Raw genomic sequence first — 144,179 nt, 5'->3', positions numbered from 1 at the left:
GGGGACTTCTAAAACAATATTTGGAACATTTTAAATGCCATGATAGGTGCTCTTTAATGAAGTGGTCAAAATCATGTCTGACCACACTCCATGTCTCCAGCGCATCTTATGATGTAGCATATCTTACTCATGCTGCTCACTTTTCATAATCAACATATGAAATTTAATAAAATAATATTATAGGCTAATATTTAAACATAGTCTAACTATGAAACTAAATAGGCTATGGTTTCTTTAACCCATTGCCGACGAAGGTCTCGGCGCATTCTGATGGATTTCTTTCCTTTATGACATCGGACAATACTCCGTCATTTTTAGCCATACAGAAGTGCAAGACATCATTATAAACTATAAACCGTCTACTTTTATTTGTGTACACTCACAATAACAACAAAGGCCGTGGATTATTTTGCATGCACTCCAAAAGCTGTCTTCATTTCAAAAAACGTATTTTGTTTATTAAACGCAAATAATTCAGTTCATATTTCCATCAATTTGCAGGGCAATCTGAATCTGTTGCTTTAAAATCTAATGTGAATACAGATTACAAAGTGTTCTGTATTGATTTACCATCTAACGAAGTTATCATAGTTGGTTAAATGAAGTCTAAATCTATTGGCTTTAATGTCAATTCTCACTATACAGTATTATATGTGTTTGATATCGTTTGAAATGCAACTCGTCCCCACAGAAGTATACAAGAAGGTAATAAGAGTTTTTAGAGCTTAGACATATTTTGCATATTATGATGCGTGTGGCTTTTGGAGCCATTTGGTCTCTTCTTTCAATCCAGGCAAATGGGAGATCGATTCAATTTAAATTCCCTTTGTTATCATGTTTCCATTTGAAAGAGGTTTCTGTCTTGGTCTGAGCAATATAAGGAAGTGTGACAAAAGGTTCAACGCAGTTCTGTAACGAGGTTGGCCCGTAACGCGGAGCGTCTTGAATAAGGTATCAATATCTTATTTTTTGCTATAAAGTATTTGATATTATGTGTGATTTATCTTTGAATTGATTATGTAATTGGCATTATACAACCCCAAATCAGAAAAAGTTGGGACAGTATGGAAAACGCAAATAAAAAAAAAGAAGTGATTTCTAAATTTACTTTGACTTGTATTTCATTGCAGACAATACGAACACAAAATATTTCATGTTTTGTCTGGTCAACTTCATGTCCTTTGTAAATATGCAACCTTTCCTGTCATTCAGACCTGCAGCAAAAAGTTGGGACAGTAAAGCATTTACCATTTTGTAATGTTGCCATTCCTTTTCACAACACTTAAAAGACGTTTAGGGACTGAAGACACCAAGTGATGAAGTGTTTCAGGTGTAATTTTGTCCCATTCTTCCTGCAAACAAGTCTTAAGGTGGGCAACAGTACGGGGTCTTCGTTGTCGCATTTTGCGCTTCAAAATGCGCCACACATTCTCTATTGGAGACAGGTCGGGACTGCAGGCAGGCCAGTCAAGTACCCGTACCCTCTTCCTCCGCAGCCAGGACTTTGTAATGTGTGCAGAATGTGGTTTTGCATTGTCTTGTTGAAATATGCATGGACGTCCCTGGAAAAGATGTCTTCTTGAAGGCAGCATATTATGCTCCAAAATCTCTATGTACTTTTCAGCATTAATGGTGCCTTCACAGAAGTGCAAGTTACCTTTGCCAAGGGCACTGACACAACCCCATACCATGACAGACCCTGGCTTTTGGACTTGTTGCTGGTAACAGTCTGGATGATCCTTTTCTTCTTTGGTCCGGAGCACACGGCGTCACTTCCTCCCAAAAAATAGCTCAAATACTGCTTCATCTGACCACAGTACACGTTTCCACTGTGTGATGGTCCATCCCAGATGCCTCCGAGCCCAGAGAAGTCGACGGCGCTTCTGGACACTGTTAACATTGGGCTTCCTTTTGGCACAGTACAGTTTTAACTGGCATTTGTGGATGTAACTACGTATTGTGGTACTTGACAAAGGTTTGCCAAAGTAGTCCTGAGCCCATGTGGTGATATCGCTTAAAGATGAATGACGATTCTTGATGCAGTGCCGCCTGAGGGATCGGAGATCACGGTTGTTCAGCTTAGGCTTGCGCCCTTGTCCTTTACGCACTGAAATTCCTCCAGATTCCTTGAATCTTTTAATTATGTTATGCACTGTTGAATGTGAAATATCCAAATCTCTTTCTTTGAGAAACATTGTTTTTAAACATTTCAATAATTTTCTCACGTATTTGTTGGTAAACTGGCGATCCTCGGCCCATCTTTGCTCCTAAAGGATTAGACCTTTCTTGGATGCTGCTTTTGTACCAAATAATAATTACAATCACCTGTTGGCATCACCTGTTTCAAATCACATCATTATTTAACCATTTTACCTCATTACTAGCCCTAAATTGCTCCTGTCCCAACTTTTTTTGAAATGTGTTGCGGGTCTGAATGACAGGAAAGGATGCATATTTACAAATGACATGAAGTTGACCAGACAAAACATGAAATATTTTGTGTTCATATTGTCTGCAATGAAATACAAGTCAAAGTAAATTTAGAAATCACTTCTTTTGTATTTATTTGCGTTTTCCATACTGTCCCAACTTTTTCTGATTTGGGGTTGTACATTTACCTGACTGATAATAAATTGTTACATTTTTCCGTATCTCTAATACGGAACGGTATAATTACAACAAAAGGTTAAAACAGAATGATTAAATGTGTGACTAACTATTAAATATAAATGACCAAACAACCAATTGGCATTCTATCCTAAATTCGAGATTATGATAAAATGGAGTCAGATTAAAGATAAATTAGAATTAAATCCATTCTGCCCATCTGAAACGTGCAGAAACCTTCAACCGCAGATCGTTAGCCTCCATTGGAACGATTTTAGCGGGTCTTACAATAGAATCATCGTGATTATAATTGAGCAAAATCATCGTGATTATCAGTTTATCCATTATCGTGCAGCCCTAAAAGTAATGTTACAATGCATTGGTTGCTTTTACCATGACATTTCATTTTATCACTGTATTCACTATCATCACTGATCTCACCTGGTGACAGGCGTCTAAAATACCAAAACGGGCGACTGATTTTCTTCACGAGTGCCTTCATCACTGTGTACAAGTTCACCGCCTCTCGTAGTTTAGTACTCTCTCTTAACACCTCCTCTAGTTTTGCTTCGTTTATCCCTGCAAGCAATACATTTCCAGTGTTTAGTAAAACATCATTAATCATCATAAAGTTATAAAGTGACCGGTGTTCAAAAAGCCAACTCACTCTTCATCATGAACTGGGCACGACTGAAGTCCATGATTTTTATCTGGAGGGTGTTGGGGTTGATCAAGATTCCCTCCAGTTTGATCGGGAAATAAACAGCCCGATCCCAGCAGTAATTGAGAGCGGTCATGAGTTGTAACATTATCTTTTTAACGTCTTTTTCTTCCACGTGTTTGCCTTTGAGCTTGAGAAACTCTTCCAGTGTCATGTAGGGGGGTAGCTGCTCCATGACTACAACTTCCCTCCCGCCCATTATAAAGCAGTCCTGCAATCGAATGATCTGCTCGCAGGTTGGCTGCATTTGCAGTCTCAACAGTGCTGACACCTCATCACTAGATGGTTTGGTAAACTAAAGAGAAGAGATTGACAAAAGGTTAGCTCATTTCAAATCTCCCAACAAAAGAGAGACGAAAGCAATTCACAACTGAGGCTTCTCTGTCTAGTTCAGTCACATCTCAAACTGAATTCTTAATAGAGAGTTTCATGAAAATAAAGTCAACTTACCGATGTCAACGTTTCTCCACGCTGGCGCCGCTCAATAAATCTGATGAACACCTAAAAAATAAAGCACATTTTTGCAAACGTGAGTAAACTGAGGTCTTGACATCTTGTAAACTCTGATGTTTATGGCAGGACTCAAAGGTCACAGAAGGAAACCAGAGGAAGAGCGTTTGGTCATGGAGAAAGAGCAACATACTTTTTGGCCGGTCATCTTTATTCTTCCTTCATGCGCTCCAGGGAAATACTCCAGTTCTTCTCCCACTTCAAAATTACGCTCAAAGTATTCATCTGTTATATTCAAGTCATCCTCAGAGCTGGAGCCGTCTGAAACACACACACACACACAGCAACAACATGTGAATACACAGACTAAACACACCAGATCAGGTGAGGCCAGTATAACACCAGACACAACAGATTGAAATGGCCATCCAGTGGCGTCGTCTTCGTGATCATTCTCAGCGCAGGTTTGAAATCAAATAATGTGAGTCACTAGGACGTGTTTCCGTAAGCGTCTAAAGCTTGAAGATGACACGAACTAGGGATTGCTCCATACCACAATTTTGGCTTCAACAATCTAATACCGAAGTACCGATTTTAAATCCACCCCATACGTATTGTGCATAATTTTACTCACTCTCGCAAGTTTGGGGTTTGTGAAGCGGGAAATTACCGCAATAGTTTATTATTAAATTAATCAGAGATTATCACATCAAATCAAGCATTTGTGAACTTTCTTGTGGGAAGTAATTTCAGCAATACTGCACGTCTCCCTTCTCTAGTTCTCACAGTCTAGGCTACCTATTAGGGCAGTGCGATATCGAAGAAAAATGCGATATCCTTGTTAAATAATGCGATATTCGATATGCGATACGATATTGCTTTAAGTGTGTAAAATCTATTTCTTTCCCCAACTGATATCTTTTATATAGATAACTGACAGCCATTTTGACACAACTGTGTGTGTATTTGACAGTTCGAGTGTGCAATAAGACACAAAAAAATGAACTGTTTGTGCGCACGTTTCGGTGTGTGTGTGTCAGACAGCGCGAGACTGCAAGTTGTTTTTCGCAAGTTATAGCATTTAATAACTCTTTTTAACGTCAAGCAAGTCACATGAGTAACAGTCATGTGCTCAGTCTATTCTCTGCTATATGCGTCGACCTAAAACGTACACTTTTCACAATGTTGAAATAGCCTATTAAAATCATTCAGATATTGCATGCCCTTGCGATATGCATATTGCGATATGTACATTTGCGATATTTCAATAATTTCGATATATTGCGCAGCCCTACTACCTATTAAATGTGTCACTTCTGGAGAGCTGACGGAAGCATCTTTTTAAACCTCGCCAATTTGAACATGCAAGCGATTTTAGAGAATTTCGTAATACATGGTATGGGAGCTCTTTAAGAGAGAGTTTTCTTTGTGCTGATACCAACAACACACACACACAAGCCTAAAGAGCTCGCACATTACAAATTAAGTGCTTTCCCTTAGTCAAACACACATACAATTATGTAAAAAATCTTTAGTGAGTAGTCACAGGCCATGTCCACACTAATATATTGTCGTTTGAAAACATATATTTTTCTCTGCGTTTTGGCACTCCGTCCACACTGACGTCTTAAGTCAACAAAAACGTAGCTTTCGAAAGCGGATCAATTTGAAACCATCGTAGTGTAGTATACTGTGAAGACGGTCATGTTTATGAGCTTTTATGATGTTTAACGCATGCACCGTGCGGTGAATTTAGCGTTTTGTCCAGACGTTTATGTGGACTAGAAAATTTTGGAAATCACTTGATAACGCCAGTGTGGACGGAGAGTGTTTTAAAATGAAGTGCACACTGTGCGATTTATAATAGTCCTTATATTTATATATTGTTTTATATATGACGCAAACGCACCCCGGTTCGGATCCAAATAATATAATATGAACACAGTCCAGCGGGGGCAGGGGGAGGGGGGAGCAATCGAACTCGGGTTCGGTCCAGGCAGTCGAACCAAGTGTGAAAGCACCCTTATCTGGATCCGATCCGGGGTGCGTTTGCGTCATCAAAGCAGCAGCTGTTTACCCGGTTGCTTATGCTGCCTTCACGTGCTATCGGAATTATCGTAAATACGAGTTTCCTAGGTAAAAATTGCACATGAACGCCCTCTGATGTCGTGTTTACCACTGGGAAGGTCGGAAATAATTTTGATACCCCAATTCCCGACATGGGCGTGTCATAAGCTTTAAACATGGTGGCGGAGAGAACTAGACTGCTGTGGCAGGTGTGGTTTTATAGTTTTTTTTCCCCAAAACAGCTATGTCGTCTTGTCTTGAAATTAATGTAGTACATATTTACATGTAAGAGTTATCATATGAAGCGTATTGTATGTTTGGTACACAGCGAAAATAGCCTGCATTTGACTGAAATTACAGAATCAGCAGAAAGCAGACTACCTGGAATGTTTATATGGTTGTCGGTGCATGGGGGACTATAATGTTGGTTCTTAATAAGATTTTCCCAATACATAGGCAAGAATAACCTGGTGTCAACTGTCCACCATGATTCCTGTTCACTCCTACAACAAAGCACTTGGATGCAACAAGCTCGTAATCACGACTTCTAAAGTGGGAATTAGGAAATTTCCGATAGCACGTGAAGGCAGCATTAGTAACGACAGCGAGCGTGAAGGCGGCGAAATGCATAGTGTTGCTCACCTCACTTTTATATTTTAGTGTTTTGGTTTTGTTTCTAATGGCACTTGCGTCTATATGCCGCAAATGTACTGCAAATGCTCTAAAAAACGCTGAAGACGAGCAGAAATGAGGTTTACAGCTCTCTGCTTGCAGTATGTCAGTCATGCTCGTCAGGAAAATGAGTGAAACACACACAAACACACATTTTTTATCAAATCATCCGTCATTAATAGCGGTTCACTTCCGCGATTTAGTACGATTGCGTTCACATCAGCAGCGAACCGTACCGGAGTTCACATGAACCGTACCCCAGACCACCCTTTTAAAGCGGACTCTGGTACGGACCGCGTTCACATCATCCAAACGTACCGAACTCTGACATCAATCGAGCCCGGGTGCGCACCAAAATTGCTAGTGTGAAAGCACCCTAAGTTTCGCGCTTCAGAATTTACAGCGCTTAAAATGGCCGACTCTCTGATCGGACGTAACGAATTAGTAACGAGGACCGCGCTCTCACTCACGCGCTGATGAGTGGCCGATCTGTGAATGGAGCGCGAGCTGTGAGAGTTTATTCAGCGTTAATATCATCGTTACCTGTTGGGTTTTGCGCGTCCGCGGGGCTGTTGCCGTCCACCTCCGCGGGGCTGCACGCACGGGAGTCGCTGCTCTCCTCCGGTAAACTCTCCATCGCGTCCACGAACACTTCACCGCTGCTGTTCTCCATCTCCACGGGACTCTCCATCGTTATAATGATAGGCTGCATCTGTAAATGTAATGTTGCTGTGTGTGTGTAAAATGCGCGAGTAAGACTTTCCGTGAGTGAGTAAAGAACAACTGATAATAACCGGAGAACAGAACTCCACTGTTAGAATCCCTGTCCGACTGTGACGTCACGATTAGAACGTCTCATGTGCTTGGCGAACAATAACAAACGTAGTTAAATATAATGAGTTTATTGCAGGTAAAACATTTCCCCAAATGAATATATAACATTGTATGAAAATACCAAATGAAAAGGTAACGCAGGAAGGACATAAGAGCACAAATTTAGTAGATAATAGGGCTGGGTATTCAATTCGATTCACAAGCTTTTGATTCGATCCGATTTTCGATTCAACTCAATATGGATTATTTTGGATATGTATCAGGTATAATACATGGAACATTTTCTAAGGAAAACTAATGTCGTAAACTATAGGAGTCAGTTGATACTACTAATATTGAAGGTAAAAATTAACTGATTTGTATACAAAGACTTAAATGACACTAAATTATGTTTTTTTTTAAAAATATAATAATAAAGTTATAATATTAACTTTACAATTACATAATCATAATTCTACTCCAATTAGTTTTTTTTTTTTAAATAAAAACATTTAAAGGGTGCCACTTGCCAGATTTATTAAATATTGAAGAACATTGACGATGAATATCCTATGTAATGTGGTGCATATAATTACCAAATTTTTAGGTACATTTTTCTAGCTGACTGACGACTTTATGGACACTGGATATGGTTTTTCTGAGGTAAATGTGACGTTACATGACATTGTTTACAAGCCGTTTTACTGACGTCTTTCTGCGGTTGAAACACTGATTGAGCGATTCTATGTGACATGATACGGATTTCGGTAAGTTGTCCTGTATCTTTTAACACACTTTCAGAAGCTCATTCGTGTTTATTTCGCGCTGTTACTGGTATTAATGCGGAAGAGAAGATCGGTTCATGTTTGCTCCGGTTATCTTGAGCTGAGCGGCAGAGCGATCTCACGCCACAGCGCCTAAACGGTATTTATGTTTTTGAATTTCGTAAAAAAAATAGACTAATCGATTCTTGGGATTTAAGAATCGATATTGTTTTGTAAAAGTGAGAATCGATTAAAATCGAGAAATCGATATTTTTTTACCTAGCCCTAGTAGATAAAGTGGCCGTTTCGTTGGCTGCTTGTAAAAAGTATATATATATATATATATATATATATATATATATATATATATATATATATATATATATATATATATATATATATATATATACACAAATTTATATACTTTTTAAACGCTCTGTAAAAAAAAAAAAATCCTAATTTTATGGAAAATGGATTTTTGCTCTCAAAAATTACAAACTAACAATATCTGTTTATTAACGGTATTATGACATTGGCATTCACATTTTTATACAGTATTTATTCTGTTTTCTTTAATTACATACAAATGTAAAATTACAATATTGATCTGTAATTAAACAGTAATACAACTGTTTTTCTTTTCAATAAATTGTAAAGCAACGTATTGTATTCATGGTTTTACTGTAAATGGAAGTGCATGATGGGAAATGTATGGACAGTCCTGTAATATTATTGTCACACACTGTAGAAGCTCTATTACAGTTACTCACCGTATATAGTACGGAAACTTTCTGTTAAGCAGTTTTTAACCGTAGCATTTGTACAGTCTTTAACCGTTAAATCACGATCATATGCATTTCATTACTTACAGCAGTTTGAAATGATACTTAATGTTTGAGATTAATTAACGGCATGTCCTATGATGTCACACGCTTACCATTTAATATTTTAAAAATACTTCACATATTTATTTATATTGACATAAAAATGTTAATTCTGTTCTATAAATTATGATTTTTATCAATTGGCTGAAATAAGAAACTCAATCCTGTCGAAGAAACTTTAAATTATTAAATTCTGGCCTGGAAATATACATAATTCATAACATTCAATTTAAAAATCACTAATATTCCCAGTTTAAAATTTTACGAATGTTATGAATTATTATGAATTGTTTCCAAGCCTGTTACAAGATATACAGAAAACAATATTTACAATATATTTGTGACTTTTTTTCAGTTTTGTCTTTATTTATTATAGTATTTAAAAAAAAAAACGACATTCTTTACATTTTGTAACATTCCTGGAAACAATTCATAACATTCAATTTGAAAATCATTATCATTCCCAGTTTTACATTTTACAAATATTTATTGTATATGAAAGAAATACAGATATCATTGTTTTATAGAAATTAAGGATGTAAATAAGGATACAATTCTGTAACCTGAATGATTAAATCCTATATTTGAATAAATACATAACTTAAATTGAAATAAAACAAAAATAAAAAACTAATTAAATTCTTTAAATGTTGTAATAGGCCCAGAAACAATTCATAATAATTCATAACATTCAATTTAAAAATCTTTGATATTCATGCAGAGCAAATTAAATATTTAAAGGAAGATCCAAACTGGAAAATATTCATTGTATATGAATGATCAATATAGAAAATATCACTGTATTATAGTAATTTCCATTACTAGTATTATAATATTATGCAACTTAAATTATTTATTTATTAATAAGTTAAGTTTCAGAATTGTATACAATCTTAAAAGACATGAAAATTGCTATAATATAATAATATTTTCTATATTTATCATTAGTACACAATATTTTAAGTGCAAACCTGGGAATATCAGTGCTTTTTAAATTGAATGTTGTGAATTATTGGAAACGTTTCAAGGCCTGTTACAAAATTTACAGCATAAATTTTTACAACATATTTTTTATTTTTTTCAGTTGTCTTTATTTATTATAGTATTTAAAAAAAACAATATTGGGGGTAAAAGTCAAATCACGTGGAACTCGTTTAAGCAAATGTGTGTGTTTTGAAGCGGTGTGTGTGTTCAGCTCTCTGGTGTGAGGTTCTGCAGGGTGAATTTCAGGCGGTCTCGTGCGCTGCTGCAAACCTCCAGCGATTTATTCTGCCTGCACATGGAAGAATAATCAAACACATAAAGAGAAGATTCAGTCATCACATATTAAAGGATTAGTTCACTTTTAAATAAACTTTTGCTGATAATTTCCTCACCCCCATGTCATCCAAGATGTCCATGTCTTTCTTTCTGCAGTCGAAAAGAAATGAAGGTTTTGGATGAAAACATTCCAGGATTGTTCTTCATATAATGGACTTCAATGGGCTCCAAACGGGTCAGGGTCTAAATGACAGTTTCAGTGCAGCTTCAAAGGTCTTTAAACGATACCAGATGATGAATAAGGGTCTGATCTAGCCAAACCATCAGTTTCTGAGAGAAACCCAGCAGTATTTATGCTATTATTTTACCTCTTATCAGACGAACGTGATCATCTCTGAGCTCCGCCATAACTTCCGGAGAGGGAGGTCAAATTAGATCGTGGTCATAGATGTATACGTAGATGCCTCATTAGCGCCTGCACGGATCAGTAGAATGAGGCATCTACGATCTATATATCTATGAACACAAACGAATTTGACCTCACTCTCCGGAAGTTATGGCGGAGCTCAGAGATGATCACGTTCGTCTGATAAGAGGAAAAATAATAGCATAAATACTGCTGGGTTTCTCTCAGAAACTGATGGTTTGGCTAGATAAGACCCTTATTCATCATCGATGAGCGATACGGGCTGCCGATTTTCTTGAGCCGATACTGCTTTTGCTCCCTCAATTTACATCATAAAAATGACACAATGATCAGGATGATAACAATTTAACATTTACAATTTAAAAAAGGAACATTTATTGAACTAAAAAAAAACAATATTTAACAAATAGTAAAAACAGGCGAGGTAGAACAAGAAAAAAAAAAGAGTTCAGTGGTGAAAATAAATTCTGAAAATAAATATTTAAGCATAAATAAAATAATTACTATTCTATTGCACACAGTATTTCACATAATAAAGTGCACACTGACTGTACTATACTTCATTTAAAACTATTTACAACCTACACTCTAAAAAAAAAGGCTCGTAATCATAGGGGAACCTTTTTTAGTGCTATATAGCACCAATTTTGGTGCTTCAGTGGTTCTTCAGCGGTTCTTCAGAGGTGCTATATAGCACCTTAGTCAAAGAACCAGTGAAGAACCTCTGAAAAACCGCTGTAGAACCTCTGAAGAACCACTGAAGAACCACTGAAGCACCAAAATTGGTGCTATATAGCACTAAAAAAGGTTCCCCTATGATTACGAGCCAAGAACCATTTTTGGTGCAATATAGAACCTTTTTTTTTTAGAGTGTAGTCATTTAATGTTTACTCTCTAAAAAATGCTGGGTTAAAAATAACCCAAGTTGGGTTGAATATGGACTAACCCAGCAATTGGGTTGCTTTGACCCAGCGGTTAGGTTAAATGTTTGCTTAAAACAACCCAATCGCTGGGTTAAAACAACCCAATTGACCTATCGGTAAGCCCCTCCCATCGAACGCCTCAGATGATTTGTTTGAGTGAAAAACTATGTAATAAACTTCATAAACCATCAGTAAAGTTTGGCCATCATTCGGACGGGATATACGCCACATTCTGTGTCCAAAAACATCTTGGGATAAGGTTTTCACACTGACAGCTGTGCATTGTAAGATATAGAAACTCTGTTTGTTTGTCCGAGTTAGCAACAGTAGCTAAGGGGGGTGGGGCTTACCGATTACTTAGGCCAATTGCTGGGTTAGTCCATTTTCAACCAAACTTGGGTTATTTTTAACCCAGCATTTTTTAGAGTGTAGGTGCACTTAACTTAATCTCTTGTAGAGCAACACCAGCGGTAATTCAGGAAAAAATCTCCCAATGCTCCACGTGAAACTTCAGTCTTTCCACCTTTTACCATCGTCAATTCTCAATAGATTTTGATTAATATGCGCGAGGGAGGGAGAGCAAGACAGTTTGAAGACGGTGAGAGCTGCCCTGTGGACGCCTGTCTGTAAATAATGCAGGGGAAAAAATATCGGCGAACGCAGCATCCTTATATCGGCCGATGCACGTAAAAATTGCAAATATCGGCCCGATATATCGGCCGGCCGATGCACGTAAAAATTGCAAATATCGGCCGGCCAATGCACATAAAAATTGCATATATCGGCCGACCGATGCACATAAAAATTGCAAATATCGGCCCGATATATCGGCCGGCCGATGCACGTAAAAATTGCATATATCGGCTGGCCGATGCACATAAAAATTGCAAATATCGGCCGGCCGATGCACATAAAAATTGCAAATATCGGCCCGATATATCGGCCGGCCGATGCACGTAAAAATTGCTTATATCGGCCGGCCGATGCACATAAAAATTGCAAATATCGGCCGGCCGATGCACATAAAAATTGCAAATATCGGCCCGATATATCGGCCGGCCGATGCACGTAAAAATTGCATATATCGGCCGGCCGATGCACGTAAAAATTGCAAATATCGGCCCGATATATCGGTCGGCCGATACACGTAAAAATTGCAAATATCGGCCGGCCGATGCACATAAAAATTGCAAATATCGGCCCGATATATCGGCCGGCCGATGCACGTAAAAATTGCATATATCGGCCGGCCGATGCACGTAAAAATTGCAAATATCGGCCCGATATATCGGTCGGCCGATACACGTAAAAATTGCAAATATCGGCCGGCCGATGCACGTAAAAATTGAGTTTGCAATGGGATCATCATATTTGAGAGTCCTTGGTGTTAAAAAGAGAACATGGTTCGGTACAATTGTAAAAGCCCAAACTAGTATAGAAATGCACAAATCGACAAAGCCGACATACAGTAAAATGGTGACAATTTCCAAGAGAAAGGCTATTCATCAAGAAAAAACGATACATGTGTGCGCAAACTAGCTCAGTTTCAGCTTCCAGTCTCAATGCGCTGAATGATTTTACCTTCAGCAGTCCAAGCATCACCAGTAACGACGAGACAAAACTCAAACCCTGGAAAGACGGAGTGAAGAAGGCTTTACTCAGCACCGCATCTGAAACACACAGACACACGAGAATCAGTTTAATCGTCACTCTCAGATCCAGATGTGACGGATGTGCACGTCATCTCACCGATACTCTCCAGCACGGCTGATTTCACCTCAGCGTCGTCTTCCTTATACACGGAGGAGATTTTCAGAAACGCTTCTGCGGTCTTACTCACGTCCAACACGTCCACCTGCGAAACACACGCAAACGCTCAGCACGAGGCCTGAGGTGCCAGATCTGTAGCGTGTTCAGTGTAATGTGTGACCTGCTGCTGGATGAGGGAGCTTCTCCTTTCTCCGAGTCGCAGCAGTTTATCTGGAGACGGAAAACTCAGGAAAGACGAGACGTCTGGAGTACGAGGTGCTGAAGGCGGCGTTGAGAACTACACAAACACCCACAGACACACGGTTATTTCTCTTCTTGTGCTTTCGTCATGTTTACGTTGAATTCTACAGCTTTTAGCAAACCTGATTTAATTCACTCTTTTCTTCCTCTCCTTCTCCCTCCTCCTCCTCCTCTTCTTCTTCTTCCTCCTCCACGTCTTCATCGTCCTCATCCTCAGGTTCTCCCTCGTCATCACTGCGTGTGTGCAAGTGGGGTGGAAGAAAGAAATTACGAAGAGACTTTACACAGGGTTCCCACTCTTTTTCAGCAACCATTTTCCAGTACTTTTCCAGGACATTTTCAATTTTACTACGGCGGGAATAAAAGACAAGGATCATGCCAAATATTGCTTTCTAAGTCTTATCTTTTTTTATTTGCGTTTTCCATACTGTCCCAACTTTTTCTGATTTGGGGTTGTACATATATATTATACATTTTTTGATTTTTCTTCTAAAGCACAGTGTACCTCTGCCATAGCGATCGCTCCTCTCTTGGTGAAGGTGTTGTCGTTGAGGTTGAGCACTCGCAGCTGTGGGTTGTGCTGCATAGCTGTGGCTAAAGCCGTGACTCCTGGGTAATTGATGCCATTCTGGGGCATGTGCACTTCCTCCAGACTGCCAATCAACTGAGAAGATAAAGCATTCGCCAATGAGCCAATCAGATGAGGGAAACCGAACAACATTCGCAATGGACCAAACAACATCGGCTGGCTTACAGGTAGATTTTAAAATAAACGGAAATCAAGAAAATGGTTAATATTGTAGTTGAGGTTTAGTTCTTGTGTCATTCAGCACCTGAAAGGCCTGCGCCAGTGCCGTGGCTCCATCGTTCTCCAGTCTGTTCCGGCCGGCGATGAACACCTTCAGCTGTAAGGGGACGCCGATCGCACTCGACTCCCTATGACACGCCGTCAGAGCCGCCGCCAGGATCTACAGAAGACAGTCACACCACATCACCATTTGTGCATTTGGCAGACGCTTTTATCCAAAGCGACTTACATTGCATTCAAGGTACACATCTTACATTTTGTCAATTCTTGCGTTCCCTGGGAATCGAGCCCATGACCTTGGCGTTGCTAGCGCCATGCTCTACTGTTTGAGCTACAGGAAAGCTAACACCACATCACCATTGGCATAAAGATTGACAATATAACAGAGCGCTACAGTTCAGTTCACATGTTTTTTTTTTTTAGCATTTTCCGATTTATTTGGTTGTATTTCCTTATGTTAAAATGACTATTTAAAAAATTTGTACCATCGATTAACAACCTCATAGCTCACAGTACGTCTGTCTTAAAGGGGTGGTAAACCACGATTTCACTATTCTAACTTTAGCTTGCGTGTAATGTTGCTGCTTGAGCGTAAACAACATCTGCAAAGTTACAACGTTCAAAGTTTAAAGCAAAGGGAGATATTTGCTTTTAAAGAAATCAATTTCTAAGGACTACAGCAATAGGCCAGTAGGCGACTACAGACTTTCCTCCAAGGTTGCTGACATCACCAGCCCCAATATTTACATAAACCCCTCCTCCGAGAATATTAAATAAGGGGGGCGAGGCCATTTTGTATCGCTGTGGGGAAGAGTTGTTGTGGTATAGTTAGTAGGCTGGAGTGGTGTTGCCGCGATGCCGAGGAAACGCTGTTATTTTCATCCGGATTGCAGGTCTGGGGTACTTGCTTTGTTCAGCCTTCCTAGGGACGGGGGTGCGTTGCAGAGCATTTAACATACAGCATGCTATATGCACGTGTGTATGAGACAGAGGGGAACAGGTCGCATTTGCAGCAGATATATGCTGCCCATCATAAATCAAAGCACAAGACAGACAGACGGGTCAGAGGAGAAGACTGGAAAATGTGACATAATGGACAATATTCCATTATAATACAATATGGACAATATAATACACTGCCAGTGTGAATGAACAACGGCTCCCGCTGCACATTTCACGTAGGAAAGCTTCCACAGTCTTCGCGAGTTCAATGCAGGATTCGCACAACGGCTTGTCCTGAAAGCTGGATTTAAAAACAGAAGCTGTTTACGGGCCACAACCTGTAAGTGTGATTTATTTTTCGTCGATGTGTTTTCCTGTAATAGTTCGTATTGTTAATTGTACGTTGTAGCAAGGAAGTTAACAGATGACAACGCTGTTCTGCAAACCAGTCTGTTAAATGCTCATTCATACTTAACGTTATCCGACGAACACCTAACAAACACTAACGTTTAAATCTCAACAGCGAACTTGGCATTAGTGTAAATGATTCTTTGATTAGAGCTTTTATGTATTGTTTATCTACAGGCATGCTAAACATGGTTCTGTGTGTGATTTGGCTACTAGTAAAGCCAATGTTTAGTGTTCGTTTTGGGTTAATAGTTCTTGCGACAGTTATTTGGCTATAATCGTTCTAAAAATACAAAAGTAACAGTGCCATTCAGGAGCGATCACTGTAGATCCGCAGTCTTTACTCTTGAGGACTGAACAGGTTCTGCTCGATCATCTTCACTAAAATGGTCTGGGTCTGATTCGGGCTCAGATTGGTATGGTTTTATTGACGCCATTGTTTCTAATACTCACCAAAGCACAGCCTCCAGGTAAAGGTAAGGGGCGTGACGTTTTCCGACAAACGTGCACTAGGCGGTTAGCGAATCACAACACACTGGGCCAGCTAACCAATCTGAGCCCATTGCGTATTTTTGAGGGACTGGCTTCATACAACCCGGAAAGCATCAGACCGTTTTACAAGGAGGGACAGAGCAGTGTAGAACAAAGGTCAAATATATAAAAAATAATGCAATTTTTTAAAAACGAAGCATGAACACATGTTACAGTGCACCCCACAAACACAATCAAGCCTTCAAAAGAATGTGTTTTACCACCCCTTTAAACAGTTTAAGTTATCGTTAAAAATCAATTCCCCAGACAGCAACATAAAGTCAGCCCAGATCTGGGGGCGTATTACAGAAACTTTCTATCTTAGGTCTTAACTTAAGATATGATTAAGTTAATTTAGGATTTTTCAAAATTTCGTAAAACAGAAGCAAATCTTAACTTGATTTAGGATTCTTATCCTATTTTACAAAATCTCATCTTATCTGTAGTTCTTAAATCTTAACTCGTTCCATAGAGTTCGGTAATCAACTGTCAGGTCTGTTACCAAGCAACCAACAACGCGCAAACTGCTTCTGAGGTAAACCTAAAATCAAAATGGCGTGCTTTTAATTCCAGTGCAGCAGAAATTGAAACTCCGTTGAAAAGTTAAAGCCTGTTTTATAAATCGCCTTTTGCAAAAAAGAAAAGTAGGTGTTAGTCACTTGAAGAATGAACTGGCATAAAGTTGGTTTGACGTTATTAGACGTTCGATATGCACAAATTTAAGGATCGTCTCTAAAGTTACATCCGACATTGTTATACACATTTCTTACGTCAATAGCATTTGAAGGGGACGACTTCCAGTATCAAAACCAACTGTAAAGTGTTCATCTAGGTGTTTGATGCACACATTTTACATATTCCGTTCAAATCCTATTGAAGTTAGAAATGTGTAGGTATACCAATGTCGAATGTAACTTTAGAGTCGGTCCTTAAATTTGCGAATATCAAACCTCCAGCGTCAAACCAACATTATGCCAGTGAAGAACGACCGGTAATGCTCCGTGACGGCTCGTTGGTAATGTTGGTCGCAATTCGTCAACTAACTGATAAAACCTTTGTGGTGGGAGTCTGTGATTATTTACAAGCATTTTATCATCAAATTACAGCACATCCTCAGGGTCCTCCAAAAATCTCTCCACAATCAAACATCGCTGCTCTTCATCTTATATAATCAATAAATGTAACGCTCTCTGGAAAAAGGCTTTTGTACTGTGATTTTTACCGTTGGATTTCAAAAAGTTTTGAAGTTAGGACACCAGTGGGGTTGTCCTAAAGTTAAGACAGCTTTTAGGATTTTTTGTCGAGTTAGGATGCTTCTGTAATACCCGTTTCCTATCCATAGTTAAGATACGATTAAGCACTTAAGAAATGTCATTCTGTAATAGCCTTTGTCTAAATGCAGTCCTAACTGAAATTGCCATGGTTACCAAACAGATAAGATTAGGATAAGGATTCTAAAGTTAAGAGGTTTCTGTAATACACCCCCTGGCCCACATCTGGTACGTGTGGAATCCAACATCTCCCAGATGTGGGCCGAATCTGAGTCCCCTATGGAGAAAATTAATGGAGTTTTTCTTTCAGGAACCCAGCTGTTGTGTTTCATGACATCATCGTAAACCAGTCCTTCCAGAAAAATGCGGCTTTTTTTTGTGATTGTTGCGGGCAAAAATCCTTGATTATGCGGCACGTTTTCTTAAAAAATGCGATGAAAAATGCGGGATATTTATGCAATTTTATGCGATAAAATTGCGGGAACTTGCAAAAACTGCGGTTTGATGAGAAAGAGAAAAAAAGCACTACATCACAGAAAGTGCTGGAATATTTAAGTTCTCATCTTGTTTTATTGAAGACCTTAATAATGGCTCAAATTTACAAAACATTTAGTCAATCAAGTTCTGTAGCTTTACAAAAGGAATATGCTACAACTTCTGAAAAAATTAATAAATAACTTCCTGTTTTACAGATGTCGCTATACAAAACAGACATTTGAGTGCTTTCAATGCACAAAGTGCAATCTCTTAAAGGGTTAGTTCACCTAAAAATGAAAATTCTGTCATTAATGACTTCCCTTTATGTTGTTGGACACAAATTAAGATATTTTAGTTGAATTCCGATGGCTCAGAAAGGCCTCCATTGGCACAATGTACACTCTCAAGACCCATAAAAGGTAGCCTACTAAAGACGTCGTTACAAAGTCCATCTCATTACAGTGGTTCTACAATAACTTTATGAAGCGACGATAATAGTTATTGTGTGCAAAAAAAACTAAATAACGACTTATATAGTGATGACTGATTTCAAAACACAGCATCATGATGCTATGAATCATCGAGTCGATTCATGATTCGGATCGCGTGTCAAACTGCTGAAATACGTGACTTTGGCGATCCAACCCTCTGAATCGACTCATTGATTCATAACGCTTCAAACCGCTGAATCAACTCATTGATTCATAACGCTTCAAACCGCTGAATCGACTCATTGATTCATAACGCTTCAAAGCTGTGTTTTGAAATCAGTCAGCACACAGGGAAACTGCTTTGCTCTTTTGCTGTTATTTTTGTTGGCCAATGGGAGTTTGTGCTTCATCATGGTTTCACCGGTATCTATGGTTTCTCCACGGGGTTTGAAGCTTTTCGATGACGTTCGCGTCGGGTAATCACGTCACTTCAAAACGTTCCCATGGCAATAGGCGGAAATGGCGGCTCTTGTGTGAAGTAAACGAACATTTTTCAACTTTCTGCTAATATATATGACTTTTTTTGCAACGTAAATGCGGGGATTATGAAATCATGATAGCCCCGCATATTTTGCACGCGGAAATAGGCAATTTATGCGGCGAAAGTGCGGCGTATTTGAAAAAATGCGGCCCCCGCATGAATATGCGGACTTTGGCTGATTATGCGTTAAATCACGCGATCGCATAATCGCGTTTTTCTGGAGGGACTGGTAAACCCCGCCCACCTTTCCTCCTCCGATGCCCATCCCACAATTGTTCAGGCGCAGTTCCTGCAGCGAGTGGCAGGCGGCGCTCTTGAGCAGCTTCTCGATGCCTTTCACACCATCGGGTCCAAAGGCGTTATCGCTTAGATCCAGAACCTTAAGGCGAGCTCCAGCCGTGATTAACGCATCGTCCAGAGAAACCTGGAGAAACACAGCTTAGTCGTTAAACGCTGTGTTCTAGACACGACCAGTGTTGGGAGTAACGCAATATTGTAAGGCCAGGGTTCTTGCAGGTTTCAGAAAGTCAAATTTAAGACCTTTTTAAGACATTTTAAGACCATAAAGATTGAAATTTAAGACCTATACGACGCATTACCAAAATTATTTAAATCAAAGAAATAATAAAAAAAGCAATGACATTAGTAACCCTCCACAGCCAACAACGTGCCAAATGCCCAAAACCTTAGGCCCAAAATGAAAATAGGCTAAAACAAACTTGCCCTCAAATAGAATAGATTACAAAACAGCATATTAATAGCCTAATAGAGATTGAACAGGGGATGCACTAGGGAGATAGGATAAACTAGGGATGCACGATTTGGGGAAGATATCTAATTGCGATTATTCTGGTTAAAATGCAATTATTTTTTTTATTTTAATTTTTGTTACAAATTAAAAGTGTATGCATATAACATTTTATATATTAATGTTTATATATTAACGAGACTAATAATAATGATTATATTCAATAAATACAAATATTTAACAAAATTAAAAATATTACTATTAAAATAATATTTTAATTATTAAAAAAATAAAAATAGAGTATTTAAGAATAAATATAACAATATAATAATAATGCTAATAAAATAACATTTATATTTTACAGAAAACTTATTTTACAAAAAAAAACCTGCTGGGTTACCTGTTAATATGCAGACAGCCTACGACTAAAAATCATTAGAAAGGTCTAAAGATTTATTGTAAAAAATAAAATAAAAAAATAAAGAAATTCTGTGCTTTTTATCTGTGATATAAATTTCTTAAAGTCTATGTATTTAATATGAAATATGAGCCTCTTATGCATCCACTGTGGGGGAAAAACTGTACATTGGAGAAAAACATATGGGTTGTCATATACATTTATTTAGAGAGAAGTATTATTTTTCATATTTGTTACCCAAACTTTCATTCATACTGAAGCCAGAGGGCGCCCACGAGCAGAAACTCCACATTTCCCTCAGAGAAGTAATCCTTAGCCCTAATGTGAAGCTAGCGATGTAGGATAAACTGAAGATAGAAACGCTTTGACTGATGAAACGAAGACAATAAATACGACTGCATCAAGCTATGGTGTATTTGAGTTCTTCAAGCCTTCACTATTGTCATAATAATAAGGTATGCAGTGCTGATTGAGTGCAGACTTTATCACTGTTTAGAATAATATAAAACAATGCATGTCTGCCTCATTCTGTCCAGAAAAATACAACGTTATTAAATGTAGAAGTATTTTGCGGGCAGGTAATTGCATTTATCACGGGATTTGTAGTTTTATCACCGAGTACGTGTACCAACACCCCCAGAAAGAACTACAACACACCGAACGAACGCTCTGAGGGCGGCGCAGCAAAGACTCTAGAGCTCCGCTTTGAGCTCCGCTTTCGCGATTCGATACTTTTTTGCTACAGTGTAACGTTAATAACTTTCTGCAGCCAGCATTTCTGAAAATGAACGAGGAGAACACTTTTTTTAAGACCTAACTAAGTTAAATTTAAGACCTCGGGTGAAAATCTGTCCGTTTTTAAGACGTTTTAAGGCCTTAAATTTAAAAAATTTAATTTTAGACATTTTAAGACTTTTTAAGACCCCGCGGGAACCCTGTGCAGAAGCTGCACCGATCCGTCTGTCAATCTCCCGTTCCATCCTTCCCTCACTCGTGAACAAGACCCCAAGATACCTGAACTCCTCCACTTGAGGCAGGAACTTTCCACCCACCTGAAGCGGGCAATCTACCCTTTTCCGACTGAGAACCATGGCCTCGGACTTGGAGGTGCTGATTCCCATCCCAGCCGCTTCACACTCGGCTGCAAACAGTCCCAGTGCACGCTGAAGGTCCTGGCTAAGCAGGGGGCCGCCGACCCCATACTCCCAGAGCACCCTCCACAGGATGCCACGGGGAACACAGTCGAATGCCTTCTCCAAATCCACAAAACACATGTAGACTGGTTGGGCAAACTCCCATGAACCCCCCAGCACCCTGGAAAGGGTATAGAGCTGGTCCAGTGTTCCACGACCGGGACGAAAACCACACTGTTCCTCCTGAATCCGAGGTTCCACTATCGGCCGAATTCTCCTCTCCAGTACCCTGGCATAGACTTTCCCGGGGAGGCTGAGAAGTGTGATCCCCCTATAGTTGGAACACACTCTCCGGTCCCCCTTCTTGAAAAGAGGGACCACCACCCTGGTCTGCCAGTCCAGAGGTACTGTCCCCGACCGCCATGCGATGTTGCAGAGGCGTGTCAGCCAAGACAGCCCCACAACATCCAGAGACTTGAGATACTCAGGGCGGATCTCATCCACCCCCGGTGCCTTGCCACCCAGGAGCTTTTTAACCACCTCGATGACTTCAGCCCGGGTGATGGACGAGTCCACCTCTGAGTCCCCAGCCACTGCTTCCTCAACGGAAGACATGTCGGTGGGATTGAGGAGATCCTCGAAGTATTCCTTCCACCGCCCGACGATATCCCCAGTTGAGGTCAACAGGTGCCCGTCTCCACTGTAAACAGTGTTGGTAGGGCACTGCTTCCCCCTCCTGAGGCGCCGGACGGTTTGCCAGAATCTCTTCGAGGCCGACCGATAGTCTTTCTCCATGGCCTCACCAAACTCCTCCCAGGCCCGATTTTTTTGCCCCCACGACTACCCGGGCTGCAGTCCGCTTGGCCTGCCGGTACCGGTCAGCTGCCTCCGGAGTCCCACAAGCCATCCAGGCCCGATAGGACTCCTTCTTCAGCTTGACGGCATCCCTTACTTCCGGTGTCCACCACCGGGTTCGGGGATTGCCGCCTCGACAGGCACCGGAGACCTTACGGCCACAGCTCTGAGCGGCCGCAGCAACAATGAAGGTGGAGAACATGGTCCACTCGGACTCAATATCTCCAGACTCCCTCGGGATCTGGTCGAAGCTCCGCCGGAGTTGGGAGTTGAAGATCTCTCTGACAGGGGGCTCGGCCAAACGTTCCCAACAGACCCTCACAATACGTTTGGGTCTGCCGGGTCTGTCCAGCTTCCTCCCCCGCCATCGGATCCAACTCACCACCAGGTGGTGATCAGTTGACAGCTCCGCCCCTCTCTTCACCCGAGTGTCCAAGACATATGGCCGAAGGTCTGATGACACGACCACAAAGTCGATCATCGACCTCCGGCCTAGGGTGTCCTGGTGCCACGTACACTGATGGACACCCTTATGCTTGAACATGGTGTTCGTTATGGACAAACCATGGCTAGCACAGAAATCCAATAACAGAACACCGCTCGGGTTCAGATCAGGGGGGCCGTTCCTCCCAATCACGCCCCTCCAGGTGTCACTGTCACTGCCCACGTGGGCGTTGAAGTCCCCCAGTAGAACGACTGCGTCTCCAGTCGGAGCACTTTCCAGCACCCCTCCCAGAGACTCCAAGAGGGCCGGGTACTCCGCACTGCCATTTGGGCCGTAGGCACACACGACAGTGAGAGACCTATCCCCGACTCGAAAGCGCAGGGAAGCAACCCTCTCGTTCACCGGGGTGAACTCCAACACATGGAGGCTGAGCTGGGGGGCTATAAGCAAACCCACTCCAGCCCTCCGCCTCTCACCATGGGCAACTCCAGAGTGTTAGAGAGTCCAGCCTCTCTCAAGAAGTGTGGTTCCAGAGCCCAAGCTGTGCGTGGAGGTGAGCCCGACTATCTCGAGTCGGTACCTCTCGACCTCCCACACAAGCTCAGGGTCCTTCCCCGCCAACGAGGTGACATTCCACGTCCCTAAAGCCAGATGCCGTGTCCAGAGATCAGGGCGTCGGGGGCCCAATGGTGACATTGTCCCGACCCCTGACTTAGAGGTACAAAAATTTACCCTTAAGGGTCCCAACCCCAGTGACGGCCACTTGAACCTTAAAAGGTACAATTTTGTACCCCTTTTTTTGTTTGTTTTTTGAGTGTGCTCTCTATACGCACAGCTTCTGCGCTGCCTCCACACTGCTTCCGCATGTGGTGTGATACCGATCAGCTAAACTTCATTGCGGTCAAATCAGCATGATCAAAACTATTTTTCCTTCAAATAAGAAGACAAGAGAGTGAACAACTCACATCAAGAAAGGAATTTTATTTCACTATTTAAGATAGTATTGTTGGAGGTGATGGTCATCTGAAGTCCTCCAGGTGTATCATCTGAAGTCCTCCAGGTGATGGTCATCTCTTCACAGGTGATGGTCGTCTGCAGTCTTTATGAAGTCTTCATGGAGGCTGAATCCAGACAGGAGCTGACGGACTCTCTAGTTACCTCGGGATGGGCGTCCCAACATAAAACAGAAATGGAAAAAAATTAGCGTACCTGCTGTTCAAAGCATTAAACAAAGACAATCATCGAAAAGTAAAAGTAAGAAAGAAAGAATTTTGACCGATTAATACTATCAGTTAAACGGTTTTTGCTGCATGGTTAAAGAAAAAATATGCTGTATTAACTCACACCTGCAAACACACGTGTCTACACAGACGCATTTCGCAAAATGAAGCAATGGAAAAAAAGTAGTTTTTAAAGTTTTTCCTACTCCTTGGGACCATTTCAACTTGCAAAATATGCTACGCGGTTTTCAAATACAGCATTAGTACAAGCTCTAGACTGGTGGAAAGCAAATGAAAGGCGCTTCCCGAGGGGTTATCTCTGTATTCCCGGGGCATCAGTGCCTTCTGAAGCCTTCTTCAAGGCTTTTCATAGTATGGTTTTGGTGAAGTTTACTAAAGTATACTAAATACTAAAATAAGGCATGTTCTTCTTGTCGCTGTTTCCTGATGGTTTATAGAACAATTACTCCGAGTCGCCCCAAACAGACTGTGGAGCCAGACGAAAGTATAAACAAGGCTTGAGAGGATGTTAAAAAAATAATTGAGGTCGGCCTGCTATTTTTATTTGACGAAAAAAAACCTATTCCGGTTCTTCAAAGCTTCAAACGGATTCAGTGTGCTTTCTTTTGTCATCTTAATTCGTTAATTATTTAAGTGAAAAATATTTAGTGTAGGGCCTATTTATTTTTTTCTTTTATTTATATATTATTCGGTTTTTCTCTGTTGTCAGAAACGCTGACGTGTACATGTGATAATGTGTGAATCCAGGTTCTGTTCTGTGTGCTGCTGTTTGCACGGTAAAATAAACCCGTGAAAATAACCGGGTCTTTTTAACGGGTCACAGACACTCGTCATTTGTATATTTATTTAATGCCAATTCAATATTATAATCTTATCAGTTAACGGTTAATAATCGGATAATGACCGGCGGTTGCCGAAATGAACATCCCTCGCACTGATATAACTGGAGTACAAGGTTATGAGATAGTGACCATATTTTGATGAAAACCAGGATACTCAGCTGAGATACTCGAAGTTTACTCAAAGATGCCTTATTCATTTCAATACATTTAAAGTATGCCCCCTCTGAATGGATAGAAAATTGTTATATTAGGGCCAGGACAGGAGGTTTGGTCAGCCTATTATGAGAAGCATCATGTGAATGCTTGGCTAAAGAGATGTGTCAAAGATTGCTACAAAGCTCAACCTGTGACTTCAAAGAGCGAGGCCTTGATGTAAATGAGACCTGCCTTACCCTTACAGCCTGAACGGATGCACTCACTACCAGGACCAGTATTTTATCAGCAAAGCAAAATCAAATTAGTCGTCACCCGTCTACATGATAGAACTGGTGTTCTATGATCACACTTTCTCTAGCGGCTGCGTTTGGACTCGCTGTACCTCGTTTATTGAGGACGCAGGACAAACACCTAGTAATGCATTACAGCGATCCAGCCTAGAGGTCATGAACATGCAACACGGTTTTTGAAAGACAAGTTTCTGTCTAATATATCAGTGTGAAAGCGCTTCAGTCTTTTCAACCACACAGTGGTTTGGGTATAAACACTGATGTGTGTGTTAGCAATCAAAAGAGTTCACATCAAATAAAGATTGTATCAATCACATCGTTACACCAGTACGTGGCGACATGTACTATAAAAAATGAATCATTCATTCAAGAGATTCCTTTAAAAACACTGATTCGTAATGAGAGTTAGTTAATTAAGTTAAACTTAAGCATTTTGAACCATTTCAGAACCTACTAATAATATATTATTGAGTACTGCATGTTGACATATAACCTGTTACTAGAGTATTCTTCATTCTGAACGATTTAGTTCATGTTCTCTTTACTTCAAATAAAAATAAATGATTGTGCGTAAAGTAAAAATAAAATAAAAATACATGGATGATAAATATTTATTTAAAATGGCCGGATGGCAGTGTTTTATGTTCTTTTCCTCTCCCCCCTCTCACGGTCTCTGTTGCTCCTCATGCTTCCGTCTCCTGTTCTCTCTCCTCGTCTGTCCTAACCCCCGAGCGCTGCTGACGTCGTGACTGGGGGTGTAGAGCACAATCCCGTGAGTAACTCCTGTCCAGCGAGGAGGTGGGGGTGCTGTGGGAATTCCCCATTACACCGCTCACCCCCCACCCCCTAACGCCACATATACCGAGGAGAACCGACTACCAACCCCAAACCCGCCCCCAGGAACACGAATTATACAGCGACGGAAACCCTCCCAACCACCCCCACCCCCAACTTATACAGAGGAGAACCTCCTATCAACCCCAGCCGCCCCAAACCCAACACGAATTATACAGCGACGGAACCCCCCCAACCCCAAACCCGCCCCCAGGAACACAACGTATACAGCGACGGACCCCCCCCAACCCCAAACCCGCCCCCAGGAACACAACGTATACAGCGACGGACCCCCCCCCCCCCCCCCCCCCCCCCCCCCGCGCGAACGTGACTAACTCCGACAACACCCGTCGCCCCCCCCGACAGTAACACGACGTATACAGCGACGGACCCCCCCCCAAACGAACGTGACTAACTCCGACAACACCCCCAACCCCGTCGCAGGTCAGGGGTACTCCCGAGACTGCACCCTACACCCCCAGTCACGGCATCTGCAGCACCTGTGGGTCAGAACAGACCAGGTGAGAGAAAGGAGACGGAAGCATGAGGAGCGACAGAGAAGAGAGAGGGAAGAGAGGAGAAGAAAAGAGAGGCACTGCCATCCGGTCCCCGTTGGCGCTTTTACAATGGTGTCCTTATAAAGACATGTAAAGCGCTATTTGTGGCTTGGCTTGGGTAACTTTGCTCCTCCATCTATGTTGGCTGAAACATGAAAAGCTGTCTTGCACATCTTGATGCTCAATCCTCACCGTGTAACTTTAAGCTGTGGATGGCGTTGGGATCGTGCCATCGGCTCGGCTGCAGGGGTGGACCGTTGGTGAGAGCTGGTGATCCTACAGCCACTGATGGAGCAGCCGCCCAACAGGGGAACATCTCCTTTTCTTTCTTTTACTTCTTTCTTACTCTTTTCTCTGACTTCTAAACCAAGGGTCATCGTTAATGCTCTCCAAGCTATCAAGCAGCCACATCCCTCGATCTGTACTCAGCCGCTCAAGAAGACTAAGGCATTCTGTGAAAGTTATCAGAAGAGAGTGGATTAGACATGTTTGTCCTCACCTGAGATCTGTAGATCATGTAAGTTTATTAGGGCTGCACGACTAATCGTATTATAATCGCGAAATCTGCTTCTCTCGATTGATTACAAATAATTGTCACGGTATTGGCCCGCTCGTTATTTATCCTTAAAACATGTTTTTTCTTTGGGATTTGCGTTATCTTGCATTGGTAACGAGCCTCCACAAGCAGTCATGCGAAGAGCTTAAATCCCCCAAATAGAGCTTCTCCCTTAAAAGGATATTCTTTCTTCCCGGTGTTTTACTTAATCTGTGCAGTCTGGCAACTGTGTGCACGCGCTCCCTCTAAATGCAGAAGAAGTGCTGATGATCTGAAAACAAACGTGCCAAATTCTGCTTCAATAGCCGCGTTTCCATTACCCTTCAAATTGCGCAAATTGAAATACGCCCGATGGAAACGCGTCAATTTCGCAAAAACGTTTTTTACACTCGCATAAGGTGGTTTTTCTTACTCAAAGACCGCGGAAACAGACCAGTTACGCACGTCAATCCATTCCAGGCGACCTTGGTTTGCTTCTTATTTATTAAATACACAGGCAATTAGTTGATGAAACATTGATCAAAATTAAAATAGAATTTATACAAAACGAAATTCACTTTAAAGAAAGACTTTCTAGAAAACAAAACTTAATGAAGTGGTCAAAATCATGTCTGACCACACTCCATGTCTCCAGCGCATCTTATGATGTAGCATATCTTACTCATGCTGCTCACTTTTCATAATCAACATATGATAATATTATAGGCTAATATTTAAACATAGCCTAACTATGAAACTAAATAGGCTATGGTTTCTTTAACCCATTGCCGACGAAGGTCTCGGCGCATTCTGATGGATTTCTTTCCTTTATGACATCGGACAATACTCCGTCATTTTTAGCCATACAGAAGTGCAAGATTTATTTGTGTACACTCACAATAACAACAAAGGCCGTGGATTATTTTGCATGCACTCCAAACGCTGTCTTCATTTCAAAAAAATGTTTTTGTTTATTAAACGCAAAGAATTCAGTTCATATTTCCAACAATTTGCAGGGCAATCTGAATCTGTGGTTGGTCTCATTTGTTGCTTTAAAAATCTAATGTGAATACAGATTACAAAGTGTTCTGTATTGATTTACCATCTAACGAAGCTATCATAGTTGGTTAAATGAAGTCGGTGTGCCACCTACAGGCCTTTTGGGTGAAGTGTAGGTTGGTAAAGAACATGCAAAATGGCCATAACTACATCACCCTTTTTGAAAGAATCATCGTGATTATCAGTTTATCCATTATCGTGCAGCCCTAAAGGTAATGTTACAATGCATTGGTTGCTGTTTTTATGACATGAACATTTCATTTCATTACTGCATTCAATAACAATAATGATAATGATCTCACCTTTTGACAGGTGATCCTTTATCCCAAAATGGTTCCACACGAGTGCCGACATCACTGAGTACAAGGTCACTGCGCGTTGCATTTTAGCATCCTCGCTTAACAACTCCTCTAAACTTGCTTCAGCTCTACCTGCAAGCAATACATTTCCAGTGTTGAGTAAAACATTGGTTTTTATAACTTTATAACTTTTTTATGATGATTAATGGTGTTCAAAAAGCCAACTCACTCTTCACGATGAGCTTTGCACGACTGAAGTTCATGATTTTCAGCTGGATGGTGTTGGGGTTGATCAATATATCCTCCACATTGATCGGGAAATAAACAGCCCGATCCCAGCAGTACTTGAGAGCGGTCATGAGTTGCAACATTATCTTTCTAATGTTTTTTTCAGTCTTGTGGTTGCCGTCCATGCTGATGAACTCCCCCAATGTTAAGCAGGGGTGTAGATGCTCCATAACTAAAACATCATTCTCGCCCACCGTAAAGGAGCTGTGCAATCGAATGATCTGCTCGCAGGTTAGCTGCCTTTGTAGTGCAAACACTGCTGCCACCTCATCACTAGATGGTTTGGTAAACTTAACATTTGCGTGACCCTAAAGAGAAAAGATGAACAAAAGGTTAGCTCATTTCAAATCTCCCAATGAAAGAGTGAGGGAAATTAAAGATGAAAGCAATTCACAACATCTCAAGCTAAATTTAACAAACCAATTCTTAATAGAGAATTTCATGAAGAATAAAGTCAACTTACCGATGTCAACGTTTCTCCACGCTGGCTCCGGTCAATACATCTGATGGTCACCTAAAAAATAAAGCACATTTTTGCAAACGTGAGTAAACTGAGGTCTTGACATCTTGTAAACTCTGATGTTTATGGCAGGACTCAAAGGTCACAGAAGGAAACCAGAGGAAGAGCGTTTGGTCATGGAGAAAGAGCAACATACTTTTTGGCCGGTCATCTTTATTCTTCCTTCATGCGCTCCAGGGAAATACGCCAGTTCTTCTCCCACTTCATAAACAAGCTCAAAGTCTTCCAAGCTCATACGAAAGTCATCCCCAGTGATGGAGCCGTCTGAAACACACACACACAGCAACAACATGTGAATACACAGACTAAACACACCTGATCAGGTGAGGCCAGTATAACACCAGACACAACAGATTGAAATGGCCATCCAGTGGATGTGTCGATACTGTGTGCTTTTATTGTTAGCTTGACAAAGAAAGAAAGAAGACTTTGTCCAAAATTATATGTATTTTTAAAAATATGACCAAAGAACATAGAAGTGTCCATAGTCTAGGAATCACCTGTAAATAGTGCAATAGTGTTAGTGCAGATATTATGTGATATAAACGTCACTGGTTGAACGCTGGAGATTTCGTTATATTTAAACGAGACGATCTTACGCATGTGCGTTTATCAGTGCTAAAAGAAAAGAAAAGTCTAAATGAAATGGTTTGATTGACACCTGTCGATCTCTTAAAGGGGTGGTAAAACGCATTCTTTTGAAGGCTTGATTGTGTAATGTGTGTTCATGCTTAGTTTTTAAAAAATTGCATTATTTTTTATATATTTGACCTTTATTCTACACTGCTCTGTCCCTCCTTGTAAAAACGGTCTGATGGTTTCCGGGTTGTATGAAGCCAGTCCCTCAAAAATACGCAATGGGCTCAGATTGGTTAGCTGGCCCAGTGTGTTGTGATTCGCTAAACGCCTAGTGCACGTTTGTCGGAAATAGGGATGGGCATTCGATTCAATTTTCTTAGTCGATCGTCGGGAGATTTAACGATCGACTATCGATTAATCATTAACATTTTTATAATAAAATTAATTATTTAACTTTTATAATTCAAAAATGCAATGAATACAAAATACAGCGTGTTTTTCTTCGATGAGACCTTTATTACAAGATCAACTTGTGGCAGACAGTTCAGTTAGGCAAACCCAACATCTATGCGCGTCGGCGTTCTTAAACAGAGACCTAAACAGATATTTGTTCAAAAATAATAATAGCCTAATAAAAAAGTAATAATAAACAGTAAACTCTCTACTTTTATTTGTGTACACTCACAATAACGGCAAAGGCCTCTGCTCGTTGTGAATCACAGCTCCGAGTCCGTGCTAACGAAAATTGATGCTAGGTTGAGACTGGATGCTCCTCCCCAAACGGACAAGGCGTTTATACTCGACGCGCTCGCCGTTGTGCTTTTTCTTTGAAACGACAGAGGGCGACTCGGAGTAATTGTTTTATAAACCATCAGGAAACAGCGTCAAGAAGAAGTGGGCTAATATACACAGGTGATGATATTTATTTTAGTACACTTCACCAAAAACCTCACTACAAAAGAATCATGTAAAACAGATCAAAATAAACCTTGATATTACTTGTGACATGAGAACAAAATATATGCACACATAACTAAATTAATGATCTCATAAATATTTCCTAATGTTTCCTAGTGTGTGTGTGTGTGTGTGTGTGTACAGTAGCAAAAAGAATACAGTGGTAATAACTGGAGACTTACGGACTGTCGAATACTCACTCTTTAGGCAGGGACTGCTAGGCAAACTCATCAAAGGTTGATAGCTCACTGGCTCGAATGGCTTCGGTAACACTTTAGATGCGAAGGTTCGGAAGCCACGTCTTATAGCCTTCCAAACACCGCCATTCCTCCGCCTGTCTCTTTCTGCAAGCAAAAGAACATTGGTTAGAAACATTAGCACAGAAGGCACGATATATCGGTATAAGGTGTCGCGACTGTGTGGAGTGTGTGCAGAGCTCGGCTTCCACTGCTCACCAGTGTTCATTTCGTTGAGGAATAATGTCATCATTTTCGTCAACAACCGTTTTTCACTGACGAAAACGAGACGATAACTAAATAAAAACTAGTGTTGGATGACTAAAACTATGACAAAACAATTTAGGAGACTAAAACTAAATGGCATTTTAGTCAAAAGACTACGACTAAAACTAAATCAAAATTTGCTGTCAAAATTAACACTGGTGCTTACGCTCACTAGACAACGGAAACAGTCAAATTCATCAGCAGAAGCCAGCTTCAAGAGGAGTTTGTAGGCCGCACTCCCTCTAACAGTCTCCCCGCCTCCGTCTAACGTACATACAATTTTCTGAACAGTTATACGGTTTTCAAGGTCTAGACACGTCATTACTGCCATGTGGAATGATTCTGATTCGTTCTAACAACATGCAATGTAAGCAACTTTCAAATTCAAAAACAGTCAATTTTATTACTTTTGCATCACAAAAAACAAGTGAGCGCTGCGTTTCTAATACAGCATCTATGGGAAAAATGAACATCTTTCTCTCTTTTCACGGCTGTTATCAATCTCACGCTCTCTTTTCCCTCTTATGAAAGTTGTGAAATCACTATTGCGGCGTTTTTGAGCAAATGGGGACACACAAAAATATATTTAATGTAGGCTAAACGTACCTATTCAGCTCACCAAAATCTACATTGAGACATTTTAGTGCACAGAGTACAAGAATTTATGTTAAAATAAAAGATTAATCTCTCACACAATGATATTTAATGTTATTTTAAATGACAACAGCATTTAGATTAAGATTTACATCATTAAATGCAAAAAGTCTGGCTGATCTTAACAGGGACATTAAGCTCACATCATGTTTTTTTGGGAAAAAATCTTTTTAAAGAATAATTTTATAAAGATTAACTTGAAGAGACAACCATGAGTTAATATTTAAAGTCTGTTTATGAAGTATTTATATGGACGTTTAATGTGGATGAGCTGAGCTTTATTAGAGCCTTTTTTCCATTAATACATATTATTAAATTTAAAAGGACAATTTTGCTAAATAAATATTATAGGACACGTATTAAGTTCATACATATTTTAATATGACCAGCTATTATTGAAAATATCTATGAAATTATGCGTTTCTTTATGAAATTGTGATTTTCATAGTAGTGTCACCGCACAATAAAAAATTACAGCAGAACATCAATAAACTGTACATTAATATTATAATGGGGTTAAAAGTACACGCCAGTAATGCCTGTGAAGTGATATATTAGTGACATTATACAGATAGAAAGCTAGAATCAGCGCCATGTTGCTAAAACTATCTTTTGGATCGAACTGTTCGTTAATTATTTCCCACATCCAAGCTCCGGGTTATAATATACAAAAGTCTAAACATCAATCTCTTAATTTTGCAGTAAGAAGTGATACTTATCCAACAAATAAAGGCTTTAACATCGAACAAAATGCACTTTTAAGGGGCTCCTCTTCTGGTGAAAGTTTTCTGACAGCTTACAAAATGGCCGCCGGACAGAATGAACACATGAATACCCATATCTCAGTGTGAACACATGAATATCTCAGTGTCTGATGGTCGGATTAGTTTGAAATTACAGTAGGTGTACAGTAACAAACACATCAATTGGTTAAGACATCAAGTAGGATGATAAATATGCTTTTCTTCTTATAATCTGAGCTCAAAGATAGTAGTGTGCTTAATGGGTACTTGAGCTTAATAGGAAACTGTTACAGTTACTCATAAAACACAACCCAGCCTCTTTTTGTTTAAATTTAAAACAAGCTCATGTTTAACCTCCACAGAGACATCAGAGTCAGCGGCAGACGGCAGAAGGACTGGACGAGGAAAGGCTGCCCTCGCCGGCGTTAACGAGCGCGGAGCGCCGCTGGGTCTCACAACTCCGAAAACGCCCGATAAAATATTCAAATAGGCGCTCTCTTTATAAACAAACCACGGATTTGAGCTTTACACAAGTACATAATCGCATGAAAAAGTCTTCAAACTAATGCCATCAGTACCTGGTGGGTTCTGCGCGTCCGCTGGGCTCGGCGCAACAACGCTCGGCCACGGTTGATCGCGGTCCGTCTCCATCGCGTCCACTAACACTACACCGCTGCTGTTCTCCATCTCTCTGTCGTTATAATGATAGGCTGTGTTTGAAAACTGAATGTTGCTGAGAGTGTGTGAAATGCGCGAGTAACACTTTTTCCGTGAGTGAGTGAGTAAAGAACAACTGATAATAACCGGAGAACAGAACTCGACTGTTATAATCCCTGTCCGACTGTGACGTCACGATTAGAACGTCGCCTGTGGCTTCGCGAACAATAACAAACGTATTTAAAGAGAAACAAGTTTAAGTCTTCATTCTCTTTTTTTCTCCTTTTCATTCTCTGCTGTTAAAAACAAACCTGAATTGGAGTAGGAAAATCAATTGTATAATTAGATTTATAAGTGCAAATGCAAAACCTGCCTTAATATGTGCAGTGTTTTTATATTTAAGTGTTGATTATTATAACTAAACAAATAAATAGCAACTTAATTTAATGCTTTTGGGCTCTGCACGATCCCAGACGAGGAATTGGGTCTTATCTAGACAAACCATCGGTCATTAAATAAAAATCCTAATTTATATACTATTTAAATGCACTAATTTTATGGAAAATAATGGATTTTTGTCCTCAAAACTAAAATTACAAGCATTATCTGTATATTAACAGATGTTGTTATTTTAAGTATAATGATTTTTAATTATTATGATAATTTTTATGCAGTATTTATTCTGTTTTCTTTAATTACATACACATTTATGTAAAATTACAACATTGATATGTAATTAAAACGTAACAAAACAGTTAAGGATAAGATAAAATAAGGCGGAAGTCCAATAACAGTATTTAAAGTAATTCCAGGATGTTTGCTATCATTATTTATAAAATGTGATTAAAACCCTTTTAAAACAAAAGAAACAGAAATTAATGTATTCTTATATTATGAGACATATTATGGAAACTAAATTCGATTCAATTAAAACTAAATATAAATAAAACAAATAAAACTAAATGGTTTATTAAGATTTAGAGAGCTTTTTTTTTTTTTGCTGAGGGACACAAAATGGCACGTTTTCGTATAATTAAATGCTTTGGATCACAGAATTAAGTCGGTTTAAAGATACTTGCCAGATTATTGCTACAGGAAAGTTTTAGGGGAAAAGTTATACAATTTTACAATTATTATGAAAAAAGCACAAAAATAAAATTTAATCATGTCCATGATTTTTTTTTTTTTTTAAATATGTTCACACAGTAAGTTTTATAACATTTGAATGAATGCTTATAATGAATTATAGCCTTATTTATACTTATTTATTACCATTCTATACATAAAGACTCATTAAGACATATACTGCATCATATTATACTGCGTTATAGCTCCATTTATATTATTTTTATAATTACTTTTAAGTCATGCATTTGCTTTTTCAATGCGCATGCTCGTAAATCATTATACACTGATTTATAAATGAACAGAGACGCTTGTTTGCTGTATCTCTGTCTTTAATGGCTAATGTTTGCATTAGAGGGCATGTCATTTTGACATTGTAAAAAACAATCCTCGTAAAATTTACGGTAAAAAAAGCTGTGGTTGCCAGAACTTTACCGTAAAAAATACGGTAGCGACAATTTATGTTTAAATATATATAATTCATTGTAAATTAAATATTTTAAACACTAATACAAAAAGGAAAATAAATAAATAATGCAGTGACTTGGGTAGGCTATGTTGGGCCCTGAAAGACATCTGTAGAAGCTCTTATTGAGAATTAACAGAGGTTTAGATGCTGAGGTTTTATTGAAAATATTTGGTCACCATTATGGACATCAGTATTTCTTTAGTTGGGCAGTTTGACTCTTCGCTTTTTATGCGAGTTTGTGTGTTTTGTTACAGTGTTAACAAAACACATAATCTGTTCAAATCAAAAGAAGCCATAAACAAAAATTTACGTGACGAAAAATTTTTGACTAACCTCATCACTGACTAAAAATATTAATAAGTAATATTCACCAACAATACTTTCTTGCCACAGATCAGACATTCTGAATTCTGATTTTGAAATACATTCTAGGGGGATTTTTTTTTTTTCGACGCACACAGATATCAAGAATCCGCATATGAATCTCAACAATGGTGACATACTTAATGCTGCAATGCATGCTGGGAGCCATGAGTTTTATACTGAAGGGTCAAGGGTCAAGCCAAACATCACTTGTCTCTTCATCAGACACATATCCTTCAAGAATGATTTTATGTTCAATATTAAAATAAGAATGAATGATAATCAAGTTATAACAGTGTCCTACATTTGATAAATCAGTTCTCTATATTCAAGGAGTGATTTTGAATGTTGTAGTGTTTTAGTTGCTCTGTGCTTTTGAATCCAGCTCTGATGTCTGTGTCAAGATGTGCTGACAGGCAAATGTCCTTGGTGTTTGAAGTGAGAAGAGCTCAGCATGTGTTAACTGTATGTCCTCCTAAAGCGACCCCCGGGGTCATCTATGTTACAGCTATGTGACTCTTTTGGGGACTCAAAATGTAACAGAAATGTACCTCTCTGATATACTTTTCTTTCTTTATAGAATAGAATAAAGTCACTTCTGTACTAAATGTAGTATCAGCATGTTTTGCAGATTCAGCTTTGTTGATAGTTAGTTAAGATGTCCCGACCTTGATGGAAACTGGTATTCTCTGGAGTATTGTGTGTGTGCGTTGTATGATTTGTGCAGAATCCAGTATTGGAGATGGTCCTTTCGGCAGACGATTCTAGACTTGGAGGCGTCTTTTCTATGACCTCCGAGGTCACTGGGGACTAATCTGGGACTGGGCGACATCAAGTCTACGCATTTTTAGTGATATATGCTCCTATCTGTCTACGTGTGGAAAGTTGCTTACATTGCATGTTGTTAGAACGAATCAGAATCATTCCACATGGCAGTAATGACGTGTCTAGACCTTGAAAACCGTATAACTGTTCAGAAAATTGTATGTACGTTAGACGGAGGCGGGGAGACTGTTAGAGGGAGTGCGGCCTACAAACTCCTCTTGAAGCTGGCTTCTGCTGATGAAACTGCAAACTATTCTTCAGTAAATTTTCTTTAATTAATCTGACTCCTGACTCCTGGTCTTCATTTCTCACTACTGGTCCTGGGTCCTAAGCTGTTACCCCAACAATACTGTGGCGGCTTAGTAGGGTTGGAGCTAAACTCTGCAAGACAACAACTTGCCTACCCCTGACTTAGAGGTACAACATTGTACCCTTAAGGGTCCCACCTCAGTGATGGCCACTTGTACCTTAAAAGGTACAATTTTGTACTTTTTTTTTTTTTTTTTGAGTGTGCTCTCTCTACACACAGCTTCTGCGCTGCCTCCACACTGCTCCCGCATGTGGTGTGAAACCGATCAGCTAAACTTCATTGCGGTCAAATCAGCATGATCAAAACTCCCGCAATCGTAGTTTTCCTTCAAATAAGAAGACAAGAGAGTGAACAACTCACATCAAGAAAGGAATTTTATTTCACTATTTAAGATAGTATTGTTGGAGTCGTCTCTTGACAGGTGATGGTCATCTGAAGTCCTCCAGGTGTATGGTCATCTCTGACAGGTGATGGTCATCTGAAGTCCTCCAGGTGTATGGTCATCTCTTACAGGTGATGGTCATCTGAAGTCCTCCAGGTGTATGGTCATCTCTTACAGGTGATGGTCATCTGCAGTCTTTATGAAGTCTTCATGGAGGCTGAATCCAGACAGGAGCTGACGGACTCTCTCGTACCCTCGTGATGGGCGTCCCAACATAAAACAGAAAAGGGAAATAATTAGCGTAGCTGCTGTTCAAAGCATTAAACAAAGTCGACACCTGCAAACACACGTGTCTACACAGACGCATTGCGCAAAATGAAGCAATGGAAAAAAAGTCGTTTTTAAAGTTTTTCCGACTCCGTGGGACCATTTCAACTTGCAAAATATGCTACGCGGTTTTCAAATACAGCATTAGTACAAGCTCTAGACTGGTGGAAAGCAAATGAAAGGCGCTTCCCGAGGGGTTATCTCTGTATTCCCGGGGCATCAGTGCCTTCTGAAGCCTTGTTTAAGGCTTTTCATAGTGTGGTTTTGGTGAAGTTTACTAAAGTATACTAAATACTAAAGTAACGCATGTTCTTCTCTGAATGGATAGAAAATAGTTATATTAGGGCCAGGACAGCACGTTTGGTCACCCTATTAGTGTTAATTTCGTCAGACGAAAAGAGACTAAATATGTTCGTTAACAACCTTTTTTCCCATGACGAAGACGAGACGATGACGAGACTGCACCAATGTCCAAAAACACTGACTAAGACTAAATTAACATGCATTATTGTTGACGAAAAAGGACGAGACTAAAATATTTTGCATAAAATAAAAACTAAGATAAAATCTCTCTTCATTTTCGTCTACAATCGTCTCTACTTTTTCATCATGAGATGAATATTCAGCTGTTCAAAATATTCCGAAAGACTTCCCGCTGTTGCTCGAGTAGCCTACAGGTCTCTCTCAAACTCCTCCTGTCATCTCGCGGCGGCGCGCGTGGTCACGTGGTTCCCGGAGCGCTCAACACTTCTAGCGCTGTGTCAGTGTATGTGAATGGCTTAAGCCGCGTAAGTTACACAACAGCTTCACTATACAGGTGTTTGCAGCAATTTTTGGTAAACCGTACAGCATAGTGTGCGTCAGCCACATTTACAGTATCATTTTATTAGGGAGAGTGGTAGAGATGCAACATTGTTAACATTAATATTAATGTTTTTCTTGTATTTAACCCTCAGGTATTCCTTACTAATTAAGTCACACTTATACTCATTGGTGGTCAAATGTGACCATACACCTTAACTATTTTAAAAATAAATAGCCAATATTTTAATTCAATAATATTTATTGAATATTTTGAGGAGATCTTTTGGTACTAAATACTATTTGTGCAATACTTATGGTCCATTAATGACCACTTAAAATATTTTTCTTCTAATATTTTTATTATTTATATTACAATTAGTGTGTTAATTAAGGTTAAAATAGAGAATTCCACTGCAAAGAGGTAAATTAGAGCCATTTTGTGGCTGGAAAAATAAAAAAATTCACTTGTAATGCCATTCCCCACTGGTGTCTGTATGGCTCTTTAATAATACACATGTAGTCTAGTTGCTCAAAAAAGTATTGCAGATCATAACTGCTTACTTATTTGTGAAATTTTGAAATGTTAATAATAGTGAATAGTAAAGAATGCAAGCAAATATAATATAACCCCAAAAAAGTGTAAAAAAACGTATTGTTCCTTATATGTACAGTAGGCTATATACATATGAATTCATACTGAATCAAGATCGAAATCAATATTTGTGCCCATCGTCTCATAAGCTAATGCTGATTTTAGGCATCTATGCTGTAAATTAACCAGTTAGCTATGGTGTTGTTGCACATTATGCAGGTTATATATATTTTATGTAACTTATTTTGCCACAAAATATATTGAGTTGTCTTTTGACTAAAACTAGACTAAAATGACAAGACTTTTAGTCGACTAAAACTTGACTAACAAAAAAAGATATGTGAATGACTAAATATGACTAAAACTAACAAGGACATTTGGCACAAGACTAAGACTAAATTAAAAATAGGTGACAAAATTAACACTACACCCTATTATGAGATGCATCATGTGAATGCTTGGCTAAAGAGATGCGTCAAAGATTGCTACAAAGCTCAACCTGTGACTTCAAAGAGCGAGGCCTTGATGTAAATGAGACCTGCCTTACCCTTACAGCCTGAACGGATGCACTCACTACCAGGACCAGTATTTTATCAGCAAAGCAAAATCAAGTTAGTCGTCACCCGTCTACATGAAAGAACTGGTGTTCTATGATCATACTTTCTCTAGCGGCTGCGTTTGGACTCGCTGTACCTCGTTTATTGAGGACGCAGGACAAACACCTAGTAATGCATTACAGCGATCCAGCCTAGAGGTCATGAACATGCAACACGGTTTTTGAAAGACAAGTTGCTGTCTAATATATCAGTGTGAAAGCGCTTCAGTCTTTTCAACCACACAGAGGTTTGGATATAAACACTGATGTGTGTGTTAGCAATCAAAAGAGTTCACATCAAATAAAGCAGTAGGTGGCGACACGTGACTATAAAAAATGAATCATTCATTCAAGAGATTCGTTCAAAAACACTGATTCGTAATGAGAGTTAGTTAAGTTAAACTTCAACATTTTGAACCATTTCAGAACCAGTGATGCCAGTAACGCGTTACTCTAATCTGACTACTTTTTTCCAGTAATGAGTAATCTAACGCGTTACTATTTCCAAACCAGTAATCAGATTAAAGTAACTTATCCAAGTCACTGTGAGTTACTATTTTTGTCATTTTCCTTAGTAAAAATATATATTTTTGCTTTCTTGTTTAGTCTCAGCAGGGGTTTTCCTGCATAGAGAATTACGAGGCGGCCGCTCCGTCAAATATTCGTGCCGCCTCCGTCTGTCGGCAAGTTTCTGCGGTTTCTGAAAGATGTTGTGCTCGCTAACCGGGTGACAACACAAGGACTATGAATTAGCATCACACACACAATAACCGGAATTTAAAACTGTGAAGAAACAAATAATCAGTGAACTTTTGGACCGATATAGGCTACATAGTAGACTAGGATTTGTGGGCTCAACGCTCATCTTCTCTTTATGCCGTGAACTTTTCAATGTGCACTCGCACTGTTGCTTTAAGCGCATTATTCTGCACCCGCATAAGCGCTTTGTTGCCGCTCTGTTTTGAAGCGTTTCATATATTTTCAGTTTTGTGCACTTAAAGATTACTAAAAAATATATTGTTCTCACGTGTTGTCCCTTTACAGAGCTGCACATTACGTTTACAATAAACTATAAATCTTGTAATTTTATATTATTTGTGTAGGCCCATATAATTATTTACATTCATATATAAATATAAATTAAAAATTAAATATAATTTTTTTTTCATAAATGTATTTAATAAGAACACAAAGTAATTTGTACCTTTTCATTAACATGTTTAGATTTGATAAAATTAGTCAAAAGATTTTTTTTTGGAGATACAATTTCAGGAGATACATTGTTGACGTTACTGTTAAAAATGCACTTCCAATAAAGTGTTGGCAAAAACGGTTGTCATTTTTATGTTGAGGCTGCAGAGGTGTTGTCGGCAACTGATGAATGTAACTAATAAAGTAACTTGTAATCTAACTTAGTTACTTTTAAAATCAAGTAATCTGTAAAGTAACTTAGTTACTTTTAAAATCAGGTAATCTGTAAAGTAACTAAGTTACTTTTTCAAAGTAACTGTGGCAACACTGTTCAGAACCTACTAATAATATATTATTGAGTACTGCATGTTGACATATAACCTGTTACTAGAGTATTCTTCATTCTGAACGATTTAGTTCATGTTCTCTTTACTTCAAATAAAAATAAATGATTGTGAATCAGTTTTTCTGTTTGAGTAAAATAAAAATAAATAAAATAAAAAATACATGGATGATAAATATTTTATTTAAAATGGCCGGATGGCAGTGTTTTATGTTCTTTTCCTCTCCCCCCTCTCACGGTCTCTGTTGCTCCTCATGCTTCCGTCTCCTGTTCTCTCTCCTCGTCTGTCCTAACCCCCGAGCGCTGCTGACGTCGTGACTGGGGGTGTAGAGCACAATCCCGTGAGTAACTCCTGTCCAGCGAGGAGGTGGGGGTGCTGTGGGAGTTCCCCATTACACCGCTCACCCCCCCACCCCCTAACGCCACATATACCGATGAGAACCGCCTACCAACCCCAAACCCGCCCCCAGGAACACGAATTATACAGCGACGGAAACCCCCCCAACCCCAAACCTGCCCCCAGGAACACGAATTATACAGCGACAGAACCCTCCAACCCCAAACCCGCCCCCAGGAACACGAATTATACAGCGACGGAAACCCTCCAACCCCAAACCCGCCCCCAGGAACACGAATTATACAGCGACGGAACCCCTCCAACCCCAAACCCGCCCCCAGGAACACGAATTATACAGCGACGGAAACCCTCCAACCCCAAACCCGCCCCCAGGAACACGAATTATACAGCGACGGAAACCCTCCAAACCCAAACCCGCCCCCAGGAACACGAATTATACAGCGACGGAACCCCTCCAACCCCAAACCCGCCCCCAGGAACACGAATTATACAGCGACAGAAACCCCTCCAAACCCAAACCCGCCCCCAGGAACACGAATTATACAGCGACGGAAACCCTCCAACCCCAAACCCGCCCCCAGGAACACGAATTATACAGCGACGGAACCCCTCCAAACCCAAACCCGCCCCCAGGAACACGAATTATACAGCGACGGAACCCCTCCAACCCCAAACCCGCCCCCAGGAACACGAATTATACAGCGACGGAACCCCTCCAACCCCAAACCCGCCCCCAGGAACACGAATTATACAGCGACGGAACCCCTCCCAACCCCAAACCTGCCCCCAGGAACACGAATTATACAGCGACGAAACCCCTCCAACCCCAAACCCGCCCCCAGGAACACGAATTATACAGCGACGGAAACCCCCCCAACCCCAAACCTGCCCCCAGGAACACGAATTATACAGCGACGGAAACCCTCCAACCCCAAACCCGCCCCCAGGAACACGAATTATACAGCGACGGAAACCCTCACAACCCCAAACCCGCCCCCAGGAACACGAATTATACAGCGACAGAAACCCTCACAACCACCCCCACCCCCCAACTTAAACAGAGGAGAACCTCCTATCAACCCTCCTGCCCCCCCACTCCCACAGTAACACGACGTATACAGCGACGGACCCCCCCCCCCCAAACCACCACCCCCCCGGCATGAACGTGACTAACTCCGACAACACCCATCGCCCCCGACAGTAACAGGACGGATACAGCGACGGACCCCCCCAAACGAACGTGACTAACTCCGACAACACCCCCAACCCCGTCGCAGGTCAGGGGTACTCCCGAGACTGCACCCTACACCCCCAGTCACGGCATCTGCAGCACCTGTGGGTCAGAACAGACCAGGTGAGAGAAAGGAGACGGAAGCATGAGGAGCGACAGAGAAGAGAGAGGGAAGAGAGGAGAAGAAAAGAGAGGCACTGCCATCCGGTCCCCGTTGGCGCTTTTACAATGGTGTCCTTATAAAGACATGTAAAGTGCTATTTGTGGCTTGGCTTGGGTAACTTTGCTCCTCCATCTACGTTGGCTGAAACATGAAAAGCTGTCTTGCACATCTTGATGCTCAATCCTCACCGTGTAACTTTAAGCTGTGGATGGCGTTGGGATCGTGCCATCGGCTCGGCTGCAGGGGTGGACCGTTGGTGAGAGCTGGTGATCCTACAGCCACTGATGGAGCAGCCGCCCAACAGGGGAACATCTCCTTTTCTTTCTTTTACTTCTTTCTTACTCTTTTTTCTGACTTCTAAACCAAGGGTCAGCATAAATGCGGTCCAAGATTTTAAGCAGCCGACTCCCTCGTTTTATTCTGAGCCGCTCAAGAAGACTAACGCATTCTGTGAAAGTTATCAGAAGAGAGTGGATTAGACATGTTTGTCCTCACCTGAGATCTGTAGATCATGTAAGGTTATTAGGGCTGCACGACTAATCGTATTATAATCGCGAAATCTGCTTCTCTCGATTGATTACAAATAATTGTCACGATATTGGCCCGCTCGTTATTTATCCTCAAAACATGTTTTTTCTTTGGGATTTGCGTTATCTTGCATTGGTAACGAGCCTCCACAAGCAGTCATGCGAAGAGCTTAAATCCCCCAAATAGAGCTTCTCCCTTAAAAGGATATACTGGTACGGTGACACACTGCTGCCAGGGCCTACATGTTATTTTCCACTCAAGTATGTCATAATAACGAGATGTTATGTCTTTTGACAACATCTTTTCTCGTAATAAACAAGATCTTACGTCTTTAAAGACATACATTTTCTCCTAATAAGGACAGTGGCGTAACTTTAACCTAGTAATGACAGACCCCGGTGCAGCCACAAATATCATAACTATCTACAGGCCTCCTTTAATTAAGACATATATTCAAGAAATGTATTAAAAACAGAAAGACGCTAGTTTCAGCCTTACTCAAAGACGGAAAACAGACCAGTTACGCACGTCAATCCATTCCAGGCGACCTTGGTTTGCTTCTTATTTATTAAATACACAGGCAATTAGTTGATGAAACATTGATCAAAATTAAAATAGAATTTATACAAAACGAAATTCACTTTAAAGAAAGACTTTCTAGAAAACAAAACTTAATGAAGTGGTCAAAATCATGTCTGACCACACTCCATGTCTCCAGCGCATCTTATGATGTAGCATATCTTACTCATGCTGCTCACTTTTCATAATCAACATTATGAAATTTAATAAAATAATATTATAGGCTAATATTTAAACATAGTCTAACTATGAAACTAAATAGGCTATGGTTTCTTTAACCCATTGCCGACGAAGGTCTCGGCGCATTCTGATGGATTTCTTTCCTTTATGACATCGGACAATACTCCGTCATTTTTAGCCATACAGAAGTGCAAGACAGCATTATAAACTATAAACCGTCTACTTTTATTTGTGTACACTCACAATAACAACAAAGGCCGTGGATTATTTTGCATGCACTCCAAAAGCTGTCTTCATTTCAAAAAACTTATTTTGTTTATTAAACGCAAAGAATTCAGTTCATATTTCCATCAATTTGCAGGGCAATCTGAATCTGTTGCTTTAAAATCTAATGTGAATACAGATTACAAAGTGTTCTGTATTGATTTACCATCTAACGAAGTTATCATAGTTGGTTAAATGAAGTCTAAATCTATTGGCTTTAATGTCAATTCTCACTATACAGTATTATATGTGTTTGATATCGTTTGAAATGCAACTCGTCCCCACAGAAGTATACAAGAAGGTAATAAGAGTTTTTAGAGCTTAGACATATTTTGCATATTATGATGCGTGTGGCTTTTGGAGCCATTTGGTCTCTTCTTTCAATCCAGGCAAATGGGAGATCGATTCAATTTAAATTCCCTTTGTTATCATGTTTCCATTTGAAAGAGGTTTCTGTCTTGGTCTGAGCAATATAAGGAAGTGTGACAAAAGGTTCGACGCAGTTCTGTAACGAGGTTGGCCCGTAACGCGGAGCGTCTTGAATAAGGTATCAATATCTTATTTTTTGCTATAAAGTATTTGATATTATGTGTGATTTATCTTTGAATTGATTATGTAATTGGCATTATACAACCCCAAATCAGAAAAAGTTGGGACAGTATGGAAAACGCAAATAAAAAAAAAGAAGTGATTTCTAAATTTACTTTGACTTGTATTTCATTGCAGACAATACGAACACAAAATATTTCATGTTTTGTCTGGTCAACTTCATGTCCTTTGTAAATATGCATCCTTTCCTGTCATTCAGACCTGCAGCAAAAAGTTGGGACAGTAAAGCATTTACCATTTTGTAATGTTGCCATTCCTTTTCACAAGACTTAAAAGACGTTTAGGGACTGAAGACACCAAGTGATGAAGTGTTTCAGTTGTAATTTTGTCCCATTCTTCCTGCAAACAAGTCTTAAGGTGGGCAACAGTACGGGGTCTTTGTTGTCGCATTTTGCGCTTCAAAATGCGCCACACATTCTCTATTGGAGACAGGTCGGGACTGCAGGCAGGCCAGTCAAGTACCCGCACCCTCTTCCTCCGCAGCCAGGACTTTGTAATGTGTGCAGAATGTGGTTTTGCATTGTCTTGTTGAAATATGCATGGACGTCCCTGGAAAAGATGTCTTCTTGAAGGCAGCATATTATGCTCCAAAATCTCTATGTACTTTTCAGCATTAATGGTGCCTTCACAGAAGTGCAAGTTACCTTTGCCAAGGGCACTGACACAACCCCATACCATGACAGAGCCTGGCTTTTGGACTTGTTACTGGTAACAGTCTGGATGATCCTTTTCTTCTTTGGTCCGGAGCACACGGCGTCACTTCCTCCCAAAACATAGCTCAAATACTGATTCATCTGACCACAGTACACGTTTCCACTGTGTGATGGTCCATCCCAGATGCCTCCGAGCCCAGAGAAGTCGACGGTGCTTCTGGACACTGTTAACATTGGGCTTCCTTTTGGCACAGTACAGTTTTAACTGGCATTTGTGGATGTAACTACGTATTGTGGTACTTGACAAAGGTTTGCCAAAGTAGTCCTGAGCCCATGTGGTGATATCGCTTATAGATGAATGACGATTCTTGATGCAGTGCCGCCTGAGGGATCGGAGATCACGGTTGTTCAGCTTAGGCTTGCGCCCTTGTCCTTTACGCACTGAAATTCCTCCAGATTCCTTGAATCTTTTAATTATGTTATGCACTGTTGAATGTGAAATATCCAAATCTCTTTCTTTGAGAAACATTGTTTTTAAACATTTCAATAATTTTCTCACGTATTTGTTGGTAAACTGGCGATCCTCGGCCCATCTTTGCTTCTAAAGGATTAGACCTTTCTTGGATGCTGCTTTTGTACCAAATCATAATTACAATCACCTGTTGGCATCACCCGTTTCAAATCACATCATTATTTAACCATTTTACCTCATTACTAGCCCTAAATTGCTCCTGTCCCAACCTTTTTTGAAATGTGTTGCAGGTCTGAATGACAGGAAAGGATGCATATTTACAAATGACATGAAGTTGACCAGACAAAACATGAAATATTTTGTGTTCATATTGTCTGCAATGAAATACAAGTCAAAGTAAATTTAGAAATCACTTCTTTTGTATTTATTTGCGTTTTCCATACTGTCCCAACTTTTTCTGATTTGGGGTTGTACATTTACCTGACTGATAATAAATTGTTACATTTTTCCGTATCTCTAATATGGAACGGTATAATTACAACAAAAGGTTAAAACAGAATGATTAAATGTGTGACTAACTATTAAATATAAATGACCAAACAACCAATTGGCATTCTATCCTAAATTCGAGATTATGATAAAATGGAGTCAGATTAAAGATAAATTAGAATTAAATCCATTCTGCCCATCTGAAACGTGCAGAAACCTTCAACCGCAGATCGTTAGCCTCCATTGGAACGATTTTAGCGGGTCTTACAATAGAATCATCGTGATTATAATTGAGCAAAATCATCGTGATTATCAGTTTATCCATTATCGTGCAGCCCTAAAAGTAATGTTACAATGCATTGGTTGCTTTTACCATGACATTTCATTTTATCACTGTATTCACTATCATCACTGATCTCACCTGGTGACAGGCGTCTAAAATACCAAAACGGGCGACTGATTTTCTTCACGAGTGCCTTCATCACTGTGTACAAGTTCACCGCCTCTCGTAGTTTAGTACTCTCTCTTAACACCTCCTCTAGTTTTGCTTCGTTTGTCCCTGCAAGCAATACATTTCCAGTGTTTAGTAAAACATCATTAATCATCATAAAGTTATAAAGTGACCGGTGTTCAAAAAGCCAACTCACTCTTCATCATGAACTGGGCACGACTGAAGTCCATGATTTTTATCTGGAGGGTGTTGGGGTTGATCAAGATTCCCTCCAGTTTGATCGGGAAATAAACAGCCCGATCCCAGCAGTAATTGAGAGCGGTCATGAGTTGCAACATTATCTTTTTAACGTCTTTTTCTTCCACGTGTTTGCCTTTGAGCTTGAGAAACTCTTCCAGTGTCATGTAGGGGGGTAGCTGCTCCATGACTACAACTTCCCTCCCGCCCATTATAAAGCAGTCCTGCAATCGAATGATCTGCTCGCAGGTTGGCTGCATTTGCAGTCTCAACAGTGCTGACACCTCATCACTAGATGGTTTGGTAAACTAAAGAGAAGAGATTGACAAAAGGTTAGCTCATTTCAAATCTCCCAACAAAAGAGAGACGAAAGCAATTCACAACTGAGGCTTCTCTGTCTAGTTCAGTCACATCTCAAACTGAATTCTTAATAGAGAGTTTCATGAAAATAAAGTCAACTTACCGATGTCAACGTTTCTCCACGCTGGCGCCGCTCAATAAATCTGATGAACACCTAAAAAATAAAGCACATTTTTGCAAACGTGAGTAAACTGAGGTCTTGACATCTTGTAAACTCTGATGTTTATGGCAGGACTCAAAGGTCACAGAAGGAAACCAGAGGAAGAGCGTTTGGTCATGGAGAAAGAGCAACATACTTTTTGGCCGGTCATCTTTATTCTTCCTTCATGCGCTCCAGGGAAATACGCCAGTTCTTCTCCCACTTCAAAATTACGCTCAAAGTATTCATCTGTTATATTCAAGTAATCCTCAGAGCTGGAGCCGTCTGAAACACACACACACAGCAACAACATGTGAATACACAGACTAAACACACCAGATCAGGTGAGGCCAGTATAACACCAGACACAACAGATTGAAATGGCCATCCAGTGGCGTCGTCTTCGTGATCATTCTCAGCGCAGGTTTGAAATCAAATAATGTGAGTCACTAGGACGTGTTTCCGTAAGCGTCTAAAGCTTGAAGATGACACGAACTAGGGATTGCTCCATACCACAATTTTGGCTTCAACAATCTAATACCGAAGTACCGTTATTAAATCCACCCCATACGTATTGTGCATAATTTTACTCACTCTCGCAAGTTTGGGGTTTGTGAAGCGGGAAATTACCGCAATAGTTTATTATTAAATTAATCAGAGATTATCACATCAAATCAAGCATTTGTGAACTTTCTTGTGGGAAGTAATTTCAGCAATACTGCACGTCTCCCTTCTCTAGTTCTCACAGTCTAGGCTACCTATTAGGGCAGTGCGATATCGAAGAAAAATGCGATATCCTTGTTAAATAATGCGATATTCGATATGCGATACGATATTGCTTTAAGTGTGTAAAATCTATTTCTTTCCCCAACTGATATCTTTTATATAGATAACTGACAGCCATTTTGACACAACTGTGTGTGTATTTGACAGTTCGAGTGTGCAATAAGACACAAAAAAATGAACGGTTTGTGCGCACGTTTCGGTGTGTGTGTGTCAGACAGCGCGAGACTGCAAGTTGTTTTTCGCAAGTTATAGCATTTAATAACTCTTTTTAACGTCAAGCAAGTCACATGAGTAACAGTCATGTGCTCAGTCTATTCTCTGCTATATGCGTCGACCTAAAACGTACACTTTTCACAATGTTGAAATAGCCTAATAAAATCATTCAGATATTGCATGCCCTTGCGATATGCATATTGCGATATGTACATTTGCGATATTTCAATAATTTCGATATATTGCGCAGCCCTACTACCTATTAAATGTGTCACTTCTGGAGAGCTGACGGAAGCATCTTTTTAAACCTCGCCAATTTGAACATGCAAGCGATTTTAGAGAATTTCGTAATACATGGTATGGGAGCTCTTTAAGAGAGAGTTTTCTTTGTGCTGATACCAACAACACACACACACAAGCCTAAAGAGCTCGCACATTACAAATTAAGTGCTTTCCCTTAGTCAAACACACATACAATTATGTAAAAAATCTTTAGTGAGTAGTCACAGGCCATGTCCACACTAATATATTGTCGTTTGAAAACATATATTTTTCTCTGCGTTTTGGCACTCCGTCCACACTGACGTCTTAAGTCAACAAAAACGTAGCTTTCGAAAGCGGATCAATTTGAAACCATCGTAGTGTAGTATACTGTGAAGACGGTCATGTTTATGAGCTTTTATGATGTTTAACGCATGCACCGTGCGGTGAATTTAGCGTTTTGTCCAGACGTTTATGTGGACTAGAAAATTTTGGAAATCACTTGATAACGCCAGTGTGGACGGAGAGTGTTTTAAAATGAAGTGCACACTGTGCGATTTATAATAGTCCTTATATTTATATATTGTTTTATATATGACGCAAACGCACCCCGGTTCGGATCCAAATAATATAATATGAACACAGTCCAGCGGGGGCAGGGGGAGGGGGGAGCAATCGAACTCGGGTTCGGTCCAGGCAGTCGAACCAAGTGTGAAAGCACCCTTATCTGGATCCGATCCGGGGTGCGTTTGCGTCATCAAAGCAGCAGCTGTTTACCCGGTTGCTTATGCTGCCTTCACGTGCTATCGGAATTATCGTAAATACGAGTTTCCTAGGTAAAAATTGCACATGAACGCCCTCTGATGTCGTGTTTACCACTGGGAAGGTCGGAAATAATTTTGATACCCCAATTCCCGACATGGGCGTGTCATAAGCTTTAAACATGGTGGCGGAGAGAACTAGACTGCTGTGGCAGGTGTGGTTTTATAGTTTTTTTTCCCCAAAACAGCTATGTCGTCTTGTCTTGAAATTAATGTAGTACATATTTACATGTAAGAGTTATCATATGAAGCGTATTGTATGTTTGGTACACAGCGAAAATAGCCTGCATTTGACTGAAATTACAGAATCAGCAGAAAGCAGACTACCTGGAATGTTTATATGGTTGTCGGTGCATGGGGGACTATAATGTTGGTTCTTAATAAGATTTTCCCAATACATAGGCAAGAATAACCTGGTGTCAACTGTCCACCATGATTCCTGTTCACTCCTACAACAAAGCACTTGGATGCAACAAGCTCGTAATCACGACTTCTAAAGTGGGAATTAGGAAATTTCCGATAGCACGTGAAGGCAGCATTAGTAACGACAGCGAGCGTGAAGGCGGCGAAATGCATAGTGTTGCTCACCTCACTTTTATATTTTAGTGTTTTAACTGTTGGTTTTGTTTCTAATGGCACTTGCGTCTATATGCCGCAAATGTACTGCAAATGCTCTAAAAAACGCTGAAGACGAGCAGAAATGAGGTTTACAGCTCTCTGCTTGCAGTATGTCAGTCATGCTCGTCAGGAAAATGAGTGAAACACACACAAACACACATTTTTTATCAAATCATCCGTCATTAATAGCGGTTCACTTCCGCGATTTAGTACGATTGCGTTCACATCAGCAGCGAACCGTACCGGAGTTCACATGAACCGTACCCCAGACCACCCTTTTAAAGCGGACTCTGGTACGGACCGCGTTCACATCATCCAAACGTACCGAACTCTGACATCAATCGAACCCGGGTGCGCACCAAAATTGCTAGTGTGAAAGCACCCTAAGTTTCGCGCTTCAGAATTTACAGCGCTTAAAATGGCCGACTCTCTGATCGGACGTAACGAATTAGTAACGAGGACCGCGCTCTCACTCACGCGCTGATGAGTGGCCGATCTGTGAATGGAGCGCGAGCTGTGAGAGTTTATTCAGCGTTAATATCATCGTTACCTGTTGGGTTTTGCGCGTCCGCGGGGCTGTTGCCGTCCACCTCCGCGGGGCTGTTGCCGTCCGCCTCCGCTGGGCTGTTGCGGTCCGCCTCCGCGGGGCTGCACGCACGGGAGTCGCTGCTCTCCTCCGGTAAACTCTCCATCGCGTCCACGAACACTTCACCGCTGATGTTCTCCATCTCCACGGGACTCTCCATCGTTATAATGATAGGCTGCATCTGTAAATGTAATGTTGCTGTGTGTGTGTAAAATGCGCGAGTAAGACTTTCCGTGAGTGAGTAAAGAACAACTGATAATAACCGGAGAACAGAACTCCACTGTTAGAATCCCTGTCCGACTGTGACGTCACGATTAGAACGTCTCATGTGCTTGGCGAACAATAACAAACGTATTTAAATATAATGAGTTTATTGCAGGTAAAACATTTCCCCAAATGAATATATAACATTGTATGAAAATACCAAATGAAAAGGTAACGCAGGAAGGACATAAGAGCACAAATTTAGTAGATAATAGGGCTGGGTATTCAATTCGATTCACAAGCTTTTGATTCGATCCGATTTTCGATTCAACTCAATATGGATTATTTTGGATATGTATCAGGTATAATACATGGAACATTTTCTAAGGAAAACTAATGTCGTAAACTATAGGAGTCAGTTGATACTACTAATATTGAAGGTAAAAATTAACTGATTTGTATACAAAGACTTAAATGACACTAAATTATGTTTTTTTTTAAAAATATAATAATAAAGTTATAATATTAACTTTACAATTACATAATCATAATTCTACTCCAATTAGTTTTTTTTTTTTAAATAAAAACATTTAAAGGGTGCCACTTGCCAGATTTATTAAATATTGAAGAACATTGACGATGAATATCCTATGTAATGTGGTGCATATAATTACCAAATTTTTAGGTACATTTTTCTAGCTGACTGACGACTTTATGGACACTGGATATGGTTTTTCTGAGGTAAATGTGACGTTACATGACATTGTTTACAAGCCGTTTTACTGACGTCTTTCTGCGGTTGAAACACTGATTGAGCGATTCTATGTGACATGATACGGATTTCGGTAAGTTGTCCTGTATCTTTTAACACACTTTCAGAAGCTCATTCGTGTTTATTTCGCGCTGTTACTGGTATTAATGCGGAAGAGAAGATCGGTTCATGTTTGCTCCGGTTATCTTGAGCTGAGCGGCAGAGCGATCTCACGCCACAGCGCCTAAACGGTATTTATGTTTTTGAATTTCGTACAAAAAATAGACTAATCGATTCTTGGGATTTAAGAATCAATATTGTTTTGTAAAAGTGAGAATCGATTAAAATCGAGAAATCGATATTTTTTTACCCAGCCCTAGTAGATAAAGTGGCCGTTTCGTTGGCTGCTTGTAAAAAGTATATATATATATATATATATATATATACACAAATTTATATACTTTTTAAACGCTCTGTAAAAAAAAAAAAATTCCTAATTTTATGGAAAATAGATTTTTGCTCTCAAAAATTACAAACTAACAATATCTGTTTATTAACGGTATTATGACATTGGCATTCACATTTTTATACAGTATTTATTCTGTTTTCTTTAATTACATACAAATGTAAAATTACAATATTGATCTGTAATTAAACAGTAATACAACTGTTTTTCTTTTCAATAAATTGTAAAGCAACGTATTGTATTCATGGTTTTACTGTAAATGGAAGTGCATGATGGGAAATGTATGGACAGTCCTGTAATATTATTGTCACACACTGTAGAAGCTCTATTACAGTTACTCACCGTATATAGTACGGAAACTTTCTGTTAAGCAGTTTTTAACCGTAGCATTTGTACAGTCTTTAACCGTTAAATCACGATCATATGCATTTCATTACTTACAGCAGTTTGAAATGATACTTAATGTTTGAGATTAATTAACGGCATGTCCTATGATGTCACACGCTTACCATTTAATATTTTAAAAATACTTCACATATTTATTTATATTGACATAAAAATGTTAATTCTGTTCTATAAATTATGATTTTTATCAATTGGCTGAAATAAGAAACTCAATCCTGTCGAAGAAACTTTAAATTATTAAATTCTGGCCTGGAAATATACATAATTCATAACATTCAATTTAAAAATCACTAATATTCCCAGTTTAAAATTTTACGAATGTTATGAATTATTATGAATTGTTTCCAAGCCTGTTACAAGATATACAGAAAACAATATTTACAATATATTTGTGACTTTTTTTCAGTTTTGTCTTTATTTATTATAGTATTTAAAAAAAAAAACGACATTCTTTACATTTTGTAACATTCCTGGAAACAATTCATAACATTCAATTTGAAAATCATTATCATTCCCAGTTTTACATTTTACAAATATTTATTGTATATGAAAGAAATACAGATATCATTGTTTTATAGAAATTAAGGATGTAAATAAGGATACAATTCTGTAACCTGAATGATTAAATCCTATATTTGAATAAATACATAACTTAAATTGAAATAAAACAAAAATAAAAAACTAATTAAATTCTTTAAATGTTGTAATAGGCCCAGAAACAATTCATAATAATTCATAACATTCAATTTAAAAATCTTTGATATTCATGCAGAGCAAATTAAATATTTAAAGGAAGATCCAAACTGGAAAATATTCATTGTATATGAATGATCAATATAGAAAATATCACTGTATTATAGTAATTTCCATTACTAGTATTATAATATTATGCAACTTAAATTATTTATTTATTAATAAGTTAAGTTTCAGAATTGTATACAATCTTAAAAGACATGAAAATTGCTATAATATAATAATATTTTCTATATTTATCATTAGTACACAATATTTTAAGTGCAAACCTGGGAATATCAGTGCTTTTTAAATTGAATGTTGTGAATTATTGGAAACGTTTCAAGGCCTGTTACAAAATTTACAGCATAAATTTTTACAACATATTTTTTATTTTTTTCAGTTGTCTTTATTTATTATAGTATTTAAAAAAAACAATATTGGGGGTAAAAGTCAAATCACGTGGAACTCGTTTAAGCAAATGTGTGTGTTTTGAAGCGGTGTGTGTGTTCAGCTCTCTGGTGTGAGGTTCTGCAGGGTGAATTTCAGGCGGTCTCGTGCGCTGCTGCAAACCTCCAGCGATTTATTCTGCCTGCACATGGAAGAATAATCAAACACATAAAGAGAAGATTCAGTCATCACATATTAAAGGATTAGTTCACTTTTAAATAAACTTTTGCTGATAATTTCCTCACCCCCATGTCATCCAAGATGTCCATGTCTTTCTTTCTGCAGTCGAAAAGAAATGAAGGTTTTGGATGAAAACATTCCAGGATTGTTCTTCATATAATGGACTTCAATGGGCTCCAAACGGGTCAGGGTCTAAATGACAGTTTCAGTGCAGCTTCAAAGGTCTTTAAACGATACCAGATGATGAATAAGGGTCTGATCTAGCCAAACCATCAGTTTCTGAGAGAAACCAGCAGTATTTATGCTATTATTTTACCTCTTATCAGACGAACGTGATCATCTCTGAGCTCCGCCATAACTTCCGGAGAGGGAGGTCAAATTAGATCGTGGTCATAGATGTATACGTAGATGCCTCATTAGCGCCTGCACGGATCAGTAGAATGAGGCATCTACGATCTAAATATCTATGACCACAAACGAATTTGACCTCACTCTCCGGAAGTTATGGCGGAGCTCAGAGATGATCACATTCGTCTGATAAGAGGTAAAATAATAGCATAAATACTGCTGGGTTTCTCTCAGAAACTGATGGTTTGTCTAGATAAGACCCTTATTCTTCATCTGGTATCGTTTAAAGACCTTTGAAGCTGCACTGAAACTGTCATTTAGACCTTGATCCGTTTGGAGCCCATTGAAGTCCATTATATGGAGGAAACCCCTGGACTGTTTTCATCCAAAACCTTCATTTCTTTTCGACTGCAGAAAGAAAGACATGGACATCTTGGATGACATGGGGGTGAGTAAATTATCAGCAAAAGTTTATTTAAAAGTGAACTAATCCTTTAAGAATAAACACATGCATAAACATTTGATTGTGGAGTTACCTGGCCATGAAAGCATTGAGGACAGTGATGTTTTCCCGGGGGAAATAACTCTGTTTTATGGCATGTTCCAAACACTGTAGGTGACCTGGGACCACCTTCACCGGCTTTAGCTTGTCCTCGCTCTACAGAGAAAGAGAGAGAATAATTTCTAATAGGACAGGGGTTTGCAATCTGGGGTCTACATGAACATTTAGAGGTTTATATTAGGGATCGACCGATATGGATTTTTTTAGTGCCGCTGCCGATACTGATTTTTTTTCATCAGCCTTAGCCGATGAGCGATACGGGCTGCCGATTTTCTTGAGCCGATACTGCTTTTGCTCCCTCAATTTACATCATAAAAATGACACAATGATCAGGATGATAACAATTTAACATTTACAATTTAAAAAAGGAACATTTATTGAACTAAAAAAAAACAATATTTAACAAATAGTAAAAACAGGCGAGGTAGAACAAGAAAAAAAAAGAGTTCAGTGGTGAAAATAAATTCTGAAAATAAATATTTAAGCATAAATAAAATAATTACTCTATTGCACACAGTATTTAACATAATAAAGTGCACACTGACTGTACTATACTTCATTTAAAACTATTTACAACCTAGTCATTTAATGTTTACTCTCTAAAAAATGCTGGGTTAAAAATAACCCAAGTTGGGTTGAATATGGACTAACCCAGCAATTGGGTTGTTTTGACCCAGCGGTTAGGTTAAATGTTTGCTTAAAACAACCCAATCGCTGGGTTAAAACAACCCAATTGACCTATCGGTAAGCCCCTCCCATCGAACGCCTCAGATGATTTGTTTGAGTGAAAAACTATGTAATAAACTTCATAAACCATCAGTAAAGTTTGGCCATCATTCGGACGGGATATACGCCACATTCTGTGTCCAAAAACATCTTGGGATAAGGTTTTCACACTGACAGCTGTGCATTGTAAGATATAGAAACTCTGTTTGTTTGTCCGAGTTAGCAACAGTAGCTAAGGGGGGTGGGGCTTACCGATTACTTAGGCCAATTGCTGGGTTAGTCCATTTTCAACCAAACTTGGGTTATTTTTAACCCAGCATTTTTTAGAGTGTAGGTGCACTTAACTTAATCTCTTGTAGAGCAACACCAGCGGTAATTCAGGAAAAAATCTCCCAATGCTCCACGTGAAACTTCAGTCTTTCCACCTTTTACCATCGTGTCAATTCTCAATAGATTTTGATTAATATGCGCGAGGGAGGGAGAGCAAGACAGTTTGAAGACGGTGAGAGCTGCCCTGTGGACGCCTGTCTGTAAATAATGCAGGGGAAAAAATATCGGCGAACGCAGCATCCTTATATCGGCCGATGCACGTAAAAATTGCAAATATCGGCCCGATTTATCGGCCGGCCGATGCACGTAAAAATTGCTTATATCGGCCGGCCGATGCACGTAAAAATTGCAAATATCGGCCCGATATATCGGTCGGCCGATACACGTAAAAATTGCAAATATCGGCCGGCCGATGCACGTAAAAATTGAGTTTGCAATGGGATCATCATATTTGAGAGTCCTTGGTGTTAAAAAGAGAACATGGTTCGGTACAATTGTAAAAGCCCAAACTAGTATAGAAATGCACAAATCGACAAAGCCGACATACAGTAAAATGGTGACAATTTCCAAGAGAAAGGCTATTCATCAAGAAAAAACGATACATTGTGTGTGCAAACTAGCTCAGTTTCAGCTTCCAGTCTCAATGCGCTGAATGATTTTACCTTCAGCAGTCCAAGCATCACCAGTAACGACGAGACAAAACTCAAACCCTGGAAAGACGGAGTGAAGAAGGCTTTACTCAGCACCGCATCTGAAACACACAGACACACGAGAATCAGTTTAATCGTCACTCTCAGATCCAGATGTGACGGATGTGCACGTCATCTCACCGATACTCTCCAGCACGGCTGATTTCACCTCAGCGTCGTCTTCCTTATACACGGAGGAGATTTTCAGAAACGCTTCTGCGGTCTTACTCACGTCCAACACGTCCACCTGCGAAACACACGCAAACGCTCAGCACGAGGCCTGAGGTGCCAGATCTGTAGCGTGTTCAGTGTAATGTGTGACCTGCTGCTGGATGAGGGAGCTTCTCCTTTCTCCGAGTCGCAGCAGTTTATCTGGAGACGGAAAACTCAGGAAAGACGAGACGTCTGGAGTACGAGGTGCTGAAGGCGGCGTTGAGAACTACACAAACACCCACAGACACACGGTTATTTCTCTTCTCGTGCTTTCGTCATGTTTACGTTGAATTCTACAGCTTTTAGCAAACCTGATTTAATTCACTCTTTTCTTCCTCTCCTTCTCCCTCCTCCTCCTCCTCCTCTTCTTCTTCTTCCTCCTCCACGTCTTCATCGTCCTCATCCTCAGGTTCTCCCTCGTCATCACTGCGTGTGTGCAAGTGGGGTGGAAGAAAGAAATTACGAAGAGACTTTACACAGGGTTCCCACTCTTTTTCAGCAACCATTTTCCAGTACTTTTCCAGGACATTTTCAATTTTACTACGGCGGGAATAAAAGACAAGGATCATGCCAAATATTGCTTTCTAAGTCTTATCTTTTTTTATTTGCGTTTTCCATACTGTCCCAACTTTTTCTGATTTGGGGTTGTACATATATATTATACATTTTTTGATTTTTCTTCTAAAGCACAGTGTACCTCTGCCATAGCGATCGCTCCTCTCTTGGTGAAGGTGTTGTCGTTGAGGTTGAGCACTCGCAGCTGTGGGTTGTGCTGCATAGCTGTGGCTAAAGCCGTGACTCCTGGGTAATTGATGCCATTCTGGGGCATGTGCACTTCCTCCAGACTGCCAATCAACTAAGAAGATAAAGCATTCGCCAATGAGCCAATCAGATGAGGGAAACCGAATAACGTTCGCAATGGACCAAACAACATCGGCTGGCTTACAGGTAGATTTTAAAATAAACGGAAATCAAGAAAATGGTTAATATTGTAGTTGAGGTTTAGTTCTTGTGTCATTCAGCACCTGAAAGGCCTGCGCCAGTGCCGTGGCTCCATCGTTCTCCAGTCTGTTCCGGCCGGCGATGAACACCTTCAGCTGTAAGGGGACGCCGATCGCACTCGACTCCCTATGACACGCCGTCAGAGCCGCCGCCAGGATCTACAGAAGACAGTCACACCACATCACCATTTGTGCATTTGGCAGACGCTTTTATCCAAAGCGACTTACATTGCATTCAAGGTACACATCTTACATTTTGTCAATTCTTGCGTTCCCTGGGAATCGAACCCATGACCTTGGCGTTGCTAGCGCCATGCTCTACTGTTTGAGCTACAGGAAAGCTAACACCACATCACCATTGGCATAAAGATTGACAATATAACAGAGCGCTACAGTTCAGTTCACATGTTTTTTTTTTTTAGCATTTTCCGATTTATTTGGTTGTATTTCCTTATGTTAAAATGACTATTTAAAAAATGTGTACCATCGATTAACAACCTCATAGCTCACAGTACGTCTGTCTTAAAGGGGTGGTAAACCACGATTTCACTATTCTAACTTTAGCTTGCGTGTAATGTTGCTGCTTGAGCGTAAACAACATCTGCAAAGTTACAACGTTCAAAGTTTAAAGCAAAGGGAGATATTTGCTTTTAAAGAAATCAATTTCTAAGGACTACAGCAAATGGCCAGTAGGCGACTACAGACTTTCCTCCAGGGTTGCTGACATCACCAGCCCCAATATTTACATAAACCCCTCCTCCGAGAATATTAAATAAGGGGGGCGAGGCCATTTTGTATTGCTGTGGGGAAGAGTTGTTGTGGTATAGTTAGTAGGCTGGAGTGGTGTTGCTGCAATGCCGACGAAACGCTGTTATTTTCATCCGGATTGCAGGTCTGGGGTACTTGCTTTGTTCAGCCTTCCTAGGGACGGGGGTGCGTTGCAGAGCGTTTAACATACAGCATGCTATATGCACGTGTGTATGAGACAGAGGGGAACAGGTCGCATTTGCAGCAGATATATGCTGCCCATCATAAATCAAAGCACAAGACAGACAGACAGACGGGTCAGAGGAGAAGACTGGAAAATGTGACATAATGGACAATATTCCATTATAATACAATATGGACAATATAATACACTGCCAGTGTGAATGAACAACGGCTCCCGCTGCACATTTCACGTAGGAAAGCTTCCACAGTCTTCGCGAGTTCAATGAAGGATTCGCACAACGGCTTGTCCTGAAAGATGGATTTAAAAACAGAAGCTGTTTACGGGCCACAACCTGTAAGTATGATTTATTTTTCGTCGATGTGTTTTCCTGTAATAGTTTGTATTGTTAATTGTAGGTTGTAGCAAGGAAGTTAACAGATGACAACGCTGTTCTGCAAACCAGTCTGTTAAATGCTCATTCATACTTAACGTTATCCGACGAACACCTAACAAACACTAACGTTAAAATCTCAACAGCGAACTTGGCATTAGTGTAAATGATTCTTTGATTAGAGCTTTTATGTATTGTTTATCTACAGGCATGCTAAGCATGGTTCTGTGTGTGATTTGGCTACTAGTAAAGCCAATGTTTAGTGTTCGTTTTGGGTTAATAGTTCTTGCGACAGATATTTGGCTATAATCGTTCTAAAAATACAAAAGTAACAGTGCCATTCAGTAGCGATCACTATAGATCCGCAGTCTTTACTCTTGAGGACTGAACAGGTTCTGCTCGATCATCTTCACTAAAATGGTCTGGGTCTGATTCGGGCTCAGATTGGTATGGTTTTATTGACGCCATTGTTTCTAATACTCACCAAAGCACAGCCTCCAGGTAAAGGTAAGGGGCGTGGCGTTTCCGACAAACGTGCACTAGGCGGTTAGCGAATCACAACACACTGGGCCAGCTAACCAATCTGAGCCCACTGCGTATTTTTGAGGGACTGGCTTCATAGAACCCGGAAAGCATCAGACCGTTTTACAAGGAGGGACAGAGCAGTGTAGAACAAAGGTCAAATATATAAAAAATAATGCAATTTTTTAAAAACGAAGCATGAACACATGTTACAGTGCACCCCACAAACACAATCAAGCCTTCAAAAGAATGTGTTTTACCACCCCTTTAAACAGTTTAAGTTATCGTTAAAAATCAATTCCCCAGACAGCAACATAAAGTCAGCCCAGATCTGGGGGCGTATTACAGAAACTTTCTATCTTAGGTCTTAACTTAAGATATGATTAAGTTAATTTAGGATTTTTCACAATTTCGTATAACAGAAGCAAATCTTAACTTGATTTAGGATTCTTATCCTATTTTACAAAATCTCATCTTATCTGTAGTTCTTAAATCTTAACTCGTTCCATAGAGTTCGGTAATCAACTGTCAGGTCTGTTACCAAGCAACCAACAACGCGCAAACTGCTTCTGAGGTAAACCTAAAATCAAAATGGCGTGCTTTTAATTCCAGTGCAGCAGAAATTGAAACTCCGTTGAAAAGTTAAAGCCTGTTTTATAAATCGCCTTTTGCAAAAAAGAAAAGTAGGTGTTAGTCACTTGAAGAATGAACTGGCATAAAGTTGGTTTGACGTTATTAGACGTTCGATATGCACAAATTTAAGGACCGTCTCTAAAGTTACATCCGACATTGTTATACACATTTCTAACTTCAATAGCATTTGAAGGGGACGACTTCCAGTATCAAAACCAACTGTAAAGTGTTCATCTAGGTGTTTGATGCACACATTTTACATATTCCGTTCAAATCCTATTGAAGTTAGAAATGTGTAGGTATACCAATGTCGAATGTAACTTTAGAGTCGGTCCTTAAATTTGCGAATATCAAACCTCCAGCGTCAAACCAACATTATGCCAGTGAAGAACGACCGGTAATGCTCCGTGACGGCTCGTTGGTAATGTTGGTCGCAATTCGTCAACTAACTGATAAAACCTTTGTGGTGGGAGTCTGTGATTATTTACAAGCATTTTATCATCAAATTACAGCACATCCTCCATTACCAAAATTATTTAAATCAAAGAAATAATAAAAAAAGCAATGACATTAGTAACCCTCCACAGCCAACAACGTGCCAAATGCCCAAAACCTTAGGCCCAAAATGAAAATAGGCTAAAACAAACTTGCCCTCAAATAGAATAGATTACAAAACAGCATATTAATAGCCTAATAGAGATTGAACAGGGGATGCACTAGGGAGATAGGATAAACTAGGGATGCACGATTTGGGGAAGATATCTAATTGCGATTATTCTGGTTAAAATGCAATTATTTTTTTTATTTTAATTTTTGTTACAAATTAAAAGTGTATGCATATAACATTTTATATATTAATGTTTATATATTAACGAGACTAATAATAATGATTATATTCAATAAATACAAATATTTAACAAAATTAGAAATATTACTATTACAATAACATTTTAATTATTAAAAAATTTAAAATAGAGTATTTAAGAATAAATATAACAATATAATAATAATGCTAATAAAATAACATTTATATTTTACAGAAAACTTATTTTACAAAAAAAACCTGCTGGGTTACCTGTTAATATGCAGACAGCCTATGACTAAAAATCATTAGAAAGGTCTAAAGATTTATTGTAAAAAATAAAATAAAAAAATAAAGAAATTCTGTGCTTTTTATCTGTGATATAAATTTCTTAAAGTCTATGTATTTAATATGAAATATGAGCCTCTTATGCATCCACTGTGGGGGAAAAACTGTACATTGGAGAAAAACATATGGGTTGTCATATACATTTATTTAGAGAGAAGTATTATTTTTCATATTTGTTACCCAAACTTTCATTCATACTGGAAGCCAGAGGGCGCCCACGAGCAGAAACTCCACATTTCCCTCAGAGAAGTAATCCTTAGCCCTAATGTGAAGCTAGCGATGTAGGATAAACTGAAGATAGAAACGCTTTGACTGATGAAACGAAGACAATAAATACGACTGCATCAAGCTATGGTGTATTTGAGTTCTTCAAGCCTTCACTATTGTCATAATAATAAGGTATGCAGTGCTGATTGAGTGCAGACTTTATCACTGTTTAGAATAATATAAAACAATGCATGTCTGCCTCATTCTGTCCAGAAAAATACAACGTTATTAAATGTAGAAGTATTTTGCGGGCAGGTAATTGCATTTATCACGGGATTTGTAGTTTTATCACCGAGTACGTGTACCAACACCCCCAGAAAGAACTACAACACACCGAACGAACGCTCTGAGGGCGGCGCAGCAAAGACTCTAGAGCTCCGCTTTCGCGATTCGATACTTTTTTGCTACAGTGTAACGTTAATAACTTTCTGCAGCCAGCATTTCTGAAAATGAACGAGGAGAACACTTTTTTTAAGACCTAACTAAATTAAATTTAAGACCTCGGGTGAAAATCTGTCCGTTTTTAAGACGTTTTAAGGCCTTAAATTTAAAAAATTAAATTTTAGACATTTTAAGACTTTTTAAGACCCCGCGGGAACCCTGTGCAGAAGCTGCACCGATCAGTCTGTCAATCTCCCGTTCCATCCTTCCCTCACTCGTGAACAAGACCCCAAGATACCTGAACTCCTCCACTTGAGGCAGGAACTTTCCACCCACCTGAAGCGGGCAATCTACCCTTTTCCGAATGAGAACCATGGCCTCGGACTTGGAGGTGCTGATTCCCATCCCAGCCGCTTCACACTCGGCTGCAAACAGTCCCAGTGCACGCTGAAGGTCCTGGCTCGAGGAGGCCAACACGACAACGAAATCGCGCGGTCCCCAAACCGGACACTCTCCGGCCCTTGGCTGCGCCTAGAAATTCTGTCCATAAAAATTATGAACAGAACCGGTGACAAAGGGCAGCCCTGCCGGAGTCCAACATGCACCGGGAACAGGTCTGACTTACTGCCGGCAATGCGGACCAAACTCCTGCTCTGGTCGTACAGGGACCGAACAGCCCTAAGCAGGGGGCCGCCGACCCCATACTCCCAGAGCACCCTCCACAGGATGCCACGGGGAACACAGTCGAATGCCTTCTCCAAATCCACAAAACACATGTGGACTGGTTGGGCAAACTCCCATGAACCCCCCAGCACCCTGGAAAGGGTATAGAGCTGGTCCAGTGTTCCACGACCGGGACGAAAACCACACTGTTCCTCCTGAATCCGAGGTTCCACTATCGGCCGAATTCTCCTCTCCAGTACCCTGGCATAGACTTTCCCGGGGAGGCTGAGAAGTGTGATCCCCCTATAGTTGGAACACACTCTCCGGTCCCCCTTCTTGAAAAGAGGGACCACCACCCCGGTCTGCCAGTCCAGAGGTACTGTCCCCGACCGCCATGTGATGTTGCAGAGGCGTGTCAGCCAAGACAGCCCCACAACATCCAGAGACTTGAGATACTCTGGGCGGATCTCATCCACCCCCGGTGCCTTGCCACCCAGGAGCTTTTTAACCACCTCGATGACTTCAGCCCGGGTGATGGACGAGTCCACCTCTGAGTCCCCAGCCACTGCTTCCTCAACGGAAGACATGTCGGTGGGATTGAGGAGATCCTCGAGGTATTCCTTCCACCGCCCGACGATATCCCCAGTTGAGGTCAACAGGTGCCCGTCTCCACTGTAAACAGTGTTGGTAGGGCACTGCTTCCCCCTCCTGAGGCGCCGGACGGTTTGCCAGAATCTCTTCGAGGCCGACCGATAGTCTTTCTCCATGGCCTCACCAAACTCCTCCCAGGCCCGATTTTTTTGCCCCCACGACTACCCGGGCTGCAGTCCGCTTGGCCTGCCGGTACCGGTCAGCTGCCTCCGGAGTCCCACAAGCCATCCAGGCCCGATAGGACTCCTTCTTCAGCTTGACGGCATCCCTTACTTCCGGTGTCCACCACCGGGTTCGGGGATTGCCGCCTCGACAGGCACCGGAAACCTTACGGCCACAGCTCTGAGCGGCCGCAGCGACAATGAAGGTGGAGAACATGGTCCACTCGGACTCAATATCTCCAGACTCCCTCGGGATCTGGTCGAAGCTCCGCCGGAGTTGGGAGTTGAAGATCTCTCTGACAGGGGGCTCGGCCAAACGTTCCCAACAGACCCTCACAATACGTTTGGGTCTGCCGGGTCTGTCCAGCTTCCTCCCCCGCCATCGGATCCAACTCACCACCAGGTGGTGATCAGTTGACAGCTCCGCCCCTCTCTTCACCCGAGTGTCCAAGACATATGGCCGAAGGTCTGATGACACGACCACAAAGTCGATCATCGACCTCCGGCCTAGGGTGTCCTGGTGCCACGTACACTGATGGACACCCTTATGCTTGAACATGGTGTTCGTTATGGACAAACCATGGCTAGCACAGAAATCCAATAACAGAACACCGCTCGGGTTCAGATCAGGGGGGCCGTTCCTCCCAATCACGCCCCTCCAGGTGTCACTGTCACTGCCCACGTGGGCGTTGAAGTCCCCCAGTAGAACAACAGAGTCTCCAGTCGGAGCACTTTCCAGCACCCCTCCCAGAGACTCCAAGAGGGCCGGGTACTCCGCACTGCCATTTGGGCCGTAGGCACACACAACCGTGAGAGACCTATCCCCGACTCGAAAGCGCAGGGAAGCGACCCTCTCGTTCACCGGGGTGAACTCCAACACATGGCGGCTAAGCTGGGGGGAGCAAACCCACTCCAGCCCTCCGCCTCTCACCATGGGCAACTCCAGAGTGTTAGAGAGTCCAGCCTCTCTCAAGAAGTGTGGTTCCAGAGCCCAAGCTGTGCGTGGAGGTGAGCCCGACTATCTCTAGTCGGTACCTCTCGACCTCCCACACAAGCTCAGGCTCCTTCCCCGCCAACGAGGTGACATTCCACGTCCCTAAAGCCAGATGCCGTGTCCAGAGATCAGGGCGTCGGGGGCCCAATGGTGACATTGTCCCGACCCCTGACTTAGAGGTACACAAATTTACCCTTAAGGGTCCCACCCCAGTGACGGCCACTTGAACCTTAAAAGGTACAATTTTGTACCCCTTTTTTGTTTGTTTTTTGAGTGTGCTCTCTATACGCACAGCTTCTGCGCTGCCTCCACACTGCTTCCGCATGTGGTGTGATACCGATCAGCTAAACTTCATTGCGGTCAAATCAGCATGATCAAAACTATTTTTCCTTCAAATAAGAAGACAAGAGAGTGAACAACTCACATCAAGAAAGGAATTTTATTTCACTATTTAAGATAGTATTGTTGGAGGTGATGGTCATCTGAAGTCCTACAGGTGTATGGTCATCTCTTCACAGGTGATGGTCATCTTCAGTCTTTATGAAGTCTTCATGGAGGCTGAATCCAGACAGGAGCTGACGGACTCTCTAGTTACCTCGGGATGGGCGTCCCAACAAAAAACAGAAATGGAAAATAATTAGCGTAGCTGCTGTTCAAAGCATTAAACAAAGACAATCATCGAAAAGTAAAAGTAAGAAAGAAAGAATTTGGACCGATTAATACTATCAGTTAAACGGTTTAAAAGTTTTTTTTTTTTGCTGCATGGTTAAAGAAAAAATATGCTGTATTAACTCACACCTGCAAACACACGTGTCTACACAGACGCATTTCGCAAAATGAAGCAATGGAAAAAAAGTAGTTTTTAAAGTTTTTCCGACTCCTTGGGACCATTTCAACTTGCAAAATATGCTACGCGGTTTTCAAATACAGCATTAGTACAAGCTCTAGACTGGTGGAAAGCAAATGAAAGGCGCTTCCCGAGGGGTTATCTCTGTATTCCCGGGGCATCAGTGCCTTCTGAAGCCTTGTTTAAGGCTTTTCATAGTGTGGTTTTGGTGAAGTTTACTAAAGTATACTAAATACTAAAGTAACGCATGTTCTTCTCGTCGCTGTTTCCTGATGGTTTATAGAACAATTACTCCCGAGTCGCCCCAAACGGACTGTGGAGCCAGACGAAAGTATAAACAAGGCTTGAGAGGATGTTAAAAAAATAAATGAGGTCGGCCTGCTATTTTTATTTGACGAAAAAAAACTATTCCGGTTCTTCAAAGCTTTAAACGGATTCAGTGTGCTTTCTTTTGTCATCTTAATTTGTTAATTATTTAAGTGAAAAATATTTAGTGTAGGGCCTATTTATTTTCTTCTTTTATTTATATATTATTCTGTTTTTCTCTGTTGTCAGAAATGCTGCAGGTACGCGTGTACATGTGATAATGTGTGAATCCAGGTTCTGTTCTGTGTGCTGCTGTTTGCACGGTAAAATAAACCCGTGAAAATAAACGGGTCTTTTTAACGGGTCACAGACACTCGTCATTTGTATATTTATTTAATGCCAATTCAATATTATAATCTTATCAGTTAATGGTTAATAATTGGATAATGACCGGCGGTTGCCGAAATGATATAACTGGAGTACAAGGTTATGAGATAGTGACCATATTTTGATTAGTGAAAACCAGGACACTCAGCCCGGCAATGAGATACTCGAAGTTTACTCAAAGATGCCTTATTCATTTCAATACATTTAAAGTATGCCCCCTCTGAATGGATAGAAAATTGTTATATTAGGGCCAGGACAGGACGTTTGGTCACCCTATTATGAGATGCATCATGTGAATGCTTGGCTAAAGAGATGCGTCAAAGATTGCTACAAAGCTCAACCTGTGACTTCAAAGAGCGAGGCCTTGATGTAAATGAGACCTGCCTTACCCTTACAGCCTGAACGGATGCACTCACTACCAGGACCAGTATTTTATCAGCAAAGCAAAATCAAGTTAGTCGTCACCCGTCTACATGATAGAACTGGTGTTCTATGATCATACTTTCTCTAGCGGCTGCGCTTGAACTCGCTGTACCTCGTTTATTGAGGACGCAGGACAAACACCTAGTAATGCATTACAGCGATCCAGCCTAGAGGTCATGAACATGCAACACGGTTTTTGAAAGACAAGGTGCTGTCTAATATATCAGTGTGAAAGCGCTTCAGTCTTTTCAACCACACAGTGGTTTGGGTATAAACACTGATGTGTGTGTTAGCAATCAAAAGAGTTCACATCAAATAAAGATTGTTTCAATCACATCGTTACACCAGTAGGTGGCGACATGTACTATAAAAAATGAATCATTCATTCAAGAGATTCCTTTAAAAACACTGATTCGTAATGAGAGTTAGTTAATTAAGTTAAACTTAAGCATTTTGAACCATTTCAGAACCTACTAATAATATATTATTGAGTACTGCATGTCGACATATAACCTGTTACTAGAGTATTCTTCATTCTGAACGATTTAGTTCATGTTCTCTTTCCTTCAAATAAAAATAAATGATTGTGCGTAAAATAAAAATAAAAATACATGGATGATAAATATTTATTTAAAATGGCCGGATGGCAGTGTTTTATGTTCTTTTCCTCTCCCCCCTCTCACGGTCTCTGTTGCTCCTCATGCTTCCGTCTCCTGTTCTCTCTCCTCGTCTGTCCTAACCCCCGAGCGCTGCTGACGTCGTGACTGGGGGTGTAGAGCACAATCCCGTGAGTAACTCCTGTCCAGCGAGGAGGTGGGGGTGCTGTGGGAGTTCCCCATTACACCGCTCACCCCCCTACCCCCTAACGCCACATATACCGAGGAGAACCGACTACCAACCCCAAACCCGCCCCCAGGAACACGAATTATACAGCGACGGAAACCCCCCCAACCCCAAACCCGCCCCCAGGAACACGAATTATACAGCGACGGAAACCCCCCCAACCCCAAACCCGCCCCCAGGAACACGAATTATACAGCGACCGAACCCCCCCAACCCCAAACCCGCCCCCAGGAACACAAATTATACAGCGACGGAAACCCCTCCAACCCCAAACCCGCCCCCAGGAACACGAATTATACAGCGACGGAAACCCCCCCAACCCCAAACCCGCCCCCAGGAACACGAATTATACAGCGACGGAAACCCCCCCAACCCCAAACCCGCCCCCAGGAACACGAATTATACAGCGACGGAACCCTCCAACCCCAAACCTGCCCCCAGGAACACGAATTATACAGCGACGGAACCCTCCAACCCCAAACCCGCCCCCAGGAACACGAATTATACAGCGACGGAACCCTCCCAACCCCCCCACACATAAACAGAGGAGAACCTCCTATCAACCCCAGCCGCCCCCGTACCGACTAACTCCGACAACACCCGTCGCCCCCCCCCGACAGTAACACGACGTATACAGCGACGGACCCCCCCAAACCCCCCCCAAACGAACGTGACTAACTCTGACAACCCCCCCAACCCCGTCGCAGGTCAGGGGTACTCCCGAGACTGCACCCTACACCCCCAGTCACGGCATCTGCAGCACCTGTGGGTCAGAACAGACCAGGTGAGAGAAAGGAGACGGAAGCATGAGGAGCGACAGAGAAGAGAGAGGGAAGAGAGGAGAAGAAAAGAGAGGCACTGCCATCCGGTCCCCGTTGGCGCTTTTATAATGGTGTCCTTATAAAGACATGTAAAGCGCTATTTGTGGCTTGGCTTGGGTAACTTTGCTCCTCCATCTATGTTGGCTGAAACATGAAAAGCTGTCTTGCACATCTTGATGCTCAATCCTCACCGTGTAACTTTAAGCTGTGGATGGCGTTGGGATCGTGCCATCGGCTCGGCTGCAGGGGTGGACCGTTGGTGAGAGCTGGTGATCCTACAGCCACTGATGGAGCAGCCGCCCAACAGGGGAACATCTCCTTTTCTTTCTTTTACTTCTTTCTTACTCTTTTTTCTGACTTCTAAACCAAGGGTCATCGTTAATGCTCTCCAAGATATCAAGCGGCCACATCCCTCGATCTGTTCTCAGCCGCTCAAGAAGACTAAGGCATTCTGTGAAAGTTATCAGAAGAGAGTGGATTAGACATGTTTGTCCTCACCTGAGATCTGTAGATCATGTAAGTTTATTAGGGCTGCACGACTAATCGTATTATAATCGCGAAATCTGCTTCTCTCGATTGATTACAAATAATTGTCACGGTATTGGCCCGCTCGTTATTTATCCTTAAAACATGTTTTTTCTTTGGGATTTGCGTTATCTTGCATTGGTAACGAGCCTCCACAAGCAGTCATGCGAAGAGCTTAAATCCCCCAAATAGAGCTTCTCCCTTAAAAGGATATTCTTTCTTCCCGGTGTTTTACTTTATCAGTCTGGCAACTGTGTGCACGCGCTCCCTCTAAATGCAGAAGAAGTGCTGATGATCTGAAAACAAACGTGCCAAATTCTGCTTCAATAGCCGCGTTTCCATTACCCTTCAAATTGCGCAAATTGAAATACGCCCGATGGAAACGCGTCAATTTCGCAAAAACGTTGTTTACGCTCGCATAAGGTGGTTTTTCAGGCAATTCGAAAAAGGACATTTTTGCAAAACTGCAATGGAAACAATTTTGTCGCATTTACAGGTCACCTGGTACGGTGACACACTGATGCCAGGGCCTACATATTATTTTCCACTCAAGTATGTCGTAATAACGAGATGTTATGTCTTTTGACAACATCTTTTCTCGTAATAAACGAGAAATACATACAATTTCTCCTAATAAGGACAGTGGCGTAACTTTAACCTAGTAATGACAGACCCCGGTGCAGCCACAAATATCATAACTATCTACAGGCCTCCTGTAATTAAGACATACATTTCTTGAATATATTAAAAACAGAAAGACACTATAGTTTCAGTCTTACTCAAAGACCGCGGAAACAGACCAGTTACGCACTTCAAACCATTCCAGGCGACCTTGGTTTGCTTCTTATTTATTAAATACACAGGCAATTAGTTGATGAAACATTGATCAAAATTAAAATAGAATTTATACAAAACAAAATTCACTTTAAAGAAAGACTTTCTAGAAAACAAAACTTAATGAAGTGGTCAAAATCATGTCTGACCGCACTCCATGTCTCCAGCGCATCTTATGATGTAGCATATCTTACTCATGCTGCTCACTTTTCATCATCAACATATGATAATATTATAGGCTAATATTTAAACATAGCCTAACTATGAAACTAAATAGGCTATGGTTTCTTTAACCCATTGCCGACGAAGGTCTCGGCGCATTCTGATGGATTTCTTTCCTTTATGACATCGGACAATACTCCGTCATTTTTAGCCATACAGAAGTGCAAGATTTATTTGTGTACACTCACAATAACAACAAAGGCCGTGGATTATTTTGCATGCACTCCAAACGCTGTCTTCATTTAAAAAAAATGTTTTTGTTTATTAAACGCAAAGAATTCAGTTCATATTTCCAACAATTTGCAGGGCAATCTGAATCTGTGGTTGGTCTCATTTGTTGCTTTAAAAATCTAATGTGAATACAGATTACAAAGTGTTCTGTATTGATTTACCATCTAACGAAGTTATCATAGTTGGTTAAATGAAGTCGGTGTGCCACCTACAGGCCTTTTGGGTGAAGTGTAGGTTGGTAAAGAACATGCAAAATGGCCATAACTACATCACCCTTTTTGATAGAATCATCGTGATTATCAGTTTATCCATTATCGTGCAGCCCTAAAGGTAATGTTACAATGCATTGGTTGCTGTTTTTATGACATGAACATTTCATTTCATTACTGCATTCAATAACAATAATGATAATGATCTCACCTTTTGACAGGTGATCCTTTATCCCAAAATGGTTCCACACGAGTGCCGACATCACTGAGTACAAGGTCACTGCGCGTTGCATTTTAGCATCCTCGCTTAACAACTCCTCTAAACTTGCTTCAGCTCTACCTGCAAGCAATACATTTCCAGTGTTGAGTAAAACATTGGTTTTTATAACTTTATAACTTTTTTATGATGATTAATGGTGTTCAAAAAGCCAACTCACTCTTCACGATGAGCTGTGCACGACTGAAGTTCATGATTTTCAGCTGGATGGTGTTGGGGTTGATCAATATATCCTCCACATTGATCGGGAAATAAACAGCCCGATCCCAGCAGTACTTGAGAGCGGTCATGAGTTGCAACATTATCTTTCTAATGTTTTTTTCAGTCTTGTGGTTGCCGTCCATGCTGATGAACTCCCCCAATGTTAAGCAGGGGTGTAGATGCTCCATAACTAACATGTCATTCTCGCCCACCGTAAAGGAGCTGTGCAATCGAATGATCTGCTCGCAGGTTAGCTGCCTTTGTAGTGCCAACACTGCTGCCACCTCATCACTAGATGGTTTGGTAAACTTAACATTTGCGTGACCCTAAAGAGAAAAGATGAACAAAAGGTTAGCTCATTTCAAATCTCCCAATGAAAGAGTGAGGGAAATTAAAGATGAAAGCAATTCACAACATCTCAAGCTAAATTTAACAAACCAATTCTTAATAGAGAATTTCATGAAGAATAAAGTCAACTTACCGATGTCAACGTTTCTCCTCGCTGGCGCCGGTCAATACATCTGATGGTCACCTAAAAAATAAAGCACATTTTTGCAAACGTGAGTAAACTAAGGTCTTGACATCTTGTAAACTCTGATGTTTATGGCAGGACTCAAAGGTCACAGAAGGAAACCAGAGGAAGAGCGTTTGGTCATGGAGAAAGAGCAACATACTTTTTGGCCGGTCATCTTTATTCTTCCTTCATGCGCTCCAGGGAAATACGCCAGTTCTTCTCCCACTTCATAAACAAGCTCAAAGTCTTCCAAGCTCATACGAAAGTCATCCCCAGTGATGGAGCCGTCTGAAACACACACACACAGCAACAACATGTGAATACACAGACTAAACACACCTGATCAGGTGAGGCCAGTATAACACCAGACACAACAGATTGAAATGGCCATCCAGTGGATGTGTCGATACTGTGTGCTTTTATTGTTAGCTTGACAAAGAAAGAAAGAAGACTTTGTCCAAAATTATATGTATTTTTAAAAATATGACCAAAGAACATAGAAGTGTCCATAGTCTAGGAATCACCTGTAAATAGTGCAATAGTGTTAGTGCAGATATTATGTGATATAAACGTCACTGGTTGAACGCTGGAGATTTCGTTATATTTAAACGAGACGATCTTACGCATGTGCGTTTATCAGTGCTAAAAGAAAATAAAAGTCTAAATGAAATGGTTTGATTGACACCTGTCGATCTCTTAAAGGGGTGGTAAAACGCATTCTTTTGAAGGCTTGATTGTGTAACGTGTGTTCATGCTTAGTTTTTAAAAAATTGCATTATTTTTTATATATTTTACCTTTATTCTACACTGCTCTGTCCCTCCTTGTAAAAACGGTCTGAGGGTTTCCGGGTTGTATGAAGCCAGTCCCTCAAAAATACGCAATGGGCTCAGATTGGTTAGCTGGCCCAGTGTGTTGTGATTCGCTAACCGCCTAGTGCACGTTTGTCGGAAATAGGGATGGGCATTCGATTCAATTTTCTTAGTCGATCGTCGGGAGATTTAACGATCGACTATCGATTAATCATTAACATTTTTATAATAAAATTAATTATTTAACTTTTATAATTCAAAAATGCAATGAATACAAAATACAGCGTGTTTTTCTTCGATGAGACCTTTATTACAAGATCAACCTGTGGCAGACAGTTCAGTTAGGCAAACCCAACATCTATGCGCGTCGGCGTTCTTACACAGAGACCTAAACAGAGATTTGTTCAAAAATAATAATAGCCTAATAAAAAAGTAATAATAAACAGTAAACTCTCTACTTTTATTTGTGTACACTCACAATAACGGCAAAGGCCGTGGATTCTGGGAACGGATTATTTTGCAATCCATTCCAAACGCCGTCTTCATTTAAAAAATATATTTTGTTGATTAAACGCAAAGTTTTTCATTTCAAAAGCATTTCTAAATTCAGTTTATATTTCCAACAAACGAAATTCCAAGCCAAAATAACGAAGTGGTAAAGAAAACCTTTGAGTTATCACCATGAAGATTCAAACTTTTCGCTTGTCTCTGTATGTGGCAGCAATGCGTCAAAGTGGATCATTCTTTACAGATGATGGTATGTTTGGACAGAAGACGAGACAGAGTTCTTTATTAAACTCATAAAAAACAATAGAATATAAAATGCCACAATTTATCATAACATCATATGTGCCAAGTATAAGGTGCCTTCCTTGCCATCAATGCTTGGATAACACACACGTCTGTTTTCATTAAAAATAATGGCGCGCGGTGGCTGAGATATACATAAACCTAACAACATACGTAGCATAATTTTTGGAATGACTTATCACGAGAAGAAAAATATTGTTTTAGTCGCATAACATCAGTTAATGGAAACGCCGTCATTTCGCAATATTTTTTTTTATCGACCTTTGGAAAATATCGCAAAAGTTTTGGGCAAATCTGTAATGGAAACGCGGCGAATGATGTAGCCGGCATGTTATGGTGATGTAGCTCTCAGCTGTTAAAGCGCTCCAGCAGTCTGTAGTTAGAGCAACTCTCTCAGCTTTGCTCAATTCTTTTAACAGCTGCTGCTTTCGCTCTTCGTAGTGAGTTTCTACCAGTCTGGTGATGGTACGTCGTGATGGAATTTGATATGCTGGTTCCAATGAATGTATCAGTTCTCGAAAACCATTGCCCTCAACAATACTTAAGGGTAAATCAACTAAATCAACTAAATTAACGATCTCTTAAATATTTCCTAATTTCACCAAACCTTTTCATTTAGTTTCGTGATGATTTTTTTATTTAACATGGATTGTTATTTAAAAGGGCTTATTTCTGGTTTTGTAGACTCGTTTTGTAAATATAAGCAATACGACCACCCACTCCGCGATGACGTAATTTTTGCTGCGCGCACCCTCGCGCTCTTGCGGACGCGTCGAGTATAAACAAGGCTTTAAGTGGTACATCATTTGAGTTGTGGCCGTGTTGTACTTATACACAACATCGCAATGTTTGCAGTGAACCTCACCACACAGTTAAATTAATTTAAATGCTTCAAGACTCACACTACGCAACGCAATCTGCATTAGATAAATTTTTTTTTAAAAAGCATTTGATTAATCGATAACAAATTAACGTGATCAACGAAATTCTTAACGATCAATTATCGATCGTCGATTAATCACGCCCATCTCCTTTCGGAAACGCCACGCCCCTTCCCTTTACCTGGAGGCTGTGCTTTGGTCAGTATTAGAAACAATGGCATCAATAAAACCACACCAATATGAGCCCGAATCAGACCCAGGACATTTTAATGAAGATGATCGAGCAGAACCTGTTCAGTCCTCAAGAGTAAAGACTGCGGATCTACAGTGATCGCTACTGAATGGCACTTTTGTATTTTTAGAACGATTATAGCCAAATATCTGTCGCAAGAACTATTAACCCAAAACGAACACTAAACATTGGCTTTACTAGTAGCCAAATCACACACAGAACCATGTTTAGCATGCCCGTAGATAAACAATACATAAAAGCTCTAATCAAAGAATCATTTACACTAATGCCAAGTTCGCTGTTGAGATTTAAAAAAAAGTTTGTAACGTTAGGTGTTCGTCGGATAACGTTAAGTATGAATGAGCATTTAACAAACTGGTCTGCAGAACAGCGTTGTCATCTGTTTACTTCCTTGCTACAACGTACAATTAACAATACGAACTATTACAGGAAAACACATCGACGAAAAATGAATCAGACTTACAGGTTGTGGCCCGTAAACAGCTTCTGTTTTTAAATCCATCTTTCAGGACAAGCCGTTGTGCGAATCCTGCATTGAACTCGCGAAGATTGTGGAAGCTTTCCTCCGTGAAATGTGCAGCACAGAGAGCGATATTTGGGTAATAATTATGAGGGGCCGAGTTAAAAATAAATGTTAACCATTGATCCCTAACTCCCAGAACAAAATGGACCTGCAATCCGGATGAAAATAACAGCGTTTCGTCGGCATTGCGGCAACAACACTCCAGCCTACTAACTATACCACAACAACTCTTCCCCACAGCGATACAAAATGGCCTCGCCCCCCTTATTTAATATTCTCGGAGGAGGGGTTTATGTAAATATTGGGGCTGGTGATGTCAGAGACCCTGGAGGAAAGTCTGTAGTCGCCTACCGGCCGTTTGCTGTAGTCCTTAGAAACTGATCAACTTTGAACGTTGTAACTTTGCAGATGTTGTTTACGCTCAAACAGCAACACTAGCTAAAGTTATAAAAGTGAAATCGTGTTTTAACACACCCCTTTAATGTCTTGCACACGTCAGGATGGGCGAGTGACCAATGCTTGGCAAGGTCTGATGATTCTTCCGCCGTTTTATAAGCAAAGTAACGCCAAAAGTCACGTCCACTCCTCTCTTTATTGATTAGTTTTGGGTGTGTTGAGTGAGATTCAACTGCTGTATTCATTTTTGTTGCCGGTTTCGTGTCAGTTTGTGTAGCGGTGAACTTCTGAACAGCAGCATATCCCGAGCAAAACCATGATATCGCACCGTTTGAGATAAAATATACACCGGTATTTTCCCAGTACCGGTACACCGCGCATCCCTAATACGAACGTACCGAATACATGAGCGATTGTAGCGTTACCTATGAAGTAAAAGTAGCACATGTTGTTATCATTAACGTCACAGCAGGGGGTTGTTGGTATATTGAATCGTCTGACGAACTAGCTAACGTTAGTGCGGTGGATGCAGGATAACGTGTGTGTGTGTGTGTGTACAGTAGCAAACAGAATACAGTGGTAATAACTGGAGACTTACGGACTGTCGAATACTCACTCTTTAGGCAGGGACTGCTAGGCAAACTCATCAAAGGTTGATAGCTCACTGGCTCGAATGGCTTCGGTAACACTTTAGATGCGAAGGTTCGGAAGCCACGTCTTATAGCCTTCCAAACACCGCCATTCCTCCGCCTGTCTCTTTCTGCAAGCAAAAGAACATTGGTTAGAAACATTAGCACAGAAGGCACGATATATCGGTATAAGGTGTCGCGACTGTGTGGAGTGTGTGCAGAGCTCGGCTTCCACTGCTCACCAGTGTTCATTTCGTTGAGGAATAATGTCATCATTTTCGTCATCATTTTCGTCAACAACCTTTTTTCACTGACGAAAACGAGACGATAACTAAATAAAAACTAGTGTTGGATGACTAAAACTATGACGAAAACAATTTAGGAGACTGAAATATGACAAACTAAATGGCATTTTAGTCAAAAGACTACGACTAAAACTAAATCAAAATTTGCTGTCAAAATTAACACTGACAGTGCTTACGCTCACTAGACAACGGAAACAGTCAAATATACACACACAGCGCATGACACAGAACTCAACGGAAACATGAGAAAATAAAGATAACGTATACAGTTTTTAAAAACACAAGATCTATACTGTAATTATACAAACTGGTATCATGAAATGAGTTTTTGGTCATCCCAACCGGTTCAGAATTGTGAAAGGTCAGTGAATGTTAACATGATTGATAATAATAAATGTTCTGAACTATTTTCGTTTGCGAAACGGCAAAAACAGGCAATAAGTCGCTTAATATTAACTTGTTGTTTCGTAAACTTGTATAAAATCAATAATCACATTTGTTGTGCTGATACCTGGAGAAAACGGCACTCTTCGTGTGATATTTATGAACTATATTAAATGATATAATAGAGTAAATCACGCAGTGTGTTTAAATAACTTACAACACATAAATTGCTAGCATACCACTTATTAATAACATTATCATTTATAAATGGCTGAACGTTATAAAAACGGATCTCTCAATCTGTTCCCGAGCTCGTGAATCAGTATATTTTAAATGTATGTACATTTATAACACTAATACTTTGTATTTTATTACTTTTGCATCACAAAAAACAAGTGAGCGCTGCGTTTCTAATACAGCATCTATGGGAAAAATGAACATCTTTCTCTCTTTTCACGGCTGTTATCAATCTCACGCTCTCTTTTCCCTCTTATGAAAGTTGTGAAGTCACTATTGTGGCGTTTTTGAGCGGGGACACACAAAAATATATTTAATGTAGGCTAAACGTACCTATTCAGCTCACCAAAATCTACATTGAGACATTTTAGTGCACAGAGTACAAGAATTTATGTTAAAATAAAAGATCTCTCACACAATGATATTTAATGTTATTTTAAATGACAACTGCATTTAGATTAAGATTTACATCATTAAATGCAAAAGGTCTGGCTGAGCTTAACGAAAGAATAATTTTATAAAGATTAACTTGAAGAGACAACCATGAGTTAATATTTAAAGTCTGTTTATGAAGTATTTACATTTAATGTGGATGAGCTGAGCTTTATTAGAGCCTTTTTTCCAATAATACATATTAAATTCAATTTAAAAGGACAATTTTGCTAAACAAATATTCTAGGTCACGTATTAAGTTCATACATATTTTAATATGACCAGCTATTATTGAAAATATCAATGAAATTATACGTTTCTTTATGAAAGCTGTGATTTTCATAGTAGTGTCACCGCACAATAAAAAAATACAGCAGAACATCAATAAACTGTACATTAATATTATAATGGGGTTAAAAGTACACGCCAGTAATGCCTGTGAAGTGATATATTAGTGACATTATACAGATAGAAAGCTAGAATCAGCGCCATGTTGCTAAAACTATCTTTTGGATCGAACTGTTCGTTAATTATTTCCCACATCCAAGCTCCGGGTTATAATACACAAAAGTCTAAACATCAATCTCTTAATTTTGCAGTAAGAAGTGATACTTATCCAACAAATAAAGGCTTAAACATGTAAAAAAAAAAAAAAAACTCTTTTAAGGGGAAAGTTTTCTGACAGCTTACAAAATGGCCGCCGGACAGAATGAACACATGAATACCCATATCTCAGTGTGAACACATGAATATCTCAGTGTCTGATGGTCGGATTAGTTTGAAATTACAGTAGGTGTACAGTAACAAACACATCAATTGGTTAAGACATCAAGTAGGATGATAAATATGCTTTTCTTCTTATAATCTGAGCTCAAAGATAGTAGTGTGCTTAATGGGTACTTGAGCTTAATATGAAACTGTTACAGTTACTCATAAAACACAACCCTGCCTCTTTTTGTTTACATTTAAAACAATCTCATGTTTAACCTCCACAGAGACATCAGAGCCAGCGGCAGGCGGCAGAAGGACTGGCCGAGGAAAGGCTGCCCTCGCCGGCGTTAACGAGCGCGGAGCGCCGCTGGGTCTCACAACTCCGAAAACGCCCGATAAAATATTCAAATAGGCGCTCTCTTTATAAACAAACCACGGATTTGAGCTTTACACAAGTACATAATCGCATGAAAAAGTCTTCAAACTAATGCCATCAGTACCTGGTGGGTTGTGCGCGTCCGCTGGGCTCGGCGCAACAACGCTCGGCCACGGTTGATCGCGGTCCGTCTCCATCGCGTCCACTATCACTACACCGCTGCTGTTCTCCATCTCTCTGTCGTTATAATGATAGGCTGCGTTTGAAAACTGAATGTTGCTGTGTGTGTGTAAAATGCGCGAGTAACACTTTTTCCGTGAGTGAGTAAAGAACAACTGATAATAACCGGAGAACAGAACTCGACTGTTATAATCCCTGTCCGACTGTGACGTCACGATTAGAACGTCGCCTGTGGCTTCGCGAACAATAACAAACGTATTTAAAGAGAAACAAGTTTAAGTCTTTATTCTCTTTTTTTCTCCTTTTCATTCTCTGCTGTTAAAAACAAACCTGAATTGGAGTAGGAAAAACAATTGTATAATTAGATTTATAAGTGCAAATGCAAAACACGCTGGAGGGACTATGTCTCCCGGCTGGCCTGGGAACGCCTCGGGGTTCCCCCGGAAGAGCTAGAGGAAGTGGCTAGGGAGAGTCTGGGAAAGTCTGGGCGTCTCTGCTTAGACTGTTGCCCCCGCGACCCGGCCCCGGATAAGCGGAAGATGATGGATGGATGGATGGAATGCAAAACCTGCCTTAATATGTGCAGTGTTTTTATATTTAAGTGTTGATTATTATATCTAAACAAATAAATAGCAACTACATTTAATGCTTTTGGGCTCTGCACGATCCCAGACGAGGAATTGGGTCTTATCTAGACAAACCATCGGTCATTAAATAAAAATCCTAATTTATATACTATTTAAACGCACTTTAAAAATTAAAAAAATCCTAATTTTATGGAAAATAACGGATTGTTGTACTCAAAACTCTGTAAAATTACAAGTATATTAACAGATGTTGTTATTTTAAGTATAATGACATTGGCATATAACAGTAAATCACTTTTTTTATGCAGAATTTATTCCGTTTTCTTTAATTACATACACATTTATTACAACATTGATATGTAATTAAACCGTAACAAAACAGTTAAAAGATACTTACCGTATATAGTACGGAAACATTTTTAACCGTAGCATTTTTACCGTTAAATCACGGTCATATGCATTGCATTACTTACAGTTTGAAATTATACTTTGCAAAATATTGTTTTTTTTTACAAAAAACTTTGTATTTATGATTTTTCATAATTTATAAAGGTTATTATCTATTACTTCTAAGAATTATATAAGCTATATATTTAATATATTCACTTATTATATGACATAAATAAATCTGAATTAGTGAAATGTAACTATAATATAATATTATAAAAACATTAATGAAACAACACGACTGACTAATTCATATTTATAAATCAGTGGATGATGGATTATGAGCATGCATTTAAAAAGCAAACGCATCACAATTACACCCCCCCCCCCCAAAAAAGAGGCACTTTTTTATTATTTTGGTTATAAATTCATTGTTGAAAGTGTGTAACTCAGGCCCTGTGAGCTCTAGCACCCTAAAGACCGTTTGGGCTGTTTCCACAAGATTACAGAAAATACTGGAAAAAAGATTTTTGTCTGCATCATGTATGCAAGATTTATTCAAATGGATCTGAATGGAGGAATATTGCATTTTTAAAAAAAAATGTAATTTCCAATATTTTCTGGAGGAAACAGCCCAAACTGTCTGCAGGGTGCTAGAGCTTTCAAAAATTAATTTATAACAACAACAAAATCAAAAAGCGCCTCTTTTTATGGGGGGGTAATTACAGCTTAGACAACATATACTTACATGTTTATCACTTTTAGCAGTGGTTTATGAATCTTCAAAGGGTTTCCTGTAAAATGACACCAGTATTGTGTATTTTACATTCGGGTCGGCCAAATCCAGGCGGAAATCCCCCCAAAATGGTCCCAGAGCACAAGTGGTTAAGTGATTGTTTAAGACACAGTTTACTCAGAAGTTATTTTTTTTTAAACAGTTAACGCACACACAAAAACAATTAATAAAACAATGAATCTTTATTAATGTTAATCGCAACATTTACTAATAGGTCAAAAGTTGTCTCTGTTATAACACAGTGTAAACAAACAAACATTTGATTAACTAAAATCAAGATGTAAAAACATTATTAGTTTATGTTAATGTATTATGTTTATTGAGACCTAAAACTAAGTGATCCCGGAAAAATAAACGCGTTCCTGGAAATAAAATCCGACTGGTAACTTACCTCTAAACACACGGACGGGTTTACAGACTAAATCTGGCTATGGCTAGCAAGACGTACGACAGAGAGAGTCCAGAAAAGCACACAAAACAATCTTTGTAACAGCTGCATATGTCACTTTTATTTAAATAAACTCTTCACTTATTTCCTCTGTAAAATCTCAAAAAAATGAAACACTGAAAGGAGTGTTAAAGTCTTAATTTAAAACAAAAACAACAATACAGACACATAAAAACACATGTCTTTCAGCTGTTTGTAAACTCTGGACAGGCGGATAAGTTTGGCAGAAACGCCGTCACACGTTTGTGTCTTAAAAATGCTTGTAGAATCATTATTATTGCAGTTCAGCCAATACAAAAGGCTACATGAGTACGCTTAAAAAACAACGAGAGAAACGCCAATCGCAGAAACCCGCTAATGCCAACGTCTGTAAAACACAACCAGCAGTGTATAGTGCACAGTTAACAATGTACAGCCGCACACCAACTCACAAACACAGACGAAAACAGTAAAGTGCACACATACACACATTACAGACGGCCGTCCGTCCGACACACTTGAAAGTCTTTGAAGATAACTTGTATAATGCTTAGCAAAAAACAGCGTACGAATCGTATAAATGTAACAGCAAACCTGACGAACAGATAAAGAAGGGAACAGTGGAAGGTCAGTACGAGTACAGATGCGTTTAAGTTACACAAAATTCACAGGAACGCCACCGCGCTGGATATAAAAGAAACAGAAGCCGCGTGACTCTCACGAAACATCGCAACATCTCACACCGGAATCGCACTGAGTGACGAAAAGATAATTTTTTTTGGACAATTCGAAAAATACTATTAAACATTTCTGTTATCCAGAAAAACTGCTGTAAAGCGTTTATGCGTCATACTATTGATTTAAATAACAGTACTTTTCACTGTAATATAGCAACTATTGCCGTTACAGTTATGAGAATATAACGCGATTCACCAACGAGAATAACGAGGATCGCAAAAACTACTTTTTTGCATTTAAAAAGAGTAAATGTGCTCAATCGAGAAATACAGGAACTTTTTCCAACACGGAATAAAAAAACAAAAAGGTTAACTCGAAAAAGATGCAAACTCGCAATAGCGAGAAAATTCTGATATTTTGGGCTATAAACTCGCAAATGCAAATACAATTTTTTTTTTAAATAATCACAATTGCGAGAAAAAAGTAATAATTTCAGGATATAAACCTGCAATAGTGAGGAAAAGTCAGAATTTCAGGGTATAAATTCGCAAACGCAAAAAAAGTCAGAATTATGGGGTATAAACTTGCAAAAAAATTAAATTGTAATAGTGATAAAGTCTGAATTTTGAGGTATAAACTCACAAATGCAAAAAAAATTTAATCGTAATAGCGAGAAAAAAAAGGCAGAATTTAGGGGTATAAACTCTCAAATGCAAAAAAAAATGTTATCGTAATAGCAAGAAAAGTCAGAATTTTGGGGTATAAACTCGCAAATGCAATTTTTTTTTAAATAATCACAATTGAAAGAAAAAAGTAATAATTTCAGGATATAAACCTGCAATAGGGAGAAAAGTCAGAATTATGGGTATATAAACTCACAAACGCAAAAAAAAAAAAAAAAAAAATTAGCACTAGTGAGAAAAGTCAGAATTTTGGGGTATAAACTTGCAAATGCAAAAAAAAATATTCGTAATAGCAAGAAAAAATGTCAGAATTTGTGCAACGGTGCAACATTTTTTTACAAGTTACAATTTTGGGGTATAAACTCGCAAATGCAAAAAAATTTTATCATAATAGCGAAAAAAAAGTCAGAAGTTTGGGGTATAAGCTCGCAAATGCAAAAAAAGAAAAAATCGTAATAGCGAGAAAAAAGTCTGAATTTGTGTCTCGTAATAGCGAGAAAAATGACAGAATTTTGGGGTATAAACTTGCAAAATAATTAAATACAATCATAAGTGAGAAAAAAGTCAGAATTTTGGGGAATAAACTCGCTAATGAAAAATGTATCGTAATAGTGAGAAAAAAAAGTAGAATTATGGGGAATAAACAAGCAAATGCAAAAATAAAAAACAATCGTAATAGCGAGATTTTCTGCAAGATATAAACTCACAATTCTGACTTTTTTCCACATTTGTGAGTTTATATCTCGCAATCGACTTTTTTCTCATGATTGTGATATAAACTCAAGTTGTAATTCTGAGGGAAATGTCAGATAACAATTAAACGTTTTAACTCGCAGTTGCACATTTATATAAATCACAGTTGTGAGGGAAAAAAAGTCGCAAGTGTGAGATCCAAGCTTCCATATGCAAAAAAATGCTATTTGTTCCTAAAAAAAACGGTGGTTTTCTTTATGCAAAATGTAGATTTTGGCGTTCGATTCAGGAGTGAAAAGCGTTCGTTCTTGAGTTTGACGAAATCAGCGACGAGAGTTTCGCAACTATTAAACACTTCTCATCGGTATCTTGCAGAAAAATGGCATAATTTAAATGATACTGGAGTTCAGAGAAAGGCTAAATCGCATTACGGCGTTAATATACTCATAGCATTATGAGACCGTGGAAATAAGATCACATTTCGCAAACTGGTCCTGAAAACAGGCTTTTTCGTCGGGACTGGATTCCGGAGTGAAAAGTGGATTCCAGAGTGAAAAGTGGATTCCGGAGTGAAAAGTGGATTCCCTGTTCTCCGTGAGCGTCACGCATCTGCCCGGCTTCAGACGCTCAAACCAACTCAAGAACTCCACGGGCCAAGCATTAGAACAGTGTGCCAGCGCAACAGCAAATTTACACGGGTTGTTCAAGTTGAGCAGTGTGTGAGAAAGAAGGCCTTTAGAAACAGTCCCTGCATTCAAATACATGATAGCTTAACTCTGGCAATGACGAGAATGTCTGTAAGCGAATCCCACTGCGCTCGCACTGCACCTGTGTGTGTGTGTGTGTGTGTGTGTGTGTTTAACATCTTTAACAGCACGTCCAGTGTCAGTGTGGAAATGTAGCTGTGTGTGTGTCTTAAAGCTACGCCCTCGCCAGGAACAACTGCAAAAACAATGAGAAAACATACAGAAGCCGCTTTTCTGGTGAATCAAAATATACCTGGAGAACGGGATTGACACAAACGTACTCGTGTTTGCCTTGTGACATCATTCCGCTCGTGTTTTATTCTGCCTTAACTATAAAAATGACATTAAAATGAACTAATAATGGGGCGTAATTAGACGGTTAATTTTCACTACAAACAATGTCACAAAGCAAAACGCGTAAATGAAATGTGTTCGCTGTGCGCACTAGGCTTCCACATGTTTGGAAACGATCATTATTTTTGCAGTTCGACAAACTCCACGCAACTGTCAATCACAAACTGTCAGTCCCGCCTCCAAGCAGGTTGCCCGGCAACAACCCGGCCGTGCCGTCCTCTAACTGAGGAGTGCCCCATAGGCCGCCGCCATGGTAACCGGGAGCCACGCCCCCCCAGACCCCTTTCCCCGCCCCCTCCCCTGCGCTGTTGCTCCATTGGCTGAGGAGGGCGAGTCCGGGCGTCTCTCCGGCCGTCACGTCCAGCCCCTGCCAGTCTCCCTCCGCTCCTCCACCCGCGGGCCGCTCGCCCTCTCGAGGGGCGGAGTCAGAGCCGGACGAGCCCTCGGGTGACCCCGCGACCCCCGCGCTCTGGGAATGTGTGAAGTACCGGACCACGTCCTCCTCGCTCATGAACTCCGCCACGATGGTGGTGTTTCCCAGAACGCACCTGGACAAGACAATAAACATCACTAAAGTCTGACAAACGTCATTTGATGTCACACGCTTCACATTTAATATTTCAAAAACACTTTATTTAGATTGACATTGAAACGTCAATTCTGTTCTATAAATTATGATTTGCTGAAATCGTAAACTCAATCTTGTCGAAGGTGAATAATGGAGAGAAATTCGGACTCGTAAAAATTCATCATTCATAACATTCAATTTAAAAATCACTAATATTCCCAGTTTTACATTTGACTAATATTTACTGTGTATGAAAGTTAAACAGAAATTATTATAGTATTATTGTAATTTCCAAGATTTTATACAATTCTGTAGCTTAAATTATTAAATCCTAAAATATTTGTTAGAATAGAATAGAATAAATAAATACAAAATTGAATAAAACATTTTTATATATATATAATTATGTAAATTTTGTAACAAGCCTGGAAACAATTCATAACATTCGATTTAAAAATCCCTGATATTAATGCAGAGCAAATTAAATATTTAAAAGTGGGAAAATATTAATTGTATATGAATGATAAATATAGAAAATATTATTTATTACAGTAATTTCCTTAAAGATTTTACAAAATTATGTAAAGAATTTATTTATTTATTTATGTTACAGTTAATTTTATAAAAACTTAAAATTCATGTAAATTACTATAATATGATATTTTTTATATTTATCATTAGTACACAATAACTTTATAGTGTAAAACTATTTCAATTGAATGCTATTAAATATTATGAATTGTACATGTATGTACAGCATACATTTTTACAACATATTTTTGACTTTTGTCAGTTTGGTCTTTATTTATTATAGTATTTAATAAAGACAAAATTGGGGGGGGGGTGTAAAATGTAAATAATATATATATATATATATATATATATATATATATATATATATATATATATATATATATATATATATATATATTAGGGGTGTAACGGTACACAAAACTGACGGTTCGGTACGTACCTTGGTTTTGAAGTCACGGATTCGGTACGGATTCGGTACAGCAGTTTTACAAAATGGCTTTTTATTAATTTTTATTCAACAGTGGTTTAATGAAAAAAAAAATTGTCTGTCCTTAAATTAATTCAGTTATAACTAAAAGTTTCTTAAAGATAATGCTGTAAACTATATAGGGAGCCCTTACTTACATATTGCTATTAAAGATAAACAACAGAGCCCAAACTATTAGCCTAAATTCAGTTGCTATTTATTTTTAGATATAATAATCAACACTCATAAGCTTCACAAAAGGCAGTTTTTGCATTAACTTCTAAATATAATGATTATTTTTTCTCCAATTTGTTGTTGAAATATAATCATTTAGTGGCTGTAATTTTCATGACAGGTTTATTTAAACATATATTAAATAAACAAGACATCACTAACAGGCTAAGTAGTATATAATGAATATATATAGGCTAATATAATGAATATATAGGCTAATATAGTGCATGTATTCAGTGAAAGAGTTAATCTCTCTAGTAAACTAACAGCTGTGGACACTGAATGACCTCTGAGGTAAACGTGATTCTACACGACATTGTTTACAAGCTGTTTTATTGTCTTTCCGCGGTTGAAACACTGATGAAGCGATTACACAACAATTGATACGTTTCAGTAAGTTGTAATGTATCCTCAACATACCTTAAGATATTCATTTATATTTATTCCTTCTCAAGCGGCAGCGCGCGGCGCGCCAGTGAACGCAATCATCTCTTCCTGATCGCGTTCACTCGCGCACCGCGCGCTGCCGCTTGAAGTTGAACTGATACGCGTCTATCAGTCACGTCACATTAAAGAGCGTTAAAACTGCATTTATCGTTTGAATTTCGTGATAAAATGGACTGAATACTCAATATGTTCGTGTGGGAACTAGGATTGAAGTGTGTTCCGTGCTTTAAACAAGCCGACTGTAAACTGTTAAAGATTGCATTCATAACCGTTCGGTACACACGCGCACCGAACCGAGAGCCTTGTACCGAAACGGTTCAATACGAATACGTGTACCGTTACACCCCTAATATATATATATATAAACTAATTAAATTCTTTAAATGTAACATTCCTGAAAACAATTCATAACATTTAATTTGAAAATCATTATCATTTTTATATTTACTGTATATGAAATACAGAAGAGATCATCATTTTATAGTAATTAAGGATGTTATACAATTCTGTAACTGAAATGATTAAATCCTATATTTGTTGAATAAATACATAAATGTGCATAAAAAATGTAGTAAATTATGTACATTTTGTAACAGGCCTAGAAACAATTCATAATAATTCATAACATTCAATGAAAAAATCCCTGATATTCATGCAGAGCAAATTAAATATTTAAAAGAAGATCTAAACAGGGAAAATATTAATTGTATATGAATGATAAATATAGAAAATATAATTTATTATAGTAATTTCCATAAAGATTTTATAATGTTAATAAATAAATAATTTAAGTTACATAATAAGTTAAGTTACAGTTCATTTTATAAAGTCATGAAATTACTATAATGTAATGATATTTTCTATATTTATCATTAATACACAATAACTATATTTATAGTGTAAAACTGGGAATATCAGGGATTTTTAAATCGAATGTTATGAATTATTATGAATTGTTTCCAGGCCTGTTACAAAATTTACAAAAAACATTTTTACAACATATTTTTGACTTTTGTCAGTTTGGTCTTTATTTATTATAGTATTTAATAAAGACAATATTGGGGGTAAAATGTCAAATTTAAATATATATATATAATTAAATTCTTTAAATGTTGTAACATCCCTGGAAACAAATCATAACATTTAATTTGAAAATCATTATCATTTTTATATTTACTGTATATGAAAGAAATACAGAAGTTAATTAATAACATTCGATTTTGATATTCATGCAGAGCAAACTAAATATTTAAAAGGAAGATCTAAACTGGGAAATATTAATTGTATATGAATGATAAATATAGAAAATATTGTCATTTCCATAAAGATTTTATAATATTATGTAACTTAAATGATTTATTTATTAATAAGTTCATTTATACTACATTTTATAAAATCTTAAAAATCATGAAGAAATTACTATAACGTAATGATATTTTCTATATTTATCATTAATACACAATAACTATATTTGTGTGTGAAACTGGGAATATCAGAGATTTTTAAATCGAATGGTATGAATGATTATGAATTGTTTCCAGGCCTTTTGACTTTTTCAGTTTGGTCTTTATTAAATACTATAATTAATAATAAATAATTAAATAAAGACAAACCAAAAAAATAAAAATACAATTGTAACAGGCCTAAAAATTAGTTTCGACATTCTTTACATTTTGTAAAAAAAAACACACCCAGACTGTTTTTAGAACATATTAAGACACATTATAAGCAAAAAGAAGCTACATGACACGTACAGGAAGCTACAGCAGAAGTGTGCGTGTGTGTGTGTGTGTGTGTGTGTGTGTGTGTGTGTGTGTGTGTGCGTTTGACTAGTGTTGGGAAATCTGATCAAGACCAAACTAAATTGAGGACGCCATTTTCTTTTAGGTTTGGATTAGTTGTCAGTCATTAAAATCAGCATTATATAGAATACGTCACGCGTGTGTGTGTGTGTGTGTGTGTAGGACTCACATATGCAGGGCGCTCTGGGCTTTGGCGGCTTCATGAGGGCTACTGTAGCGAATCAGAGCGCTGCCCTGCGTCAGGCCGAGGTGAAAGGTCAGCAGGGGGCCATGCTGCAGACAGATGGTCCTCAGGGTGGAGCCGTCGATCTGCACAGACGTGAACACACCTCATCCTGATGCTTTGCACACACACACACACACACACACACTGACTCACATGAAGCGCCCACTGACTCAGACACACTCCCGTTAAAACGGCTCGGTTTATTTAAAGCTAAACTGTGATATTTTCCTCCATCTAGTGGTGAACTTGTATATGACCATCCAGTGAATATTAGTTTCTGTTCCTCTCAATTCCGATTTCGCTTTAACTCCTACGGTGGCCGATTTAGTCCAAGATTAACATGGCTTCCAGTTTGACCTCGTCCACATTCGACACGGTGCCATCAAGTGTTAAAACGCCAAAGGCCAAGAATTTACGGGAATGTCCCTCTTTGGCTAATGTACTTTCAAGATGGAGGAGCAACATGGCGACCCGCATTCGAACCCTCACCTGTATGTATTTTCAATAAACTTACGAGAATACTTTATTACTTGAAAGAAGTAAATATACATTAATGAGCACATATATTTTTGAAAGAACTGTTTTTAGCTAAGAATTAACTAAAAAAGTGACACAGTGTAGCTTTAATGCTTGTGAAAGAAGCCTCGTCTGCTCACCAAGGCTGCATTTATTTATTGATCAAAAATACAGCGAAACGGTCGAATATCACTGCAATTTAAAAACGGCTGTGAGACGTCATGTGATCAAAGCTGATCTCTCGATTCGAAATTGCAACATTTTCCGTGTTTTCTCTGTATTTTTGACCGAATAAACTCCGCTGTACCTGTGGCGTGAGGTTCCGCAGTAACAGCCATGACTTTCCCGCCGACGCTCCTCCGTCGCTCCACTCTGAAGAACACGATACAGGGACAGGTTGAGCTTCAGGCGGTCCGCTGCTCATGTGTGAGGGCGGTGTGTGTCTGTAGTACCTGATTTAAAGGGCGACTCCGGGCCGCTGGCTCCGCCTCCCCAGGCCCGGGGCATCCGAGGCCCCTCCGCCAACCACGGCTGCTTCTGACTGCTGAGGCCCGGAGGGGGGCGGGGCAGGTGAGACGTGTTCCGATTGGTCCGCCACGATTTGCCGTGTCCAATGGGCTCCGGCGGCCAGCTGGACTTCAGCTCCGAGTATTTCGCTGGAAACGTTACGAAATATCACCAACTGAGTTTGACATTGAAACGCCTAAAAAACCCTCAACTGTCACACGCCTTTTGATCGCCTTTTTTTCATATCACATATTTAAAGGGTTAGTTCACCCAAAAATGAAAATTCTGTCATTAATGACTGACCCTCATGTGGTTGGACACCCGTCAGACCTCCGTTCATCTTCAGACACAAATGAAGATATTTTAGTGTAAATCTGATGGCTCTGAAAGGCCTCCATTGGCTCAACTTTACACTCTCAAGACCCTTAAAAGACACTAAAGACTAAAGTTACAAAGTCCATCTCACTACAGCGGCTCTACAATAACTTTATGAATCGGCGAGAATAGTTTCTGTGCGCAAAAAACCCCTAAATAACGACTTATATAGTGATGACGATTTCAAAACACGGCCTCATGAAGCTTCGAAGCGTTATGAATCAGTGAGTCGATTCAGCAGTTTGAATTGCCATATTTCAGCAGTTTGACACGCGATCCGAATCATGAATCGACTCACTGATTCATAACGCTCTGAACCGCTGAATCGACTCACATTCGTCATCACTATGTAAGTCGTTATTTAGGGTTTTTTGCGCACAAAAACTATTCTCGCCGATTCATAAAGTTATTGTAGAACCGCTGTAGTGAGATGGACTTTGTAACTTTAGTCTTTAGTGTCTTTTAAGGGTCTTGAGAGTGTAAAGTGCATTGTGCCAAAGGAGGCCTTTCAGAGCATCAGATTTACACTAAAATATCTTCATTTGTGTCTGAAGATGAACGGAGGTCTGACGGGTGTCGAACGACATGAGGGTGAGTAATTAATGACACAATTTTAATTTTTGGGTGAACTAACCCTTTAAGTAAATATCATAAATTAGGTATCATTCGAAAGCTTAAAAAAGTTTTGAAATCGGACATTGTGTTACCATGGAAACGGTACTCCTAAATAATTCTAGCGGGCTCCTCCCCCTAGTGGGCGGTGTCATGTTTCATATTACAACAATTCATTTTAACTACTTTATAATCAAAATCTTGTTCAATCTTGACAAAAACACATATCGAGTCTCAAGGGTCCAATATTTTGGTGACTGTTTTGTGGTGGAAGTGATATTTGGATATAAATTTACAGGTAAAAGCATCAACCCTCTCCTCTCTCTGGGGTTCTTCATTTATGGGTCACACTCAGGACCATCGGGTCAAAAATGACACGGAGGGCGGGATTAAGATAAAAAAAGATTTGAGTAAAATCAATGAAATATATATTTTTGTTCAATAATATTTTTTTTCTTTTTTGGTGTTTTGAGATAATTATATTTATGCAATAATTATGACCCATTTTTTCTCATTGAATATATATATATATATATATAATTTTATTTGTATTTTTTTTATTGAAGCTGTATTTCATTTTAGAGTCAAGCCTAGGCCTCATGAAAGCAAATTTTTAAATGAGATCGGTGCCATCCGGTGGAGCATTTTTATCACGCAATAGCACATTTTTACCACTATAGTGGATCTTGCGTTTTATAAAAAAGCGTAAAAAATCGTAGCTTCATCGGAATGGTCCGAAACTTGGTGACTTTTTGGTACTTGGTACATGAACACCCAAAAAAATTGGGGACAGGATTTGAAAAGTCTAAGTGGTCGTAAAAAAAAGTCACACTCAGGACCTTCGGGTCAAAAATGACCCCCATAGGAAATGAATGGGAAATTCGTTTTTTTCTGCATACAATCTACAAATCAGCCAGGATGAGGAAAAAGGACTCAACAGTGATGGGGTGAATCTCTAAAACATCAAGAGTGCAACACAGACAAAAAAATACACAAACACACACACACAAAAACACACGCACACACAAATTAACGCGTGTCATTCCAAAAGCTAATTGTGTTTTTGTGTGTGTGTGTGTGTGTGTGTGTGTGTGTTTTTTTGTCTGTTTTACACTCTTGATGTTTTAGAGATTCACCCCTTCAATGTTGAGTCCTTTTTTTCTGCATCCTGGCTGATTTGTAAATTGTATGCACAAAAAAACTCTGTATTTTCATATTTTTGCCAATTTCCCATTCATTTCCTATGGGGGTCATTTTTGACCTGAAGGTCCTGAGTGTGATTTTTTTCACAACCACTTTGACTTTTCAAATCCTGTCCCCAATTTATTTTGGGTGTTCATATACCAAGTACCAAAAAAGTCACCAAGTTTCGGACCATTCCGATGAAGCTACGATTTTTACGGTACAGCGCCTAAACAAAATCTCATGGGAACTTCAATTTTTGTGATATCAACTTCAAATTTGGTTAGACACATGGCTTTGATTTTATAGTAAAACATTTTTTTGTAAAATATATATTTTATATGAAATAAAAAATATTTAGTACGGTATTTTTCATTTACAGTAAATTTAAATTTCCATAACTTTTTCATACTTTCATATTTTTCACTTGTCTTCTTTAAAACGGGACCAAACTTAGGTCTATATTCCAAAGCACTCTTGAATTAAGTTTGGATAGTGCATTTTGATGTGTATTCTCCAAAAGGGCGGGGACAGTTAAGGGGTAAAGACACACAGTGAAGAGGGTTTTGGGGCGTTACCTGTGCCGTGTGCAGCGAGGGGCGTTTCTGAGGCACTGTATGGCCAGGCACCAGGTGAAGGCATACAGGTGTTCAGAGAGTTTGACCCTGAAAAACACATTCACGCATATTACATTACACTTCTTTCACTGATCAAAACATTGCTTTTGCACTCCTGATGACTTTATCAAGTAAACGTAAGAAAACCTTTGATATTGTTAGTAATATAGACCTCTCAAACTCAGTACCTGTGTTGTCTTGCAGCAGATGATGTTCGGTATCACCAAGCACGGCGGTTCCCATCATCCCCGCAGGGGTCATGTAGGGGTCAGGCTCGGGCTCAGGGCTCTGGACGCCCTTCCACGGGACGCCCGGCTGAAACTCTGAGATATTACAGCAATAAATAAATGTGATCTGCAGGGTTTTTTAAACATTGAACCAGTCTAACGACACACTCGCTGAGCTTGAGATTAAATAACTGAACGATACTAGCCATCACAATCTGGCCCTTGTCAAACTCGCTCAAATCCTTACGCTTGCCCATTTTTCCTGCTTCTAACACATCAACTCTGAGGACAAAATGTTCACTTGCTGCCTAATATATCCCACCCACTAACAGGAGATCATCAGTGTTATTCACTTCACCGGTCATAATGTTATGCCTGACAGGTGTATATTCCCATAGAAAACATTGCATTGGGTTTTTTGATCAAATAAATGCAGCCTTTGTGCGCAGAAGAGACTTCTTTCAAAAACATTTAAGATATCCGTTTTGAACAGTAGTGTAGAAATGCGTATAAATGAGATCTAGGCATTCATAATAATAATAATAATAATAATACGAGCTGCATGATCTGAATGTTACCTGGAGGCCAGGTGGGGTTTGCAGGAGGCGTGTCCATTTTAGCAGCCGCGCTTCTGTGCCAGCCGCCGCCCATCATGTCAAACTGAGAGAACGAGCCGCCTCCGGCCAGCTTTACCGGCCCTGAACACACACACACACACACACACACATCATGAGCTTATTTTTCCCGAATTCTGTATTCAAGGGCCAGAAAGGTAGTTAAGACATTGAACCACTAGAAGTCACATGGACAATGCTAACAATCTTATACTACAATACTTATTTATGTACAATAATTATGTGACATTTGTTATATATGACTGGTTTCCGCAATTCCCTTTTAAGTGCAAATCATAGGGCCCTACATTCAGTGCCTGTGTGTGTGTAGTATCTTACCATTGTGTAGCGTTTGCTCCGGCGGGGAGGGCGTCAGACTGTTTCCATCCATCATCCACTTAAATCGAGACTGAGTCCCGTCCTTCATACCAGCAGGAGAACTCATCAGAGAGTCCAGATCGGATCCGCCCGCAAAACCTGAGACGATGAAAATGTCTTAATAAAACCATTTAAAGCAGGACATTTGAATAAACCACATTTAATAGTGTAAGTCCTCACCTGAGAACGCAGCTGGAGCTTTGCTGTGCAGCTCAGATCCTCCCATGGCCGAATGCACAGACACATCAGGATGCTTGTGAGCGTTTATGCCCAGGTGATGGAGATGCGCGTCTGGGTGTTTGGGGACGTGTCCTACCATGGGCGACGGCGAGAGTTTGGGCCCGCTGACCCCCTGTTGCTGCTGTAGGATAGCCATGATCCGCGCCAACTACGGAGAAAACACACGTTAGTGAGCAGGCTTTATAGGGTCAAGCCAGTAGAGGGCGCTGTGCAGTTCTGTGGATAATTAAGCAGGGGGTGAGGGGTTACGCTGTACCTGCTGTGGGTCGTGCTGTTGTCTTACAGGAGGAGGAAACTTCCTCTGATTCAGAAACTGCTGCTGCTGCTGTTGTTGTTGTTGTTGTTGTTGTAGTATCAGCTGACAGGCCTGGGACAAGGAACGTATATAAAACATTAAAACAACACTTCTTAAACGGCTTTTGTTATTTTGCAGGAGCAAATGTGATGCATACCAATTGGAATTGCTGCATGTGTGGATGAATGCCACTGAGCATGGCGATTTGCTGGGGGGAGAGCTGTGGAGGGAACATACCCCCACTAGGGGGCGCCATTGGCTTTAGCATCGGCCCAGGAACCTGCAGAAACACGGAGCAACCTTGAGCTAATAAACGTCCATTCATCACAAGTGTGAAAAACAAGAACCCAAACTCACCTGAGGTGGCAGGAACTGGGGAGGCACTTGTGCTCGTATCCCGGGGGAAGGGTTTAAGGGGTGCACACCAGCCTGATGCATCCCTCTCAATGGAGGAATCCCACCGCTGCCAAACATATTATGACCCCCGACCTTCAAAACAGCAAAGAAGAGCTAAAACTTAGGGCTAAGTCTGTGAAAATCTACATATGGACCCATTGTACCCTTGAGAAAGGTATTTAGGCAATTTAAGTTTGATTTCAAAACTTCACTTAGGACTGGAGTAAGTCCAGTTGCTCTTCCCCCTCGAGATGGTTTGTGCATTTATAATGCCATGCAATCTCAGTTATTAGATACACATTTCCTTCGCCTTCAGTGAAGACGGCATTGGAAGGGTCTCAGTACCTTGTCCATGTAAGGTCCGGTCTCCCCACATGGCATCTCTTTGGAAGTCTGTGAGCGGAAAGCTCCCCCGATCCTGCCGCCTCTCCGCATCTCACCATCATTCATTCCTCTCCTGTCGTGTCTATCGTGGCCCATACTGGAGTCTTCATCCTGTCATAAACAATCAGCATATTTCTACAGCTCTGCAGCGACACATAAGAGCAAAGAACTCGCTCTCGGTAAGAACTCTCTTACCGTAACGCCCATGTTTGAGAACTGCCGAGTCACGGGAGACGCCCACGAGTCCCCACTGTTACCTTTAAGGGGGCTCTGCGGTAAACAAACCAAAAGTGAGCAGGATGGTTTATGCTTCACTGTTTTCCTTTAAAGTCTTGGCGAGGTCCTTAGGCTATGAAGAGCTTAAACATACCTTAGTGTTGAGTCTCCTGGCCCCCTGGCCTTGCCCCCAGCCCCCAGAATTGTATGTGTTTTGGGATCCCCGACTTCCCCAAACACCAACACCACCATCCTCTTCCTCCCAGCTGGAGTGACGAGATGCATTTGAGCCTTCGTCTCCCCAACCCTCTTGCATAGACTTTGAACCTGAGGAGAACATACATGAAGTTTAAAAGTATTCCCAGGGAAAACCGCAGACTTGGCAACCATGTGTACTTGGACAGGCTCTTACCAGACTTGGCAGAATGGGAATGGGAATGGGAATGGGAGTTTCCCCATCCTCCACCTTTCCCTGTTTCACTCGATTCTGCCCAGCCACTTGGTGCATCAAACGATTTCCCCCAAGAGGCCGCGCCGCTGTCCCCAGATGGTTCGGACGGACCACTGCCGCGTGTCCATGTTGCCGGAACTAGAAAGTGTACATGTGTTAAATGAAAGGGAAGTTTCTAAACCAAAAAAAAAATGGTTTAACTGATTCAACATGAACTGCTGCCTTCTTACCCGAGTTCTTAGATGCAGTTCCAGGCTGTCTTCCAGACGACGACTGCTGCTGTTGGGCCGGTGCGCTGTTCTTATCCCACAGATTGACGTTCTTGCTGTTGTAGCGTGTCGGATCGCCCCATGCAGACGTGCCATCATCGATCTCCATCTTTCGGCTGATGGACTGAGGCGAGGGTTCATCCCACCCACTCGGCTCTACAGCTGAAGCAATCTGAGGGATGGGCCCACAGGTCCACCCGGACTCTTTGTTCTGGTCGTCCGGCTCTCCTGGATGACCCCTGTCCTGCAAGGCCTTTGGATATCCCGGCATTTGCTGCTGGGTCTGCGATTGCTGCTGCGGTTGTTGATTTTGGGTTTTAAGTGCTGTTTGTTTGTTTGGTATCTGTGACGGAGGAAGCTTTTCGCCCCATCCCTGGTGCTGTTTGACACTGCCGCCTCCGTTACCGCCCCAGCCACCACTCCGCTGTCCCGACTCTTCCGGGCTGCCCTCGTCCTGATTCTTGCTGTCGCTGCCTCTCTCTTCCTTCCAGCCTCCACCCTCAGACAATGCCGTCCACTCACTTCCACCACCCTGGTTCCACCCCGTTCCTTCCCTCCTGGACGTACCTTCAACCTCCTGGTCTTCACCCCAGCCACTCCCTTTGCGGCCGACCCCAGCACTCATTTCTCCATGCCCGGTCCACCCTTGAGCTCTACCCAACTGTCTAACCTCCTGCTTCTGCATTTTGGAGCTGGAAAGATCACCTGCATTCCGCCTACTGCGGTCGGGGTGCACTTCTGCATCCCAACCAACGTTCCCACTGCCGCCCTCGAAATCCCAGGCAACGTTCTGCTTGATCTGGGTCTTGCCCCATCCCGTGTTGCACAGCACTTTCGGATCCAGGTTAGTGTGATTGATCATGGTCTTTAAGGCTTCTTCTGGGTGGAGGGCCTGACATTTGGAGGGACTCTGGACCAGATTGTGGGCTTGCATCCCATCCTCATTGCCTTCTCTACCAGTCGCTTCTCCCTCTGACCCATTCCAGGCATCTCCTGCTTTCTGATTGTCGTCTCTTGATGCCGCACTGTTTGCAAGCTTTGAAGAGTCCTGTAAACTATCCGTTCTTACCTCAGAGATCTCTCTCACATCCTCTTTTGATGCTTCAACTGCTGAGTTTGAGGTCCATCCTGTAGCTGCCTGTTTGTTTGAACCTACTGCGTCTCCATCCCACCTTCCCTGAGAGATATCAGCTGAACTTCCACCTACTGCATCACTGCTCTTCCCAACAGGGTCTTGTCCTGTATCCCACAAATCCGCACAGGAGACTCGAACATCTCCACCATCCTTTGGTCCAGCTTGCAGCTCTGCCCAATCCCTCATAATGGGCTCTTTGTTCTTGCAGAGTGTCTGGTACAGCGCTGGACTCAAGGGTGCAGGAGGAGATTCCTCAGAGGCAGTGTGAGTTAAGAGATCTCGACCTGGGTCATCAGGGTTCTCAGGACTGTAGTTTGGGTTTAGACCTCGAGTGCCCTCTTGGTCTCCAGAAGGTAGCGACACCTTGGAATTGAAGTGTTGAGTGACTCCTTTAATGGATTCTTTATTCTCGGACTGTGAGGATGCACCTCCTACCGCACTGGCTTCTGCATATTCAGAGAGTTGAGAAGAACTGTTCATTCCCAGGGCGGCAGACTCATCCATCCCTAACCTGGCAGACTGTGGGGTCTGATCACTATTCCAATGATCTTCCGGTCTTGGCCATTTCTCTACATCAGAATTGTCCTTTTCCATTCCCTGAGCGGAGGCTTGACCTTCTGAGCCCAGCCCCCATGTGTAATTTGCATAAGTGGGAGTGGCAGAGGCGTCAGACGATGAGTGCGGAGAAACTGAATCTACCGTATGATCTGAAAGACGAATACAAAGAACAACAAAATAATCAATATATGAAACTCAACATAAATAAACATACACATCGTTCAAAAGTTTGGGGGCACTATGATTTAAAAAAAAGAAATTGATAGTTCGATTCAGTAAGGATGCATGAAATTGATCAAAAGTTACAAAAATAAATGCTGGTGATTGTAAATTTCCACACTTCACTTGCACAACTATTTTCAACATTAATAATAATAATAATAATAATAAATGATTATTGAGGAGCAAATCAGCATATTCGAATGATTTCTGAAGGGTCACGCGACCCTGAAGACTCTAGTACTATGGCGGCCAGTTTCATAATGGCTCAATATATTTAAACTTCTCATAATAACATTAAAGGAACACGCCACTATTTGTGAAAATAGGCTAATTTTCCGTCTCCCCTAGAGTTAAACAGTTGAGTTTTACCGTTTTTGAATCCATTCAGCCAATCTCCAGGTCTGGCGGTAGCACTTTTAGCATAGCTTAGCATAGATCATTGCATCTGATTAGACCGTTAGCATCTCGCTCAAAAACGACCAAAGAGTTTCGATATTTTTCCTGTTTAAAACTTGACTCTTTTGTAGTTACGTGTACTAAGACCGACGGAAAATAAGAAGTTGTGATGTTCTAGACCGATATGTCTTGGAAATATACTCTTATTCCTGCGTAATAATCAAGGAACTGCCGTACCATGAGTGCAGCGGAGAAATGATATTACGCAGTGCCTGAAAATAGGCTAACTTCTATCAACATAACCAACGTGACAACCTGCTTGCACAGGGATAGCTGGGGACTATTTTCAGGCGCTGCGTAATATCATTAAAGGATTAGTTCACTTTTAAATAAACTTTTGCAGATAATTTACTCACCCCCATGTCATCCAAGATGTCCATGTCTTTCTTTCTAAAGTCAAAAAGAAATTAAGTTTTTTGATGAAAACATTCCAGGGTTTTTCTCCATATAATGGACTTCAATGGGCTCCAAACGGTTCAAGGTCCAAATGACAGTTTAAGTGCAGCTTCAAAGGGCTTTAAACGATACCAAACGATGAATAAGGGTCTTATCTTTATGCTATTATTTTACCTCTTATCAGACGAATGTGATCATCTCTGAGCTCCGGCATAACTTCCACTAAGTGAGGTCAAAATACAAGCCTGGTCATAGACGTATCAATCGTAGATGCCTCATTAGCGCCTGCACGGATCAGTATAATGAGGCATCTACATCGCTACATCTATGACCACGCTCGTATTTTGACCTCACTTAGCGGAAGTTATGGCGGAGCTCAGAGACGATCACGTTCGTCTGATAAGAGGTAAAATAACAGCAAAAATACTGCTGGTTTCTCTCAGAAACTGATGGTTTGTCTAGATAAGACCCTTATTCATCATCTGGTGTCGTTTAAAGACCTTTGAAGCTGCACTGAAACTGTCATTTGGACCTTGAACCGTTTGGAGCCCATTGAAGTCCATTATATGGAGAAAAACCCTGGAATGTTTTCATCAAAAACCTTCATTTCTTTTCGACTTTATAAAGAAAGACATGGACATCTTGGATGACATGGGGGTGAGTAAATTATCAGCAAAAGTTTTTTTAAAAGTGAACTAATCCTTTTAATTGATTACATATAAATTTAATTCAATTGGAAAAATATCGAAACTCTTTGGTCATTTTAGAGCGAGATGCTAACGGTCTAATCAGATTCAGTGTTCTATGCTAAGCTATGCTAAAAGTGCTACCGCCAGACCCGGAGATCGACTGAATGGATTAAAAAACGGTCAAACTCAACTGTTTAACTCTAGGGGAGTCGGAAAATGAGCCTATTTTCAGAAAATGAAATAGACGTGTTCCTTTAAAGATCTTTAATGTTTTGTGCCATTGCTTTGCCAAAGTGTCAAACGAACTATTGAAAGACTGCAATTTTATTAAATAAGTATATAGTCTGTTTACGCTGCGAATCAAAGTGAAGTGTGCACTTTTCTCACGCGATCAGCACGCATTATTTTCACATTCTGACATCTCTCTTTTGTGGCTCATTTTATCTGTAAAAGAATACGTGCCTAATAATTCTGCACACCTGAATAGAAGACGTTTCTCAACATGAACAATTATACATCACTTATAAATGATTAAAGCTACACTGTGTGATATTTTCCCCCATCTAGTGGTGAAAAGGTATATGACCATCCAGTGAATTTTAGTTTCTGTTCCTCTCAATTCCGATTTCGTTTTAACTCCTACGGTGGCCGATTTAGTCCAAGATTAACTTGGCTTCCAGTTCGACCTCGTCCACATTCGACACGGTGCCTGTGGGATATTCTGTGCGCAGTGGGATGGTTGGAACTCAACTGGCCTAATTATTCGGCTAGAAAGAACTGCAGCTAATCCAGAGTGAACTTTGATGATAGTAATGTTTATTCAGTCATCCAATTGCAAGGCATAAACAGGTTTGCATGGATATGTACATAAATGTGGTTTCTGTGAGAGAACAAATTAGGATGGGAAATATACATGATAATGACATGACAGAATATACACAGTTAAGAACTGTATAACTATACTTATAAGTTACATTTGTATAATGTAACCGTAAACCAGAGCTTATTGTACCACATATAGGCGCTAAATGCAGCTGCATTAAAAGGAGCGGAGCTGCCGCTGCTGCTGCTAACAAGCGGTGTCCGGTTACAAAAGTGTGTGCGCAGGTTTAGCTCTGTATAACAAGTGTTAATATGCCGATCAGACCTGATACATATTTCCATCAACATACATTACAAGCACATATTTTCTATAAACGAATAAACATTGTTAATAACTGAATGACTATTCAAATAGGTGAGCATTACGCTATTGTATGTTGACACAAAAATACTTCTGAGGTGACATCAACTGAATTACATGATGACACACTCTGAAACACATCTACAATGACAATAACTATTATTACTTACGGAGTTAACGCACAGAAATACCACACAAGGAAAAACAGACTTTTGAGGAATAAACAAGCCAGGAAAACTCCGTATAACTCTGTTACTGGAGCTGCTGAGATGAAAACTCTCTGCGCATGCACCAGACAAGTCTGAACAAGTTGACGCGCACAGTGTTAAAACCATAGACCGTAAAAAAATAGGTTAAAACCGGTTAAAACGCGAAAGGCGAAGCTTGAATTTACGGGTATGTCCCTCTTTGGCTAATGTACTTTCAAGATGGAGGGGCAACATGGCGACCACCGTTAGATCCCATTACCTTATGTATTTTCAATGGCATATTATAAACTTACGAGAATACTTTATTACTTGAAAGAAGTAAATATACATTAATGAGCACATATATTTTTGAAAGAACTAAGTGTTTTTAGCTAAGAATAGACTAAAAAAGTTACACAGTGTAGCTTTAAATACAAAATGAGTAGTAGTTATTAAGATTAATGTGGTTGGTAAAATGTGCCAGGGAAAAATCAACGTAGAACGATATCTTAGTTTTATATATCATTTGTGATTGCAAGACATGCAGTCTACCAATCATTAACACTGCATATATATTGTAACTGTGAAGTTGATGCATTCTTGTCATGATATTCGGCCTCCACAAAATCTGTTCCCAGTCCACAAAAAAAGACAAGAAAACTGCAGGTCTGCAAACAATTTGAATCTTGTCGATCACAAACATCAAAAAATCACTCATGCTAAAAGCTCAACTGCAGTTTCTGCAAAATAAAATCTCAAGGGTTTCTCTTTTGCAAGACTTTATCACAATTCGATTTTGATTATTGTGGATATATATCAGGTACAATACATGGCAAATCTGATCTAATCCTGTAAACTATGGGAGTCAGTTGTAGCCAGTGTTGGGAGTAACGCATTACAAGTAACTTGAGTTACGTAATAATATAACTTTTTCAAAGTAACTATTAAAGTAACGCATTACTTTTCAAATTTACAACAAAATATCTGAGTTACTTTTTCACATGAATTTGACTGACAGCTCTCCTGCTGATGGTTATTGTAGTTCTAGACTAAATGTGAGCATTTATTTATCACACTTGCAAATTATTATTATTTCTGCGTTATGCGTTGCTATTGACGATGGCCATTATAAGGAAGGAAATCCCACTGAATAGAATCTAGCTTAAAAAAGTGCATAGAGCTGCTTTAGTTATTTGTTGTTTGTTGATTTTCAAATATTAAACTTGTTGAAATGTTTTAAGTGTTTGCATCCGTTCTTTTTGAACACTTTCATCTCGTTTGAACAAAACCGTGATAATATTGATAACCGTGATAATTTGGGTCACTATAATCGTGATGTTAAATTTCCATACCGTTTCATCCCTATTACCAATGTCTTGCTGCTGACCTTTGATGATGAAAATTACTAGATTTTTAGTTTTTATTGGTAAAACTTTTTTCTCCTGCATCCTATTCTCCATTATCCAGAGCTGCGCCCTCTACTGGTCATGCGGGAATCTGCATTTTTACCTCAGCCTGGGGCTTATTATTTCAATTTTGGTATGAGAAGAGGTCTTTACAAAAATATAACTTTTTTTTGTTATAAAAAAACAAAAAAAACATGCCCAGCCCAGGTGAGAAAAATTAACGCAAAAGTAACATAACGCATTACTTTTCTTAAAAATTAACTAAGTAACTCAATTAGTTACTTTTTAAGGGAGTAACGCAATATTGTAATTCATTACTTTTCAAAGTAACTTTCCCCAACACTGGTTGAAGCCGACTATTATATTGAAGGTAAAAATGAACTGATTTGTATACAAACACTTAAATTACACTCAATTTCTACATTTAAAATGACGGTCATAAAAACTTGCCAGATTTATTCATGCATGCATTAAAAATTATAATACATATATTTAGCTAAATGCTCTTCTCTAGAGTTAATGTTTCTAGCTGACTAGCGAGTTTATGGACACTGGATATGGTTTTTCTGAGGTTAATGTGACGTTACTGTTTTACTGACGTCTTTCCGCGGTTGAAACACTGATTGAGCGAGTCCATGTGACGTGATACAGTTGTACTCTATCTTTGAACACACTTTCAGATGCTCATTCTTGTTTAGTCCGCGCTGCCACTGGACCGTTCTGTGTCTACTGTAAGTTTTAACTGTGCAGCCCTGAATGAGTCGACCCACCTGAGGCTTCAGCTTGCTCCTGCAGGGGAAGTCGGGGCGTGGCGTCCCCTCCGTTTGCGCCCCCCAGCAGCATGCAGGACAGCGGCGGCTGGCCCCTCTTCAGTAGCACTTTTGGTTCCTGCTGGTTGCGGAAGCGCGGGGGCACCTCACGGGGCATGGAGCGCTGGGACACCGCGGAGGGGGGCTGTCCGTCGGCCACAGCGGTCCACTTTGCATTGTTCCCTCCCTCAGGGGGGTCCGACGAACCCCCGACAACAGGACAGGGGGAGGGTGTTTGGGCGGGACCGGGGCGTGATGAAGCACAGGTAAGGGTGCGGAGAGATGCGGCAGATGGAGGCGAGCCCGATTCTGACACGAGGAGAGCAGTAAGGAAGAAAGTAAATAGCACAGCATGTCCCAAAATGATTTCAACAAATCCTCAAAAGGGCAGAAAATGTCTAAGTTCTGACGCAACAAGCGACTGCTCACTCACAAATATTTGAGTTAATAGTCATGTGCCTCAACAAGTAAAGTCATAACCACAATGATACCTTTGCAAATCGTTAGCTAATGATTAATTAAAGCGGACAACTGGAAGTTAAAATGCACAGCTTCAACCATTGTGGTAATTAATTAACATATGAATTTACACTATTGGTTAATATTAGAGCTAGGCGGTATATATCGAGTATTTACAATATATCGATATATTTTTTAGAAACGATATGGAAAGAGACAATACCGTTTATATCGATATACAGTAGATTGATATACAGCGCGAGTGATTTACATGTTAAGTCAATGCAAAGACGCGAATAGACACGAATTGCGCAAGTTGAAAAATCTGAACTTTGGCGGATATTTGCAGCGTGTTAACCAATCAGGAGCTTGCTCTAGTGACAACAAAGAGGAGAAAATCATACGTGGATACCCGGAGCTGTACGTACTTTATAGAAACAGAAAGGATCTTGCTTGGAAGAAAGTGAGTAAGGAGGTTGGACAGTCTGGTGAGTTGTAAAAAGCGCTCTAGATAGAGTGATTTCAGGGAGATTGGGACACTCTTTGCCATTGAGATGACTTGAAAAAAAAGTGTCCCAATCCCCCTGAATTAACTCTATTGAGCTGGCTAAAGCCGGCACATTGAGCTTATTCACCGTATTTTAAAACAATCCATGTCAGCCATTTCACAACGATTTCCCTCCCATGATGAGAATTCACCTTCATCTGTTGTGAAGTGAATGAATCGAGTAAACTCAAAAATGTTCAAGTATCCAACTACGGGCAAATGGCGCGATTTAGCATCTTTTAGCGAATAGCGTCTGGCGTGAACGCACCTTCTGCAAGTGAATCTCCGATTCTGGAGCAACATGGAGTAAAGTGCCTTGCTCAAGGACACACTGGTGGTGGCAACTGCTGGGTTCAAACCAGCAACCTTTGTGCAAAACTACGGAAAAACTGCATAAAACTTGCGGGTGTTGAACCATCTCACCGGGAAAAGTGTCCCCACGGGTGCGACGCCCCTGAGCAGGTCCTAGTTTGTCCATTTTATCTTAAACGAAGCCAATCCACCAGCAGACGAACCTTCGCCTATCAGCGGGTTGTTCTGTTTGGCCGGTGACCGCACACACACACACACACACACACAGTGGTGAAGTGGCCGTTTGAATTGAACACCGAATCGATTCTGAATTTTCGTTGGATAACGAATCGCGATGCATCGACCTTTTCTCCCACCTCTACAGATGACGCTCGCTGTCTTTGTAGTCTCTGCCGTGTGTCACTATATGAGGACACTTCATGAGAATTTACCGTTTCATGTCATATCATGAACACAGACACTCAAAGGTGTTCACGGCAACCCATCAAAATAAAAGTTCGGTTTAACGTGAAGAAATTGACAGAATATATCAGGCTACTGTTGTACAGTAGATTTAGCGCCGTCTCTATGTTATAATAATAATAATTGTGCCTAGATGGTTGCTTATTTTTCACTTGATCTATTTTTATAAACAATGTTTACTTTTAAACAGCGTACAGCCTTTAAATTTTAATGTATTATTTACATATAATGATTATCACAATGTTACTCATTGCGCGGCTCACATACGGTGAAATTATCATGCAGTCAATAAGTCTACATATATTTTATAAAAACAAGCGGGACTATAACATAACCCATTAAAAACTCAAAGTGTCTGCTCTATTATAGGGATGTGACGGTGAGGAAATTTTCCCACCGGTTAATTGATGTGTGACAACACCGGTAATACCGGTATCACCGGCGGAGGCTTTTACATCTAAAGTAACATGCACACGACCGCTCTGAACTGAAAACGCGCCGGTGCGCACACGTCGTGAATGGCAGCTCGTCTGTAAATGCGCGCTCTGTGAGGCCATGGGTGCGTCTCAATCAGTTCCCTAGTTCAGTAGTCAGGGCACTGATCAAGCATTGATCAGTCTATGATTGAGATGCACGCCATGAATGAATAACAGTTCGTCCCCTTGTTTATACTCGACGCGCCCGCACGAGCGCGAGGGTGCGCGCGGCAAAAAATAAATGAGCGGAGCGCGGAGGCTCGCACTGCGGAGGCAGGCGAAAGTAAACAATGCGCGCTCTGTGCGGCCGTGCACATTTTACTTTCAGTTTTGAATTAGCGCCAATTCGGCTGCGGGTTGCTTGAATTGTTGGTTCATTAGTCTATTATTTTTAATGAAAAACACAGCAACAAAACAAATGACAAACTCCCTTAAATAGGCGCTTTTACGTTTCGCTTTGAAACCAAATCTTCCGCGATCATCTCAGTCAGCTCCTCACTCTTAAATCTGATGAATGACTCCTGCCGCTGCCGAGACTCACGGTCGGATCCTGCTTTATTAAGCAGATACATTCAGTTTTTATTTGTATTGTCTGTTCTCTAACTGAACTAAATTATTTTATTACTATAAAAAAATCAAAAAGACGGTGGGCGGTGCCACGGTGGGCAAGTGATGTAACCGGTGTTGAGTCTGGACACGGGTAACACCGGCAACACCGACTATCGTAGCAAGCCTACTCTATTACAAATAATTTATATAAAAAAATACCCAAAACAGCGATGGAAATGCAGACTAGAAGGGATATTTAAACTTGCTCTGCCCTTACGCCCATGACTCTCTGCGGAGTTGTCAGTTTTGGCTGTTTTTCCAACTTTTAACGGCTCTAATAGATCAGCACGTTCTCATGAAATTAGTATATATATAACAATTTGTATTTATCATGTGATTTATACGCCGAAATGACTTTTTACGTGCATATGATACGCATTGTCAACTAGGTTGAGTGGTGTGGGTTACACCCCAGCATCATGAGCACAGAGCGCCCTTGAACAAACTATAACACACAGAATTATGCCTAAATGTCCGCTTAGGTCGAGTATCCTCGGAAAAGCAGTTTTAAATGAGTTAAATAACGTCTTAAATGAACTTAAAGAGATGTGAGGAAATGGGGAAGTGTGACAGCGCGTCAGATCCGTGTAATGTTTGAGTCACAGCAGCTCTAACTACTAATGAAGTTTGAAGCCTAATAAATGTTCAAAAGCCTCCAGTTACACTGTAATGTTGAATGGCTATAATTAATGTTTAAAATGGGCGAGGGTCTTTTTCATAGAGACATCAGTATCAGTATTAGTAACAGTGAGACTGGCCTTCATTCATTAAAATATGCCATTGAACAAATATTATACCGTCTTTGTTTTCTCTACATTCATTTGGTGATTTGCTGTGAAATTACTACATTATAAAATATATTAAAATATATAAAATGTGTGAATAATCTACGATTAACAGCACTAAAAGAAGGTTTACATTAAAAAATATACTATGCCTACCCACCATCTATCTACCTTTTGTATTTATTGCTTTACTTATTGTATGTTCAGGGATGACAGGCTGATTATCAGACATGCTCTTTATGACTGGATGTAACTTTTGATACTTTGCGGTAAAAGTGGCTCTCCTATTGATTTTGTCCTATCAGTGTGGCTCTCCTTAAAAAATAGTGAAAACCACTGATACATAATAAACGTATTGCTTTTTTAAAAATAGTTAAAAAAAATAAATTCCATAAAAACATTTTGCTGTGGTACCGAGTACTGTAAAATGTGTATAGTATTGGTAGCGACTACTGTAATTTTGGTATGGCAACATCCCTATTCCCTAATTCACAGTATCCGTTCCTTCATTTACAACACACCAGTTTTCATTTCATTAAGAAAACAAAATGTTTAAACCCAAAGGTGTTACATTAGGCTGCAGGTACGAAACTATGTTTTAATTTAAAGTATCTGTGCATTACACAACATAATTTGTACTTGAATTTTATTTATCTGCAACATTCTGTTGTATAATTACAATTTTGCACAATAAATAGGGGTGTAAGTTCGAGTTTTACAAAATTGCTTTTTATTTTTATTCAACAGTGGTTTACTGAAAAAATTGTGTCTGTCCTTAAATAAATTAAATTATAACTAAACGATAATGCCGTAAACTATATAAGGAGCCCATACTCACACATTACTATTAAAGGTTAACAACAGAGCCCAAACTATTAGCCTAAATTCAGCTGCTATTTATTTTTATATATAATAATCAACACTCATAAGCTTCACATAAGGCAGTTTTTGCATTAATTTCTAGATCTAATTATATATATTTTTTCCTCCAATTCGTTGTTGAAATATAATCATTTGTACACATTTTCATGACAGATTTAAACACACATTAAATAAACAAGACATCACTAACAGGCTAAGTAGAATATAATGAATATTAGGGCTGCACAATATATCGAAATTATTGAAATATCGCAAATATACATATCGCAAAAATCTGAATGATTTTAATATGCTATTTCAACATTGTGAAAAGTGTACATTTTAGGTCGACGCATATAGCAGAGAATAGACTGTTAGTTATGGGACTTGCTTGAGGTTAAAAAGAGTTATTAAACGCAATAACTTGCAGAAAAAGTCTCGCTCTGTCTGCTGTCTGACACACACACACACCGAAACGTGCGCACAAGTCGTCGTTTAACACACTCGAACTGTCAAATACACACACAGTTGTGTCAAGGTGGCTGTCTTGATGAGTATTCATGTAAACACAGACAACTATGCTTTAAGTGAAAGATATCAGTTTGGGAAAGAAATAGATTTTACACACTTAAAGCAATATCGTATCACATTATTTAACAAGGATATCGCATATTTCTTCAATATCGCACAGCTCTAATGAATATAACGGCTAATATAGGTCATATATTGAGTGAAAGAGTTAATTTCTCTAGTGAACTCACAGCTGTGGACACTCAATGACTGCCTGAGGTAAATGTTATGCTGCGTGATCATTGTTCTCAAGCTGTTTTATTGACATCTTTCCGTGGTTGAAACACTGATTGAGCGATTACACGACATATGATGCGTTTCAGTAAGTTGCAATGTATCCAACACAGCTAAGAGATGTTATTTTATGCTTATTCTTTACGAAGAGATTACAGCCAATTACAATTCCCTTGTTGTACAGCCTACCGAAGTTAATGACAAGTTTATGATAATAATATTCAAGTTGTGTGTTCAGTGCTGTTCGCGAGTGTCACGATAAAATAAATAATAAAAGCATGATAAGTCACGAAAGACAACTGAATTACTGACTGGATGCGAAAAAAATGGCTCTTTGTTCAAAAAAAGTTCCCAACCCTTTTCAGGGACACAGACGAAAATTAAGACTACAGTCAAAGCTCATTTTTAAGGGGGTTTTGTCAAATAATCGAATGCCCACTGACATGGTTTTGAAAGCTATTTCAGGGTTCCCACTCTTTTTCAGCGATCATTTTCCAGGACTTTCCCAGGACATTTTTAATTTTACTACGACATGCCAAATATTGCTCTCCAAGTCTTTAAAAGGCGTTCAGTTTATTGCCATGACTTAACTATAAAATCAGTTTTTAATATGAGCTCTTAATCATGTTCTGTATATGACAATGGAAGCTTGTTTCCGCCACAGAATAAAAAGAAAAGGTAATTGCAACTTTTTATCTGGCTATTCTGACTCTCTCGCAATTGCGAGTTTACATAATTTTGATAGAAACGCAAAAAAAAGTCAGAATTGCGTGATTTTTTTTTCTAAAAAGTGTTTTTTCCTCAGAATTGGACTTTATAACTTGCAATTGTGAGTTTATATCTCACAATTCAGACTTTATATTAAATTTCCAGGACATTTGACATTTTCTAAAATTTTCCATGCGTTTTCCAGGACTGGAAAATTTGTCATAAATTTTCAAGGTTTTCTAGGACGAGTGGGAACCCTGTATTTATTATTTATTTTTTGGCCTTTAAACTTATTAAAAATGCACATATGTAGATCAGGGAAATCAAAATGTTCTCCCCCGAACTACCTCAAATTTGGGACCTCACTGATTTTAAAAACCCTGCCTATGGCCCTAAGTGAACTGTAAAGTATTTCTCTTTGTTTGAATAACTACTTAAGCCTACCTTACATATTAATACTAAGAGCCCCTTTGGTGTAAAAACACATTAAAGGTCCAATGGCAAGGCATTTTTCTATTATTTTATAATGTTTCCTGAGGTGTACTTATATTGTTAGTATGATTTTTACATCAAAAAAATGTCATAATTTAGAAATAAAAGGCATTTTTTCTATACTGATATTACCCCTCTGACTGAATGCCCTGTTTCAAGGGGCGTGTCTGCTGTGAGACTTCAGTGAAAACGCCCACTGTTGTGATTGGCTGACATCTTTGCATTTGAAATGAGTGTTAGATTATGTTGCGGAGGGGGCGTGGCTTAGCAAGGCACTGCATGCATGAGAGAGAGAGACTGACTGGGCACTCGTGAACCACGGAGAGCTGGAGGAAGTTTTATTGTAACAGACTTCATTGTAATACATCTTATAATTTGTTTTTGTGTACATTTTTGACATTTCTGTGCATTTAAATAGGTTTTAGGTCCGTGTTATCTGTGTAAATAAGTAGGGTCTACGGAGAGGGAGCGCTCGTGAGAGCTCGCGGTTCATCATTCAGTGGGTTTAAGCAGATTAAGAAAGTTTACAGTTTGTTTAGCACCCCCCCGAAAAGACAATAGGTGTGTATGTGCTTGTTTACTGTCATTTGTAATGAGTATGTTTGTGTATTTCGCTGTCTTGTTATTGATCATGCTATGGAGAGAGAGTTTGTGTAAGAGGTGTTTATGCGCACTTCTTTGTTTTTCTTTTTCCGGCGCGATTTTTAATGACCATCCACCGTAAATAAGGGCTCCCCCTCCCTACAAAAGCCAATTTAACCACTGGTTACACCCCTAACAATAAATGTTCTCAAAACGACATACGTTTCTTTCTCTCTTTTAAAAAGAATACGCAGTATTTTGGCTTTCCTAATGTGGCGTTCACACCGGACGCGATTCGCGTGAAGGTGGACGCTTGAACATTTTGAGTTTACTCGCTTCAATCGCGCGTGACATTCGCGTGTGACATTCACTGCACAACAGACGCAAATTCGTGTCATGGGCGGGGCTTCCGCCAGCAGCTCGGCTCGTTGAGAAATGGCTGACATGGGCTGTGTTTACACGTCTTTTTTTTGTTAAAATCTACTGTTAATGTGTGACAAAACGTAGTTTTAAGACTTTTTCAGTCGATAATGTAGTTGTTTAAAGCTCAAACATGTGGTTTATTTATATAAAGAGTGCCTATTTGAACATGTGATCTGGTGTTTTCGGAGTTGTGAGCTCCAGTGGATCAGCTCAGCGCTCATTAACCCGGTGAGAGCAGCCTTTCCTCGGCCAGTCCTTCTGCCGCTGGCTCTGATGTCTCTGTGGCGTCTCTCGAGCTATAATTCATCTTGTAACGGCCGATCTTTGGTCTCATGGATCTATAATTTGTTCCCTGGCAAATCGTTTAGACTGAGGGCAAAGAAAAGTTTCATTACTTTATATTTTTAGGCTATAACTGTACGTTGCAGTTGTAACGTTAGCCGACTAGCACTGACTTTGAATGTTTGACTGAATTGTTTGCTTTATTTCATGTGTAGCTTCTTATACCTTTTACTTATACCTTTGTATTATTGATCATACATAAACTTGCATTTAACAAAAAGAGACTGGGTTGTGTTTCATGTAATTTAATGTTATCACAGTGATAATCATATTGTCTGAACCAGATATTAATATACAGATTTTCTCCTCATTGTTGTCACTACTAGAGCAAGCTCCTGATTGGTTAGCGCGGCGCAAAATATCCGCCAAAGTTCAGAATTTTCAACTTGGGCGATTCGCGCGTTCAAAACGCTCAATTCGCGTCCTTCGCACCGCCTCAATCGCGCCGCAGAATGCCATTTCGCGTCTCTGCATTGACTTAACATGTAAATCACTCGCGCGAATCGCGTCCGGTGTGAACGCACCATAACAATAAATGTTCTCAAAACGACATACGTTTCTTTCTTTCTTTTAAAAAGAATACATAGCATTTTGGCTTTCCTTAGGGTCTGTAACCTGTTCTGAAACGGTTATATTGTAGTTTATATATCGTGATATCGTTATCGCGATACGGATTTCAGGCCACATCGCCCATCCCCAAGTGTCCAATACCAACCTTGTGTGCTGTCTTCAGTGTCCTGTAATAAAAACAAACCGTCCATCAGAAGCGTGTACATAAACATGACATCTCATGATCGCAGCAAGAGCAACACACACCTCCTGATGACTGCGGTCTCCTGTCTTATGGTGACTGTCTTCCATTAACTGCTGCTCCCTTCCTGTTCCTGTGAACACACACACACACACACACACACATGGGTAAATTGAGCAGCACTTAATGTTGTATACAGCTTGTTTATGTCCTGTATTTATGCCATTGAAGTTGTAAAGCTTCACCCTTAGCAATAGCTTTCTCTCAGCCTAGTGTAAGTGAAGAGTTGATTCTCTTCTGTTTTCATAATAATACTTACAAAATGTTTCTGCACAACATTGATAAAACAATCGCACAACATTCATTAGGGACATTTTGAAAGTTCAAAAGTAACGTTTTCATAACGTTAGCAAAACATGTTTGTTAGCTGGGTGCACAAATGACAAAATGGTACTGAATGATGGCCATACTACGAAATTAGTTATTTAATGCACTTTAAAGACCAATGTACACCTTGAGGTGAACTATGATCGCTCTGAGTCGTTTGTCAAGTTTTACCATAGCGATGTTTTATTCATCTCCTTGCATAAACTTACCAAGCTAACGTGCTAATCATGGCGCATTTACACACAGACATCCAACCGCTCAGAAATGGTTTAATAGCACTTAAAGCTGGTATAATAGTGTTGCTTGTATCAGTTCGTGTCGCATAAGTTGATATACGGCTCCTGTGCATTTAATTATTCAGTGGATTTCGATGAAAACATCAAAACTAAGATACAGTGCGTAGAGATACGTTAGCAGAATAACAAAGACAGCCCTCAAACATAAAAGTAATAGATTGTGTGACGTGTATACATATGTATGTGGATGCTAACGTGAAATATGTTGTGTATGTTTGTACATGTTTGGGTTTGTTTTGCTCACCTCAGTCAGTCCGGCCTGCAGCTGCGCACTGGACGCCGCGCCGATTAACATCCGGGTATCAGTTCGCGTTCGCAAACACACACACAACTTGACGGACCAGCAGAGGGCACTGTGACACACAGCACTTCGCTGTGTGTGTGTGTGTGTGTGTGTGTGTGTGTGTGTGTGTGTGTGTGTGTGTGTTTTATAAAACTATACACTGTGTTTTATTTAAATATGCCTTATTATTATTATTATTATTATTATTTTCATTGTGTTATATTTCATTGCCTAATTCCTATTGTCTGTACTTTCTTCAGAGCTGATCCTGTCACCAAGACAACCCCCTAAATCCTTTGTTCCTTTGACCACTCCTTGTTTGTGATGACCAATCAAATCAAAGTAGGCGGGTTTTAAATTCACAGAGCGCGAATTCCAGGACGACGACGCTAACGGTCGTGAAGTGGAAAAGGTAAGTGCCTGAAAACTAAACATTTACTATTTAACAGCTGTTTTACAATATGTTAATCAACCGATTGCAAACTAATGCACGTTTGTCTCATTTCACCATTTTGAATTGAAAATATGTAATTTACGTAATTCGTGTATTGTAATGTTAGTACGATGAGACTATATAGGGCTCGGGCACTGCGTTGCATTCTGGGACGTGGCGGCCATGTTGATGGCCTTGCGAATGTAAACATACAGCAAATCGAACGAGGAGAAGCAGAGTTGGGAGAAAGAAAAACTATGTTAAAATCCCGAAAAGGATGTGGAATTTACCGGGATACGTTAAATAGGGAAGCCAGGGACCGGTATATGGACAAAATTGGAACTATTAACGGTTTGGATTTATATGAAATTTGCAGTTCACAAATGGATGGGTTCAGGAGCTGCAGACCATGAAGCCTATGTAACGTTAACCTTTTACCTTGAAGCATTCTGCACCGTTCTGTGTTCTCGGGTTGCACTACTTGCAAATAAACACTGAAAAATATCTGATTGTGTGACACTTCTTGCTTTTGCACATTATACGGTTATTGCGATTGTGTGACACTTCTTGCTTTTGCACATTATATTGATTTAAGTATATTTATTTTGAAGATTGTGGGTATGGATGCAACAGACACTTATGGCTGTATTTAATGCACATTTATTTTATTTCAACGCTAGGGCTCATGTTTGTCAGAGCACAACATACATACACAATCTTATAGAGGAATGTCATGTCTTCGTACTTGCTTGGCAACACCATGTGAATCGGTACTTTATCTGACAAAATAGTGTACTTGTTGTGGACGGTTACAATCACCCTTTCCACGTGAATTCGGAGGTGGGCATTTTTTCTTGTGCTCCCCACATCTCTTGCATCCAGCTGACAGCGTTCTTTTGTGAAAGCAGGGATCTTTACCTCGGCACACATAAGTCCCACACACTGTCCTTTATGTCAAAGCCGCGATCAGCCAACACCATATCCCCAGGTAACAGTTTGTCTTACAGCCGCGATCCAAGCGAGCCGACGACTCTTTGTTACCTCGGATACTTGGTCTCCGTGGTTGTGTCTCCAAGCAGGAAAGCGGTGGAAAGTTAACCCATTTTCGAACTTTTTCCCATGGCGATTATGTGATCTAGTGTTACACCCCACAATGCAGCAACGGTTTACCATGGTTTCCAATAATAACGCCAAATTAAGACACACGACTGAGAGGGAGCAGGTCTATAAACAGTGCGCAGTAGTCCGAGTAGCAGCAAATGAGGCCATCAACATGGCCGCCACGCAAAGTAATGACGTCATACGCCCGAGCCCTATTAAACATTAACGAAGCTGTTTTCATCAGGCACAAAGGTGTAATCGCCTAATGAATTTACACAATGAAGGGTTCCCACTCGTCCTGGAAAACCTGGAAAATTGATGACAAATTGTCCAGTCCTGGAAAACGTGTGGAAAATTTGAGAAAATGTAAAATGTCCTGAACAATTATTATTATTATTATTTTTAAGTTATTCGTTTTTTCCTTAGCCAAGTATAAAGAGTTGGCTCAAACAATGCTAGTTGCAGAAAGTGCAATGTTCAGAAGTGAGTTTTGACACGTGAGTAGTATTTCAATCAGGGCCGTAACCACCATAGACATCGAGGGGGACAAATAAAAAATAAAAACACTATTCCAATTTGACTACATTGCTTTGCTGGCCGTTAATGCAGTGAATCCATGATAAATCCCTCTAGAATACGCAGTTATAACTAAATCCACTGGGTGGCGCTGTGGAGCGTGTTGATTGTATGAGATCACATAATGTCATTGACTGCCTCGTGATGTTTGGATTTTGATGAAAATTTAAAATGATCTTGCAAAACGGAGTTACTTTTGATTAAATAAATTATAGTCATCATAATATCTCAGATGTTCACAGAGTGAGAGCGAGATAACGTATATGACAGCAAAATGATCTCGAGGTATGCTTCCTTTAAGTTTCATCAAGAGTTTAAGAACAGAAAACACAAAGTGCTGTTAGAAACATCACTTAACACCGTTATCTTTGTGTTTCTGCAACGTCTGTCAGCGGAGCGCGTTTCTCACCCTGCAAATAGTCCCAAAATTATTATTTCCCAACTAGAATTAGTCCTAGAATTTCGTTCACTATTCTATTTCTTTATAAAAAGAAAAAAATTGGTCCCCCAATGTTCAAGACATGGTTACGGCCTTGATTTCAATGATGATGTTTAGTCTCGCGTTGCCACTTCCAGCAGCTTGACTTTTTCCGCAAAATTGTGAGTTTATATCTTTAATTCTGACTTCTTTTCTCAAGTCCAATTCTGAGGATTTTTTTTCAGGATTTCAAGTTTATATAAAAATTATGTAAACTCGCAATTGCAAAAAAAAAGGCAGAATAACGAGAGATAAAAAGTCGCAAAAACAAGCTTCCATAGGTATAATGTATGATTAAGAGCTCATATTAAAAACAACTTGTATTAAAAACAAGTCAAAAACTGAAATAAACTGTACACCTTTTAAACACTTAGAGAGCAATATTTGGCATGATCCTCATCTTTTATTCCTGTCGTAGTAAAATTGAAAATTTCCTGGAAAAAGACTGCTGAAAAAGAGTGGGAACCCTGACAGCAGTGTTGGGTAAGTTACTCTAAAAAGGTAATTCATTACTAGCTACTAATTCCATCTTCAATAGTGTAATTAAATGACCCTCTCCAAAAAGTGTTTAATTATTACTTTCCAAATCCTTTATCAACCTCGAGTTAAGCGATTCAGCATGAAATAGCTCTTTTAATTAATTAAAATGCATAATATAAAACTACATCAAATATTCTTATTAACTGACCAAAGTATTACAAATGTGAGGATAGATAAAAACATGCATTTTAAAGTTAGACTTTAAATTTGATGTTAATTCCGCTATTGTATTACATATATAATTGTTCTACAGTCTATACACAGTATTTAGTTCAATTACTTGTGAAGTAACTGCAATTAAATTACACAAAAAAATAAGAGTAATCCCATACTTTACTTTTTCAAGGGAAAAGTAATTAAATTACAGTAACTAATTACTTAGTAACTAGTTACACCCAACACTGCCTGACAGTGTGAATTAATTTATTTAATAAACTTACCTAGCTTTCCTTTCATTAAATTCACTTGTCTACGAAAAGAGCAATATCATAATAACAGTTGACCATGTGTTTACTCTCTTCACTGATACAGTCTTTTCATTTTCGTCTGTTAATCAAAAGCTCAGCCTTGGGAAAGGAACGATATAGAGGGCAAGGCAAGGACAGAAAAAGAAAGATGAAGGAGATGAGAAAGGAAGAGAAGGTATTGCCCACTGTGCCTAGGATGGGATTAGCATTTTTTACATATTCTAATTACCACAGAGATTAACTAAATACATTGGAAACTATAGGCTCATTTTAAAACCTCCCCGGGAAGGTGTCCGAAACAGATGCCAGAGCCACCTCAGCTGGCTCCTCTCGATGTGGAGGAGCAAAGGCTCTACTCTGAGCTCCTCTCGAGTGACCAAGCTTCTCACCCTATCTCTAAGGGAGCACCCAGCCATCCTGCGTAGAAAGCTCATTTCGGCCGCCTGTATCCGGGATCTTGTTCTTTTGGTCATGACCCACAACTCATGACCATAGGTCAGAATAGGAACGTAGATCGACCGGTAAATCGAGAGCTTCGCCTTACAGCTCAGCTCCTTCACCACGACAGACCAGTACATCGACAGCGTTACTGCAGAAGCTGCACCGATCCGCCTGTCAAAGCTCCTGTTCAATCCTTCCCCAACTCCTGAACAAGACCCCAAGATACTTGAGCTCCTCCACCAAGCTGAAGCAGGCAAGCCACCCTTTTCTGACTGAGAACCATGGCCTCGGAGGTGTTGATTCTCATCCCAGCTGCAAACCATCCCAGTCTGAAGAGGCCAACATGACATTATCCTCAAAGAGATCATGAATATCTAAATGGCTGAGTTGTTTACTAATTAGTCTCCCCATTAAATGCTTTCATTTTGTAATTCAAACAAAATCCATAATAGAATAAGGAGGCACTGCCTCCCTTGTCTCCGCAGGAGGAAAAGCCCCTGATTTGTATATACACAGTTCTGGCACTCAAATCTGTTTGAACAAGGTGTCCACACTTGGCATGTTTGGTTCAATTAAAACTAACCCTGGTGCAATTGCCCTGTTTGAGTGGTTAATTTGTGTAAGTGTGAACACTGGCTTCCAAACCCTGGTGTGCACCGAATGCGCCAAGTCTGCTGAAAAGATGGGTCTAGGAACGCTTCAAAACGAACTCATGCAATTTGAACTCCCTGACCTATAAACAAGATGAAACCTTAAACACAAAATGCTCATGCATACATTCTATTGTCAGTCTTGATGTGGTCCATTAAAAGTTCAGTTAAGGCATCAGATCTTCGTGTGACAGGAATTCCTGCTGCCATTTTGACTCCTTTACTTTAAGATCTTTGAGTTCTCATCTGGTCAAAATACCATCATATGCAGGCCATGTACAGCACAACTGTTTTTGATGTTTGGTAAATTCAGTTTCAGAATTCATAAGTGAGAAATAAGTTGCAAATGTTGAACAAAATGCACTCATTTAATAAAAGTATTGCACATTTTATTGTTGCAAAGATATGCAAGCTCTGATTAAACTCTGAAAAAGTTCCCATACATGGGATACTAGTCGCCTTGAGTGGTAGTCGAGTGTAGGTTTAGTGTGTTTAACGTGCATTAAGGGCACTGCACTTTAGAATTTAAGACATGAGACAGTCTTGCATACGTACACGCTCTCAAGTTGGCAACACCACCAGTGTTGGTATCTAGACAGGGCAATAGTCCTGTATACTACAAATTCTCATGCAATAATTGACTGCAAGCCATTTTGGAAGTGTAGTTACTGGTCTTAAAACAATGCCCTGCAACACTTGTCAGATGTCCAACAAAAAAAAAGGCAAAGTGATTGCATTAAATAATTTATTTAAGTCATGTCCTATAGCAGAGTCATGGACAGGGAGATGTGTAGGTGGTCTCAAACGCATCACCTGAAAGAGGAACAAGAAATGAGCTGGATCAAGTTCAGGGAGTTCAGCCAAAGCAACACATGATTAGGATGAAAGCATACTTGTCTGATAGTAGTCATAAATGCTGATGATTGCTGGCTTGAGATTTTTCACTGGAAGAACCTGTTTCAGCTGGAGTGTGTAACTCATGGGGACGCCTTTGGGAACCTGCAAGACAGAAAGGATGAACAGCAACACATACAGGACACAAGATGGCAGCTAGTGATTAAACCCAGTCTCACCTCTTTCAGATACACTAGGACATGATCCTCTTCAGCATCAACTCGCTCCACTAGCGGGGCAAACGATTGGGGTGGAGATCCAAGCTGAGGGGGGAAGAGACCAGTGTTTACAGACAATTACATCTGAAGGAGCTTCAAGCATCTTGGGATTTTCCAAATCTTACGAACCAGTGATGTATCAGCTGTGAAGCCCGACAGGAGTTTAACATCCACTAGAACCATGTTAGTAGTTGCTTTTGCTCCGTTGTATCTGAAGACAAATAGAGTTTAGTCAACAGGATCAAGAAAGCAGTTCCCCTCTGTCAGGGACAAACTTGTTTCAGGACAAAGTCAAAGCCATTCTTACTTCACCGTGAAGTTCAACATGAGATTGGCTCCAAGTGGTCGGCAGTCTCCAGTCACCTTTACGGCAACGCTCAGTGTTTTGGTATCTTTAATGGGTGTTGGGATGTTGTAGAAACATGCAACCTATAGTACAAGTAAAGCACAGTAAGATTTTGATGTGCGCAACAAACCCGTAAAGGAGCTGAAGATACAGACCTGCACAGACACACAAGTGGATCCTGACGCTTTAACACTATATGCGTCAGGAATGTTCGTCAGTGGCTTCTCCTGATACAGCAGCCTGTTGTCCCGATTCACGCTGAAGCTGTAAGAGTCTCCTCCTACCACTGAGGACTGTACGGTAACGGTGCTGGAGCCGTCCAAGCTGAAGACTTGAGCAGCGTACACAGACAGGGCATGAAGAGCCACCACTGTGTCCTGAAAACAAGCACCAGATTAAAAACTCCACTCATGAATGATTGGGCTCATGTTTGGTAGTCAGAAGCACCTGGGTGGAGGAGAAGCCTCCATAGGGATTCTGTTGGGTCACCAGCCAGTTGACAATGCGGTTAGCATAGCCCAGAGTAGCCGTCGTAAGAGGCCGTTCAGTGAGAACTGCTAGCAGCATGTAAGCACTGATCTCCACCGACAGAGTATCACCAGATGCCGTCTGAGACCAATGAAGCCTAGTGCCTAAAGAGGAGAAAGTTATGCCAAAGAATACAAATTCAGGGTTAAGGTGTGTCAGTCACACTGGAGTCCAGGACCAATTGCAACAAGTGTTTGTACGATCATGCAAGTAAGATTGTTTTGGAAAAATTCATAGGCTGCATTTGAATGCACTTTCCATTTGAATGGACAAATGTAAATTGTGCTTCTTTTCATTGGCCATTACTCTATTCTTCAGTCACATGATCCTTCAGAAATAATGCTGATTTGGTGCTCAAAGCCCCTTTAAAAGCCCAGCGAGAGCGCATTTATTTGAAACAATCTTAAGAGCGAGAGTTAAGACTTCGAAAACTGTGGTACATTGTTTATAGACAACTTTATGCAGCCTTGACAAATTCTATACACAACTGACCAAACTTTTTAATGATACTGCATTTATAGATTTAAGATGATTTAATTAGCTGAGCAATGATAGTCATGAGCATTGTAGTCTTTAACTAATGGAGTTGTCCTAGCAAAACTACTAAGTAATGAAGTGAGAAATATTTACAGTGAAAATGGTTGATGTTTGCAGCTTAAACCTTGTGCAAAGTATATAACACTTAATCATAGGCTCTGTTAAGAAATTGACAGTTGGAGCAGGTCAACATCTTGCGTTGTGTTTATATGGATAACTTCCCGTTTAGCCACTTTATGGATGAGCTCCTGCATTTACGCAAGTTCTACTTTATCAAGAACTGACATTCACCAGCCTATGTTCATCTTAAGCTGTGTATAAAGTCTTAAGCATTGAATCTCACCTTCAGAAATAGCACGGTTCTTCAAGGCAGTTAAAAGCTGTGATCGAGTGGTGGTCTCTCCAGCAAGACTGAAGGTGTACGCCAGCAGAGCCATGGCATAAGTGTTTCTCAGGTTCCCAACAACAGGCCTCAAGCAGGACAGAGCCTTGGTAATGACGGGATCCTGAAAGCAAAGCAGACATTAGACAAAAGCCAGAACAGTAGGATGTCATACAACTACTGAAGAGGTTTACTTTGACAGGGCCGCCTAGTTCAAGCAGAGATGCGACAATGTAGGCAGTCATGGTCACATTATCACCAACTCCACCCTGAAACACGGATTAAAAAGAAAAATTATATATATTTGTAAAAATAAACCTCAGACAGAGCCTATGGGTTATGGTCCATTTGATAACATGTACCTTCATGTCGTTGTGGTATAAAGTTCCCTGTTGCATGAAACAGCCATTTGAACCCTGCTGGCTTATTAGCCAGTCCTTTGCACTCTGAAGGACAGTCGGATCGATGAAGACAAATTGCGTTGCCAAACCAAAAGACCTCATGACAAAGGCAGTCAACCTGGCCATGGAGGAAGTGTTGTTAAACTGAACTTAAATGCTGGTGACTCAGATGTCATGCAAGACTAGAATAATATCATGAAACTCACCATGTATTGGATGCATCATAGCCAAAAGTGCTGTATGAGCCGTCACTGTGCCTGTAGTTCAGTTGTCCTTGGTATCCTGTTCAAGTCAAAAACCACATATTGTAGGGGGTGGGGTATTAGAGTCTTAACCCCTTCAAATGGGGAGCACAGGACTGGATGTCCTTTAGATTTATTCTCCAACACTCAATCTGCATATCCATACCGTTTTTAAGGTAGCCTGTGGCGGTCTCTCGAATGGCTGCCTTGAGTTGCCCCGTGACCTTCAGGTACAGCAGGATGTAGATATTTGGAGCAAGAGTGATCATATTCTGTTCTCCACATCCAGATGGCATCTGTAACAACCCATCTAGATTCTTCAGTGCACGACCCATTATGTCCCCTACAAGAGGACAAGCATAAAACCCACATCAGAAACAAAGTTATTCTGCCAAACATCATGCACCACTTTCTACTCAATGGAGATGCTTTACCAAGGACTGAAACGGAGCATCTGGCAGATCCCTGAACCACATTTGTTGGAAACGTCAGAGTCACATCCTCAGAAAGAACAGTTCCTGCATACCAAACAGAATAGATCAGCATTGAGCACTAGGCTAATGTTTGGCAATACAGGGAGAGCGTGTTTGGGAATCATTGAGTGAAAACAAACCCTTTGGACACAGTAACCAACTCTGGGTGTTTGTCCTTTCAACTCCTTCAGGCTTTAAAAAGTGAATAAAAACACCACATCAGTAAAGCAGACTGAGCTCCATGATCAAATGCCAGAAGGCTGGTTAACACTTACCAGGACAAGAAGACTTCGCGTGACAACGTCAATGCGTCCTCTCGTCGGCACAGTCACGGCCTCAGTGCCACATCGAGTCTGGGATGGTTCAGCTGAAGCATTGACAGTCACAGTGACAGCTCCTACAGTGACAGACAGGAAGTGAGCAACACCACATACTTTTAGCATGTTCATAAACGGTACAAAAACGGACCGAGAACAGAAGCTGAGAGAGTCCATTTGAAGGTCTTTCTCCCATTGGCACAAAGACAGGACGAGTACGGATCAGGATATGGTTTAAGAGTGAAGTTTGTGGATGAAGCTGGAGTCACTTTAACCTGCCAATGAAAGAGCACAGAGCAAAAATGGGACCTTCTCTATACACAGATCCATTATATAAAAAGGTAAATAAACCAAGACAGACCATGATGCACTTGGACAGATAGCTGAAGACTGTGGCCTTCAGATCAAACGACTCCCCACGGACGATGGAGTACGGCAGAGAGAGCTCCAGGAAGAAGGGCTGGAAGACCGTCAGCAGAGCAGGAGGAGCCAGACCGAATCCTTTGGAGGACAGGCAGAACGCCTCAGTCTCCCATGTGGTGATGGTGTCAGGAACAGTGAGAGGAACTTGTGTGGATCCAGTGGCTCTGAAGGGGAGCAGAAAAGACAGAAATAAATGGGAACGAGAAGTAAACACTGGCTTTAGAGGGAATCAAAGAGTTCACACCAACCCCACTTGAGCAAGCTGCCAAATCCATGTTTCTGGAAAGTAAGTTCTAACGGTCACGTCAAAAGAGGAAGCACCACCCTCACTTTCTACTGGAGCAGCCGCCATTGCCATGGCTTCAGGACGACCACGAAAATACATCACTGCAAGGCAATTGTTTGCAGTCCCAATATTAAATTCTGAGGCTCGTCAGAATTGATGAACTCCCCATCACATTACACAGAGCTGGTCTAGAACCAGTATAAATTGAGTTATAGCAACTGAATCTGCAAGTCATGTAGCAATTTCTAAAGCAAGAGTCAAACTAACAGGCAGACATACCATCACGGAAGTTGCGATAATAATTCAGGCCTCTGTACATCAGACACTGAGGGGCTCTGATAGGCAAGTTTGTTGCGACCTTCATCCCGGCATTCTTCAAAATGAAGACACAAACATAAGATGTTTGAAAATGGAGCATTTAGTAATAGGACAAACTTCCTACCTTGAAGGTTTCGTAGGCTTGATCTGTTGTAACAGCCCGACGGGGTCGAACATTCAGACACTCTTCTTCATCCTCAACTTCATATGGATAATTTGATAGTGATAGCACTGGGAGCAAGTTGAACACCTGAGAACAGGGGAAAAATAAAGCACATGGATCAGTTAACCACATTAATCTAGTAAAAATAAGTAGAGTTAGATGAAAGTGTATGAGTAAACTGAAGTGGGATGTTTGGATACAGATTTAAAGGGAGAGTTCAGTTAATTTAAAATAAAGTTTAATTCTAAAAGTAATCCACACGGCTCCGGTTAATAAGAGCCTTCTGCAGCAAATTGATGGGTTTTTGTAAGAAAAATAGCATCAGGCAGACCATATTCAACATGGTCACATAATACACCTACATTAAAGGGGTGATGAATTGAGATCAACTTTCCCTTGAGCTTTTGATATATAAAAGGTCATGGTAATAAGGATATCCTGTAAGTTTCAGAGCTGAAAACTTCCTTGTTAGTCAAAGAATAGCTTTTATAGACACCAGGCCCAGCAAGCGATCGATCTCAGAATGTGCCAGGCTGTGACGTCAGTGTAGTGAAACACTGCCTCTGCAGAAGATCAACGCCTACTTATTCACTGCCTGTTTAGCCCCACCCACTGATTCACACATGTAACATAGGCCTAGTGTTAAACCATCTACAAGCAATAAACATGCCGTGGAGGATTACAATTGTGCAGTTCAAGCCCAATTCATATTTTTTTTAATTAATCTTAATTGATCCTTGAAGTCTGTCTTTAGGAAGTCTAAATTAGAAACCATGGTTTAAAACAGGCACACTGATACCACTTCAGCACTCAGGCGTCTTCCTGGCTCCAAGATCCGGACACTCTGATCTACAGCGCTAAGGCCACATAGAGATCCTGCTTGAGCAAAGACGGTCAGAACATTTCCCTCAGCAGGAACGGCCGTAGCAGGAGAAAACTGTAGAGAAACCTGGAACAAGAAAACACTTTTAGGGCACATCACCATTCCCCACATTAAGCTAAAAGATGCTAGTGCACATCATACCTGGTTTTGGAAACACATTTCAGTGCCAAACGACACACTAGCAGTAACTACATTCCCACTGGGCAGAACACCGTAGACCAGAATCTGCACTGCTGGAGCCATATCGACACTGACAGACAGTTGGAACGACACCGAGCCGCTTGTGACTGTATCAGAAGCCCTCGCTCTGACTGTCTGAAATCCATGGAGGATGATCACTCCTCTGGACGAGACCTGACAGAAGACAAACAGGTGATACAAGGTGCTCAAACATACCAGGACACAAAATGACCACTCACCATATAGATGATGTCAACGCTGTAGTCGCCAGTCTCGCCAACAAAAGAATACTTCACGGTCACTGGGAAAGCAGAACCACATTTGAGCGGCTGATCGAGCTTCACTACAGTCAGTTCACTAAATGATGGGCTGTCAGGAGAAGCAGGTTGGAGAAGCTGAACGACCCTCGTATCTGTAGTGAAGTATGGTGATTTGTAACTATAAACAACCTCTGGAGTCGCACTTGCCTGGGGAATAATGAACGGAATCAGTTTCTTGTGAGAGAGAAATCTCATCATGTCACAATATAAAGAGCAAATCATACCACCAGATTGAGATCAGCTTTAGGAAGATTAGCAGTGTTGAGGGAGTACATGGCCAGTCCGTTCTGGTTTGTGGTCAGATTCAGCAGCCGTTTGTTTGGCCAGCTGTTGCCATCTAAGAGATACACCGCTTTGTTCGCGATTGGAGTCCCATCGAAACGAGACACGGATATCTGTTGGGAATGATCAAGGTTAGGAAATGGAACCAATGAAAAGTCTTCCGCAACCAAGGACAAGCTTTTACTCGCCTTTCCCTTAATCATTGATCCAGGTTCAAAATAATCCAGGGGGTCCACAAACATGACTTTGCCAACTTCAAACGTAATGGACACCGTTGCAGATTTTGACATCATTACATCTGGACAGGAAAAAAAATAAAATAAAAATTAGAACGTGAACATCCATTTTAAGCATGTGCTGTTGGTTCAGCTCAGCCAATAGCTCACCTGTTCCCTCCTCAGTGACGTTCACATTTACAAGAAACGCATCTTGCATATTGTTTTCAAACTTGGTGTTGAAAAACACTGATGTAGCGACAGTAAGAGAGGCACAGCCCGTGGCATTCATCTGATAGCAGGAGAGAGACATTTAAGTCAAGCACAAACAGAAGACAAACCCTCAGTGGTAAGGCAGGAGTCACACCTTTGCAATTTTATTCAGGCACTGACGGGTCAAATCAGGAACCTCAACATATGGAAAGGGATCACGGCACACTTCCACCAACGCTTGACCAGGTACAGATTGGCCATACGTGTATCTGGGAAACATCAAAGAATGAGAGCAAGAACTGACCAACCACAAGACGAAATGATAAAAACATTGCTCACTTGGCACAAGCCTCAACTTTCAGTCCCTCATCTGCAACGCTGTACGTCTGTGGGGTGTTTACGGTCACGTCAAATTTGGGCAAAACTAAACCAGAAACAAGGCTTTAGATTAAGACCTCAGATCTGTTGATGAACTGCTGCACACACACAACTTACCATATTTCTTAACCTCGAAAACTTGGGAGATCATTCGGTCACCAATAAAAGCATTTAGTGTGTACATCCCTATCTGAGCCTCTGGGTTCAACTCATGAGAAAGCTGCAAGATCATCCCCGTTGAGGAAATGTTTGTCCACTGACCAATCCGGTTATTATTATGGTCCTATTAAAACAATTAACATCTCAGGAAAGATAAAAAGCAAGAGTACATAAAATCACCACAGCTCCATTCAAAGACTTGCACTGGAGCAAATTCTCACCTCCACCACCATCAGATTGTACTGAAAGACACAAAAGACCGGAATATTAGGCATTTAAAAGCACTAACAAATGCAGCAAATGTGCAATTCTCATGGTCAGGTCTTACCATCTGATCAAAAGGCACAAATTTGGGATCCATGGTAACAACTCTGAAATTCACTGCAAGAGACCGCAATAAGTGCTAACATTAATTGCAAAATGCACTTGATGATCAGAACTTGTACCATAATGGACAGTTTACAGCTCTAATACTCAACAAAGGGTCATTCACAGCTCACCCGTTTGTCCTGGATTGTAGATGGGTTTATCTGTTTGGATGAAGGTCAACGGCAGGTAACTTCTGAACATGACTTTCCTCTCTTCAGTCGCTCTGAAGACCCTCCCTTGAACTTCCACCTTCAGTTTCTGCACAGATTCTCCATCTACTCGAGGAGCCTGTAGAGGAACTCCGTTAACATACAACAAACCAGACAAGAAAAAGCCACATGTCTCATGATAACAGACCTGGAAACTAAAGCAGCGGTGAAACGGTGTAGAAGAAACCTGCTGCACAAGTTGAGTTGCCCTGTTGTCATCAAGCAGAGAAACGGTCATCGTGAGACTCTCTTGGGGTTTCAGAAGAGTTACGCATAATTTGGCATCAGATCCAGACTCAATCACTGCAGGGAATGTCACCATGAATAACCTGTGGAAAAATACTTTTAGTACAACCCCAACAGCCTAGAACCAACATCAGGACACTTGTGTTCACTCCAAACATTTAATGATACTTACGGTCCTGGTGTCTGTCCAGCAACAGCAAAAATGAAGAGAGCTAAAATGAGCCCTTTCCAAACACAAATCTCCCTCACAGCCATTAAGAGCGATCATCCAACACCAAACAAGAATCACTTGTCTCTTTCAGAAACCTCTGTTAAGCTCTACTGCTGTTTACTGCTCAACAGCTTCTCTTAATGATCTGCACTGATGATGGCAGTGATATTTAAACACCTTTAATTATCAGCACACTTTATCCTCTGGCAATAGAAATGTCTTGAGGGCAGATACAATTAATTGCAGGTGGTGGTTAATCAATTAAATTAACGAGATTCATTCGTTAAGTGTTTAAAGACCCCCTGTGGTGAAAATCAATGTCTATAGCCCTAATCGCACGGGATTAGTATTATCTGGGGACCTCTGGGGCCCGGTTCAGTAAGGAGGTTCAACCAACTCTGAGTTTAAACCTGAACTCTGAGTTGACTTATTCTGAGATGGGAAACTCTGAGTTTTGGGTTTCAGAACAGCTGATTTGAGGTAGTTCAATCAACTCTGAGTAGACTGACTCTGAGTTAAGCACATGCACTCCAACTATGAAAAGCCACAATCAATGGAGCTACGATATTACGATTCACCATGGCAACAGCACCCAACAAAAAAAAGACGTTCACATACTTCCGGGTCAATATGTAAGTTTAATTCTTAATTATTTTAATTAAGTTTAATTTTCATGGTATCCAAAAGGCAAAAAAAGAATGTGGCAGCAGCTAAAAATGAAAAATAAAAACATAATTCAATCAGGTAAAGCTTTAAGCATAAAATGTTCATGGGTGTAGGTTTAATGACTTTACAAACATTTGACATATTAATCAAATATCATTCAGTGTCCAAAGAGCAGCAGCTTTTCCCACAGACCCTTTTCACAGACAGTGATGACGTGTTTTAATGGTCATCAATATCGTAAATCCAGCAACGTTTTTTGTGTTTTTTTTGTTGTTTTTTTAACTGTAGGCCTATGTACATTTATAACACTAATACTTTGTATTATATTACTTTTGCATCAAATTACAAAAAACAAGTTACCGCTGCTGTGAGTGTTTCTAAACTCACTCTATTTTTTCCCTCTTTTTGAAAGTTGTTAAATCATTATTGTGGAGTTTTTCTTTTGCTATTTGAGCAAATGGGGACACAAAAAATATATATTTAATGTATTCTTTCATTCACCGCTATAAAAGTTAACCCTATGACGACTTCCGTTCTGAGAAACCCAGAAATGTGAAAAGGGTCTATGCTCTTTTCACATAATGAAATGTTCTCTGATCCCGCCTGTTACATTTATTAATTAGGGTAATAACATTAACATTTGACTTCTACTCAGGCCAGCCAAACACCAGCACCACTGACAGATGAAGAGGAGATGGAGGAAGAAAATTAACATCCATCAGGAAAAAGAATAAAGTATTTGTAGGAAATAAAGATGACCATAAAAATTGTAAATAAATGTATTTAACAGCTGTGGTGGTGGTTATGGCATATATCTTGTACTACCATCTGGCAGCATCCTTCCATTCCATACAGTAATCCGTTTTCAGAAAGTGTGATGATGGGAATATGCGTGTCATCAATGCGTCCAACCACTGGAAATCCTAAAGGAAATTCTAATTATAGGTTACTTCTAGAGGTTTATCAAGTGAACGCCAGGATCCTTCCTGTATAAAAGCCAAAAGGACATGCCATTTTTGTCCGTTTGACAGTGTCCTCATGATGAAAGCAATGAATGAATGTACCTCCACTGCAAAGAATACTTTTCTCACTATGTATTTTTGTCAAGTGGCAGATAATTGAATTTATTTTAAATAAACTTCGCTTACTTTAGATTTAGATTAAATGTATATTTTTTTGGAAATACGGCCAAAAATACTCAGTAAAAAAGCATTTGTGCAGTTTGAATGAATGAATAAACTATTTAAACACAGCTGGCGCTTTAAAAAAGGGGGAGGAGACTGAAAGAAACTCTGGGTTTACCAAAGAAAACCTGCTCCAGACCAGGTTAGGTTCACAGAGTAAGTTACCCTAGTAACTGACTCTGAGTATAAGTTACCTCTCTTTTAGAAACGGGCTTGACTTACCCTGCTTTCTCGGGTTTGACATACCTCCCATTCTGAAACAGAAAACCCAGAGTTTCCCTTATTTCAGGGTTAACATACTCAGAGTTTTCATTTAACCTCCTTTCTGAATCGCGCCCCTAGTGATTTGTAATAATTGCAGAGAATGTCTGTGATCAAATGCTGCGTTCCAGGGGCCCGTTTCAGAAAGGAGGTTAAGTGAAAACTCTGAGTAAATTGTTTGAATGCGTTTAATATTATTCTTAATGAAAAACACAAAAACACTTTTACATTTAGCTTTGAAACTGAATCTTTCGCCGTATACTGTTATTATATTGCTCAATTCAGTTTTTAATTGTAGCGTCTGTTCTCTAACTGAACTAAATTATTTTTATTACTATAAAATAATCAAAATGATATCGATACGACTGTTTATAATTTCATACAGCTATATCTATAACTAAAAAACATTTACAAGTCTTGACATCATATCCGGGAGATAGTCAGTAAATTTGAGTAAAATCACAGGCTTGCTTATCCTGTGCGAATGTGCCATGCAAAATTCAGATGTGGGGGAGTAATTTCTAAATCACACGAGGTCCCCAGATAATACTAATCCTGTGCGAATTGGGCTAATGACAAACCATGTGCAAATTCATTAGTCAACGGTATTGCTAAGTGTTATAGAGTGAGCTGTTGTTGATTGACCTGTAGGTTTTTTTAATCCTAAAAATGAAAGAAATTTTAGAATTGTTAAGACGGTAGATTAAGACCATTTAAAAAAATGAAATAGGCCTACACAAATAAAATGCTTAAATGTTACAACTGCATCTGTCTCTGAGAAAACGAAAAAAAAACCCAGCAGTGATTTGATGTACCTGAAGTCTGAACTAAGAAATGATCTGAATGCCTTCTTGGCCATGCCGAACCGCGACTGGCTTGACTGCATGTTCAAGGCTTATGTTAAAGATTGTTGCTTTTACGGAACCTAAAATGTTCCATACAGGATAAGTAAGCAGCCCTGTGTCCTAACCCAGTGTTTCCCAACCAGGGTGGCGTCTGACGAGAGCAGGGGTGCCGTGTAAAAGTCCTTCAAAAAAATTTTGTTCACATTTTTCAAATAATTCTCTCTCTGTAAACTTTGTTCAATTTATGCGAGTGCTGCCGTATGTTCGAATATGACCAGTCATTTTTGCCGTCATCACCCGGGTGGAGTGCCAGAAGACGCGAACGAGAAGACGCGCGTGTGTCTGTGCACTCACCCGAAAGCGCGCACACGTCTCACAGCGCGCAAATATTGAGTTCTCTTTCAAGTCTTGCTCTTGAACGGACAAACTCACACAAAAAGTATGTCAACATGTCCATCTTGATGAGTACTCTAGCAGAAATAGTCTTTATATGCCTTAAGTAAACTTTATACAGTCGAGAAAGACGACGCATATCCGAGCATTAGGTCTTAAAGGGGCAGTAGCCTTTACTGCTGTCTGTTTAATGTCAAACAACAAAAGACAAGGACATCAATCACTGCTCTTGATTGAAATGCTTTTCATTTATGCTTCTCTTTTAAGTTTAATAGGATTAATCTTTAATTTATACAGTCAAATAATGCAGTTATTTTACATTAGATCATTTTTTGTACCTGAAAACTAATGTTAGACGTAGCCTACCTGAAAAACCTGAAAAGCATAGTTTATTTTATTAATATCTTTGCTCAATAGTATTTATTTGTGCTGCTGCTTGTATTTAAATTATTTGTTCTTATTATTTTCTTTATTTTTATTTGACAGTAGTCCTCTTTTCCCTGAACATAGCAAATACCGTACCGAAACGGTGAACCTAAAACCGTGATACAAACCGAACTGTGAGCAATCTGTACCGTTATACCCCTAGCGTAACGTATGCGAGGGGGTGCCACAAAAAACATTTTCAAAGGGTGCCATGACCGAAAAAAGGCTGGGAAACACTGTCCTAACCCATGGGCTTCGTTACATATACATATAAGTCATATATACATTATGGAAACATCTCGAGGGCAGATTTTTAAAAATCTTTTTGTTTTATTTATTAGAAGTGATGCTACCATTGTTTAGGGATGAAATCATTACTTGCAATTATGTTATAAAGTCAGAATTGCATGATATAAACTCACAACATGACTATATAAACTTATAGACTTTTTTTCTTGCAATTGCGAGTTTATATGTCTTGCAGCTTTTACTTTATAACTCGCAATTGCAAGAAAAAGTCAGGATAGCGAAAGATAAAAAGTCGCAATTACCTTTTCTTTTTATTCTGTGGCGGAAACAAGCTTCCATAGGTATAATGTATGATTAAGAGCTCATATTAAAAACTGTACACCTTTTAAAGACTTAGAGAGTTTGACATTTATTTATTTTATTCCTGTCATAGTAAACAGGCCGGGTCGCAGGGGCAACAGTCTAAGCAGAGATGCCCAGACTTCCCTCTCCCTACACACTTCCTTAACCCCTCCGGAGGAAAACTGAGGCGTTCCCAGGCCAGCTGGGAGACATAATCCCTCCAGTGTGTCCTAGGTCTTCCCCGGGGTCTCCTCCCGGTGGGACGTGCCCAGAACACCTCCCCGGGAAGGTGTCTGAAACAGATGCCAGAGCCACCTCAGCTGGCTCCTCTCGATGTGGAGGAGCAAAGGCTCTACTCTGAGCTCCTCCTGAGTGACCGAGCTTCTCACCCTATCTCTAAGGGAGCGCCCAGCCACCCTGGGGAGAAAGCTCATTTCAGCCGCCTGTATCTGGGATCTTGTTCTTTCGTTCATGAGCCACAACTCATGACCATAGGTGAGAATAGGAACATAGATTGACCAGTAAATCGAAAGCTTTGCCTTACAGCTCAGCTCCTTCACCACGACAGACCGGTACATCGACGGCGTTACTGCAGAAGCTGCAACGATCCATCTGTCAAATCTCCCGTTAAGGATTCCCTCACTTCTGAACAAGACCCCAAGATACTTGAACTCCTCCACCAACCTGAAGCGGGCAAGCCACCCTTTTTCCGACTGAGAACCATGGCCTCGGACTTGGAGGTGCGGATTCTCATCCCAGCTTCAAACCATCCCAGTCTGAAGAGGCCAACATGACATCATCCGCAAAAATATATCATGAATATCTAAATGGCTGAGTTGTTTACTTTTTAGTCTTCCAATTAAATGCCTTCATTTTGTTCATTCAAACTGAGTCGCAAACTTGGAATGTGTAGGAAAACAAGGTGGGATTTATTGCACAAACCAATCATAACCAATCACACCCAATCATAGAGCGATGGATTGCCTCCTCTCGCATGACTTTTCCCCATTTGTTCTCATTAGGGCTGAATCGATTCCTTGAGTTACTCCAATTCAAAAAAGCATCGAGGCAAAATAATTTGCCTCAAAACTTTGTGTAGTGCATTTAACTACACACAGGGTAATGTTGCAGAAAGACATTGTGTGAGGACTAGCGCATACTGCACGGATTGCGGTTATATCCGCGGGTCAGGTGGGTAAAGTAATAAAAAGTAACATTCTAAAAATAGCAGGTGGATGAGAGATAAATCATTAATGTGTTGATTTTAATAAAGACGCGGAACTCTCATTTCACGGTAAAACGCAATGAATGTGTGTCATTCTTTAACTTTCGGTGTCAGCTCATCTCAAGATCAGAGACTGCAATGCGAGAGAGAGCGGCATCAGCACTGGTGATATCATTTAGTCTCGCTATTTTTAAATGAAGACAGCTGTGTGTTGAGCTTCAGGATGCGACGCTGGACATTTAAAACGCTTATAAGCTTCATTTGCGGCAGTTCATGGAAGATACCAGCATGGTGAAATGTTTAATGAGACTTTATATATACTTGATATCACCGAAATACACCATTGAAATGTTCTCAAAGCTAAGCGCAACAAATAGCAGAACGAGCTGTAACTGTTGTGTGCGCTCGTGCTTTCAGAGCTGCTTGCTCATTGATCTGTGTAATTTAAATCTCACACTTTAAATCACAGGCTTATTATAGCTCCTAACTTAATAAAACAAGCTGTGTTACTATGATTAATGATTAGCTCAAAATGTAGCCTAGATCTGCGCAATGAACTTTATCTGAATTAAACACAAACACATCTCTCATGTTTCCTCACACTCCAGCAGTTACTCCTCCGTGTGCTGCATAGGTTGTCGACCCTGGTTTAGGTTATTTAAGAAATGTAATTTCGCCAAAGTTTTTTTTTTTTTAAAGCAATCTACTTCAGTGTAGCTTATATGTTATGATAACATTATGTTATGGTGACGTTAAAGCTGATCCGTGCATCTCTACTCTTGTTCTTGTTCCAAGTTTCGTTTCTGTCCAATATTTCTTTGCTTCTTACAAAAGCCATAAAACCTTCAGAAGACCGTAAAGACTTGTCATACCTGAGCTGAAGTGGAAATTTGAGTTGCTCAACATAAATGCAATGTTTAGGCATTTATATTACTATTATTCTGATTTATAGGTTGTAGGTTTAATAGTTAATAAAATAGTTCATATTTTAAATGTATTTTTTATTTATTGTAGCAACTATGAGTCAGATAAAATAATAACCTTAACGTGGAATTGAATCAAATTGAAAGAGACTCTTTCACTATAACACTATAATTTATAAATAATTCAGAATTAATGTTTACACCTTAACTTATTCGTCCGCCGATGTGTAAGAACTTAAAGGGGGCTCTGTTAAAGGGAAACATGTATATTTAGCTCAAATGAATGAATTAATGAATTCATAGGGAATTTTGAGAGTCTATTTTACAGCCGAGCAAATAACTCTTCCAGCGTTCATTTGAACGGGCCGTAAATATCAACTCTACAGCGGATATTAATATCCGAACAATAGTGAAACACTATTTTACAGCCAGGTAACTTAGATCGGCAGTTCAAGACATTAAATTCATAAGCACATAACACAAGAACAGTTATCTTTGAATACAAACGGAACTTTATTGATTACTCTAACACATCAAACTAATATCTAACATAAACACACGCACTCACACATTCACACACGTTGCAGGAAGGAAGAAGGTGAGGCAAAGAATAAGTTTTAAGAGAGAGAAAATATGAAATCGTAAGCAATATATGCATTTATGACACATCAGTCAGTCAGTCAGTCAACTTTATTTATATAGCGCTTTTAACAATGTAGATTGTTTCAAAGCAGCTTTACAGAGTTAAACAGGAAAATAATGCAGCATAATTTTATTCAGCTGTACAGCCATTCTGGAAAAAACGCTGATGTCATCAGTTCATTTAAATTATCATACAGTGACAGTGTGGGCTTTAGATCAATAATTTGATCAGTAATTTAGTTTAAATGGTTAATTTAGTTTATTAATTAGATTTATTTTGATGTTTAGTTGAAAAATTTAGTGTCCCCAAATGAGCACGCCAAGCCAGAGGCAACAGTGGCAAGGAAACCAAAACCCCATCAGGTGACCTAATGGAGAAAAATAAACCTTGGGAGAAACCAGGCTCAGTCGGGGTGCCAGTTCTCCTCTGGCCAATTAACAAACAGCGTATTATTATTATTATTATTCTGGCAGCTTTACAGCTCAGAGGTCATAATAGATCAGAATATTCGAGGGACCGTGGGCAACATGCTGGAGACGGGTTTATTGAGGATGATGTTGATTAAATAATTATTAAAGTGCAATATTCGAATGATCGGAGGCAACACGCTGGAGACGGGTTTATTGAGGATGACATATCGATTTAAGTATTATTTAATTGTAATATTCGAACAATCTGAGTCAACACGCCGGAGACGGGTTTATTGAGATGCCGTGTCGATGAGGCAGTTTCATGGGGAGTCTAATCACGGTCTCTGCAGACACTTCGGGGTCCTGTGTTGGTCTTCTCTGGGCGCAGGTCCACCATCTGAATTGGATACGGCCCGGATCCGGCTGACTGCAGTAAACCTTGGGATAAAACAGAGAGACTATCATTAGCGTAGATGCCATTCTTCTGATGATGTAACGAGTACATCAGGTGTTATGGGAAGTGTTCCCGGTTCCGGCTGACCTAGTTAATGCAGCCTAACAATCATTTCATTGAAAAAGTGTTTTATGTGTATGCCACAGTAAAGAGATGTGTTTTTAGTCTAGATTTAAACTGACAGAGTGTGTCTGCTTCCCGAACAATTTTAGGAAGACTGTTCCAGAGTTTCGGAGCTAAACAGGAAAAGGATCGACCGCCTGCAGTTGATTTGGATATTCTAGGTATTATCAACTGGCCAGAATTTTGAGACCGCAGTAGACGTGATGGAGTATAATGTGTTAAGAGCTCGCTCAAGTATTGGGGAGCTAAACCATTTAGTGCTTTGTAAGTAATAAGTAAGATTTTAAAATTTATGCGATGTTTAATAGGCAGCCAGTGCAGTGTTGACAGAACTGGGCTAATATGGTCATACTTCCTGGTTCTAGTAAGAACTCGAGCTGCTGCGTTTTGGACCAGCTGGAGTTTATTTATTAAGTGAACAGGGCAACCACCCAGTAGAGCATTACAATAATCTAGCCTTGAGGTCATGAACGCATGAACTAACTGTTCAGCATTTTGCATTGAGAGCATGTGCCGTAATTTAGATATATTTTTAAGATGGTAGAAAGCAGTTTTACAGATGCTAGAAACGTGGCTTTCAAACGAAAGATTGGTATCAAAGAGCACATCCAGGTTCCTCACTGACGACGAGGACTTGACAGAACAGCCATCAAGTGTTAGACAGTATTCTAGGTTACTACTTGTGGAGCTTTTTTGTCCAATAATTAAAAATGCAGTTTTTGCTGAATTGAGTTGCAGGAAATTACCAGTCATCCAATGTTTTATATCAATGTTATACAATGTTTTTATAAAAAAAGGAAACAAATTAGTTCACTTTAAGATACCCAACTTATTTTCTCTTGTATATTTAGCATTGCCCTTGAATAAAGAAAAAGTACTTACCTGATTAATTGATGGGGAAATTGGTAGAATACTTGATTACTAAAATTTGATAGCTACAGCCTTAGTTCTCATTATTCTCCACACGCATTGGGGTGTCTATTAAAATAATGGGGACAGAGGAGGCGTGCCACTGGCTGTAACCTGACCTGCAGGTGTCACTGTTGGACACTTCATTTAGAAAAACGAATGATACAATTGAGGTCTTATTTAGGAATATTTCCGTGGTTTTAAACAATTGGATTAGAAAAAAAAAAAAAAAAAACCTTAGAATATGGAGACACTGCCTCCCATGTTTCCTCAGGAGGAAATGCCCCCAAGTTGTATATACATCAGTTAGTTTTGGTGTACTAAGGGTGTCCACACTTGGCACGTTTGGTTCAATTAAAACAAACCCTGGGGCAATTACTCTTAGTGCAGTTAATTTGAGTTAGTGTGAACACTGACATCCAAACCTTGGCTTGCACTGCTAAATACAAGACTGCTGAAAAGATAGGTCTAGGAGCTCTTCCAACTGAACTGGTTCAATTTGAACTCACTGACCTATAAACCGGATGGAGACCTTAAACACAGAATGCTCATGCATATGTTTCTCTTGTAGTGATGTTGCCCATCAAAAGTTCAGTTTTGGCACCAGCTCTTTGTGATGGCAAAATTCCTGCTGCCATTTTGACTCCTTTATATTTTATAAGCTCTTTACAAGTTATCATCTGGTCAATACCATCATATGCAGGCTATGCACAATTGTTTTTGATAAATTCAATTTTGGATTTCACAAGTGATAAAATCAGTTGCAAATGTTGTACATAATGCACTCAGTGTTGCACTTTGTGCAAAGATATGAAAGTTCTGATTAAACTTGGAAGGTTTCCCTTGACAGTGATTTTGGGGAACACGAGTTCCTGTACATGTGATATGTTTCACCTTGAGCGGTATTCAAGAGTGTAGGTTTAGTGCGCATTAAGGGCACTGCACTTTGTGTGTACGTATGCAAGACTGTCGTGTCATAAATTCCACTCTCAAGTGGCCTACACCACAAGTGTGGGTATTTAGACAGGGCAATAGTCCTGTAGACTACAAATTCTTGTGCAAAAATTGACTAAGGAAGGTATTTTTGGAAGTGTAGTTACTGGTCTTAAAAACAGTGCCCTGCAACACTTGTCAGATGTCCAACAAAAAAGGCAAACAAGTGATTGCATTAAATAATTTATTTGAGTCATGTCCTATAGCAGAGTCATGGACAGGGAGATGTGTAGGTGGTCTCGAACGAATCACCTGAAAGAGGAACATGAAATGAGCCGGATCAAGTTCAGGGAGTTCAGCCAGAGAAAAAGCATGATTAGGATGAAAGCATACTTGTCTGATAGTAGTCATAAATGCTGATGATTGCTGGCTTGAGATTTTTCACTGGAAGAACCTGTTTCAGCTGGAGTGTGTAACTCATGGGGACGCCTTTGGGAACCTGCAAGACAGAAAGGATGAACAGCACCACATACAGGACACAAGATGGCAGCTAGTGATTAAACCCAGTCTCACCTCTTTCAGATACACTAGGACATGATCCTCTTCAGCATCAACTCGCTCCACTAGTGGGGCAAACGATTGGGGTGGAGATCCAAGCTGAGGGGAAGAGACCAATGTTTACAGACAATTACATCTGAAGGAGCTTCAAGCATCTTGGGATTTTCCAAATCTTACGAACCAGTGATGTATCAGCTGTGAAGCCCGACAGGAGTTTAACATCCACTAGAACCATGTTAGTAGTTGCTTTTGCTCCGTTGTATCTGAAGACAAATAAAGTTTAGTCAACAGGATCAAGAAAGCAGTTCCCCTCTGTCAGGGACAAACTTGTTTCAGGACAAAGTCAAAGCCGTTCTTACTTCACCGTGAAGTTCAACATGAGATTGGCTCCAAGCGGTCGGCAGTCTCCAGTCACCTTTACGGCAACGCTCAGTGTTTTGGTATCTTTAATGGGTGTTGGGATGTTGTAGAAACATGCAACCTATAGTACAAGTAAAGCACAGTAAGATTTTTATGTGCGCAGCAAACCCGTAAAGGAGCTGAAGATACAGACCTGCACAGACACACAAGTGGATCCTGACGCTTTAACACTATATGTGCCAGGAATGTTCTTCAGGGGCTTCTCCTGATACAGCAGCCTGTTGTCCCGATTCACGCTGAAGCTGTAAGAGTCTCCTCCTACCACTGAGGACTGTACGGTAACGGTGCTGGAGCCGTCCAAGCTGAAGACTTGAGCAGCGTACACAGACAGGGCATGAAGAGCCACCACTGTGTCCTGAAAACAAGCACCAGATTAAAAACTCCACTCATGAATGATTGGGCTCATGTTTGGTAGTCAGAAGCACCTGGGTGGAGGAGAAGCCTCCATAGGGATTCTGTTGGGTCACCAGCCAGTTGACAATGCGGTTAGCATAGCCCAGAGTAGCCGTCGTAAGAGGCCGTTCAGTGAGAACTGCTAGCAGCATGTAAGCACTGATCTCCACCGACAGAGTATCACCAGATGCCGTCTGAGACCAATGAAGCCTAGTGCCTAAAGAGGAGAAAGTTATGCCAAAGAATACAAATTCAGGGTTAAGGTGTGTCAGTCACACTGGAGTCCAGGACCAATTGCAACAAGTGTTTGTACGATCATGCAAGTAAGATTGTTTTGAAAGATTCATAGGCTGCATTTGAATGCACTTTCCATTTGAATGCACAAATGTAAATTGTGCTTCTTTTCATTGGCCATTACTCTATTCTTCAGTCACATGATCCTTCAGAAATAATGCCGATTTGGTGCTCAAAGCCCCTTTAAAAGCCCAGCGAGAGAGCGCATTTATTTGAAACAATCTTAAGAGCGAGAGTTAAGACTTCGAAAACTGTGGTACATTGTGTATAGACAATATTATGCAGCCTTGACAAATTCTATACACAACTGACCAAACTTTTTAATGATACTGCATTTATAGATTTAAGATGATTTAATTAGCTGAGCAATGATAGTCATGAGCATTGTAGTCTTTAACTAATGGAGTTGTCCTAGCAAAACTACCAAGTAATGAAGTGAGAAATATTTACAGTGAAAATGGTTGATGTTTGCAGCTTAAACCTTGTGCAAAGTATATAACACTTAATCATAGGCTCTGTTAAGAAATTGACAGTTGGAGCAGGTCAACATCTTGCGTTGTGTTTATATGGATAACTTCCTGTTTAGCCACTTTATGGATGAGCTCCTGCATTTACGCAAGTTCTACTTTATCAAGAACTCTGACATTCACCAGCCTATGTTCATCTTGAGCTGTGTATAAAGTCTTAAGCATTGAATTTCACCTTCAGAAATGGCACGGTTCTTCAAGGCAGTTAAAAGCTGTGATCGAGTGGTGGTCTCTCCAGCAAGACTGAAGGTGTACGCCAGCAGAGCCATGGCATAAGTGTTTCTCAGGTTCCCAACAACAGGCCTCAAACAGGACAGAGCCTTGGTAATGACGGGATCCTGAAAGCAAAGCAGACATTAGACAAAAGCCAGAACAGTAGGATGTCATACAACTACTGAAGAGGTTTACTTTGACAGGGCCGCCTAGTTCAAGCAGAGATGCGACAATGTAGGCAGTCATGGTCACATTATCACCAACTCCACCCTGAAACACACGGATTAAAAAGAAAAATTATATATTTGTAAAAATAAACCTCAGACAGAGCCTATGGGTTATGGTCCATTTGATAACATGTACCTTCATGTCGTTGTGGTATAAAGTTCCCTGTTGCATGAAACAGCCATTTGAACCCTGCTGGCTTATTAGCCAGTCCTTTGCACTCTGAAGGACAGTCGGATCGATGAAGACAAATTGCGTTGCCAAACCAAAAGACCTCATGACAAAGGCAGTCAACCTGGCCATGGAGGAAGTGTTGTTAAACTGAACTTAAATGCTGGTGACTCAGATGTCATGCAAGACTAGAATAATATCATGAAACTCACCATGTATTGGATGCATCATAGCCAAAAGTGCTGTATGAGCCGTCACTGTGCCTGTAGTTCAGTTGTCCTTGGTATCCTGTTCAAGTCAAAAACCATATATTGGAGGGGGTGGGGTATTAGAGTCTTAACCCCTTCAAATGGGGAGCACAGGACTGGATGTCCTTTAGATTTATTCTCCAACACTCAATCTGCATATCCATACCGCTTTTAAGGTAGCCTGTGGCGGTCTCGCGAATGGCTGCCTTGAGTTACCCCGTGACCTTCAGGTACAGCAGGATGTAGATATTTGGAGCAAGAGTGATCATATTCTGTTCTCCACATCCAGATGGCATCTGTAACAACCCATCTAGATTCTTCAGTGCACGACCCATTATGTCCCCTACAAGAGGAAGCATAAAACCCACATCAGAAACAAAGTTATTCTGCCAAACATCATGAACCACTTTCTACTCAATGGAGATGCTTTACCAAGGACTGAAACGGAGCATCTGGCAGATCCCTGAACCACATTTGTTGGAAACGTCAGAGTCACGTCCTCAGAAAGAACAGTTCCTGCATACCAAACAGAATAGATCAGCATTGAGCACTAGGCTAATGTTTGGCTATATAGGGAGAGCGTGTTTGGGAATCATTGAGTGAAAACAAACCCTTTGGACACAGTAACGAACTCTGGGTGTTTGTCCTTTCAACTCCTTCAGGCTTTAAAAAGGGAATAAAAACACCACATCAGTAAAGCAGACTGAGCTCCATGATCAAACTCCAGAAGGCTGGTTAACACTTACCAGGACAAGAAGACTTCGCGTGACAACGTCAATGCGTCCTCTCGTCGGCACGGTCACAGCCTCAGTGCCACATCGAGTCTGGGATGGTTCAGCTGAAGCATTGACAGTCACATTGACAGCTCCTACAGTGACAGACAGGAAGTGAGCAACACCACATACTTTTAGTATGTTCATAAACGGTACAAAAACGGACCTAGAACAGAAGCTGAGAGAGTCCATTTGAAGGTCTTTCTCCCATTGGCACAAAGACAGGACGAGTACGGATCAGGATATGGTTTAAGAGTGAAGTTTGTGGATGAAGCTGGAGTCACTTTAACCTGCCAATGAAAGAGCAGAGCAAAGATGGGACCTTCTCTATACACAGATCCATTATATAAAAAGGTAAATAAACCAAGACAGACCATGATGCACTTGGACAGATAGCTGAAGACTGTGGCCTTCAGATCAAACGACTCCCCACGGACGATGGAGTACGGCAGAGAGAGCTCCAGGAAGAAGGGCTGGAAGACCGTCAGCAGAGCAGGAGGAGCCAGACCGAATCCTTTGGAGGACAGGCAGAACGCCTCAGTCTCCCATGTGGTGATGGTGTCAGGAACTTGTGTGGATCCAGTGGCTCTGAAGGGGAGCAGAAAAGGGAGAAATAAATGGGAACGAGAAGTAAACACTGGCTTTAGAGGGAACAAAAGAGTTCACACCAACCCCACTTGAGCAAGCTGCCAGATCCATGTTTCTGGAAAGTAAGTTCTAACAGTCACGTCAAAAGAGGAAGCAACACCCTCACTTTCTACTGGAGCAGCCGCCATTGCCATGGCTTCAGGACGACCACGAAAATACATCACTGCAAGGCAATTGTTTGCAGTCCCAATATTAAATTCTGAGACTTGTCAGAATTGATGAACCCTATCACATTACACAGAGCTGGTCTAGAACCAGTATAAATTGGGTTATAGCAACTGAATCTGCAAGTCATGTAGCAATTTCTAAAGCAAGAGTCAAACTAACAGGCAGACATACCATCATGGAAGTTGCGATAATAATTCAGGCCTCTGTACATCAGACACTGAGGGGCTCTGATAGGCAAGTTTGTTGCGACCTTCATCCCGGCATTCTTCAAAATGAAGACACAAACATAAGATGTTTGAAAATGGAGCATTTAGTAATAGGATAAACTTCCTACCTTGAAGGTTTCGTAGGCTTGATCTGTTGTAACAGCCCGACGGGGTCGCACATTCAGACACTCTTCTTCATCCTCAACTTCATATGGATAATTTGATAGTGATAGCACTGGGAGCAAGTTGAACACCTGAGAACAGGGGAGAAATAAAGCACATGGATCAGTTAACCACATTAATCTAGTAAAAATAAGTAGAGTTAGATGAAAGTGTATGAGTAAACTGAAGTGGGATGTTTGGATACAGATTTAAAGGGAGAGTTCAGTTAATTTAAAATAAAGTTTAATTCTAAAAGTAATCCACACGGCTCCGGTTAATAAGAGCCTTCTGCAGCAAATTGATGGGTTTTTGTAAGAAAAATAGCATCAGGCAGACCATATTCAACATGGTCACATAATACACCTACATTAAAGGGGTGATGAATTGAGATCAACTTTCCCTTGAGCTTTTGATATATAAAAGGTCATGGTAATAAGGATATCCTGTAAGTTTCAGAGCTTAAAACTTCCTTGTTAGTCAAAGAATAGCTTTTATAGACACCAGGCCCAGCAAGCGATCGATCTCAGAATGTGCCAGGCTGTGACGTCAGTGTAGTGAAACACTGCCTCTGCAGAAGATCAACGCCTACTTATTCACTGCCTGTTTAGCCCCGCCCACTGATTCACACATGTAACATAGGCCTAGTGTTAAACCATCTACAAGCAATAAACATGCCGTGGAGGATTACAATTGTGCAGTTCAAGCACAATTCATATTTTTTTTAATTAATCTTAATTGATCCTTGAAGTCTGTCTTTAGGAAGTCTAAATGAGAAACCATGGTTTAAAACAGGCACACTGATACCACTTCAGCACTCAGGCGTCTTCCTGGCTCCAAGATCCGGACACTCTGATCTACAGCGCTAAGGCCACATAGAGATCCTGCTTGAGCAGAGACGGTCAGAACATTTCCCTCAGCAGGAACAGCCGTAGCAGGAGAAAACTGTAGAGAAACCTGGAACAAGAAAACACTTTAGGGCACATCACCATTCCCCACATTAAGCTAAAAGATGCTAGTGTACATCATACCTGGTTTTGGAAACACATTTCAGTGCCAAACGACACACTAGTAGTAACTACATTCCCACTGGGCAGAACACCGTAGACCAGAATCTGCACTGCTGGAGCCATGTCGACACTGACAGACAGTTGGAACGACACCGAGCCGCTTGTGACTGTATCAGATGCCCTCGCTCTGACTGTCTGAAATCCATGGAGGATGATCACTCCTCTGGACGAGACCTGACAGAAGACAAACAGGTGATACAAGGTGCTCAAACATACCAGGACACAAAATGTCCACTCACCATATAGATGATGTCAACGCTGTAGTCGCCAGTCTCGCCAACAAAAGAATACTTCACGGTCACTGGGAAAGCAGAACCACATTTGAGCGGCTGATCGAGCTTCACTACAGTCAGTTCACTAAATGATGGGCTGTCAGGAGAAGCAGGTTGGAGAAGCTGAACGACCCTCATATCTGTAGTGAAGTATGGTGATTTGTAACTATAAACAACCTCTGGAGTCACACTTGCCTGGGGAATAATGAACGGAATCAGTTTCTTGTGAGAGAGAAATCTCATCATGTCACAATATAAAGAGCAAATCATACCACCAGATTGAGATCAGCTTTAGGAAGATTAGCAGTGTTGAGGGAGTACATGGCCAGTCCGTTCTGGTTTGTGGTCAGATTCAGCAGCCGTTTGTTTGGCCAGCTGTTGCCATCTAAGAGATACACCGCTTTGTTCGCGATTGGAGTCCCATCAAAACGAGACACGGATATCTGTTGGGAATGATCAAGGTTAGGAAAGGGAACCAATGAAAAGTCTTCCGCAACCAAGGACAAGCTTTTACTCGCCTTTCCCTTAATCATTGATCCAGGTTCAAAATAATCCGGGGTGTCCACAAGCGTGACTTTGCCAACTTCAAACGTAATGGACACCGTTGCAGATTTTGACATCATTACATCTGGACAGGAAAAAAAAATAATAATAAAAATTAGAACGTCAACATCCATTTTAAGCATGTGCTGTTGGTTCAGCTCAGCCAATAGCTCACCTGTTCCCTCCTCAGTGATGTTCACATTTACAAGAAAAGCATCTTGCATATTGTTTTCAAACTTGGTGTTGAAAAACACTGATGTAGCGACAGTAAGAGAGGCACAGCCCGTGGCGTTCATCTGGTAGCAGGAGAGAGTCATATTTAAGTCAAGCACAAACAGAAGACAAACCCTCAGTGGTAAGGCAGGAGTCACACCTTTGCAATTTTATTCAGGCACTGACGGGTCAAATCAGGAACCTCAACGTATGGAAAGGGATCACGGCACACTTCCACCAACGCTTGACCAGGTACAGATTGGCCATACGTGTATCTGGGAAACAAAGAATGAGAGCAAGAACTGACCAACCACAAGACGAAATGATAAAAACATTGCTCACTTGGCACAAGCCTCAACTTTCAGTCCCACATCTGCAACGCTGTACGTCTGTGGGGTGTTTACGGTCACGTCAAATTTGGGCAAAACTAAACCAGAAACAAGGCTTTAGATTAAGACCTCAGATCTGTTGATGAACTGCTGCACACACACACACACAACTTACCATATTTCTTAACCTCAAAAACTTGGGAGATCATTCGGTCACCAATAAAAGCATTTAGTGTGTACATCCCTATCTGAGCCTCTGGGTTCAACTCATGAGAAAGCTGCAAGATCATCCCCGTTGAGGAAATGTTTGTCCACTGACCAATCCGGTTATTATTATGGTCCTATTAAAACAATTAACATCTCAGGAAAGATAAAAAGCAAGAGTACATAAAATCACCACAGCTCCATTCAAAGACTTGCACTGGAGCAAATTCTCACCTCCACCACCATCAGATTGTACTGAAAGACACAAAAGACCGGAATATTAGGCATTTAAAAGCACTAACAAATGCAGCAAATGTGCAATTCTCATGGTCAGGTCTTACCATCTGATCAAAAGGCACAAATTTGGGATCCATGGTAACAACTCTAAAATTCACTGCAAGAGACCGCAATAAATGCTAAAATTAATTGCAAAATGCACTTGATGATCAGAACTTGTACCATAATGGACAGTTTACAGCTCTAATACTCAACAAAGGGTCATTCACAGCTCACCCGTTTGTCCTGGATTGTAGATGGGTTTATCTGTTTGGATGAAGGTCAACGGCAGGTAACTTCTGAACATGACTTTCCTCTCTTCAGTCGCTCTGAAGACCCTCCCTTGAACTTCCACCTTCAGTTTCTGCACAGATTCTCCATCTACTCGAGGAGCCAGTAGAGGAACTCCGTTAACATACAACAAACCAGACAAGAAAAAGCCACACGTCTCATGATAACAGACCTGGAAACTAAAGCAGCGGTGAAACGGTGTAGAAGAAACCTGCTGCACAAGTTGAGTCGTCCTGTTGTCATCAAGCAGAGAAACTGTCATCGTGAGACTCTCTTGGGGTTTCAGAAGAGTAACGCATAATTTGGCATCAGATCCAGACTCAATCACTGCAGGGAATGTCACCATAAATAACCTGTGGATAAATACTTTTAGTACAACCCCAACAGCCTAGAACCAACATCAGGACACTTGTGTTCACTCCAAACATTTAATGATACTTACGGTCCTGGTGTCTGTCCAGCAACAGCAAAAATGAAGAGAGCTAAAATGAGCCCTTTCCAAACACAAATCTCCCTCACAGCCATTAAGAGCGATCATCCAACACCAAACAAGAATCACTTGTCTCTTTCAGA

At 40.2% G+C, this 144,179-nt stretch overlaps 6 protein-coding genes across 7 annotated transcripts; all 6 read right to left on the bottom strand.

Moving 5' to 3' along the window:
- Positions 1 to 10,169: 10,169 nt before the first annotated feature.
- On the bottom strand, positions 10,170 to 26,903 carry LOC307123239 (ran GTPase-activating protein 1-like; the record flags this gene model as incomplete). Its single annotated transcript, XM_079811700.1, has 10 exons — positions 10,170 to 10,247; positions 13,170 to 13,258; positions 13,338 to 13,443; positions 13,519 to 13,635; positions 13,721 to 13,876; positions 14,104 to 14,262; positions 14,432 to 14,566; positions 19,252 to 19,431; positions 25,228 to 25,282; positions 26,719 to 26,903. 10 exons carry the CDS (start codon positions 26,901 to 26,903, stop codon positions 10,170 to 10,172), a joined length of 1,260 nt encoding a protein of 419 aa, XP_079667826.1.
- Positions 26,904 to 52,879: 25,976 nt separating this feature from the next.
- On the bottom strand, positions 52,880 to 60,335 carry LOC307123229 (ran GTPase-activating protein 1-like; the record flags this gene model as incomplete). The annotated part of the gene is made up of 9 exons (XM_079811686.1): positions 52,880 to 53,794; positions 54,717 to 54,838; positions 56,461 to 56,549; positions 56,629 to 56,734; positions 56,810 to 56,926; positions 57,012 to 57,170; positions 57,398 to 57,556; positions 57,726 to 57,860; positions 60,327 to 60,335. The coding sequence occupies 9 exons, from the start codon at positions 60,333 to 60,335 to the stop codon at positions 53,713 to 53,715; spliced, it is 978 nt and encodes a 325-aa protein (XP_079667812.1). The 3' UTR covers positions 52,880 to 53,712.
- Positions 60,336 to 68,067: 7,732 nt separating this feature from the next.
- On the bottom strand, positions 68,068 to 78,454 carry LOC307125602 (uncharacterized protein). The gene is made up of 7 exons (XM_079815580.1): positions 77,957 to 78,454; positions 75,375 to 75,518; positions 71,246 to 71,373; positions 71,053 to 71,103; positions 70,531 to 70,897; positions 70,305 to 70,433; positions 68,068 to 68,523 (listed from the first exon to the last, which is right to left on the bottom strand). Exons 1-7 carry the CDS (start codon positions 78,063 to 78,065, stop codon positions 68,414 to 68,416), a joined length of 1,038 nt encoding a protein of 345 aa, XP_079671706.1. The 5' UTR covers positions 78,066 to 78,454; the 3' UTR covers positions 68,068 to 68,413.
- Positions 78,455 to 81,950: 3,496 nt separating this feature from the next.
- tnrc6bb.1 (trinucleotide repeat containing adaptor 6Bb.1) lies at positions 81,951 to 111,580 on the bottom strand. Of its 2 annotated transcripts, XM_079815346.1 has the most exons (21): positions 111,502 to 111,580; positions 110,640 to 110,707; positions 110,539 to 110,560; positions 101,923 to 102,270; positions 94,881 to 96,761; positions 94,612 to 94,788; positions 94,354 to 94,526; positions 94,179 to 94,253; positions 93,945 to 94,094; positions 93,561 to 93,692; positions 93,361 to 93,483; positions 93,165 to 93,275; positions 92,849 to 93,056; positions 92,630 to 92,767; positions 92,255 to 92,374; positions 91,638 to 91,772; positions 91,411 to 91,497; positions 88,609 to 88,812; positions 88,464 to 88,528; positions 87,584 to 87,723; positions 81,951 to 83,911 (listed from the first exon to the last, which is right to left on the bottom strand). In XM_079815346.1, exons 2-21 carry the CDS (start codon positions 110,682 to 110,684, stop codon positions 83,521 to 83,523), a joined length of 4,725 nt encoding a protein of 1,574 aa, XP_079671472.1. In that variant the 5' UTR covers positions 110,685 to 110,707; positions 111,502 to 111,580; the 3' UTR covers positions 81,951 to 83,520. The 2 variants fall into 2 exon arrangements, with proteins under 2 accessions (XP_079671472.1, XP_079671473.1); XM_079815347.1 differs by lacking the exon at positions 88,464 to 88,528.
- Positions 111,581 to 116,998: 5,418 nt separating this feature from the next.
- Positions 116,999 to 125,200, bottom strand: LOC307123220 (alpha-2-macroglobulin-like protein 1; the record flags this gene model as incomplete). Its single annotated transcript, XM_079811674.1, has 32 exons — positions 116,999 to 117,039; positions 117,120 to 117,225; positions 117,300 to 117,383; positions 117,468 to 117,549; positions 117,646 to 117,767; positions 117,840 to 118,061; positions 118,132 to 118,316; positions 119,093 to 119,255; positions 119,326 to 119,400; positions 119,494 to 119,650; positions 119,739 to 119,814; positions 119,941 to 120,117; positions 120,209 to 120,292; positions 120,388 to 120,439; positions 120,523 to 120,644; positions 120,716 to 120,839; positions 120,926 to 121,151; positions 121,236 to 121,374; positions 121,553 to 121,646; positions 121,716 to 121,841; positions 122,554 to 122,703; positions 122,779 to 122,991; positions 123,057 to 123,284; positions 123,362 to 123,532; positions 123,608 to 123,717; positions 123,806 to 123,926; positions 124,002 to 124,116; positions 124,187 to 124,271; positions 124,343 to 124,508; positions 124,606 to 124,626; positions 124,713 to 124,765; positions 124,885 to 125,200. The coding sequence occupies 32 exons, from the start codon at positions 125,198 to 125,200 to the stop codon at positions 116,999 to 117,001; spliced, it is 4,206 nt and encodes a 1,401-aa protein (XP_079667800.1).
- A 10,476-nt stretch (positions 125,201 to 135,676) lies between these two features.
- LOC307123210 (alpha-2-macroglobulin-like protein 1) lies at positions 135,677 to 143,868 on the bottom strand (the record flags this gene model as incomplete). The annotated part of the gene is given in 33 exon segments (XM_079811660.1): positions 135,677 to 135,717; positions 135,799 to 135,904; positions 135,979 to 136,062; positions 136,145 to 136,226; positions 136,323 to 136,444; positions 136,517 to 136,738; positions 136,809 to 136,993; positions 137,773 to 137,935; positions 138,006 to 138,080; positions 138,174 to 138,330; positions 138,419 to 138,494; positions 138,621 to 138,666; positions 138,670 to 138,797; positions 138,887 to 138,970; positions 139,066 to 139,117; positions 139,201 to 139,322; positions 139,394 to 139,517; positions 139,602 to 139,815; positions 139,894 to 140,038; positions 140,215 to 140,308; positions 140,378 to 140,503; positions 141,216 to 141,365; positions 141,440 to 141,652; positions 141,718 to 141,945; positions 142,023 to 142,193; positions 142,269 to 142,378; positions 142,469 to 142,589; positions 142,667 to 142,781; positions 142,849 to 142,933; positions 143,011 to 143,176; positions 143,274 to 143,294; positions 143,381 to 143,433; positions 143,553 to 143,868. Coding segments are annotated over 33 exon segments (4,197 nt in total).
- Between the last annotated feature and the right edge of the window lie 311 nt (positions 143,869 to 144,179).

The sequence above is a fragment of the Gobio gobio genome (assembly GCF_949357685.1).
Source record: "Gobio gobio genome assembly, chromosome: 1".
NCBI lineage: Eukaryota > Metazoa > Chordata > Actinopteri > Cypriniformes > Gobionidae > Gobio > Gobio gobio.
The sequence above is the reverse complement of the archived record's forward strand: the minus strand, read 5'-3'. Positions and strand labels throughout refer to the sequence as shown.

Bases quoted from the DNA above. Each gene is read 5' to 3' on its own strand.
- LOC307125602 (XM_079815580.1), bottom strand. From the start codon at position 78,065: ATGGAGAACAGCAGCGGTGTAGTGATAGTGGACGCGATGGAGACGGAC. The intron at 71,374-75,374 runs GTGAGTATTCGA...TGTGTGTTTCAG, and splicing joins TAGCAGTCCCTGCCTAAAGA to ACGGCTCCATCACTGGGGAT. The intron at 71,104-71,245 runs GTATGTTGCTCT...TTTATTTTTTAG, and splicing joins TAAAGATGACCGGCCAAAAA to GTGACCATCAGATGTATTGA.
- tnrc6bb.1 (XM_079815346.1), bottom strand. From the start codon at position 110,684: ATGGAAGACAGTCACCATAAGACAGGAGACCGCAGTCATCAGGAG. The intron at 102,271-110,538 runs GTTGGTATTGGA...TCCTCGTGTCAG, and splicing joins CACTGAAGACAGCACACAAG to AATCGGGCTCGCCTCCATCT. The intron at 92,375-92,629 runs GTAAGATACTAC...GTGTGTGTTCAG, and splicing joins GGAGCAAACGCTACACAATG to GGCCGGTAAAGCTGGCCGGA.